Raw genomic sequence first — 121,889 nt, forward strand, 5'->3', positions numbered from 1 at the left:
TCCTGCTCATACACACACACACACACACACGCACGCACACACACACACACACACTCCCAAAAATAAATAAATAAACTTTAAAAAAAATAGTCAAGTTCTTATGCCATAAGTGGTGAATTGATTTTTCTTCAGTATATTGAGTCCCCTCATACCATCTGATGGGAGGGTTCTCTTCAGGATCCATCCAATAACAGTCAATGTTGTCTTGAATTTCTAAATCATGAATCCTGAGGAAGAACTAGTGCTTGCTTTGGCAACACATACACTAAAATTGGAACAATACTGAGGAGGAACTAGAGTTAAAGATAGTTGGCCTTGTTGGACCTCATATCACCTGAGGCCTCTGTCAGTCTCTGCTTAGAACCTTCAAACCTGAGAAACTAATCCCATTATGTCACTGTTTTTCCAGTCCAGTGTAACATCCATGCCCTTTACTGACCTTTCCTTTTATATGATATCACTCAACACTTCTTAATTTCTAACTGCCAATGCTCTTGTCTTCCCAATGCTTTCCTTTATATACCCTGGAATTCTTTGTTATTGTTTTGTTTTGTTTTTTAATTAGTTTAAACAACAACACATATTATTTATGGTGGAAGGCAGTGTTAAACATGGATTTAATTCTTTGTTGTTGTTTTTATAAATACTGAGCAAAATTGTTCACATAACAATGTGGTATTGGACAGATGGAATGGAAGTTTTGGTATTAGCAATATAACTCAACTATTTGCCCTCCTTTCAAGTTTATGCCAAAAATTACATGGTGATCTATTATAAAAAAGTATATTTTAATGATCTATTAGTTTCTTCATTTGTTTTGAAAGCAAAGAATTAGAAATGCCTTGACTTTCAAAAGGATTTGTTTCTGAGCCATTAGAGACATTCACTTTCTTATCATCAATACAAATTTTCCTTTTGTTTGGTATACCAAGGACTTTCACATGCTGGGGTGATGAATACCAGATTGGGTGTGAGATATGATTTTGTTTTCTAAAATGAGAAAAGTATGGTTACAAAAGCAAAGTGGGGGAAAAAGACAAGCATGATGTTTTAAGTGAAGGTCTCCTGCCAATTAATATTAGGAAACAGTAAGCATGGGAGTTGAGTATCTGGACACTGAATTTCTTAAAATTCTAAGCCCCATGAACTTTGTAAAAGTCTTTGTGGACTTCAAGAAGTTTGAAAATTGCCAATCCACTGCCCCCATAAAGTACCACTTTTACATCAAATGGCTTTAGTAAACACCAAGTGACATGTTCTCTTGCTCCTTTTTTTTTTTTTTGCATATCCAAAGTCCATCACAATATAGTCTATAGTCTATATTCACTATCTTCACTTTCTTACCTCCCTCTTACCCTCAGTCGTACCATAAGTTTAGACAGTAAATTCATTCACATAACTCCACTGAACTAGCTCCTGTAAGAGTCATCAATAATTTGCTAACTATAATAATTTCCAATAATTTCCTTACAAATCCATACACTTCCTTTATTGCTCAAATGGCTGGACTTATTTGCAGTTTCTGACCCTGGTGACCACTCTGTTTTTCTTGAAATTCACTATTCTCTGAGCCTGTTGATTTATTCCTGCTTTTCCAGCCTGCTTTCTAAGACCTCGTTGCACTGTCATCCTAAAATGTTGTTCTGCAAGGTTTCTGCTTTTTCTCTCCTCATTGAACCACTCCACCCAGATGATCTAATCCACCTCTCTGACCCTTCCTACATCATAACTTCTGTATCTCCAGCTCAAACTTCTCCACCAAATGCATGTGTTTTATAGCCAATGCTTTGTCAGACAGCTTTCACTTTGCTGTCTGCTACACTGCCTCAAAATGGCAAATTTTGAACTTTCCTGCCAAATTTGTGTCTCTTCCTAGAGTCTCAAATTTTAATGAATGCTACCACCAAGCCTTCTAAAACCTTAGAAAACACCAAGACTCCTTCTCAATTCTTCACACTCTGCTTCCATAGAGACCAAGTCTTACTAATCAAATCTTTTACACATGCATCTTCTCTGGTCACATTTCTTAATTTATCCTCCTAACAAATATTTATTACATACCTATTATGTTCCAGGTACTGTTCTAAACATAATGAACAGAATGTAGAGACAGACATATTCCTTGTATTTTTACATGTGTGTATGCATATACACGAGTGGGGAATAAGTTTAAGAATTCTGTACACTTGCACCAATGGGTTAACAAGGCTTAGGGAGGGAAGCCACCACAGGGTGAAAGCGCCCAAGGCCAGTCATTAAGTAAGACAAAGCATAGAGCCAGAAAACCACCACCACTGGAGGAAAGTGCCCAGGGCTAGTCACTAAGTAAAACAAGCCTCATGTCCAAAAGCTGCCTCCACAGGAAAAAAAGCATCAGAGAACAGTTAGAGGTGGAAAGCCACACAGGGCAAACACACCCAAGGTTAGCTAGTGAAAAGGGTGCCTTGTTGGCCTTGAGGCAGCATGCTCAAGCAATCTTAAACTTTGAGATAGCGGCTACTTGGCTGTATCACCTACAGAGAAACACTGTCCATCTGGCGTCTGGCACACCAGTATATCATTGTGCTTTAATCTCAACTTCAAACACCACTTGCCCCCCCAACTCTTTGCTTCTTACACACACAAGTTAATGGTCACCATCTTATTGTTTTCTTCTGCATGTTCACCACATATGTAAAATCTTGATAGCTCGATAAATACATCAACAATAAATACATCGACAAAACATCCAGGGCTCTTGTCTCCTCCTGGACATTAGCCTCTCTCGTTTTCATTTCTGCATCAGCTCTCTTGCTGGACAAGAGAGAACTCCAGACTCATAGTCTGCGACAAAAACATACACATAATATATATGTGCATATATGTGTACATATCCTCTACTTTAGATTTGTACCATTTAGGGGCACCAAGGTGGCTCAGTCGGTAAAGCGTCTGACTTCTGATCGGTCATGATCTCACAGTTCATGAGTTTGGGCCCCACATCTGGCTCTCTGCTCTCAGCACAGAACCCGCATGGGATCTTCTGTCCCCATCTCTCTCTGCACCTCCCCAGCTCATTCTCTGTCTCAAAATAAATAAATAAACTTATACATATATATGTGTGAGTATATGTATATGTGTGTGTGTATAAGATTTGTATCATTTGAAATTTTTTCAATCTAAATTTTTAAAAGATTATTTTGCCAAAAAAATAATAGAACAGATCAATGAAACCAGGAGCAGATTCTTTGAAAAAATTAATAAAATTGATAAGCTCCTAGCCAGACTTATCAAAAAGAAAAGAGAAAGGACTCAAACAAATAACATCATAAATGATAGAGGAGAAATAGCAATGAACACCACAGAAATAACAACAATTATAAGAGAATATTATGAAAAAGTATACACCAACAAATTGGACAACCTAGAAGAAATAGGTAAATTCCTAGAAACGTTTTAACTACCAAAACTGAAACAGGAAGAAATAGAAAACTTGAACAGACTGATAACCAGCAAAGAAACTGAATTAATAATCAAAATCTCCCAATAAACAAAAATCCAGGACCAGATGGCTTTCACAGGGGAATTCTACCAAACATTTTTTTTTTGAGAGAGAGACAGCCCATGTTGGGGAGGGGGAGAGAGAGAGGGAGAGAAAGGATCCCAAGCAGGCTCTGCACTGGCAGCAGAGCCGGACTCGGGGCTTGACTCACAAAACCATGAGATCATGACCTGAGCTGAAACCGAGAGTCAGAGGCTTAGCCAACTGAGCCACCCAGGCACCCCTCTACCAAACATTTAAAGAAGAGTTATACCTATTCTTCTCAAACTATTCCAAAAAACAGAAATGGAAGGAAAACTTCCAAATTCATTCTGTGGGGCCAGCATTACCCTGATATCAAAACCAAAGACTCCACTAAAAAAGAGAGCTACAGACAAATTTCCCTGATAAACATGGATACAAAAATTCTCGATAAAATACTACCAAACTGAATCCAACAGTACATCAAAAGAATCATTCACCATGATCAAGTGGGATTTATTCCTGGGTTGCAAGGGTGGTTCAGTATTTGCAAATCAATCAACATGATACATCACATTAATAAAAGAAAGGATAAGAATCATATAATCCTCTCAATAGATGCAGAAAAGGCATTTGACAAAGTATAATATTCATTCGTGATAAAAACTCTCAACAATGTAGAGTTATAGGGAATACACCTCAACAGAGAAAACGTCACATGCAAAAAACCCACAGTTAATATTATCCTCAATGGGGAAAGATAGCTTTTCCTCTATGGTCAGGGACAAGACAGTATGTCCACTCTCACTACTGTTATTTAACATAGTACTAGATAGAAGTCCTAGCCCCAGCAATCAGACAACAAAAAGAAATAAAAGGCATCAAATCAGCAAGGAAGAAGTTAATCATTCCCTATCTGCAGATGACATGATACTCTATATAAAAAACCCAAAAGACTCCATCAAAAAATTACTAGAACTGATACGTGAATTCAGTAAAGTAACAGAATACAAAATCAATGTACCAAAGTTTGTTACATTTCTCTACACAAATAATGAAGCAGCAGAAAAAGAAATCAAGGAATGGATTGCATTTACATTTGCACTAAAACCATAAGATACCTAGAAATAAATCTAACCAAAGAGATAAAAGATCTGCACTCTAAAAACTATAAAACACTGATGAAAGAAATTGAAGATGACACAAAGAAATTGAAAGACATTTCATGCTCATGGACTGGAAAAACAAATATTGTTAAAAAGTATATATTACCCAAAACAATCTGCACATTTAATGCAATCCCTATCAAAATACCAAAAGCATTTTTCACAGAGCTAAAACAATCCTAAACTTTGTATAGAACCACAAAAGAGTCCAAATAGCCAAAGCAATCTTGAAAAAGCAAAGCAAAACTGGAGGCATCACAATTTTGGGCTTTAAGCTATATTATAAAACTGTAGTGAGCAAGACAGTAGGGTAACTGGCACAAAAACAGGCACATAGATCAATAGAACAGAATAGAAAACCCAGAAATGAACCTACAACTATATGGTCAATTAATCTTTGACAAAGCAGGAAAGAATATCCAATGGAAAAAAAAAAAAGACAGTCTTTTCAACAAATGGTGTTGGGAAAACTGGACAGCAACATGCAAAAGAATGAAACTGGATCACTTTCTTACACCATACACAAAAAATGAATTCTAAATGGTTGAAAGACTGAAATGTGAGATGGGAAACCATCAAAATCCTAGAGGAGAACACAGGCAGCAACTTCTTTGACCTCAGCCTTAACAACTTCTTACTAGATATGTTTCCTGAGGCAAGGGAAACAAAAGCAAAAATTAACTATTGGGACTTCATCAAGATAAAAAGCTTCTGCACAGCAAAGGAAACAACCAACAAAACTAAAAGGCAACCTATAGATTAGAAGTTATTTGCAAATGATAATTTGTTAGTGTCCAAAATCTATGAAGAATTTATCAAACTCAACACCCAAAAAACAAATAACCCAGTTTAAAAATGGGCAGAAGACATAAATAGACATTTTTCCAAAGAGGACATCCGGCTGGCTAATAGACACATGAAAAAATGTTCAACATCACTCATCATCAGAGAAATACAAATCAAAACCACAATGAGATATCACCTGTCAGCATGTCTAAAATTAACAACACAGGAAACAACAGGTGTTGGTGAGGATGAGGAGAAAGGGGAACACTCTTACACTGCTGGTGAGAATGCAGATTGGTGCAGCCACTCTGGAAAACAGTATGGAGATTCTTTAAAAAGTTAAAAATAGAATTACCCTACGACCCAGCAATTGCACTACTTGGTATTTACTGATTTGAAGGCACACATGACTTCCAATGTTTACAGCAGCTTTATCAACAATACTAAATTATAGATAGAGCCCAAATATCCATTGATTGATGAATGGATAAAGAAGATATGTGTGTGTCATGTGTGTGTGTGTGTGTGTGTGTGTGTGAATATATAATAGAATATTACTCAGCTATAAAAGAGAATGATATCTGCCCATTTGCAATGATATGGATGGAACTAGAGAGTATTATGCTAAGCAAAATAAGTCATCCAAAGAAAGAAAAATACCTTATGATTGATCTCACTCTTAAGCGTAATTTAAGAAAAAACGAATATGGAGGGAGGAAGAGAGGCTAACCAAGAAATAGACTCTTTACTATAGAGTATTGGTTATGGAGGGGCGATGGGCAGGGAGTTGGGTTAAACGGGTGATAAGGATTAAGGAGGCACTTGTGATGAGGACTAGATGTTGTATGTAAATGAGGAATCACTAAATTCTACACCTGAAACTAATATTACAGTGTATGTTAACTAAATGGGATTTAAATAAAAATTTGGAAAAAAAAATACTTCTATTTTGAAAAAAAAAAAAAAAAAAAAGAAGGCCTTTAGAGATATCAGTGTACCTAACATTTCTCTGGTCTCTTTCCCTTACAGTATGGAATAATTTAATATCCCCAAATTTCTATATTTTGTAGTGTCGAGTATTAACTTTTTATTATGTAATTAATATTGTGAGTAAATTGACACTGAAAAGAAATCTTTTACTATGAGAAAATAGCATGAAGAAGTGGAACTTCCTGTGAATTCTGAGGAAAAATTTTAAAGAAAAATTTTGAGAGTATAACTGAAAATTAATTAGTAAGAGACTGATAATACATTCAAATCAGAATACATAGGCACTGAGTATCCCCCTTTCCTCTGTGGCTAAAAACTTATTACAATGTTGACCACATTAAAACTACTACTACAAATGGCAAATGTTAATGCATTTTTATATACTGTTATTTGAAAAATACTTCAACATGTCATTTTTTCCTTTAAAATGCTAACAGTTGTCTAAACAAAAAGACAAAAACGTTGCCTACTAAGGAAAACAGAACTCAGTATGAAATAACTCTCAACAATTATTCAGCTATTTCTGGCCTATGAACATCTAACCTAAGACATGTTTTCATTATTTAATGTAAGTTGAAGCTGATGTTCAAATGAATCAAGGTCAAGCCAACACAAAGCCAAAGCCTCTGATGCCACATTGGGTAGTCAGAGAGGGAAAAATAAGTTAAAAATATCTAACTTATGAATTACCCAACACATTCTTTTAGCAAGAAAACTTATCAGTCAACATGATATTAAGCTAGTCAAGTATTGCTCATATCCTTTAAAGCATATTTATAAACTAGATAACACAAGGGGGAAATGTTATACTTTTGATCTCTCTATTGGCCAAATGTCTTTCATAACCTATTGAAGAAAAAAAGCCACTGGCTGAAAACCCAAAATAGAGTGCAGGAAACAAAGTCATTGCTGTCATTCCTGTGTGCGATTGTTTTCTTTCTCTATTCTGTTAACGTAGATTAGCACGAAAGCTTAACTAATTTAAGCAGCTGACATTAATTTGAATAGGTGCAACAAAAATGAAAATTTGAGTAGACAATAATTATTTTAATACACAAGAGATTACATTATTAGATCTAAATTTCACATCATCATCCTTGGAATGATAAATAAAAATATGTTTGTGAACAAGCAAGGATTTAATAATTGTTCTCCCAACAGCATTCAGATTCACGGACTTATGCTGACACCTAGTGGAATGAAAACAAGATGCATTGCAGCCAAGATCTTCACTCTCAGGCTTTTTGCACTTAGCCTATATGATAAATAATACATATACATACACACTATATACATTTTCTGAATATATGCCCAAAGAAAATATAGCTTTGGAGTCAATTTGGTAAGAGATGACTTGAAAGCAATTGAAAATGGATGCTATTAGATCTCAAGTAATAATACCTCACCAAAATCTATGAAAATTAAATTACTTAAAACTAGCCATGAAATTTATTTTTATTTTAATCAAAGTTTTTTCACACCAACCACATTTTAAACTTTTTATTTGCATATTTAAAAATTGTGCATTCCGATAATGAAAATCATTTGAAGGAAAAAAATGGCACTCTGATTAAACTTCATTTTACAGTCTGCCTAACACCTGGACCAACTTACTTTCTACTGGCGGTTCCCACCCGCTTCCTCCTTCACCAGCCTTCAAGTTCTTTTCTTTCCCTGCCAGCCAGACAGGCAGACAGGAGAGGAGGTCCAGTGTTCATGGTCAGTAGTTCAGATTCTTTGATGAGAAAAAGGGCAGAAGTCATTTAAACTCGATCTAACCTCCTTCCAGCTTACAAAGTTAAACAGCTCAAACAAGTAAAATAAGAAGGGAATGCTTGTGAAATATACAGCCCATATTGGCAGCTCAGGCCTCATTACGATTCGCCTGCTTGCTCCTCCTGTTCAATCGTTTCCTAGGACGGCAGTGGATTTTTTTTCTTGCATCTTTGTCTTCTTTAGTTTCTACGTATCGAATTTCTCAATCTCAGCCATATCATGTTTGTCAGACATGGTTGCAGAGGAAGCAGAACCAGGCGGCCAGCAAGCCATGTATGCGCCATGGCCGCTGCCGAGTCTTAAGCAGGGTGCCTGAGTGGCTCAGCAAGTAAAGCCTCCAACTCTGGATTTTGGCTCAGGTCATGATCTCACACTTAGTGATTTCAAGCCCCTTGTGGGGCTCTGCACTGAGCACAGAACTTGCTCCTAAGCAGGCAGGCTCTCTCTCTCTCTCTCTTTCTCTCTGCCCCTCCCCCGCTCGCTATGATAAGTAAGCAAATAAATAAATAATTTTTTTTTTTTTACTTTTAAATGAACATAGTTTAAAGAATTAATGCTTGATAAGATAGAAGAGGTCCCTGGCCCCTCTATACCTGTTCTTCTTCCACAGCAGCTTTGTTTTTTGGGGTTTTTTGTTTTGTTTTGTTTTGTCTATTTATTTACTTATTTTTTTATCTTCAAACAACTTCTTAATTTTTAATTTCCTTCCCACTACAGAAGTTAAGGGTTTGCCTTTTGCTCACTCCTCTCTCACCACACACCACTCACCCTTCTTTCATTTTCCCAATTTCCATCATGCTTTCAGTTGGGTTACTACAAAATATATTAAAATATGATCAATATGTAAACACTAATCAGAGTAAACCCACGCAGTAAGCGCTGATTAAATTTCAAATATCTGTACAATATTTTTATTCCTAGAACTGATCATTGTTGAGGATATCAGGTGCAGCTGATGCTCCATCTTGCAGGACCATCTTCAGAGTCTATTTCAGGAGGCCTGGAGTAGAGGCAGAGGGCAACTTACCCATCAGTTCCCATCTCCCAGGATTTGCAAGCCCTAGTTGTAATGGTTTGCCTGTGGTTTTACTGGGTTTAATAACTGAAAATCCCCCTTGCCAGAACCATCCTCCCACCCCCCACACCCCATCCCCCCACAACAGGATAACTGATTACCTAAAGGCATCTCAAACATAACAGCCAACAAATCAGCCTGAAGAATGGAAGGCTGAGGTGCTGGCAGGTTGGACCCATGTGAGGAAACAAATCCCAATGGCCGCTAAAAGAGTTGTGACCAAGGTAACCTGAGATGGCATATGAAAGGTCTGTTACAGATTATTTCTTAACTTTCTGTGCCTTAGGACTGATTCAGCTAGAAACTCTGAACATCATGCAAAAAAAAAAAAAACAACAACAACAAAACCTTAAACTTTTCATATTCAGTCTGTCAACTTCACTTTCCTAAAGAAGCAAATCTGATGGGGTTTTCTGAACTCCAGTTTGGACCATTTTTCTTCTCCTTATTATTCTGGAGATTCCTTCCACCTGTATCCTCATTAGATTCCCTGTGTCCTGTAGCCTGTGTCTTTCTCTCTATGGGTTTACTTCTGTTCATTACTAGATCACATACTCTAGTAACTTCCTGAGGAGGGACAAGTTTGATGGGAGGTAAATATTTTAAAAACCTTGCATGTCTGAAAATGTTTTCATTCTTTCTGCATAATACTAACTTCAGCTAGGTGTGGAACTCTAGGATTGAAATCACTTTTCCTCAGAATTTTTAAGGCATTGCTGCATGTTTTATAGCTTCAGTGTTGTTGATGAGAAGTAAAAAGCAATTCTTGTTCCAGATCCTTTCGTTTCTCTCTCCCTCTCTTAAAATTCTCTTGTGTCTTATTTTAAGTTCTTTTTTTGTTCTCTTACTATTTCTTTATTGTAGCTTTTTGTTCTTTTTTATTATTTCAGTAGACTTAACTCTCTAAAAAGCTTATGCAAAATTTTTATGTTTTCTTCCCCCTGCAGAGTATCTGTTTCTTCCTCAGAGTGTTTTGATTTTGGCTATTTGATATTTATTTTTATGTTAAAGGCCTCCCTTAGGTTTCCTATTTTGTGTTCATATTTACCAGTTCATCATTAAGAGTGGGTGATGGAAAGCCCTAGTTTAAAACTGAGTGTGCAGGTGGGGCTTGTTGACTATAAGTATCACTACAAATGATCTAGCCAGCCCATGTCCTTGTCATCAAGGAGCCCGCATTGTATTGTACTGTATTGTATGTATTGTATTGTATTGTATTTAGGTCTTTCATCTAGAGCTGATCAGATTCCCTAGAGACGATTCCCTAGAGAAGAGTCTTTTTTCTTCTCTGAAAGTAAATGCCTGAGGACCAGTGATCTAGCTGTAGAGTAAGGTGCTGGGATTCAGCCTCTAATATGCATATGTTTACTTAATACCACAGTTTTCAGTTTGGTGCAAACATCCTTGATTATGCTCAGGGTTCCCCAGTGTTGAGCCCGCTGTGTCACCACCTCTGCTAATTCACCTAGATGGAGGCAGTTGTCTAAGTGTTCAGAAAGAGGAAGGTGGGGCGCCTGGGTGGCGCAGTCGGTTAAGCGTCCGACTTCAGCCAGGTCACGATCTCGCGGTCCGTGAGTTCGAGCCCCGCGTCGGGCTCTGGGCTGATGGTTCAGAGCCTGGAGCCTGTTTCCGATTCTGTGTCTCCCTCTCTCTCTGCCCCTCCCCCGTTCATGCTCTGTCTCTCTCTGTCCCAAAAATAAATTAAAAAAAAAAAAAAAAAGAAAGAGGAAGGGGACTTGGGGATATAACCCCCTCCTACATAGGTTTCAATCAATTTTTTCTTATTTTAGAGTATCATCCCACTGCACCTTGCAACTGCCAGAAGTAGCTGAGCCCATAAATCCTTCGTCTCTTTTGCAGTTCTTTAAGGAAACTGACTGATTCTTACCTTTTACAACACAAGTTCAGTATACAGCTTTTACCGGTTTGCTACAATGCCTACCTACCACTCGTTGGTCATTTCATTTTCCAATATTACGTTGCTGTTGTCTCCACTTTCATCTTTTGCATTTGTGGGTTCCTGCCTTTTAGAATATTTCCTTACTATAGCCATTGGAGTCTGGAAGTTTAATTAGATTTGTGTCTTTAATTCACCAAGCAGCAAACTTATATCTCTGTACAGTTAATAGATTTGTTTTAGGGTTTTTTGTTTTGTTTGTGTGTGTGTGTGTGTGTGTGTGTGTGTGTGTTTGTTCTTGTTTGTTTTATTTTGTTTTTGTTTTGTTGATTTTTTGCCACTTAGGTCACTAAGAAGAAAAGCCAAAATATAATACACATGTTATAAGTGTTTTAATGCAACAGAACCAAAAAATGATATCTAAAGTCCAACTGTCCACCTCCACACCCTAATTATCTGGGATACATTATAAGTTCATGACAGATTCCTCCAGAAACACAATGTGATTGCTAGCTCATAATTTCTCAGTCCTTTAGCAACTAGCTCATATTAATTTAAAAAAATGTACAAAGAACTGCTGCATTAAAAAAGCTTTATAATTTATTGACTTAAAGTAAGAAACATACTATCAATTGAATAAAGTATTCAAACTTTATGAATTGCAATTCTATGATCAAAGTACAAAAGGCCACAATAATAATGAAGTTATTTTAAAATAATTAAACATTAAGTATTAATTATATGATGCTATTTTAATTTGATGTACTCTTACTATGTCAATTTGCCAGTTAAACCATTCTCAAAATTCTTTTTTTTTTTAATGTTTATTTACTTTTGAGAGGGGAGTGGGCAGAAAGAGAGAGAGACAGAATCTGAAGCAGTCTCCAGGCTTTGACCTGTCAGCACAGACCCTGACGTGTGGCTTGAGCCCGTGGACCGCGAGTTCATGACCTGAGCCAAAGTCTGACGCTTAACCGACTGAGCCACCAAGGTGCCCCTCAAAATTCTTAATTATAAATAATTCAATATGAAAGAAATTCATGGCAATGAAGGTTTATTGGGAGGAGTCTGGATATTGCATCAAGACAAGTCCAAACTGATATATCTAACTGTTTAGTATGCATCTCCACTGAAAGCCCCACAGGCACCACAATCTTAACACATTTAAACCTAGACTCAACATATTCTTGACCAACCCTGCTCTTTGTGAGTTGAGACTCATCTTGGCCTCTTTCCTCTATCATCCAAATCCTACTGATTTCTAAGACATTCTGATTCTATACCTGAGACCCATTATTTCTTGTATATCTCCTCAGCCATTAAGTTAATGCATAACCTCATTTTAGTTACTCATCTGTGGTCACAAAAAACAAACAAACAAAAAAAACCAGAATCACTGAGGCTAATTCAAGCAAGAGGATTTATTGTAGTAAGTGTTAAAAGATAAACTGAGGCACATCAAAATTTTCAAGAGTTTACTTGAGCATACATTGATTTGAATCAGGCAGCACCAAACCAAAGATAGTTAGGAGTACTCTGAGTATGGGAGCTAGGAGGAAGGCTTTTATAGAAAGGACAAGGAAGCAAAGCAAGGAAATTATTTGATTGGCTATAACTTAAGTGGTTATTTATTTGGGAAAGCCTACTTAGCTGTGATTGGTTGTTCATATGTTTCATCTTCTCAGACTTGAGTGCATTGACTCTGCTTTAGGTTTTGGTTTGTCTAATGGCCTCCTTGCTTAATTACTTGGCAAGAGTAAGTGAGGAAATGACAATAATCTGGATGGAGGGACTATAACAGAGATGGTCTGTTAGGGCTAGAGAGTAGTTTAGATTGATGGTAGCTCCGAAGACTTTGGCAGCAGCAACCCACAGAGCTTTACTCTAGTACTCTGTATGACCATGCAGCACCTTAAAGATCTGCTTATTACTATCTTCTCCAGAAATTTCCCTTTGAGTATTAGCTCAGTTTCCAAAGAAGGGAACCTAGATCATCTTCATGAGCCAGGCCCCTAAGTTAGACTTGCCTGTGAACCTTTGTTGAATGTAGTGTCCACTCTTGGTCCAAATAGCTATAATGAGATAGTATTCACATGACCATTTGCCCTGGGACATCATCTCACTTTGAGATTTTCCAGAGGTTAGGTCGAAGTACAATTTTTTTTCCTGACTCTGAAAACACACACACACACACACACACACACACACACACACACACACACACATTTCCATTTCCATTCATTTTGCTTAGGGAATGTAATATTTTTCTATTTGTAATATTCTTATGGGCTTTACCCTGAGAATGTCAGGTGTTGTCATTTGTTACAAAGGCAATTTCCAATAATATATTCATATAGATCAGCTGAATTCAGTTCCTGTTCTACAGTTAAGAATAGTGCCAAAATGATATCAGAAAAATTACCATCTGGAGGATATAAAGAGAAGAGATAGACTGAATGCATTTTCCAAGTCAACAAATAATTGAGATAAAAGAAGACACTTTTTAAATATTGATTTAATTTTTGATTTACATAGGCCAAAATGTCAAATATTTAGTCTTGTGATATTACACCCCACGAGGTCCACAAGAAATATTCTCCAATGAATAAGATACTTATATTTACATATCAAATATTCAAAGTCAACTATATGTTTAGAGAACTTTCAAAATGTTTTCATGTTGATTTTCTTTCAGTATGACAACTAAAGTAATATTTCCATATCTCATATTTATAGGAAATAGTCATGAATGGTACTTAAAATTGTATAATACATCTTAAATTAGACATGGTTTCTATAGCAAGTGAATAGTGAGAGGCAACTATTTCAGATAAGCTTGGGTGGTTTAGTTGGTTAAGTGTAAGACTTGATTTTGTTCAAGTCATGATCTCACAGTCATGAGATTGAGCCCCAATTCAGGCTCTGGGCTGGGCATGGAGCCTGTTTGAAATTCTCTCTCTCCCTCTCGCTATGCCCCTCCCCCACTCGCACACACAATCTCTCTCAAAACAAAACAAAACAAAACACCCCACAAAGTTAATCTATATAACTATAGACCCTAAGAAAGCTAAAATATTTCTTATATGATATTTAGGATAATCTTTCATTTCTGCAAGAAAACCCTCTGCAGTATTCCTAGAATATGCCAATTCAGTATGCCTTTAAAAGTTTTCTGTGATGGGAATCTTCAAGCAACATAAGAGATCCACTTCATTTTTGGACAGGTGAAATTGTCCAAATATTCCTTCTTATAAGGAGCCAGTCTGACTCTCTAATATATCAAGCCCTCTAGAATGACATAGATCAAAGTGGTACCTTTTCATATGCATGCCTTTTAAAAGTATTCCTTCTTAAGTGTTCTAAGAACCTCTCATAAGATGTAATGCCTAGAGACTTCCAGATGCAGTTAGTAACTAAAACAAAGGCATCTGACACTCTTTGACTCCTTTATGGCATAAAGATTAAATAAATGCAAAACAGTAGGAGAAAATCTGGAACACTAATCTGCGCTATTTGCAGAAAATTATACCAGAGGAACCAGGGAGATACACCATGTAGACTACATTGCTAATCAAGGAGCTAGTCTATAAAAATCAATGGCTCTAACCTCAACTATGTGAGCTGCAGCAACAGCAAGGAGAGTAAAATGATTTCAAGAACAGCTGTGTCAGGAGACCAGAAGTAAAGAAAGCACACAAAATAAGTTATTAGTGACATTAGTATAGGAGCTTCTTTTTTTAACATCAATATTCTTTGATGCCGTCGGGAACAAACTTAGAAAGGAGCTTGGACCAATTTTTAGGGTAAAGCCCCTAAAAATTATTTCACAAAATCTGAGGAAAAAAACCTTACAAAGACAAGTACCCCTGGTGTATTGACCACAGTCTTAGCTTCTTCCTATTCCCGTATCACTGAACTATGAACCACCCCACTAGCCTAAAATGTTAACATGAGGATTCTAACAATTCCAAGTAGATGTTGAAACAAATCAAGAAGACTCCATTTGTCCCCTGCTAGAGGAAAATACTAAGACTAGAAGAAATTACCACCATCAAGAATGAATGTAGTAGACTCTGGGTCTGGAGTTCTCTCTTGTCCAGCAAGAGAGCGGACGCAGGATTGAAACGCGAGAGAAGCTAACGTCCAGGAGGGGACAAGAGCCCCGAGTAAGGGCCTTGCTCCATTTTTATTCGGATCAGAAGGCTTACAAGCATGGTGGACTTGCACAAAGAGACAATGAAATCTTGAACATTAACTCATGGGTGTGGGGGAACAGGGCGGGAGGGGGGGTGTGGTTTTGAAGATACAAGGTGTTAGAGGTTTGAGTCAATACAAAACAAAGTCCTTGTGCCGGGCAGATGGTTGTTTAAGGCAGGCTTGAGGAGCCAAGTCTGTTTACTTAAACTTGTCTAGGGGACAGAGAGCAGGCTACTTCAGGTTCAACAAGGTACCTTTCTTTTGCTAATTAGTTCCACTCCAGGCAACTTGCTGCTGCTGTCTATAGCCCTGTATTCTATAACCCTGTATACCTGTTTACCGATTTTGGTCTTTCCTTCCAATGAAAGCGGCTTTCTGCTATTGTACTAAACTGTGGGGGGGGGGGGGGGGGGGGGGAAGAGGGGTGGAGGGGGGGTGATGCCCTTCCACCCTGAATACCTAATCTTGTTTACCTAATCTTGGATGTTTCATCCTGAGATTTCCTATTCCTATGCCTTTGTCCTATAGTGGGGGCCTTTGCCTTGTTTACCTAATCTGTTTTACCTAATCTTGCATGCATTCATCCTGTGGCTTTCTATTTCTTTATGCCTTGTTAACCCATTGATGCAAGCTCAGGGAATTCCTAAACTTATTTTTTCCCCACAGATGAATAAAAAGAAGAAGGCAACTTAGAAAAGATTCTATCAGAATAATAAAAAAGTCACACCTTTCAAGAGGTAGACAAAGGGTGTGCTTTAAAAAAAAAGTAAATTTTCAGCAGCATCTGTTTTTATTTATTTTTTTTTTAATTTTTTTTTTCAACATTTATTTATTTTTGGGACAGAGAGAGACAGAGCATGAACGGGGGAGGGGCAGAGAGAGAGGGAGACACAGAATCGGAAACAGGCTCCAGGCTCTGAGCCATCAGCCCAGAGCCCGATGCGGGGCTCGAACTCACGGACTGCGAGATCGTGACCTGGCTGAAGTCGGACGCTTAACCGACTGTGCCACCCAGGCGCCCTGGCAGCAGCATCTGTTTTAATGCTTGTAAAATTCACTAAAACATGGTCTCATGGTTTTATTTTTTTAAAAAGTAATTTTTTAAAAAAGGTGATAAGACATCTGCAATCAAAGGAGAACTGGCTGAGACAAAAGAACTGTATGAAAAATTGGCAGAAATAGCAATGAACTAGAATTTTCTAAACATTCAATGACATGATTTTTAAATGCCTTAGGATGAAGAGCAAAAATATGAAAAACTCTCACAGACCAAAATGGCAACATAGGTTGTTCCTGACTTCACTCCCCCCTCACAAGAAATAAAGCTCACAACTCTTCAAGAACAAGACACCACTGAGAGAATCCTAGAACATGGGGAATGAAGCTGAAGCACCCCCTGCACCCCGGAGACCAAGACAGATTGCATTAGAAGGGCAAGTGAAGCAGCTACACGTTGATCACAATGCTCCTTCCTCAGGCCAACATCACACCACATGGAGAGGTCTCCCCTAAGCTTCCATTCCCCCAGTGGTAAAAGAGAACCCGGCAACCCCCAGCATTGTGGGTTGCATTGTGAAAGCTTCTACTCTTATCTCACACCATGAACATTACAGGGGATCTGCTCAACCAATGGGCATATGACTGTGACCGAGAAAGGGGGAGGAGCTTGCAATGACCAGCACATGGATCTTGGCTGACTGAGTTCACATCTGCAGTGCCCAAGTACTGATCTCAACCAGAGGTTTTACTCATCTGCAGAACAAGCTAGGGGCACACTCTGACCAGAGAACTCAGTGGTGTGCAGATCTGACGGATTCAGAAGAGTGTTGCTAGCCTTAGAGCAGAGTTTGCTCACACCCAGGCAAGAAGCAGAATCATAGTCCCACCCTCAGTGGAGAGTGTCTTCCAGCCCCATCTGACCAGAAAGGTGGTGACAGCTCCTGGGAGCAGGACAGCTCAGCAATGCTTGTGCCAAGAGGCAGGCAGGCAAGCAGAGCTGATCACCCCCAAAGTAAAGCCAGTACTGGGCATGGAGCATTTCCATGCTACACATAGGCAGGGGGATTAACTCATGGCCAAGGCTGAAAGTAGTTCTTGGCCCCTCCACCTGGAGAACCTGTTTGAGAAATTGAGTAGCCTGGAGCAGCCCTGCCTCCCCCAACCCAAACAAGGGAACTGAGACATAGCCCCACCGGCTCTATAGAGTGCCTTCTATCCTCATCTGATCAGAAAGGCCTGAGACAACTCCTGGAGCTGAGGGGCTGGCAGGCAGAGCCAGTAGTTTGTAGAACAAAGCCAGTGGCCCTGTTCAGTCAGGGGATTTGTGGTGTAGGTCGGCTTGAGTTAAGACAACAAACAAAGAGCCTTACCAGCTTTACAGCTCTTTCTCCCACTATACCTGATCAGGGAGTCAAATTTCTAGCCCCACTCATTAGTGAACATAGTCTTCAGCCTGTTGACCAGAGAACCTACCTGGAGCACACGGAAAGCTGCATAGCCCATCTTGTAAGGGAGAACCTCTGTATACAGTGGCACTCAAACAGAGTGTACAGCCCATGGTTTCCCCTGTCTGCAGAACAAAGCTAGTGGCCTCACCTGACCAGAGAATTCAGTGCACACTCTGGCCTAATTCAGATCCACAAACAATGATCTATACAGGCCTTGGGCCCTGTCCTGCTGCCCTGTCAGGGCAGGGAAGATAATTCACAGCCCTATCTGCTACTGAATATAGTACCTAGTGTGATCATCTATTAAGCCTGACCAGAGAATCTAGGCAACAACAAAGCCAATCCTTCAGCATCACTTGGGAAAGGAATCAAGCAGCAGTCCTTTCCAACTGTTTTGAGCCAATGACACACCCATCCATCCATGTTCTCAGAGCTCAAACAGCTGCCTCACCCCAAAACAGACCATCATAGCAGGCCCCACCTGCCCAAGGACATTATCAATAAACACACCAGAAACCCAAACTGGGCTGACTAGTAAAGAACTGTCTCTGTCAAAACCTGTAAAATTTGAAAGAAAAGTCTGATTACTCAAATGTACAGATACTAACATAAGGAATCAAGGATCACAAAAAAAATCAGGTAAGTGTGGCACCACCAAAGGAAACTAATAAAGCTCCAATAACTAACCCTAAAGAAACAGAGATCTATTAACTGTTAGACAAAAAATTCAGAATAATCCTCTTTTTTTTTGTCCTGCAATTGATATTTTATTTTATTTTTTTTTTATTTTTTTTTATGAAATTTATTGACAAATTGGTTTCCATACAACACCCAGTGCTCATCCCAAAAAGTGCCCTCCTCAATACCCATCACCCACCCTCTCCTCCCTCCCACCCCCCATCAACCCTCAGTTTGTTCTCAGTTTTTAACAGTCTCTTATGCTTTGGCTCTCTCCCATTCTAACCTCTTTTTTTTTTTCCTTCCCCTCCCCCATGGGTTCCTGTTAAGTTTCTCAGGATCCACATAAGAGTGAAACCATATGGTATCTGTCTTTCTCTGTATGGCTTATTTCACTTAGCATCACACTCTCCAGTTCCATCCACGTTGCTACAAAAGGCCATATTTCATTTTTTCTCATTGCCACATAATATTCCATTGTGTATATAAACCACAATTTCTTTATCCATTCATCAGTTGATGGACATTTAGGCTCTTTCCATAATTTGGCTATTGTTGAGAGTGCTGCTATGAACATTGGGGTACAAGTGGCCCTATGCATCAGTACTCCTGTATCCCTTGGATAAATTCCTAGCAGTGCTATTGCTGGGTCATAGGGTAGGTCTATTTTTAATTTTCTGAGGAACCTCCACACTGCTTTCCAGAGAGGCTGCACCAATTTGCATTCCCACCAACAGTGCAAGAGGGTTCCCGTTTCTCCACATCCTCTCCAGCATCTATAGTCTCCTGATTTGTTCATTTTGGCCACTCTGACTGGCGTGAGGTGATACCTGAGTGTGGTTTTGATTTGTATTTCCCTGATAAGGAGCGACGCTGAACATCTTTTCATGTGCCTGTTGGCCATCCGGATGTCTTCTTTAGAGAAGTGTCTATTCATGTTTTCTGCCCATTTCTTCACTGGGTTATTTGTTTTTCGGGTGTGGAGTTTGGTGAGCTCTTTATAGATTTTGGATACTAGCCCTTTGTCCGATATGTCATTTGCGAATATCTTTTCCCATTCCGTTGGTTGCCTTTTAGTTTTGTTGGTTGTTTCCTTTGCTGTGCAGAAGCTTTTTATCTTCATAAGGTCCCAGTAATTCACTTTTGCTTTTAATTCCCTTGCCTTTGGGGATGTGTCGAGTAAGAGATTGCTACGGCTGAGGTCAGAGAGGTCTTTTCCTGCTTTCTCCTCTAAGGTTTTGATGGTTTCCTGTCTCACATTTAGGTCCTTTATCCATTTTGAGTTTATTTTTGTGAATGGTGTGAGAAAGTGGTCTAGTTTCAACCTTCTGCATGTTGCTGTCCAGTTCTCCCAGCACCATTTGTTAAAGAGGCTGTCTTTTTTCCATTGGATGTTCTTTCCTGCTTTGTCAAAGATGAGTTGGCCATACATTTGTGGGTCTAGTTCTGGGGTTTCTATTCTATTCCATTGGTCTATGTGTCTGTTTTTGTGCCAATACCATGCTGTCTTGATGATGACAGCTTTGTAGTACAGGCTAAAGTCTGGGATTGTGATGCCTCCTGCTTTGGTTCTTCTTCAAAATTCCTTTGGCTATTCGGGGCCTTTTGTGGTTCCATATGAATTTTAGGATTGCTTGTTCTAGTTTTGAGAAGAATGCTGGTGCAATTTTGATTGGGATTGCATTGAATGTGTAGATAGCTTTGGGTAGTATTGACATTTTGACAATATTTATTTTTCCAATCCATGAGCAGGGAATGTCTTTCCATTTCTTTAAATCTTCTTCAATTACCTTCATAAGCTTTCTATAGTTTTCAGCATACAGATCCTTTACATCTTTGGTTAGATTTATTCCTAGGTATTTCATGCTTCTTGGTGCAATTGTGAATGGGATCAGTTTCTTTATTTGTCTTTCTGTTGCTTCATTGTTAGTGTATAAGAATGCAACTGATTTCTGTACATTGATTTTGTATCCTGCAACTTTACTGAATTCATGTATCAGTTCTAGCAGACTTGTGGTGGAGTCTATCAGATTTTCCATGTATAATATCATGTCATCTGCAAAAAGTGAAAGCTTGACTTCATCTTTGCCAATTTTGATGCCTTTGATTTCCTTTTGTTGTCTGATTGCTGATGCTAGAACTTCCAGCACTATGTTAAACAGCAGCGGTGAGAGTGGGCATCCTTGTCGTGTTCCTGATCTCAGGGAAAAAGTTCTCAGTTTTTCCCTATTGAGGATGATGTTAGCTGTGGGCTTTTCATAAATGGCTTTTATGATCTTTAAGTATGTTCCTTCTATCCCGACTTTCTCAAGGGTTTTTATTAAGAAAGGGTGCTGGATTTTGTCAAAGGCCTTTTCTGCATCGATTGACAGGATCATATGGTTCTTCTCTTTTTTTTTGTTAATGTGATGTATCACGTTGATTGATTTGCGAATGTTGAACCGGCCCTGCATCCCAGGAATGAATCCCACTTGATCATGGTGAATAATTCTTTTTATATGCCATTGAATTCGATTTGCTAGTATCTTATTGAGAATTTTTGCATCCATATTCATCAGGGATATTGGCCTGTAGTTCTCGTTTTTTGCTGGGTCTCTGTCTGGTTTAGGAATCAAAGTAATACTGGCCTCATAGAATGAGTCTGGAAGTTTTCCTTCCCTTTCTACTTCTTGGAATAGCTTGAGAAGGATAGGTATTATCTCTGCTTTAAACATCTGGTAGAACTCCCCTGGGAAGCCATCTGGTCCTGGACTCTTATTTGTTGGGAGATTTTTGATAACCGATTCAATTTCTTTGCTGGTTATGGGTCTGTTCAAGCTTCCTATTTCCTCCTGATTGAGTTTTGGAAGAGTGTGGGTGTTCAGGAATTTGTCCATTTCTTCCAGGTTTTCCAATTTGTTGGCATATAATTTTTCATAGTATTCCCTGATAATTGTTTGTATCTCTGAGGGATTGGTTCTAATCATTCCATTTTCATTCATGATTTTATCTATTTGGGTCATCTCCCTTTTCTTTTTGAGAAGCCTGGCTAGAGGTTTGTCAATTTTGTTAATTTTTTCAAAAAACCAACTCTTGGTTTCGTTGATCTGCTCTACAGTTTTTTTAGATTCTATATTATTTATTTCTGCTCTGATCTTTATTATTTCTCTTCTTCTGCTGGGTTTAGGCTGCCTTTGCTGTTCTTCTTCTAGTTCCTTTAGGTGTGCTGTTGGATTTTGTATTTGGGATTTTTCTTGTTTCTTGAGATAGGCCTGGATGGCAAAGTATTTTCCTCTCAGGACTGCCTTTGTTGCGTCCCAAAGCGTTTGGATTGTTGTATTTTCATTTTCGTTTGTTTCCATATATTTTTTAATTTCTTCTCTAATTGCCTGGTTGACCCACTCATTCGTTAGTAGGGTGTTCTTTAACCTCCATGCTTTTGGAGGTTTTCCAGACTTTTTTCTGTGGTTGATTTCAAGCTTCATAGCATTGTGGTCTGAAAGTAAGCATGGTATAATTTCAATTCTTGTAAACTTATGAAGGGCTGTTTTGTGACCCAGTATATGATCTATCTTGGAGAATGTTCCATGTGCACTCGAGAAGAAAGTATATTCTGTTGCTTTGGGATGCAGAGTTCTATATATATCTGTCAAGTCCATCTGATCCAATGTCTCATTCAGGGCCCTTGTTTCTTTATTGACTGTGTGTCTAGATGATCTATCCATTTCTGTAAGTGGGGTGTTAAAGTCCCCTGCAATTACCACATTCTTATCAATAAGGTTGCTTATGTTTATGAGTAATTGTTTTATATATTTGGGGGCTCCGGTATTCGGCGCATAGACATTTATAATTGTTAGCTCTTCCTGGTGGATAGACCCTGTAACTATTATATAATGTCCTTCTTCATCTCTTGTTACAGCCTTTAATTTAAAGTCTAGTTTGTCTGATATAAGTATGGCTACTCCAGCTTTCTTTTGGCTTCCAGTAGCATGATAAATAGTTCTCCATCCCCTCACTCTCAATCTGAAGGTGTCCTCAGGTCTAAAATGAGTCTCTTGTAGACAGCAAATAGATGGGTCTTGTTTTTTTATCCATTCTGATACCCTATGTCTTTTGGTTGGCGCATTTAATCCATTTACATTCAGTGTTATTATAGAAAGATACGGGTTTAGAGTCATTGTGATGTCTGTATGTTTTATGCTTGTAGTGATGTCTCTGGGACTTTGTCTCACAGGGTCCCCCTTAGGATCTCTTGTAGGGCTGGTTTAGTGGTGACAAATTCCTTCAGTTTTTGTTTGTTTGGGAAGACCTTTATCTCTCCTTCTATTCTAAATGACAGACTTGCTGGATAAAGGATTCTTGGCTGCATATTTTTTCTGTCTAGTACCCTGAAAATCTCGTGCCAATTCTTTCTGGCCTGCCAAGTTTCAAAAGAGAGATCAGTCACGAGTCTTATAGGTCTCCCTTTATATGTGAGGGCACGTTTACCCCTTGCTGCTTTCAGAATTTTCTCTTTATCCTTGTATTTTGCCAGTTTCACTATGATATGTCGTGCAGAAGATCGATTCAAGTTACGTCTGAAGGGAGTTCTCTGTGCCTCTTGGATTTCAATGCCTTTTTCCTTCCCCAGTTCAGGGAAGTTCTCAGCTATTATTTCTTCAAGTACCCCTTCAGCACCTTTCCCTCTCTCTTCCTCCTCTGGGATACCAATTATGCGTATATTATTTCTTTTTAGTGTATCACTTAGTTCTCTAATTTTCCCCTCAAACTCCTGGATTTTTTTATCTCTCTTTTTCTCAGCTTCCTCTTTTTCCATAACTTTATCTTCTAGTTCACCTATTCTCTCCTCTGCCTCTTCAATCCGAGCCGTCGTCATTTCCATTTTGTTATGCATTTCATTTAAAGCGTTTTTCAGCTCCTCGTGACTGTTCCTTAGTCCCTTGATCTCTGTAGCAAGAGATTCTCTGCTGTCCTCTATACTGTTTTCAAGCCCAGCGATTAATTTTATGAGTATTATTCTAAATTCACTTTCTGTTATATTATTTAAATCCTTTTTGATCAGCTCATTAGCTGTTGTTATTTCCTGGAGATTCTTCTGAGGGGAATTCTTCCGCTTGGTCATTTTGGATAGTCCCTGGCGTGGTGAGGACCTGCAGGGCACTTCCCCTGTGCTGTGGTGTATAACTGGAGTTGGTGGGCGGGGCCGCAGTCAGACCTGATGTCTGCCCCCAGCCCACCGCCTGGGCCACAGTCAGACTGGTGTGTGCCTTCTCTTCCCCTCTCCTAGGGGCGGGATTCACTGTGGGGTGGTGTGACTCGTCTGGGCTACTTGCACCCTTCCAGGCTTGTGATGCTGGGGATCTGGCGTATTAGCTGGGGTGGGTAGGCAAGGTGCACGGGGGCGGGGGGGCAGGCTTAGATCGCTTCTCCTTAGGTGATCCACTTCAGAGGGGCCCTGTGGCAGCGGGAGGGAGTCAGATCCGCTGCCGGAGGTTTGGCTCCGCAGAAGCGCAGAGTTGGGTGTTTGCGAGGAGCGAGCAAGTTCCCTGGCAGGAACCAGTTCCCTTTGGGATTTTGGCTGGGGAATGGGCGGGGGAGATGGCGCTGGCGAGCGCCTTTGTTCCCCACCAAACTGAGCTCTGTTATCAGGGGGCTCAGCAGCTCTCCCTCCCTTTGTCCTCCAGCCTTCCCGCTTTCCGAGCAGAGCTGTTAACTTATGACCTCCCAGACGCTAAGTCGCGCTTGTTGTGGGAACACAGTCCGTCAGGCCCCTCCGCTTTTGCAAGCCAGACTCGGGGGCTCTGCTTGGCCGGCGAGCCGCCCCTCCGCCCCGGTTCCCTCCCGCCAGTCCGTGGAGCGCGCACCGCCTCGCCGCCCTTCCTACCCTCTTCCGTGGGCCTCTCGTCTGCGTTTGGCTCTGGCGACTCTGTTCTGCTAATCCTCTGGCGGTTTTCTGGGTTATTTAGGCAGGTGTAGATGGAATCTAAGTGATCAGCAGGACGTGCGGTGAGCCCAGCGTCCTCCAAAGCGCCATCTTGCAAAAAACTCCAGAATAATCCTCTTAAGGAAGTTTAGTGAACTACCAAAAAACATAGACAGACAACTAAATGAATTTAGAAAAACAATGCATGAACAAAAGAGAAGCACAAGGAAACAGAAGCCATCTAAAAAAATAAAACAAATCCTATAGTTGAAAAATACAAGAATTGAACTAAAGAATTCAATAGAGAGGTTTAAAAGTAGATTCAATCATAAAGAAGAAACACTCAACTATTTGGAGGATAGGACATTGGAAATTACCTAGACAGAGAAGCAAAACAAACAAACAAAAAAAAGAATGAAAAGAATAAAAAAATCCTGTGGAAATTATGGGACACAATGAAAAGAAACAATATTTGCATTATTGGAATTCCAGAAGGAGAAGCAGAAGAGAAAGGGACAGAAACTATATATAAAGCAATAATGGCTAAAAACTTCTTGAACCTGCAGAGAGAAATGAACACCTCAAATAGGTTGAATCCAAATACAGCTAACCTAAGACACATTATATTAAATTAGTTAAATTGCCAAAAGCCCAAGAAAGAATTTTAAGAGCAACAAAAGAAAAGAAAGAAGCTATATACAAGAAAAGCCCTTACAAGACTACTAGTGGATTTCTCAACAGAGATTTTTCAGGCCAGGAGAAAATGGAATGACATACTCAAAACACTGACAGAAAATAACTGTCAACCAAGAATTCTATACCTGGTAAAGCTGTCTTTCAGAAACTGAGGGATAGACTTGCTTGAACAAACAAAAACTGAGGGAGTACTTACAAGAAATGCCATAGAGGTTCTCCCTTACAAGAAATGTTAAAGATGGTTCTTTGAGTGGAAGTAAAAGAATGCTAATTAACATCATAAAAACTTATGGTGCCTGGGTGGCTCAGTGAGTTAAGAGTCAGACTCTTGATTTCAGCTCACGGTTTGTGGGATCGACTCCCCCACTGTCAGTGCAGAGCCTGCTCGGAATTCTCTGTCTCCCTCCCCCCGTTCATGCTCTCTCTCTCAAAATAAGTAAAATTACAAAAAAAAAAAAAAAAACTCAAAAAGGTAGCATAAATCTCACTGATAATAGTAAATATAGTCATAGATTCTACAATATGGTAATAGTGATGCATAATTCATTTACAACTCTAGTTTAAAAAGAAAACAAACCATAACTACAATAATCTGTTATTAGTTACACAATAAGAGTAAGTAAATTATAACAGCAATTACCTAAAATGTGAGGGGGGAGGAGAAGTAACATTATAAAGTTTAAAAATTCTATTAAAGTTAAGTTGTTATCAGTTTATAATAGGGTGTTATAAACTTAAGATATGTTCTGTAAGCCTTACCAACCACAAGAAACAAACCCTGTAGTAATTACACAAAGAACACAATAAAGAAGTCAAAGCATACTAATACTAAAAGACATCAAAACACACCAAAAAAGACAGGATAAGAAACACAGAAAAACAGATATACAAAACAACCATAAAGCAATTAACAAAATGATAATAGGAAGTTCTTACCTATCAAAAATCACTTTAAAGATAAACAAATTCTCCAATTAGAAGATATAGAATGACTGAATGAATAAAAAACCAGATTCGGGGCGCCTGGGTGGCGCAGTCGGTTAAGCGTCCGACTTCAGCCAGGTCACGATCTCGCGATCTGTGAGTTCGAGCCCCGCGTCAGGCTCTGGGCTGATGGCTCGGAGCCTGGAGCCTGTTTCCGATTCTGTGTCTCTCTCTCTGCCCCTCCCCTGTTCATGCTCTGTCTCTCTCTGTCCCAAAAATAAATAAACGTTGAAAAAAAAAAATTAAAAAAAAAAAAACAGATCCAACAATATGCTGCCTATAAGACACTCACTTTAGCCTTAAAGACACATAGACTGAGAATGAAGGATGGAAAAAGACACTTCAGGCAAATGGTAAAAAAAAAAAAAAAAAAAAAAAAGTGCAGTTGTACTACATTTATATCAGATAAAATAGACCTCAAGTGAAAAATGGTTTAAAAAAGTCATTATATAACGATAAATGGGTGAATACATCAAAAAGATATAACAATTATAAATATTTATACACCCAACATCAGAGAACCCAAATGTATAAATCAAAAATTAACAGAGCTAAAGGAGAAATAAAAAGTAATACAATAACAGTTGAGGACTTTAAATTTTTTTTTAATGTTTATTTTTGAGAAAGAGAGAGAGAGTGGGTGGGGAGGGGCAGAGAGAGAAACACAGAATCTGAAGCAGGCTCCAGGCTCTGAGCTGTCAGCACACAGCTCAATGCGAAGCTGAAACTCACAAGCTGTGAGATCATGACCTGAGTTGAAGTCGGATGCTTAACCGACTGAGCCACCCAGGCACCCCAACAGTTGGGGACTTTAATACCCCACTCTCAACAATGAATCTCTCATCCAAAGAATCAGTCAGGAAATGGTGGATTTGAATAACACCAGAGACCAAACAGACCTAAAAGACATATACAGAACATTCACTCCAACAGCCACAGAATACACATTCTTTTCAAGTGCACATGAAACATATTCTAGATTGACTCTATGTTAGGCCACAAAACAAGTCTCAGCAAATTCAAGAAGACTGAAATCATACCAACTATCTTTTCTGAACACAATGGCCTGAAACTAGAAATCAGTAAGTGGATAACTGGAAAATTCATGAACACATGGAAATTTATACAATACTCTCCTGAACAACCAATGGATAAAAAAAGAAAGGAAAAATAAAAAGTTTCTTGAGACAAATGAAAAGGAAAACACAACATACTGGAACTTGTGGTATATAGCAAAAGCAGTTCTAAAAGGAGTTCAAGGCAGTAAATGACTATATTAAGAAGCAAGAAAGATCCTGAATAAACAACCTAGCTCTTTGCCTTAGTGAACTAGAAAAAGGAGAACAATCTGAGTCCAAAGTTAGCAGGAGAAAGGAAATAATAAAAGTTAGAGAAAAAATAAGTTAAATAGGGAACAGAAGATTAGAAAAGACTACCTGACCCAAGAGTTGATTTTTTTGAAAGGGTAAACAAAATGGACAAACACTTAGCTAGACTAAACAAGGCTGACTAAACATTGTAAATGAAAAAGGAGACATTAAAATTGATACCACAGAAATTCAAAGGATCCTAAGAGGCTACCACAAATAACTATACACCAACAAATTATACAACCTAGAAGATATGGAAAAATTACCAAGACTGAATCAGTAATAAATAGAAAATCTGAATAGAACTGATACCATCACTTTAGAAAATCCTGTCAGTATGAAGAATCTGAAAAAAATTAAAAGTAGAACTACCATATGACTCACCAATTCACTTCTGGGAATATATCCAAAGATAACAAAACACTAAATTGAAAAATGCACTTTCACATTCATAGCAGCATTATTTATAATAGCCAAGGCATGGAAACAACCTAAGCATTCACTGATGGATGAACGAAAAAGATGAGGGATATATGTACAATGGACTATTACTCAACCATAAACAAACAAATAAAAAACCCAAGGAATTCCTACCATTTGTGACAACATGGATGGACCTTGAAGGCATTATGCTAAGTGAAATAAGTCAAACAGAAAAAGAAAAATACTATATGATCTCACTTATATGTGAAATCTAAAACAAAAGAAAACAAACAAAATTAACTCAGAAAAAGACACCAGACTTGTGGGTACCAGAGATGGGGGGAGGAGAATTAGGTGATAGGAGGAAGGTGGTCAAAGGTACAAACTTCCAGTTACAAATCAGTACTAGGCATGTAATGTACAACATGATGATGATAGCAAACATTGCCATATGACATATAGGAAAATTGTTAAGAGAATAAATCCCAAGAGTTCTCATCACAAAGGGAAATTTTTTTTTTCCTTTTTTCTTCCTTTCTTTTCCTTTTATTGTATCTATATGAGAAGATGGATGTTAGCTGAACCTATAGTGGCTATTATTTCACAATGTATATAAATCAAATCATCATGCCATATGCCTGAAACTTATACAGTCATGTATGTCAGGTTTTCTCAATAAAATTGGAAAAGAAAAGCTCTCCCAGAAAGCAGAAGAAAAGGTTGAGAAAAAAATAATGAAACAATAAATAATAGATAAGAATAACCAAAAAGAAGCAAATAAAATCAGATACAAAATATAGATAATTTGTATTCTTTTTAATGGAACATAAGCAATTATAACATAGACTAAGACACTATGTTGACCAAGTGTTAAAAAAATTATGAAAAACAACTTATGAAATGATTCTGGTTGAAGTCTTAAGTACAAAGAATTTTTTTTAATGTTACCAATACATAAAGGATAAAAAAATTAGACTAGTCTCAGAGATATACCCTCTATATCATGGATCACCTACAAAATGTATAGCAATATTTTTAGGGTTAGAGGAGAAAGATTTTTATCCAAGTATTTTATAGCCAGCCAAATTGTCATTCACCTGTGAAAGCAATTTTAAGACAATTTACGTTATTCAAGACTGCAGAAAATATATATTGCACATTCTCTTCCTGCAAAAAGTATTCAAGAAACTATTCAAACCAATCAAGAAATGAATCAACTAAATAAAGAAAATAGAGAAGCTATGTTATAAAAGGGCAGGTGTTGATTAATAGAAACCATTTATTTTTTTTTTATTTTTTTTTCAATGTTTATTTATTTTTGGGACAGAGAGAGACAGAGCATGAACGGGGGAGGGGCAGAGAGAGAGGGAGACACAGAATCAGAAACAGGCTCCAGGCTCTGAGCCATCAGCCCAGAGCCCCACGTGGGGCTCGAACTCCCGGACCGCGAGATCGTGACCTGGCTGAAGTCGGACGCTTAACCGACTGCGCCACCCAGGCGCCCCAATAGAAACCATTTAAACATAAAATTAAACAACAACAAAATAATAATAAATAAACATAAAATTAAATGACCCCGGTTTTACTAGTATATATCCTCTAGTTCTTCACTCATTAATCATATGTAGGAGATAAACTTTCCCTATTAGCTAGATATAAATGCAAATAAAAAAATTTGATGCTAATCAAATTTTTGCCTTTTTACACCTATTTTTTAATTCTCTTTTTTTAAATGTTTATTTATTTTGAGAGAGAGTAAGCATGAGCAGGAGAGGTAAAGAGAAAGAGGGAGAGAGAGAATCCCAAGAAGGATCCATGCCATCAGCACAGAGCCCAATGCGAGGCTCAATTCCACAACCCTAAGATCATGACCTGAGCCAAAATCAAAAGTCAGACGCTCAACTGACTGAGCCACCCAGACACTCCTATTTTTTAAATTCTGTAAACAGGTTTTTTCAATCTCTTTAACATTCTGAAATTTGCTAATCACATATCTAGATATGGTAGTAATTATTATTCATTTATCCTAATGCTTGATATCCTAAGCTCTTTCCACTTGAAGGTAAGTTCCCTTTGTGGCGGGATTTTTTTTTTTAATTTCACAATCATTTTTAAAACCAAAAAGCTATTTCTGATTCTCTAGTTGTTCCCCAAATTATTTTAACCTCTCCCTCTGGCCCATTTTGATACTGGTATAATTTCTTAAAACCACCTTTCCATATTTCTGATTTTTTTTTCTTTTGGCTTCATATTGTAGTACATTACTAACTTCCACCAAGACCTGAAAGGCAGAAGTGAATGAGAGAGCATGAAGCCCAACTAGCAATTACAGTTATAAAGTCCTTTGGTTTTCTGCAACAATAGTGGAGGTACTGATGTCCAGTCCCTAGCTTCTTGAGTGACTCAGAGGTACTTCTGCTGCAAAAAAAAATCTCATGGTATGAGTAAATAATTTTCCTCAGTGTCTCACTTTAGTATATGATCAAATCTTGATCTCTGTGGCCTTACTAGACATTTTGCAAGCTAGCTTAAATCCTATAATAAATTATTTTGTACCTGGAACTAGCCAGAGTGACTCTCTTGTCCAACCCAATGCTGGCAGGTAAGAAGGAGTAAACTGTTCCACGTTTATGCCTTCACTTATTCCCCCCCGAGACAGTCAGCACCCTCCATTCATATTTGTTCCTCTAGCGGTTGCTGAAATTTGCCAATGGCTTCATGTATTTATTGTCTATTGGTTTTTTAAAAATTACCACAAACAGTGGCTTAAAACAACACCATTATTAGGTCACAGTTCAGTAGGTCAGTAGTTGAAGCAGGCCCAGCTGCATTCTCTGGTCAGAGTATTAGGAGACTGAAATCAAGATGTCAGCCAGTCTGTACTCTTATCTGAAAGCTCTAAGGAAGAATCTGATTTCAACTTTATTTAGGCTGTGGCAAAGTCCAGTTCCTTAGTGTTATAGGTCTGAGTCCCCCATTTCCTCTTTGGCTCTTCTTCCAGAGGCCCCCAGCATTCCTTTAAGGTGGATCCCTCCATCTTCAAGAAAATTATGCTTCATCTCAGACTTCTCCTTCTGCCACCAGCCAGAGAAAACTCTGTGCTTAATTTTATTTTATTTAAAAAAAAATTTTTTTAAGGTTTATTTATTTTTGAGAGAGGGAGAGAGAACGTGAGTGGGGGAAGGGCAGACAGAGGGAGACACAGAATCTGAAGCAGGCTCCAGGCTCTGAGCTGTCAGCACAGAGCCAGATGTGGGGCTTGAACTCACAGACTGTGAGATCATGATCTGAGCCAAAGTTGGACACTTAACCGACTGAGCCATCCAGGTGCCCCCTGTGCTTAATTTTAAACGAGTTGTATGATTAGATCAGGATGACCCAAATCATCTTCCTTTTAATTAATTCAAAGTCAACTGACAGCAACCTTAATTACATCAGCAAAATCTCTTCGCCATGTAACAGGACATATTCACGGGACAGGGAATTATAGAAGGACAAAGGTCACTGGGGTCATTCTTAGAAGTCTACTACCTCAGTCCTCCCTAGTTTTTTCAGTAGCAGAGGTTGAAACCTTTTTATTTTTTATTTAATTTATTTATTTATTTATTTTTTTTAATTTTTTAACGTTTATTTATTTTTGGGGGGACAGAGAGAGACAGAGCATGAACGGGGGAGGGGCAGAGAGAGAGGGAGACACAGAATCGGAAACAGGCTCCAGGCTCTGAGCCATCAGCCCAGAGCCCGACGCGGGGCTGGAACCCATGGACCGCGAGATCATGACCTGGCTGAAGTCGGACGCTTAACCGACTGCGCCACCCAGGCGCCCCTATTTTTTATTTTTTATTATTATTTTCAAAGGCTCTTCAGATGGAAGTCTGGCATCTTAAACTAAAAGTCCCAATCACACTCACAGTAAGTTGCAAATTTATTTATATTACACTTGGATGTACAAAAAACTGAAGTATGCTTTCTCTCTAAATGATCCAATCACCTTTGCTAGCTACCACTCCACTTGAGCACAAGAAAAAAAAAAAAAAACTTTTAGTCTGATTTAATAGCCTTTTTTAGATTAATGAGTATCTATTGCCAAAGAAAAATTGAACTGGACAGGGTTAAACAGTCAAGGAAGACTTGTTCAAAATGACTGCATGGGCACGCAGGTGGCTTGGTCAGTTAAGCATTCAACTCTTAATTTTGGCTCAGGTCATGATCCCAGGATTGTGGGATCGAGCCCCACATGGGGCTCTGAGCTGAGCATGGAGCCTGCTCAAGATTCTCTCTCCAAGATTCTCTCTCTCTCTCTCTCTCTCTCTTCTCCTCTCCCCTGCTCACACTCATTCTCTGTCTCTCAAAAAAAAAAAAAAAAAAGCTTGCAGTAGAGGAGAGAGAGATTGAGAACTCGACTACATTGAAACAAAAGGAGCATTTTGAAGCCTGCAGCAAGCTAGTGGAAAAGTACTAGAGGAGGTTGTCAGGAAGGGGGTTGGTCAATGTAATTAGGCCATCTATGACTGCTAACTGGTGATTACCAAAGTTAGGTTTCATACTGCCACAAAGACCAGGAGATGGGGGCACTATCATTTTTTTTTCAGTTTAGTTTATTTACTTTGAGAGAGACAGAGACAGTGCAAGTGGGGGAGGAGCAGAGAGAGGGAGAGAGAGAATCCCAAGCAGGCTGTGCACTGCCAGTGCAGAGGCACTAGGCTCAGACTCATGAAACTGAGAGATCATGACTCCAGCCAATACCAAGAGTCTGGTTGGCTCAACCGACTGAGCTACCCAGGCAGGGGGCACTATCATTCTTGATGATTCCATTTCAAAGGGATGGTTCCCAGGTCCTTCAGAAATATACTACTGTGTTGTAAAACTGGCAAGAGGCTGGGAGAAGGGGTACATCTCAAAGGGACAAAGAAAAAAATTACGATTTAATGTTTCCTAGAATAAATGCTCTAAGAAAAGGGAGGTCAGGGACCTACTGGTAACTGGCCCTATTGAACTTTGATTAAAAAAAAGAAAGGAATTGTGTTGAAGCACCTGCACTGGAGTCCTCAGTTCTCTTTGCCACTTCATATTGTCTTGAAATTGCTGAGTTCTGCATCATCTTAGTCAGACACTAGTATACTTCTTCTTGTGCCCATTCTTTATATGTAAACACAGACTCTATATTCAGTGTATGTCTTTAATCCTTGAGGACCAGGACATTACAAGCAGTTCATTTACTCTCTGTCTTCCACTGGCATCTCTGCATATTGCTCACTTCGTTAGGAGACACTAAGCCAAAAGCTGAAGTTCCCCAGTAATCTGCACCTCTCTGACACTATTCCAAAAGTAAACACACCTTCCATAGGTGTTCTCAGTCTTCCCAAACCAATCTCAATGTTTCAATCCATCCCTTGCCTCACCCTCACATCTCCCACCCTCACCCCAACACAAACACACCCACGTTAAGATCAGCAGCTGACTTCTTCCACTAACTTGTTAGTCTTCTTTTCATCCCCCAATGGCATACTCTTCCACTATTCCAAGTCTAATACTCTAGGCCCAGCTTATTCTATCGTACCCTATAGAGTTAAGATCCATTTATTTATAAAATGTATTAGTTCCCGTCTTTTATGGCCAAATTGTATTGCTAAAGGGGCTAAAACTTAATTCATGACACTCAAAGCTTATCAATGACTCATTTCTAGTACCACTTCCCTCATCCTGGGGCAATATGCTTCAAAATGTAACTTGGAAGGGAACATGACAAACTTATGGGAGAAATTTAATTCCCTGATTTAATATTTGCAAATATTACTCATGTCATACTCTCTTAATTGATGAAGGAAACATATGGGATAGTCACCTAGCTATAAGAACGTTTTTAAAGTCTTAACTGACAGATATAAAAACAAATGTCTTACATCTAGACTGAAGTTCTAACAATCTGTGCTTTCTCTTTTTAACTTCCATGAAAGTATGAATACTCCTACTTTTATCACCCCCCAAAATGGAATTTATGAACCCACATTTCGCTTACATAAAGTTTATTGTGTCTTAAACATGTGTCCTTTCTGAAAATTATGTCTATCACTTACACATAAGTATTATCTAATTACAATAAGTAATAACATTTTTAACAATTATTTACTGTTTATTTTTTAAAGTTCTCTTCAAGATAATTCTTAAATAACTATATAATACTTATATGTATATTATATATAGAAAGAGATAATATATGGATATACATATATATATTGTGTGTGTATATATATATATATATATACACACACAATATATATATGGAGAGAGAGAGCAGGAATGGCAATTGAATAAAATGCCTTCACTCTGAAACCCATCTCATCTTGTTAAATAGAAAGTGTAGATTGTCAGTAATTTATATTGAATTTTTAAATTGTGAATATTAATAAATAAACTAATTCAATTTATAATTTCTTTTGGTTTCAATATGAGGTTTTTCCCTAATGTGTATTTCACTTTAACACCTAGCACCATTAAGTTGACAGTAAAATTGGGATTATGGTCATATGTATGTTAGTTGTTATTAGAATAGAAAAGTAGTAATAAAATTTAGTAAGTTAAGATCTTAGACCTAGGATTGGTGGTGTTTATCTGCACATTTAACATGTGCAAGTTACCATTTCCATCATCTTCTCTCATATCGTGGCCTTTGCCATTTTCTCCTCTCTGCTCTTGACATAGTCTAGTTATGGCCTCCTCCCATGATAAAATGGACAACTATCCTTCATCTTCGCTTATGTTACTGAGCCACCAAGTAGCTATTTCCTGATTTCAATTTCTTAGAAAGATTCCAGTGACATGGCTTCTTTACTTGACTCAACTTTATTACAGCTCTCCCAGTAGAATGCAGTAACACAGTTCGTAGACAATGTGAATTAATCAACATTGCATACCTCAAAAATCTTATTCCTTACAACAGAGATTGTGGATTTGGAGGACAGAGTCAATGGATTTGGCACTACCCCCCACACCCATCCCTATCTAAATATTCAATTTAGAAATGCTCCTCTGGCTTTAAAACCAAACCCGCCGCACCCTGCACACGTCCCGATTTAAGGATCTAGCTCCCTAGGGGTTAGATTCCTGTCTTTTCTTTCCCCAGCGACTCGCTCAGATTATGCACATAGTGAGCACTCTGGAAATGGTGGAATATTGTTGAACAAAAAGTTACTCTGGGGTTTCTGATAAAGATGATGAATCATCACAGGAAAATTTTAGCACGCAGAGCCCAAACAGTAACCCGCTCGTGCGACTGTCCTAACACACATAATTTACCAGCCCTGCCTGCAGGGAACCAGCAAAAGGAACACGAGAGATTTGACAGCTGTGTCTTTAGCCACCTTTTAAGTTGGGCAGGTCGGGGTATTAGAAACGCTTCCCAGCCAGGAACGTGGCTTCAGGAACGAGCGGAGGCGGCTCTGGGCTGCAGAATCCACTCTCCACCCCTTGCCCTTTGGTTGCCAGCTATAGATTGGCCGCAAGGCACTCTGGGACATCAGGAAGCTCAACCTTTATCACCAAGGCAACAGGCCGGCACGCGGTTGTCATGGAAACCGGCGGGCACTCGGAGAGTCTCGTAAAGAAGCTGCCTTCGCCCTCACCCAAGCAAGATGCTTCGCCGAGGCTGTAAAGCCTCTGAAAGGCGAAGACACTTGAGCAACCACCTCAGCGGGCAACAGGACCTGGCCCTGAGCGGCAGCATCTACCTCCTACGAGAGATGGGCCCCACCGGCTTCCTGCTGAGGGAGGAGGAGCCGGAAAACAGGGATTTCCGAGTAATTACCACCCCCAACTTCCCTCCACTCCCGCCCGGCCCACCCACCCGGTCCTCCTGAGCCTTCCTTATTTCTAGCCACCTTCACAATCCCTGCGGATTCTCGCTGCCACACCCACCCCACCCGCGCGAGATCCAGACTCTAAAGATGTGCAAATTGCAGAGGGAAGTCGTGTTTTCATAGAAAAGTTTAATTTTGGGAAGTCAGGACTCCAAAATGGCATCCAAATCTTGTAAGATGATGGCACCTGCTTGATGTTTAGGCTTGAAAATGTGAGACGTTTTACTTAAATACATGCTTTGCGTTGCGTGCGTTCTTGGATCCGTTGTTGGCAGTCACGAGCCCTGTAACTAAAACGAAATGAAAATCCTACGACCTATTTCATACTGTAAATACTAAATAAATAAAATCTTTTTCTTTACTCTTTAGTCACTCTAAACCTCCAAGGAGATCCTTTTAAAGTACCGTTTAGGTGGTGATGCCTTGGAAAGGTCTTAATAAAAACCTGAAAAAAAGATATTTTATATTTGCATATCCCACTCTTGCCACTCAAAAATCAGCCACCATCCCACCTCCCGGGTGTTGATTTGGAAAATTTTAATTTAGTGTCCTGCATTCTAAGTACTGAATACAAATTACTAGCCTGTGCTTATTTAAGACATCTTTTTTTTTTTTACTTTGTCCCTTAGAACACTTAGTTAAAAAATTATTTTAGCCAATATAAACTTGGTGAATAAAATTAGTCTTCTCAAGTAAAATTATATACCAATTAAGTGTACAAAACAAACAAAAGATCCAAAATAAGCTAATTTACAAAAAGTCTTTAGCTCCACTGCAAGGCAGAATGAACTTTCATTAAGAAATGTATCGATACAGAGATATTTTTTAGCTTTTAAAATTAGATTTCTTTTCACTTGCCTGAGTGTAGGTCACTGAAGAAGTCTTAAGTGATAATACAAGTTGTTGAGCAAGACAATATGACAGTGAAAAATCAGCCTGGAGACTGGTGTCAAGAGTTAAGATGTCTCCATAGACTATATTCAACGTTTGAAGTCACCTAAACTAAATTACTTCTTGAAATCTCTTTTAATCCTATCGTCTATTAAATTATTTTTATTCTAACTCTAAAAATTAACTGGAGGTTGTTTTTTTTTTAAGTATGCATTTTTCTTTTAAAGGTTTTCTTAGGAAATCCTCATGTTTGTAACTGTTCCACATTTCTGAAAGGAGGGGAACTTTGTAAGCATATATGTTGGTAAGTAACTGTAATCCAGATCTGCCACAAAGGAACATCTTGGTATATTGCCTTTTTCATGATTTGAGTACTGAAGGTAATAGAAATTTGTTGTTGGGAGATATAAGGGTTAAATGGCTGTAGTTTTTCAGTATATTTTGGGGTATTTTATTTCATTCTGAAAATTAAATAAAGTTTAACTTGAGAAACATACTACCACCTCTGCAAGTTTTAAAAGTTCATGTTTATAATTTAAAAAATCACTTTTTAAATTCTTACTATCTAAGAATCTTATGTACAAATGTGAAATCTAACTATAAAACAGAAAAAGAAAAACCTCCCTGATTCACATCAATAATAAATATGTTCTCACTATAGGATTTCTATTTGCTGTCAGTTAAAAATAAATTCCCGAATACATTTTTATTTTTATTCTTTCTACTGGGTGCATTGTTTGTTTTCTTTGTAAATGTAGTACAACAAACAAATCATTTAATACAAAAAATTCGTTATGTTTTTTAAATTTTTATTATTTTTATTATTTTCTTCAATTTCTTTAATGCTTATTTATTTTTGAGAGAGAGAGACAGAGTGCAAGCCGGGGAGGTACAGCGCGAGAAGGAGATGCAGAATCTGAAGGCTCTGGCTCTGAGCTGTCCAGCATAGAGCCAGACACGGGGCTCAAACCCACAAACTGTTAGATCATGACCTGAGCCAAAGTCGGCCACTCAACCGACTGAGTCACCCACGTACCCCTCATTATTTTTTTAATTATGATATTTTCTAATGTATTATTTTTATTTTCAATAAGCATTTTACTATGAATCTTTTAAGATAGTAATTGGAGGGTAAAACAAATCTAACAAAAAATTGAGAGAAGAATATGTATCTCACATTTTGAATGCTTTTCTTTATAAGTTAAAAAAAAAAAAAAGTATATACCTTCATTTCCAAAGCTTGTATTACGAAGTTTTTGTTGTTTTGTTTTGATCAGTTTTTATTGAGCATTCCTAACACAATTTACTCTAGTTAGCATAGAAGATATAAAATATGGTCCTTTAAAAACTTGCAGTTTGGTTTTATTATTAAAAACGGTAAATTATGTTTATTAAAATAGTTTTTTTTTCCATTTTTTTAATGCCAGCTTCCTCAGGGCAAGGGCCTTCTGTTCTGATTTCTATATAATGTTACTTGTTTTTTACAATATATTAACCAAACTAAATGGAAATATAATTCAAGTATATAATGTACTAAAGTATATTTAATATATTTAAATAAGAATTTTCTATGTATTTTCAGCTTTTAAAAAAGTCATATTCCATTTCAATTGGCGATATTTGAAGTATTTTTTCTGTCATACATTCAAGTGGTATATGTAGGAAAACAGTATTGGTACTCTCCAGAAAATTACTCCATTTTCAGGACTAAGAAACTTCTAGGGAAGTTTAAAGGAATTACAATGAATATCTCATTCCTTTACTAACCTGTCTCTGTGAATAAATGTATGTTATAAAGAAATACATGGACTCTTTCTGGCAAATCTCTTTATTATAAATGTCTTTTATTTTCATTTATCATACTTTTTTCACATATGCTTACTTTAAAACATTTAACTACTGTTTTTGTATGAATTTTTTATTTTAATTTCAGTACAGTTAACATTTAACTACTTATCATTATAACAGAAAACTGATGAGAGTGTTAAGTATATTTATAACACCATCAGCAATACAAATTCTATAATGCTACTCCTAATATTAAAAGATATCATTTTAGGTTATATCATAAATAAATATTTCTTTTGGTTTTCCACCTGTGAATACTAGGGTCTTGTTGAAAAAATTCAAACTTCCAAGGAATCATGAATGTAAGTTGCATTTCTTCTTTAATTATTTTGAAGTTAACATATTTAATAATTTTTTGTTTAGACATATTCTAAATTTAAACAATTATTTTCCTAGACAATCTGACAACTATCTGTAGCTCAGTTTGTTGCATTTAAGACACTTGGAACATTTTTCTTCCTTAATAAAAAAATGTAACTTTATATGTCATTTCAAATTCAGGGGCACTTAATAAAAAAAGGGATGAAACAATGGCTAGTTATTCTGAAGGCAAAATTTCCTTCATGTGTGCTAAGCAAAGATTCACAGTGGTTTCTAGGCGTAAAATTATTTTAATTATAAAAAAAATCAGAAATATAATTTTTTAGATCACAGTAATGGTTGACATGGAACATAATTTCATTCAAAAATATCTACTAACTGAAATTTGTATGTAAAAAATATAAATACATGTTTTTAAGAGTAAAATAGTTTTTATGACAGTACTTAAATTGAGTTTAGAGTCAAGCATATAGGTATGTAACTTTAAGTTCTAGAGTCCTCAAAATTAAAAGAGAAAGAAATTAATTTTGTTATAGGTCATTTGGATTTATAGATTTTATAAAAAAGATATTGTCATTATGGTAATCACAGTAAACATTTAAAAGTTGTACTAGATAATAAATTAATATTAGTGTTTCACAGACACTTTTTTTTGTACTCTTCTCTCATTTTACACATTCTCTTATCAACAGAGCACTATTTTCAGTTGCCTTCGGGGCAGCTCAGATTTGGAGGTCCCACAGGCATTTTAAATACCAAATTTCCCCCCCCATTTGTGCTCCCCTCTTGTATCCCCTACCTCATATATTGACTTTCCTTTTTCTTTAGTCTCCAAAACTAGAAACCATAGGATTCTCCTTGATTTTTCCTCTCCCAGTTTCCTCTCTCCTGTCTAAGGAATCATTTCATAAATCCCGTTCATGTTACATCCTACCTCCTTCTCAACGGTGTTTTCATCTCTCCATTCTCATTCTCACCTTTGTCCAACCTTCATCAGCCCTTCATAGTGTTCTAGAGCCTGTTTCTTTTCGGTGCCTGCACTTGGTTTCTTCCTTCTCCACATTGTAGACAAAAGGTTCTTTCTGGAATGTCACTTAGTTCTCTACTTCATCCTCTCTTCCAATCCCTTCATACACAATGATTGGGTTGTTTAATATTGTATACACTGTTTATTTCTCTATTTCTTCATTTTATCCACCTGAAGTTAAGTGCTCACGTCCTCTCCAAATCTTACTTGTTCTCTACACTGTTTTACATACCATTTTCACAAGCTTCCATACTAGTGCTGTCCAATAGAAATATAATGCAAGCCACATATGTAATTTTCTAGTAGCCATATTACAAACAGTAAAAAGAAACAGGGAAAGTTAATTTTAATAATAGATTTTAATTTAATCTAATACATTAAAATATTACCATATCAACATGTAATCAATATAAAAATATGCAATATTTTTGATACTGTCTTCAAAGTCTTAGTATTTTATACTTACAGAGCATCTCATCTAGACACTATATTTTCAATGGAAATATTTGATCTGCATTTAGATTTTATAAAATACTCAGTTGAAAAATAGATTCATGTAATACCTAAATTGTTACATATACATACTTACAAATTTTTCAGTAACTATATATTATGAGTTTTCAATTTAAATTTAAGTGAAACAAAATTAGAAATTTAGTTTTTTAGTCACATGAACCATATTTCAAGTGCTCAGTAGTCACATGTGGCTAATGGCTACTCTTATTACAGTGCAGCTCTATACAACCAAATTCAACAAGCATCTATTGTACTATGTATTAGCCAGGAGCCTCTGTTAGATACTTCTTTATGAATTGAAAAATGAATACTAACATTTGTGGAGTTTTTCATTTCCAAAAGTAGCAATTTCATATGGATTAACCTAATAGTTAATATTCTGTTATCCTTTTTATTTCTTAAAGGCAGAAACTGTGTCTTGTTCTTTTTATAAATATCAGCCTATGGTTGGGAATTTTTTTAAATGTTTTTTAATGTTTAATCCTAAATGTTAATTTTGAAAAATATATACTTCCTACAAAAATAAAAGATCTTTCATATCTCTATATTTAAAAGAAGTTTTGGTCAACATTGAGAGAATCCTATTTGCACAAATATTCAAAAAAGTAGAAGTCTTAATCATCTTAAAATTTATCATGTAAATGAAAGCTAGAATGGGGGTGCCTGGCTGGCTTAGTCCATTGAGTAACCGACTTTGCCTCAGGTCATGCTCTCACGGTCCATTGGTTCAAGCTCTGTGTAGGGCTCTGTGCTGACAGCTCAGAGCCTGGAGCCTGCTTTGGATTCTTTGCCTCTCTCTCTTTCTCTGCCCCTCCCCTGCTTGCGCGCTCTCTCTCTCTCTCTCTCTCTCTCAGAAATAAATAAGCATAAGAAAAAAATTTTTAATGAAAGCTGGAACAAACATAGATGATTTAAATTAATTTAAAGAAAGCTATAAATGATTATTCATTTGGATTATGTGAGTGTTTTGAATATCATTCCTAGATCCTTCTAAAACAAATCAGGAAACAAATATTTGCGCTCTAGTGTTGCATATCAAAAACAATTGACTTTTATTTTTGAACATTTACAAAGATGATTACAAAGGAATTTTATTATAAAGACATCAGTTTTTGAACATGGAGCATTATTTTTCCCATCACCCAATAAATGTTTTCCAGCAAAACCTACATTTATCACCTAATAGTTTCTTCTAAAGATAATGTCTATTTTTTTTATAGTTTACTTTTTAATAGAGAGCTGAGGGACAAAATAGCTAAGAGTCAAAAACGTATCCTTCTCTTTGTTTTATAAACGTTGGCATTAGAGAAACTTTTAGTTTATCCAACTCCCCTCTCTTCTTTTATAAGGGAGATTCTAAAAGTTCCAATGCTAACAGTAGTCAAAACCCAAAGTATAAACTAGATTTTTTTCCCTCTTCTCCTCCATTTTCTCTTTTTCTTTTTGTCTAGTAAATGCCATCCGTTCCTTTTTTTAATTAAATATTTACAAATAAATTAAGAACCATGTTTAAGAAAAAAATTTTTTAATTCCCACTACAAAGATACAATAAACTTTTTTGCTCCCATTTTCCTTTATTACTTTATATTTATGTATGTCTAATAGTGCATGGGAATTTTGTCCTCTGCTTTTATCACACATTGTTACTTTATACCCATTTTCAATGCTGTGTAATCTCTGTAATTAAAGTCATCAGTGGCTAAATATGGTATATCATAATTTAGTTAACATTACTCTATTGTTAGGCATTTAATTTATTTCTGTTTGTCATATTCTTTGTACATGAAGCTTTCTCTTCTTTTAATCATTTGTTTAGCCTAATGTCTCATTAATCAGATTTTGGAGTAAAAGTATTAAAATTTTTATGTCTGCCAACCAGATGTATTGCCAAATTGGTCTTAAAATACTTTTGCTGATTTGCAGTTTCAGCTACCTGTCAATTTTCTGCTAGGTTTGGTTTGAGATTCGTGTTTTAGGTACATATTATTACTTAAGCACATAATGAAAGACATGAACAGAATACTTAAGTCCCCAAAGAAAATAATTTAAAAATATGAAGAAATATTTTCAAATGTTAATAATATTTCTATAGTGTAGGGGAAAAAAAGGCTGTCCTACAGAACACAAAAAAATGCCAGCTACAAGGTTCATTGTAATCTGTTCGTTCCTGGCAAATTAAATAAATTTCCATTCTTCCATACATCTAACATACCCTTAGAAGGTCTAAAGTATCTTCATATAACTTTTTTAAATGCAAAAAGAAATGACATAAGGCAAACAAACATAACATTTCATTGATTTACTATTGCTTATTCAATAGGTTTTATTCTGTGTCTGTGTATCATTCTTATTTTAACTAATTTTCTTTTATGTTAATGAAGTTGAACATCTTCCATTGCCCTCTGATAAGATTAGCTGTCTTGCTCTTCTCTATAAAAGAATATTCTTTCATAGTCTCATACATTAATTTTTTAAATTAATTTCAGAAGAGTTTGTTTCTGCCTTTCATTTTCCAATTCATGTTATACCACATAAGATATTTATGGCCAGCTCCTCTTATGAACTTTTATGTTTCAATAATTCTGCTGCCCTAGGAAATCTTTATTCCCAAAAGCACAGTTTTTGTTCTTCATTTTCCTCCCTGTCTTTTTTAGAGAGCAGATGTTGCTCTGTCTCTGTGACAAATAGCTCTCATCCTCCAAAGTAATGGTTAATTAAATTATGTTACCCTCTTACATTCCACCTGCCACCCCACCTCATGCAAGAAACAGAGATTTCTATATTGTTCTATGATGTTTTCAGTATTCTTAGTGTTTAATTTTGAAGTCTTTCCAGAAAAAATGAAGGTTTTATTATCTTGCAAGTATTTTAAAATTTATTAAATAATGTATTAAAGAATGTATAAAATGAATAGAATTTAAGAGGACCAATAACAGATGGCATTTAAATTATGGCATGTTAAGGAGAGAGAAAAGGAAAGGAGCCTGGGATGGAGAAAGGAATAAAGAATCTAGGATTCCCTGATCAAAACTAAATGTATTAGAAACAATTTCTTATAAGGACAATAGGATGGAGAAAATTCATAATTCAAAGAATGCACATCCCAAGATTATAAGCAACATAGTTCCAAATAGATTATTCAGAAGAATACTAACCAAATCTGTGAAAGATGTGGCTACCAAGACACTCTTGTAAAAACTGAAAACCAAGACAGGAGAGTAGTTACAATTGAGTCTTGCTCTCCTGTTATCTATTCATTCATTATTCATCTAACAAAGACTAATTTCACTAACTACTCAAATATCCCTGTTTCCCCTTTATGTATTTGTGTCCATTTCTTTTGGTGGTATGTTGATAAAATATTATTTATGGACAAATTGAACAGATTAAAATCTAAGACATGATTATAACACCAATCCAAGGATGAACACTGTCATATAATTAATGCAAAACCTTTACAATGCAACATTTGCACTGACTCTTTTCAGTTATAAGAAAAAAAATATAATTTCCATTCATTTATTTTTATGTTTATTTATTTTTTAGGGAGAGAGAACAAGTCAGGGAGGGGCAGAGAGAGAGGGAGACACAGAATCTGAAGCAGCCTCCAGGCTCTGAGCTATCAGCACAGAGCCTGGCATGGGGCTCAAACCCATGAACTGTGAGGTCATGACCTGATTTGAAGTCAGATGCTTAACCAACTGAGCCAGCCGGCACCTCCCATTCTTTTTATCAATGACTCTTTCTTGACCTTTTGGTTCTGAAAAAAAATACAAGAAGTGTTGAATCTCAGTGTAACAATTCAATCAAAACTGTGTTTCTGATATTTGAAAGAAAATTCTAACTTTCAGCATAAGTTATTTACATTTCTGTATCTCTAATTTTGCCACTGAATTTTAATACTTTGGGATTCTTCATAGGTGCTTTGCAGTTAGGTCTTGTGGAAAGAGAAATCAGTGACTTGCTTCGAGGGATACATCGAGTTCAAACTCCACAACAAGGAACAAATGATGAAACTGTGCATATTGAAGAAGATGGGTACATTAAACAGAAGGAAATTGGTTCAGATGATATCTGCTCTATTTGTCAAGAAGTACTTTTAGAGAAAAAACTTCCTGTCACATTTTGCAGGTGACATGTTTTTTCTTTATCTTTGTTATTGAAGTACAATTAAAATACATTATATTAGTTTCAGGTATACAGTATAATGATTCAGCAGTTCTGAGGAATATTTAGTACTCATTAAGATAAGTGTACTCTTAATCTGCGTTATCTATTTCACCCATTCCCCTACTCACCTTCCCTCCGACAACCACCAGTATCTTTTCTGTATTTAAGAGTCTGGTATTTTGCTGATCTTTTTATTGTTGTTGTTCATTTGTTTTGTTTCTTAAATTTCACATATGAGTGAAATCATATGGTATTTGTCTTTCTTTGGCTGATTTATTTCACTTAGGATTATACCATCTAGGTTAATCCATGTTGTTGCAAATGACAAGGTCTTATTCTTTTCTGTGGTTGAGTAATATTCCCTTCTGTGTGTGTATGACACCTTCTTTATCCATTCATTTGTTGATGGACACTTGGGTTGCTTTCACATCTTGGCTATTGTAAATATGCTGCAATAAGCATAGGGGTACATATATCTTTTGAATCCATGTTTTTGTTTTCCTTCAGCAAATTACCTTTAGTGAAATTACTAAATCATGGTAATTCTATTTTTAATTTTTTGAAGAACCACCATACTGCTTTCCATAGTGGTTGCACCAGTTTGCATTTCCACCAACAGTGCATGAAGGTTCCTTTTTCTCCACATCCTTGCCAACACTTGTTATTTTTGGTGTTTTTTGTGTCAGCCATTCTGACAGGTTTAAGGTGATATTTCTTTGTGGTTTTGATATGCATTTCTCTGACGGTTTGTGATGCTGAGCATCTTTTCATGTCTATATCAACCATCTGTATGTCTGCCTTGGAAAATGTCAGTTCAAATCCTCTGCCCATTTTTTGATCAGATTATTTGGGGGTTTTTGGTGTTGAGTTATATAAGTTCTTTATATATTTTGGATATACCAAAATCAGATATATCACTTGAAAATATCTTCCCCCATTCAGTAGGTTGCCTTTTGGATTTGTTGATGGTTTCCATTGCTGTGCAAAAGCTTTTAATTTTGATTAGTCCCAAATAGTTTAATTTTGATTTTGTTTTCCCTGACTGAGGAGACATATCTAGAAACATGATTCTATGGCTGCAGTCAAAAAAATTATTGCCTGTATTTTCTTTGGGGATTTTTATGGTTTTGGATCTCACTTTTCTTTAACATTTTAGAGTGAGAAAGGGAGAGCATGAGCAGGAGGAATGGGAGAGAGGAAGAGAGAGAATCCCAAGCAGGCTCCACATTTAGTACAGAGCCGAACACAGGGCTCGATCCCACAACCCTGAGATCATTATCTGAACCAAAATCAAGAATTGGATGCTCAACTGACTGAGCCACCCAGGCACCCCCAGGTCTTACATTTATATCTTTAATCCATTTTGAGCTGATTTTTGTGTGTGGTGTAAGAAAGTGGTCCAATTTTATTATTTTTGCCTATAGCTATCTAGTTTTCCCAGAACCATTCATTGAAGAAACTGTCTTCTCCTCATTGTAAATTCTTGCCTTCTTTGTTGTAGATTAATTGACCATACAAGTGTGTGTTAATTTTGGGCCCTCTATTCTGTTCTGTTGATCTATGTGTCTATTTTTGTGCCAATATTATACTGTTTTCAATTACTACAGCTTTATATATATCTTAAAACTTGGAATTTGAAGTGCCAGCTTTATTTTTATTTCTCAAGCTGTCTTTGGCTATCTTTGAGGTTCCATACATATTTTAGGATTATTGGTTCTAGTTCTGCCAAAACTGTTGTTTGTCTTCTGATAGAAATTACATTGACTCTGTAGATTGCTTTGGGTAGTGTGGACATTTTCATAGTATTGATTCTTTCAGTCCTAGGGCATGGAATATCTTTCCATTTGTTGTCTCATCTTCAATTTCTTTCATCAATGTTTTATAGTTAGGTTTATTCCTAAGTATTTTGTTCATTTTGATGCAATTATAAATGGGATTTTTTCTTTGTTTCTCTTTTTGCTACTTCATTACTAGTATACAGAAATTTAATAGATTTCTGTAAATTGATTTTGTATCCTGTGACCTTACTGAATTCATTTATTAGTTCTAGTGTTTTTTGGTGGTGTTTTAAAGGTTTACTATATATAGTATTCTGTGATTTGCAAATACTGAATGTTTTACTTCTTACTTACTAATTTGGATGCCATTTATTTATTTTAGCCTGGTTGCTGTGGCTAGGACTCTCAGTATTATATTTAATAAAAACAGTAGGAGCAGACACCCTTATCTTATTATGATCTTAAAGGAAAAGCTCTCAGTACTTCACTGCTGAGTATGATTTTAGTGTGGGTTTTTTATATATAGTCTTTATTATGTTGAGAAATGTTCCCTCTAAACCTACTTTGCTGAGAGTTTTTATCATGAATGGATGTTGTACTTTCTCAATGCTTTTTCTGCATCTGTTGAGATGATCATATGGTTTTTGTCCTTTCTCTTACTAATGTATCATGTTGATTGATTTTTGAAATTTTTCTAGGGATAGAGAGAGAGACAGAGGATGAGCAGGGGAGGGGCAGAGAGAGAGGGAGACACAGAATTTGAAGCAGGCTCCAGGCTCTGAGCTGTCAGCACAGAGCCCGACACGGGGCTCGAACCCACAAACCACAAGATCATGACCCAAGCCAAAGTCAGACGCTTAACCAACTTAGCCACCCAGATGCCCCTGTTTTATTTATTTTTTAGAGAGAGACAGACAGAGACAGAGAATGAGCAGGGGAGGGGCAGAGAGAGGGAGACACAGAATCCAAAACAGGCTCCAGGTTCTGTGCTATCAGCACAGAGCCCAACACAGGGCTCGAACTCGTGAACCGCGAGATCATGACCTGAGTCGAAGTCAGAAGCCTAACTGATTGAGCCACCCAGGCACCCCTCCTTCTTCATTTCTGATTTTATTTATTTGAGTCTTCTCTCATTTTCTCTTGATGAGTCTGATAAAAGGTTTATCAATTTTATTGATTTTTTCAAAGAACCAGCTACTAGTTTCATTGATCTCTTCTATTGTTGGGGGGCGGGAGTTGTCTCTATTTCATTCATTTCTACTTTAATTTTTATTATTTCCTTCCTTCTACTGGCTTTGGGCTATGTTCTTTTTCTAGCTCCTTTAGGTATAAGGTTAGGTTGTTTATTAGAGATCTTTCTTGCTTCTTGAGGTATATCTGTATTGCTATAAATTTCTCTCTTTGATCAGATTTTGCTGCATCCCAAAGATTTGGACCATTGTGTTTTCTTTTTTTAGTTGTCTCCATGTATTTTGATTTCCTCTTATTTTTTTGATTAACCCATTCATTGTTTAGTAGCATGTTATTTAGCCTCCATATATTTGCATTCTGTTTGATTTCTAATTTCATAATGTCATGATCAGAAAATGTGCATGATAAGATTACATTCTTTTTAAATTTATCGATATTTGTTAGTGACCTAATATGCAATCTATTCTGGAGAATGTTCCATGTGCACTTGAAAAGACTGTGTAGTCTGCTTTTTTGGGATATAATGTTCTGAATATCTGTTAGGTCCATCTGGCCAGTCCTGTCATTCAAAGCTACTCCTTCCTTGTTTATTTTCCGTCTGGCAGATGTATCCATTGATGTAAGTGGGGTGTTAAAGTCCCCTACTATTATCGTATCATTGTCAGTTTATTCCTTTATGCCTGTTAATAGGTCCTTTCTGGCTTTAGGTGCTTCTATGTTGAGTGCATAAATATTTACAGTTGTTATATCCTTTTTTTGGATTGTTCCCTTTATCATTATTAGTGTCCTTCCTTTTCTCTTGTCACAGTCTTTGTTTTCAAGTCTATTTTGTCCAGTATACGCATTGCTACTTCAGCTTTCTTTTCACTTTCATTTGCATGGTAAGTGGTTTTCTAGCTCTTCATTTTCAATCTGCATATGTCTTTAGGTCTGAAGTGAGTCTCTTGAAGGTGACATATAGATGAGTCTTTTTTTTTTTGAAAAATATTTGCTAACATTTATTTTATATGAGATAAAAATGGGTCCCAGAAAGGCTAAATCAATAGACCACAATCATACACGTTGTTAATAAAAGAACTATAACACATAACTCTCTCATAATAACGTAATTAAAAATTCTTCAAAAAACCCATTAGCTCTATCTGAGAAAAAGACTAAAGCTAATTTTTCTTTTTTTTTTAATATGAAATTTATTGTCAAATTGGTTTCCATACAACACCCAGTGCTCATCCCAACGGGTGCCCTCCTCAATGCCCATCACCCACTTTCCCCTCCCTCTCACCCTGCCCCTCCCCCCGTCAACCCTCAGTTTGTTCTCAGTTTTTAAGAGTCTCTTATAGTTTGCTTCCTTCCCTCTCTGTAACTTTTTCCCCCTTCCCCTCCCCCATGGTCTTCCATTAAGTTTCATAGGATCCACATAAGAGTGAAAACATATGGTATCTGTCTTTCTCTGTATGACTTATTTCACTTAGCATAACACTCTCCAGTTCCATCCATGTTGCTACAAAAGGCCATATTTCATTCTTTCTCACTGCCAAGTAGTATTCCATTGTATATATAAACCACAACTTCTTTATCCATTCATCAGTTGATGGACATTTAGGCCCTTTCCATAATTTGGCTATTGTTGAGAGTGCTGCTATAAACATTGGGGTACGAGTGCCCCTATGCATCAGCACTCCTGTATCCCTTGGGTAAAATCCTACCAGTACTATTGCTGGGTCATAGGGTAGATCTATTTTTAATTTTGTGAGGAACCTCTACACTGTTTTCCAGAGTTTGCATTCCCACCAACAGTGCAAGAGGGTTTCAGTTTCTCCACATCCTTGCCAGCATCTATAGTGTCCTGATTTGTTCATTTTAGCCACTCTGACTGGTGTGAGGTGATTTCTCAGTGTGGTTTTGATTTGTATTGCCCTGATGAGGAGTGATGTTGAGCATCTTTTCATGTGCCTGTTGGCCATCTGGATGTCTTCTTTAGAGAAGTGTCTATTCACGTCTTCTGCCTATTTCTTCACTGGATTATTTGTTTTTCAGGTGTGGAGTTTGGTGAGTACTGTATACCTTTTGGATACTAGCCCTTTGTCCGATATGTCATTTGCAAATATCTTTTCCCATTCTGTCGGTTCCCTTTTAGTTTTGTTGATTGTTTCCTTTGCAGTGCAGAATCTTTTTATCTTCATGAGGTCCCCATAGTTCATTTTTGCTTTTAACTCCCTTGCCTTTGGAAATGTGTCAAGTAAGAAATTGCTGCGGCTGAGGTCAGAGAGGTTTTTTCCTGCTTTCTCCTCTAGGGTTTTGATGGTTTCCTGTCACATTCAGGTCCTTCATCCATTTTGAGTTTGTTTTGTGTTTGATGTAAGAAAGTGGTCTAGTTTCATTCTTCTGCATGTTGCTGTCCAGTTCTCCCAGCACCATTAGGTAAAGAGACTGTCTTTTTTCCATTGGATATTCTTTCCTGCTTTGTCAAAGATTAGTTGGCCATACTTTTGTGGGTCCAATTCTGGAGTCTCTATTCTATTCCATTGATCTATGTGTCTGTTTTTGTGCCAGTACCATGCTGTCTTGATGATTACAGCTTTGTAGTAAAGGCTAAAGTCTGGGATTGTGATACCTCCCGCTTTGGTCTTCTTCAATATTACTTTGGCTATTTGGAGTCTTTTGTGGTTCCATACAAATTTTAGGATTGTTTGTTCTAGCTTCGCAAAAAAAAGAGAACTACAGGCCAATATCCCTGATGAATATGGATGCAAAAATTCTCAACAAGATACTAGCAAATCGAATTCAACAGCATATAAAAAGAATTATTCACCATGATCAAGTCGGATTCATTCCTGAGCTTCAGGGCTGGTTCAATATAGGCAAATCAATCAATGTGATACATCACATTAATAAAAGAAAAGATAAGAACCATATGATCCTGTCAATAGATACAGGAAAAGCATTTGACAAAATTCAGCAACTTTCGTAATAAAAACCCTCAAGAATGTCAGAATAGAAGGAACATACTTAAACATCATAAAAGCCATTTATGAAAAGCCCACAGCTAATATCATCCTCAATGGGGAAAAACTGAGAGCTTTCCCCCTGAGATCAGGGACACGACAGGGATGTCCACTCTCACCGCTGTTGTTTAACCTAGAGTTGGAAGTTCTAGCATCAGCAATCAGACAAAAAAAGGAAATCAAAGGCATCAAAACTGACAAAGATGAAGTCAAGCTTTCACTTTTTGCAGATGACATGACATTATACATGGAAAACCCAATAGACTCCACCAAAAGTCTGCTAGAACTGATAAATGAATTCAGCAAAGTCACAGGATATAAAATTAATGTAGTGAAATCAGTTGCATTCTTATAAACTAATAATGAAGCAACAGAAAGACATAAAGAAACTGATCCCATTCACATTTGCACCAAGAAGCATAAAATACCTAGGAATAAACCTAACCAAAGATGTAAAAGATCTGTATTCTGAAAACTATAGAGAGCTTATGAAAGAAATTGAGGAAGATACAAAGAAATGGAGAAACAGTCCATGCTTATGGATTGGAAGAATAAATATTGTTAAAATGTCAATACTACCCAAAGCAATCTACACATTCAATACAATCCCAATCAAAATTGCACCAGCATTCTTCTCAAAGCGAGGTGAGTCTTATATATATATATATATATATATATTTTCACCCTGTGTCCTTTGATTGGAACATTTAATTCATTTATATTTAAAAGTATTTATTGGTATATATGTACTTATTGCCATTTTGTTACTTGTTTTATGGTTGTTTTTGTAGTTCTCTGTTCCTTTCTTCTTTCTTGCTCTCTTGTGGTTTGATGGCTTCCTTTTGTGTTGTGCTTGGATTCCTTTCTCTTTACTTTTTCTATATCAATTATAAGGTTGTTTTTATATGGTTGTCATTTTTATGTGTGGTTGCCATTAGGTTCATATATAACATCCTATGAATATAATAGTCTATATACGTTAAATGTTGCTTTAATTTGAACCCATCTAAAGTACTAGGCTTGTAGTTGGGCAGCATTAGTAGTCACACCAGATGTCTGCCCTCAGCCTGTCTGTTGGAGCTGCAGTCATGCTGAAGTGCATAGTGCTCTCCTGTGTTGTCACCTGAGAGGGCTTCGTTGGTAAATGGAGCCAGATGTCAGTTTAGATGCCTACCTCCAGTCCATCTGTTGGGGCTGTTGTCACACCTGTCTGTAGGGTACTCTCTCTGCCTTGTCTCCTGAGAGGCTTTCGTGGGTGGATGGGTCCAGAAGTCAGACCCCATGCCTGCCCCCATTCTGTGTGCCCATGCTACAGTTGCACTGATTGACAGGGCAGTCTCTGAGCTTCCAACTGTAAGATTTGGCTTCTGGGACTGTGGGTGCACTGGTGTGTGTAGTTACCTTCTCCTCTCCCGAGAGCAGGAGTCGCTTTAGAGTGGTGCTGGTCCTTGCCAGGGCTGCCTACGGAGCATGTTAGGGCAAGAGCTGCTATGGGGGGACACCTACTGAGTGGGGCAAGTTGGTTGTCATGGATCTACATGATAATGTGAGGGCCAGAAGCACTGCAGTAGCAAGATAGGTGGAAAGTGTTTAGCTGATTGCTACAAACATCCAGGTATCTAGCCTATGGGGCTGGGAAGAGGATAGAAATGGCACCCACCAGCTCTTTTGTTCTTGAAGTCTCTTAATGATCCTTGCCCTTCTAGGGCATGTTCTGAAATTAGTAAATAATCTCCTTCATGTGTACCCCCTGGTGCTTTTCAAACTGCTGCTTTTATTACTATATCTGGGCTGGGTTATTTGTTATGCTGGCTCTTTAATGGCAGGGACTCAGTTTCCTATCACCCTCTGGCTCTCCTGGAGCTAGGCCCTGCTGGCAGTGTTAAGCCCCATTGGTTTTCAAAGCCAAATGTTATGTGGACTTGTCTTCCCAGTGCAGGTTCCCTGTGCCTGAGGTGCCTGGTGTGGGGTCTGATTCTCTCACTTCTCCATGCTTGTGTTGCCCTTCCCATTGTGATTAACCTCCACATGGGTTTAGTTCTTGACCACGTCTCTGCTCCCCCTATACTTTTGAATGTTGCATTCTCTCTACGATGAACTGTGAAAAATATGTTCTGCCAGTCTTTGGTTGTTTCTGAGTTAATTGCACTGATGTAGCTGTTATCTCAGTGTATCCATAGGACAACGTGACCTCAGGATTCTCCTACTTTGCCATCTTCCCAGTGTTCTACGTGTTTTTTTCCTTTGGTGATTTAAATCTTATGAAAAAATTCTAATTTAATATGTTTGTAATTTCTTGTTAGGAGACATGTTGATAGAAAAACAATAAAAAGCTTTATGTATTGCTTAATTTATATTTAAATGGCCTTCTTTTGTTTCCTAACATATATGTTGTAACAGGTCCTGTTCTTATTCTAAATATTTCTAGGCTACAATATAAAGGGTGAAAATTAAAATCTAACTCCACTTTATTCCCTTCTCCCTTCTCCACTTTAAGCTATTAAGGTAGGATAATTTTCACATTTTTGTTTTATACCCATTGGCTCAGAGAAGTTACAAAGAATTTTCTGAGTAAAGATAGTACTTTAATATTCTAAAAATTCCTTTCAGTTTCAAATTCTATCTTTCAACCTAAGTAATTCAAATTTTTACCTATACACAAACATTTATTGAGAGTGTCATATTCATACTATTCTTCAAGGCACTGTAAAGTTGGACTTGGATATTTGGGCAACCATTTGCTATTGAATTTTTCATTTTCTTACTCCTGATTATTTGCCAAAATTTTCATCCATGTAGTTTTTCATATAGCAGCTTCTTTTTTTATTTTTTTAATGCTTATTTATTATTGAGAGAGACAGAGACGGAATGCGAGTGGGTTGGGGCAGAGAGAGAGGGAAGCACAGAATCTGAAGCAGGCTCCAGTCTCTGAGCTGTCAGCACAGAGCTGATACGGGGCTCAAACTCACAGGCTGTGAGATCATGACCTGAGCCGAAGGCGGACACTCAACCGACTGAGCCACCCAGGCACCCCTCATATGGCAGCTTCTATTGCATATTTTTAAATTATTAACTGTTTCCCAAAATATTATTTCTCTCAGTAGATATTTTTCAGGTACTATCAAATATTGTGATTTCTAGAAAAATGAGGTGATACCCCTGCTCTCAGTGATGTCTTTCATTTAAAAATAATTACTATTGTTATAATTTTCTTTTTGGTCAAGATTATATTTATCCTGGCTTTAAAAATGAAAAATACTGGAGTGCCTGAGTGGCTCTCTTAATCTCAGGGTTGTGGGTTTGAGCCCTAGGTTGGGTGTAGAGATAACTCAAAAATAAAATCTTAAAAAAAAGAAAATGATGCAAAATTGTTTGCCACCATTTCATTGGAATGGGGGAGAATTTTTTAGGAATTCTGGTGTATAGATTAAAGATGATAGATTAGGTAGGTGAATAAGATAGTGTTTATGTGTATAATCAAGCCATATCTGGAAAATTGGTTCAGAATCTGTTTTTATAGGAAACAAAGATGGTAGCACAGAAAGTTTTATTTATATAAATACATATAACTTTGATGGATACAAATGGTAAACTCATTTTATTTCTAACAGGTTTGGCTGTGGCAATAGCCTTCATATAAAATGCATGAAGATCCTAGCTAATTATCAGGATATGATATCAAATGCTTCCATGTTGAAATGTCCTCTATGTAGGAAAGAGTTTGCACCAATAAAACTTATTTTAGAGGAATTCAAAAACTCTAGCAAACTTGTAACTGCAGCTGAAAAAGAGCGACTGGACAAACACCTTGGAATTCCCTGTAATAACTGTAAACAATTTCCAATTGAGGGGAGATGTTATAAGTAAGTGTCATCACTAAAATGATAAACATGTTTTCTAACTCTTTTTAACATTAGAAAACTTGAAGCATTAGAGTACTAGTCATTTAGGCTGGGTTCTTCCTTCTGTATGTAGTATGTTTGAGTAAGTGATGGTTGCTTATTTAGGATTTCCAGACTGGTGATCTATGTCAGCCTAGTACCTCAAAAACTCATTGTTTTATTCCTTCACTTACAGAAAGGTATTGGCTTTGCACTCCAGTCTAGATTGAGAGTGTGAAGTAGCATTCTGTCCTGGAAGCTCTGGACACAGGCTTGTTGCTTTGGCCTAAATGAATTTCCAAATTCAGAACCCTCCACTTCTAGACCTCTCAGCTTCTGTAACTTTCTTTGAACCATCATTGATATTGCCAAAAACTTCTATAATTGAGCTAGAGGGGTATTGACTAGATTGACTGAATATTTAATTGAGTTTCCTGAACTCCAAATTTCAACAAGTACATGTGTTTTTTGTTTCAATCCTATGCTTCAATGGCAATAATTATTAGATAAAACAGTTTTTGTTACTTTTGTACTTAATCCCCAAACTTTACTGCAATTGCCACACTAAAACATCAACTAATTGCTATGCTTAGGAATTGTGTTTTAATTAAAATTTTAGCTTAACTCTATGTGAAGAAAATATTTTTTTCCAGTCTTCCTAGAAATACATTATGATGAGCCCAATTCATACATTTTTTAGAACCCTCTCATAAAATCATAAAACTGTTTTTAATCACTCCTGTCAGCAAATGGTAACTTTTCTGGTTTATAGTGTTTTAGTTCTTTGTTTTCCTTATGTGTCACATAGAAGAAAATCAGCTGGATCACTGTAAGTAAGAGTCTTTACTGGAAAATGACTGGCCTGAGAAGACTCCAAAGGAACATTTTAACTTGAGAAAGAAGGTCAGAATTTTTGTGAAGGTTTAGCAGGTATTCAGCTAGCATCAGGAATGTTAGTTAAATAGGTTCCAGAAAAAGGAAGGACTTGATCTTCGGTATTAGTAACGATTGTTTTCAAGAGGTACAGATCCAAACAGTAAGAAGCTAAGATAACATGTGAAAGAGGGGGTTGGGAGGAACAGCTGTGAGAGATGAGGACATGAAGCAGACATGGTGTAAAATTCTCAGTCCTCGTTGTTGCCTGTTCCTCAAATTATTAGAGTGTGGCTTTTGTAGATAATTTCAAATCTTTAAGTATTTTGTTAATGGTAGTGCACTCTTTTCCTCTGAGTTTTCTGACTGCTCTCTCTGTCTTTGTGGATCATTCTTCACACTACCCCTTGTACAGGAGGAAAAATTTTTCTATACCTTTCTAGGTTCTTTCATCTGGTCTATTAATTAAACTGACGTAAGACAGATTAATAGCATAAAAAGCAAATTTAAATTTGTTCATGCAGGAGCCTCACACTGACATGAAAGTTTCAAAGACAAGCAGTTAAGGCTTAGAAGCCATCCTGGGCTAAGGAGAAAGGGGGTAGGAGTTCGTGTCTTCAAAGGGAAAGAGGACAATTTATGGGAAGATGGGAAAAACAAATGTCAAGCCATGGTGAGACAATAGGACACAGAGAGGAATTTGAACAAAGAGGTCCTGCTGAGCTCCCTCCAGTTTATCATACCTAGTACATACTCTTTGTAGTTATCTCTGGTGATAGCTCTCTTCCTGGACTGGGCCTCTATCTAAATTCCTTTAGGTAGTTGAGGGGGAGATAAAAAGCTCTTCCTGACTCTTTTTGGGCCTTGATTGACTTGAGCTCAAAGTAATCCACATGCCAAAGTGGCACATTCTGGGGAGACTTGTTCCAAATACAGGTCCACTGTTTTGCTCCCTGCTTACTGCCCTACACTCGGAGAATAATTTCTCCACTCTAGGTTTGGCTTACAATTACTTACCTCTATATCAGTCCTCTCTTACAAATTAAAGAATTTATTTCAATATTTGTGACTTCACCTTCATTTCATTCCCTCAGATACTGACATTTTAGTCATTAGCCTGAAAAACTATTCCCAGTAGTTTTGTATTGTATTGAGTAGGAGTATTGTAATGTATTGAGTAGGAGACAAACTAGAAAGCTTTTCAGTTCCTTCTTCATTAGAGTTGCACAACAGAGCTACTTATCTTTTAAGAAGTTAATTCTAAATACATATATATGTGTGTGTGTGTGTATGTATATATATGTATATACATATATATGTATACATATGTATATGTATATGTATACACACACACACATATATATGTTGAAATATAGAGATACTTAATTTTTTCTTGCCTAGCAAAATTTGGTGTATCAAATAAAATGCTCCATTGCTATGATTGGTTAATGTTAAAATAATAACAATAATAAATTAGTGCATGGGCTTCTAAATGTTTAAAGGACATATTTTCCCAGATTTCTCATGGAAATAGTTTTCTAAAACTTTAATAACTTGCATAAGAAAATAAGTTTGTTTGATTACTGCCCAGAATATTATTTGTTTGGTAAATATTGCTGCAAGTAAATTAAAATTATGTACTTATTGCAAATTTTTTTATAAATGATGTAAGTTTGAGATTAAAGCTTTTGTGGAAAGTGAAATTTCTGTTTATTTAATAACTTTTTATACATATAACTTTTTACATATTGTGAGAAAAAAAGGGAATATAATTTTTATTTTTAAGAAGTATTCTGCTAAGCACAACTCTCGCATTCTTGAAACAATTGGAAAACACTGGCTAATCAAACGATAGAATATCTAATAGGCTATAAATCCTATAGGAATTTAGATAAAGAAAGAAATGAAAATTAAGGTACTGTGGAAAGAAATCATGGAAGGATTGTGTGGTAGACAAAATAATGCCTTCCCAAATATGTCCACATTCTTATGCCCAGAACTTACCTAACATAGGGGAATTAAAGTTGCAGATGTAATTAAGATTGCTAAACACCTGACCTTGAAGTAAGAAGATTATTCTTGATTGCCTGGGCCAAATGTAATCACAAGTGTTCTTAAAAGTGGAAAGGGAGGCAAAAAAAGAGTCAGAGGGAGATGTGACTTTGGAAGAAAAGCCCAGAGAGACAAAGCATTGCTTGCTTTAAAGATAAAGGAAAGGACAACAAGCTAAGCCAAGGAAGATAGACAGCTTCTAGAAAATGGAAAGACCAAGGAAAGGGGTCCCCTTTAGAACCTCCAGAAACAAATGCAACCCTGTTGACCCTTTGATTTTGGTCCCTTGAGACCTATGTCAGCCTTCTATCCTACAAAACTATAAGATAATTAAGTTGTGTTGTTAAGCTGCTAAATTTGCTGTAATTTGTTACAGTAGTGGTAGGAAGATAATAACAGGTGAGAAAAGATGGGCCTTGTCCTATCTGCCTAGTTCCCAGGAAATTTTAGCTGGAATTTTTCACCTAAACCATCAAAATAATTGGTTTTTTTCTTGTATGTCTTAATATTTTGCCTTTTTAGGTGTACCGAATGCATAGAATATCACTTATGCCAGGAATGTTTTGATAGTTGCTGCCATCTTTCTCATCCCTTTACATTTCGTGAGGTACAGTTTCCATCTTGAATTATATGGTGTTTGTATTTATCCTGTTGTAAATCTAAATAAAGTAAATCTAAGAATAATAATACATAACACTTTGGAATAGAGATGATTGTTTTTTAATAAAAACCTAAGACTATATTTTTAGGAGAATTCTTTTTCATAGAAATGTACAGTGCAACTAACTCTCACATTGGTAGTTTATAAAATCTAACAATAACAAACATCTGATGACATTACACATAAATCTTAAGTATAGGAATTACAGCCACTAAACTTGAAAATTCATTTTAAAAAAAGCTCAGCATTTCTAATTGGCATAACTTATTGACAACAACTTATGGTTTTAAATTTTCTTACATCAACAATAATGAAATTTTATTTCAATCCTTTATACTGTATACTTAGAAGTAAATGCCTCCTGATGTTGAATAATAATTCTACCTTCTACCTATTAGACAAGATAAAACATCCACAAAAAAATTACTATTATTCATTAATATTCTTCCCTTAAAAAGTAATGTTATTATAGTAGCTGTACAATAGTATATTAGACTCACTAATAATTTATAAATTTTTAATGTTAAAATTTTTTAAATGAATATTATTCACATTATGTTGTTAATATGTGGCTGATTTTAATCCACAAAATTAAAAATTTCCATGATTTGCAAAGTAACATTTATTTTTACCTATTACAGAAGAGAAATCAAAGATGGAGATCACTAGAAAACAGATCAGATGAAACTGTAAAATATGTAGATATTAAAAATGAGACAGAAGAAAAGATACCACATTTTCAAGGAAAGCAAGGGTAAGATTCTCAGTGAAGCTTACATTTCTTTTGTGACTTGGGACATTTAAATAATTTTTCAGTTTGAATAAGTTTTATTCATTCCTTTATTCAGTAAATATTAATTATATCCTAGTAACATTATTATGCAAGTAAAAAGGAAGGCTTTAGAGTCAGACTGCTTGAATCTAATCCTTGTACAACTATAAGTTGGCAGTGTAACTTTTGGGCTAGTTAACTACTTTGCTTCTCTTCCACATTTTTTTCATCTTTAAAATGTGGATGGGGTGCCTGGGTGGCTCAATCAGTTGAATGTCTGACTTCAACTCAGGTCATGATCTTGTGGCTCGTGAGTTCGAGTCCCATATTAGGCTCTGTGCTGACAACTCAGAGCCTACTAGCCTGCTTCAGATTCTGTGTCTCCCTCTCTCTCTGCTCCTGCTCTGCTCGTGCTCTGTCTCTCTCTCTCTCTCTCTCTCTCAAACATTAAAAAATAATAAATAAATAAATAAATAAATAAATAAATAAATAAATAAATAAATTGTGGATAATTATAAAACCGGCCTCATAGGAATTTTGTGAATATAAAATGGTTCAGACACACAGCAAATACTCAAATAATGTCTGTTATTATTAATACTACCAGAGATTCTACTAGGCATTAGGGATATAGTAGTTTCCTCAGTAAATAATTGATCATCTAAGTAAATGTAAAATTAAAAATGACATGTTATTAAAAAAATACAGGGGGATTTGATACTTGTTTTGAAGCGATTGATCTCTAGGGGAAGGAAGTCTTTTCTGCCTCACTCCCCCACTGTTTCTCCCTCATGGAGGAAGAATGCTGAGTGGATTGATTGTATTTCACAACCTTGATTGAGCTGTTTATTAGTGGACAGGCCTTCAAATTTTTTGTCATATTCCTTATTAAAGAAAATATACTGTGTATTATTAACACATTAGCTATAAAAATATACAAAAGAAATAATTTTGAAAGGATATGGGATAAAATTAGTTTTTAAAAATAACTTCAGGGGCACCTGGGTGACTCAGTCAGTTAAGTGTCTGACTCGATTTCGGCTCAGGTCATGATCTCACAGTCATGAGCTGGATCCCCATGTTGGGCTCTGCACTTAATGTGGGGCCTGCTTAAGATTCTCTCCCTTCCTCTCCCTCTGCAGCTCCTCCACTTGCACTCTCTCTCTGAGTAAATAAATAAATAAATAAATAAATAAATAAATAAAGTCCCTTTATTAGTAATAATAATAATTTTAGTGAATTATCCAAATAAAAATTGTCCTTACTCTCATTAACACGAAAACACACATACATTTCTGTCCAATCCAGTGGATATTTACCCATGTCCTGTGGGTGCTTCAGACACTTTGTAGACCACAGGTCTTATGAAGCATAAAATAACTTGTGGGTATGTAATAAGCCTATACTAAGGCTCTCCATCTCCATTTCCTCTGGCTCTGGCTAGGTTCCTAGGCTCTGGCTGTTACACTTCAACCTATTTGGATAATAAATTGTATAACTAAATGTGTTGAAGATATTGTAGGTAGAGACAAGAGAACATTAAGGTAGAGAAACATTCTAGGCAGAGAAAGTGGATTAAATAAAAGGAGAGAGTTTCAAGATAAGGAATACTCACCACATTAAATAATAAAAATACACAGGTATTTTTTTTTAGTTGACAATCACAGGTATTTTTTTTTAGTTGACAATTAGATGATCTTGGTAAAAGCAGTTTCTGCAATATTATGGAAATATATCTGTAGAGTGATAAGAAACACAACAGAACATAGCATGCAACCCATGAATCAATGAGTAATTTTGACTTTCAAGTCTTATTATTTAAGAAATACATTTCTAAATTTTAATTCCAGTATAATTGACATACAGTGTTATATTAGTTTCAGGTACACAATAGAGTGATTCAACAATTCTACATATAACTCAGTTCTCATCCTGATAACTGTACTCAATCCTCTTCACATACTTCATGCATCCCCCACCCACCTCCCCTTTGGTAACCACCAATTTGTTCTCTATAGTTAAGAGTTTTTTGAGGTGCCAGGGTGCCTCAGTTAGTTTAGTGCCCAACTCTTGATTTTGGCTCAGGTCATTATCTCATGGTTCATAAGTTCAAGCCCCATGCTGGGAGAGCCTACTTGGAACTCTCTCTCTCTCTCCCTGTCTCTCTGCCCTTCCCCTACTCTCATTCTGTCTCTCTCTTTCTCCCTCTCTCTCTCTGTCTCTGTCTCTGTCTCTATCTCTCTCTCTCTCTCAAAATAAGTAAATACTTAAAAAAAAAGAGAGTTTTTTGGCTTGTCTCTTTTTTTCTTTGTTTTGTTTCTTAAATTCCACATATGAGTGAAATCATATGGTATTTGTCTTTTTCTGACTGACTTATTTCACTTAACATTATACCCTCTACATCCCATGTTGTCATAAATGGCAAGATTTCATTCGTTTTTATGGCTGAGTAATATTCCAGTGTGTGTGTGTATACTTCTTTTTTGTCCATTCATCTACCTTCTTTGTCCACTCATCTATCAGTGGACATTTGGGTTGTTTCCATAATTTGGCTATTGTGTATAATGCTCCAATAAACATAGGGGCACATATATTCTCTCAAATTAGTGTTTTCATATTCTTTGGGTAATACCCAGTAGTGTGATTACTGGATCATAGAATACTTCTATTTTTAATTTTTTGAGGAACCTCCATATTGTCTTCAATAATGGGGCCATACCAGTTTGCATTCCCACCAATAGTACAAGAGGGTTCCTTTTTTTGTCCACATTCTCACCAACACATGTTGTTACTTGTATTTTTTATTTTAGCCATTCTGGAAGGTGTAAGGTGATATCTTATTGTGATTCCCTGATGATTAGTGATGTTGAGCATCTTTCCATGTGTCTGTTGACCATCTGTAAGTCTTCACTGAAGAAATGTCTGTTCACGTCCTCTGCCCACTTTTAATTAGATTATTTGATTCGTGTTGAGTTTTGTAAGTTCTTTATACATTTTAGATGCTAACCACTTGTCAGATAAGTCATTTGTAAATATCTTCTCCCATTCAGTAAGTTGGCTTTTAGTTTTGTTTGTTGTTTACTTTGCTGTGCAGAAGTTTTTTTTATTCTTATTTTGATGTAGTCCTAATAGGTTTTTTGTCTTTTTTGCTTTTTTTTTTTTTTTTTTTTTGCTTTTGCTTCTCTTTCCTCAAGAGACATAGCTAGAAAGATGTTCTTATGGCTGATATTTGAAGAGTTAATGCCTGTGCTCTCTTCTATGATTTTTATGGTTTCAGGTCTCACATTTAGGTCTGCAATCCATTTTGAGTTGATATTTGTATATGATGTAAGAGAGTGGTCCAGTTTCATTCTTTTGCATATAACTGTGCAGCTGTCCACAAACCATTTATTGAAGATACTTTTCTTCCATTGCATATTCTTGCCTCCTTTGTTGACGATTAGTTGGCCATATAATTGTGGGTTTATTTTTGGACTTTCTGTTCTGCTCCATTGATCCATAGGTCTGTTTTTCTGCCAGTACCATACTGTTTTGATTACTACAGCCTTGTAATACAACTTGAAATCTGGAATTGTGATACCTCCAGCTTTGTTTTTCTTTTTCAAGATGTCTTTGACTATTCAGGGTCTTTTGTGATTCCATACAAATTTTAGGGTTGTTCTAGTTCTGTGAAAAATGCTGTTGGTAGTTTTTTTTTTTAAGTTTATTTATTTATTTTGAGAGAGAGAGAGAGAGTGCCTGCATGAAAGTGGGGGAAAGGCAGAAAGAGAGACAGAGGATCTGAAGCAGGCTCTGTGCTGACAGCAGAGAGCCCAGTGTGGGGCTCAAACCTACGAACCATGAGATCATGACCTTAGCTAAAGTCAGATGCCTAACTGACTGAGCCACCCAGGTGCCCCTGTTAGTATTTTTATAGAGATTGCATTAAAGCTGTAGATTGCTTTGGGTAGTATGGACATTTTAACAATATTTTTTTTCAATCCATGAGCATGGGATGTTTTCCCATTTGAGTGTTGGCACTGCACTTGTTCCCACACATGTCTGTGTATCTAGACTGGGGGCTAGGGGAGGGAAATGGTGCCCACCAGCTATTTGGTTCTTGGAATTATCTCCCAAAGATTGCTTCCTCTCCAGCACATACTCTGAGATTTGCAAATACATCTCCTTCCTGTATATCCCAGGCGTTTTTTAAACTGCTGTTTCTATGCTGATCTCAGTGGGGCTGTTCGTTTTGCTCTTTTAGGGTGGAGACTCAGTTTCTTATCACTCTGGCTCTCCCAGAGCCAACCCTTTTGATTTTTAAAGTTCCAGTTGTTAAGCCCCACTGATTATAAGAACTCACAAAGTTAGGCCCCTCTAGTTTTCATAGCTAAATGTTATGGGGATTTGTCTTCTCTGTGCAGATTCCCCATGCCTGAAGTGCCTGGTTTGGGGTCTGGTCCTCCCCCCTTTCCACACTAATGGCATCTCTCCCCATTCTGGACAGTACCACAGGTCAGTTTGGCTCCCAACTGCATCTCCACCCTCCTTACCTTCTTTGATGTAGACTCTTGCCTACATTTAGCTGTGAACAGTCTGTTCTTCCAGTCTTCATGTCATTTTTTGGGTTATTTAACCTGATGTGAGTGTTATGTAGGTGTACAAATGGGACAAGGTGATCCTAAGATACCCCTACTCTGCCATCTTCCCCAGAAGTGTGGAAATACATTTTGTAAGGCTATAGTTGTCATACTGACTCCTCTGATGGATCTGGCAAAGTAAATTGAAAACCTTCTGGAAAAAAGTTCACCATTCTAGATGCCACTAAGAACATTATTCATGGGGAGAGGTCATAATATTAACATTAACAAGAGTTTGGAAGAAGTTGATTCCAACCCTCATGGATGATTTTGAGGGGTTCACTATTTCAGTAGAGGAAGTAACTGCAGATATGGTGGAAATAGCAAGGGAAATAGAATTAGAAGTGGAGCCTGAATATGTGACTGAATTGCTGCAGTCTCATGATAAAACTTAAATAGGTGAGGGGTTGCTTCCTATGGATGAGCAAAGAAAGTGGTTTCTTGAGAGAGAATCTATTCCTGGTGAAGATGCTGTAAAGATTGTTGGAATGACAACAAAGGATTTAGAATATTATATCAACTTAGTTAATAAAGCAGCTGTAGGGTTTAAGAGTATTGATTAATTTTGAAATAAGTTCTTCTGTGGGTAAACTGCAATCAAGCAGCATCACATGCTACAGAAAAATCATCCATGGAAGGAAGTGTCAGTTGATGAGGCAAACTTCATTGTTATCTTGTTTTAAAAAATTGTCTCAGCCATTCCAACCTTCAGCAACCAGCACCCTGATCAGTCAGCAGTCTTTAACATTGAGACAAGACCAGCAAAATATTATAATGCACTGACAGCTCAAATAATGTTAGCATTTTTAACAGTAAGGCATTTTTTAGTTCAAGTATGTACATTGCTTTCTCAAACATAGTATTATTGCACACTTAATAGATTACAGTATAATGTAAACATAACTTTTATGTGTACTGAAAACCAAAAAATTCATTTGACTTGCTTTACTGTGGTACTCACTTTATTGTGGTGGTCTGGAACCAAACCCACAATATCTCCAAGGTATGCCTATATTTGAACTATGTTCTGAATGACTTTTGAATAATAGGAATGTGTCTAACCTTTAGCTAAGTTGTGTTTTTAAATGTTTATCTGTGTCATCAGTTGGTAATGGCATCAAATAGCAGTTAATTTACATTGATCTGAGTTATGTTGGTTCATACTTCTGGTACAAAAATGGGTTTGGTACTTTTAGAGTCACATTAACATAGTCTAACAATACTAAAGTAGTAAACATATCCCAAGGGAAAATGAGTTTCCTCCTAGATTCGTATCTACCAATTTATCATAGTATCCTGAAATATTTAATGTGGCTTACTGTGCCCCTTACTTCCTACCAGATGGCAGAGTGAATTGGATTGTATTTTTCTAAACACAAGGTGTATGTGTTGGCTCAGACTGAAATAATTTGAGTATATGTTTCTTATTAAAATTTTGTTCTTGTTTCATATACATTAAAAAGTGCAAATCAAAAAATTTCAGGTTAGGGTTTTTATTTGAAATGACTAAATTAAATTTTGTTATTTATGAAGTTGATGTTGAGGTTCGATCTGTCTTGTTCAGCATCAATATAGTAGATTTTTTAACTTTATAGTGTATGAGATTTATTACCTTCAGTTCAAGAAAATATTGGAATCGTTTACATTATTTATATGGAGGTAATTTACCTGTGCTATTGATTACTTCCTGATCTATAATCACATATAAACATTAATATCTTTCTGCTTATTCTCATTCAGCCAAGTTTACACACCAAAACAAGTGGTAAAGTCACTGCCTCTCTTACTGATTACAAAAACTAGTAAGCTGCTTGCTCCAGGCTACCAGTGTCGACTTTGTTTGAAGGCATTTTGTCTTGGTCAACATACAAGATTGCTACCATGTGCTCACAAGGTAGAAGTCACATCATTTTAGTTTGTCTTTCCTTGTAGGGCCAGTGTTTATAAATGAATTGACAGTTTAAGTTTCTCCTGCCACTTTTTAGTTATATCATGTGCAGAGATGTTCATATTGAACAGTGTATGGTAGAAGAGCCCTAGCAGAGACCATTGAGAAGGCAGCTCTGTCCCCTGTGGATGGATTTTTGTTGATTAGGACTCATTTCTATATATGCTATCCAGAAAAGATAAATGGCTCTTCAAGTTAGATTATTTTATCTTACTTCAGTTACTTGCAGAAAGAAAAAGCTTGTAGAATATTAACCTAACGTGTTTTGTGATTCTTTGGATGAAACAGACGCTTAATTTGACATAGTTTTTATTTCAAATGAATTCACTAGAATTAAAGTTTAATGTTGTTTGATCATTATATATTTGGTAACCAGGTTTTTTTCTGAAATAAAGTTACTGTAAATATTTATAGCTTTAGAGTCACCTTTATTTAAAATGTCTGATAGGTTGTTTTCTTCCCAAGAATGTGATTTATTTTTATATCTTTTTATATCTTATATTTTACCATTTTATATCTTACCATTACCAGATCTATTTCCAAGTCTAGTTGGTTATGACTATTTTTATTATTTAATACATGTCATTCATTAGAAAGCAACAGTGAAATTGATGACTTAAGTAGTAAGATTTCATGAGATTACAAAAAAAAATCCATAGAAGGATTTCCATTTTAATGTTGAAAATAGACATCAGTCCATAACCAATTCAGTTTTACTCTTCAAAATATTTCCATAAAACTTGATAAATTATAGTTATCTTCCATTTTGCTAGTTTTAATAATAACATAATAATTAAACCTGGAGAAATTTGCATAGATAATGTACATTATAAACAAGACAATTATATCTCTGATTAATTTGTAATTTTTTTTTTAGTTTCATAGGAAATGTATTGACAGTTGGTTATTATACAAGTGCAATTCATGCCCTATTGATGGACAAGTTATATATAACCCTTTAATCTGGAAAGATACAGCAGTAAATGGACACACACATCAGTCCATTTCAAACACAAACATCACTCATCTGTCAAAACAGGAAGAACCAGAACTTTTCATTCCTGGTACTGGATTAGTCTTAAAACAAAATAGACTTGAAATTTTACCTAGCATACCTCAACATGATTCTGAAAAGTTGAATACACCTGAAAGTCCAACAGATACCTATCAGAATATAACAATAGATGATCTATTCTCCATCAAGTTAGATGATTCAAACTCAAGAAGATTAATCTATGAATATAAAATTAGCCAACATTTCCCCAAGTATCTTCAAGATTCACTCACTGAACACATTGGAAAAATGTCATCTCAAGCATTTCTTCCTTCCATTACTAACAAGAATATTATATGTCTCACTGCAATGGAAAGCCCATGTATCAGTGAAAAATGGCACACTAGTCAAAGCCAGAAGATGGCCAAGGACTGTAAACATATTAACCACAATCCAAAGAAGACTCTTGGTACTAGAATAAAAGACAAGAAGAGATCAAATACTTCACTACAAGAAGATTTAAATCTTATTGTCAGTTGGGGTACAAGTAAACTTAGTTTGTCTAAAAGATATAGTAATTATATGAGAAAAGTTAGACAAAAATGTAATCTGTCAAGAAGGCCTGTATCTCACCCTTTAAATACAAAAAGTACTGAGCTATCTTTAATATTGGAAGGAGTTCAGTTATGAAAATGCATGTTTTATTAACATCAGAAAATGTTTGAATATTGAACATAAAAATGTTTCATTTGTAGAACATAAACATCGTATACTCTTGACAAATGTGTATAGAATTCTTTGTTGTCATTTTGCCTATTTGTCTGAATGACTAGGTACACTTAAATGACCCCATTCCTTATAAGACTTAAATCATTAGGTGCTTTGATCAATATGTTCAGGATATTAATTATGAATAATTTTTAAAAATTTTATTTCATACTGATTAAAATAACTATTTTTACTTAAAGTAAGGAAATAGATTTTCCTTGCATGGAGTCACTGTTTTTAAACATTGAACTTGATACATGTAACATGGAAGGATTCTTTCTAGGTCTTTGTGTATTTTTTGCATTTTAATATTCATACAAACCTATAGGAATATTCACACAAACCTATAAGAAAATCCAGATGGTAGTTGTTTCTTTCACTTTATATCCATAAAGGTATTTTTTATACATTAAAGTAAAATAAAATATAGTGCTGTAAGTTATGCCACATTTACAATGGTTTCACTTATTTCAAGAAACTTATAAGTACTACCAAATTTCTTGATACAATCAGTATTAAAGGATCTGTTTTTTTTAAACCAGCCCCATTTCCAAAATAATGAACTATTGTTTCAAAATATTCACTTGAAAAATATAACCCTTAGATTCTTATTTTGCTTATTTTTAAAAAATTTATGGCTCAGTATCTTTTCAAGTTTTTGTATTAACATATTGATATTATTTCATTGACTTTTATTATCTATGACAAGGAAAAAAACCTCACATAATATTTTTGTCACAGTGTTAATGGAATACATAGTTCTATGAAACAGATCTTGAAGACATCAAGCAGAGAAAGTTCTTTGAAATAGCATTTGAATTTAAAGAAATGACTAAATTGAAGTTAATCACAGGCAGCAATCACTAAAATGTAGTTCAGAAATAGTAACCGAGAGTTCATTAGACCATGAGCTACATTTTTAAATGAATGGAAAATTTGGTTCATTTTTGATATGCAAATGGAGGACCAAATACATTTGTCAGCAATCACAAATTTTATCAACTTTTTTTTTTCCCTTGGTAAGTTAAGGTGAAGCAAACTGCAAAATAACTTTCCAATTAATCAAATATTATTTATGTTCTAATTGATATTCTTTTTAAAAGAATTCTTCCAAAAGGAAAAGGAAAGAAAATGCTTTGGAAAGCAAAGTATATGAAAGAGATACAAAAGAACCATAAGAAATTGGGATGTTAGTAAAGAAAAAAAAAAGATTTATTATTTAGTTTAAAGAAAGATATACTATGGACACTATTCCTATACTAGTCAAACTTATCATGATCATTCTGCAATTATTTGAGTTTTTATTATTGCAGTAGTATACTATACATAAAATACTACACCCATGATTTTGAAAGGAGAGTAGATAACTACTGGAATAAAAATTTCTTAGGTTATGAGCAAGCTTTGCCCTGAAAGAGTTAGGGATATGAATTAGGTGACAAAGCAGAAGAGGATAAATAGTTCTCTGGTTTGTTATTAGACAAAATGAATTTCATAGAAGATGTTTGATTTCTAAGAATAGAGGTAATCCTATTTATGAAGAAGAAGATATGGCCTGAGATCAAGGGTAGCGATGAATGACCTAACAGCCTGGTCAGGGACCTAGAAGAAGAAACATTGAAAGATTGCAGACAAGCAGGCTAGGTGCTGATGGACATATGGGTGAGGGTCCTGCCGAAAGCTCCACCCACTGGGAGAATTTTCTCTTACCACTGCCTTTAAAGGCTACTCCTAGTGAGGCTACAGGGCAGTTGGCCATCCATTTTCAGTTTTCACCTACATATCCAGCCAACCCATCCAGAAGCCAAGACCACATTTTTTTCTCTGTCAGTCAGTCATAGGTTATTAACCAAAGGAGGGACACTGGTCCAACATTAATACTGATGAATGACATGGCAGTCTGGGCTCTCTGCTGATGCAGCTTGCCTTCTGATACTGCTAAAGTTATCTGGATGTACTGCTTCCACATGATGATGTTTTGCTGCTGCACCCAACCAACTTTATGACATGATGGCTCTAATAGACTCCAGCTCATGATGGGCATTTATGGATACATGATCAATCAAGTGGAATACCATGGTCAGGGGCTCCTCCACCAGAGCATGCCATGAATTGTTTTTCAAAAGGCAAATTTTATGGCCTTGCTCCAAAACCTCAGAAACCACATGTGATTCCCCTATACATGGGCTTGCCACAAGTTCCACTGGTCATGTTACTTATCAATACTTCTAATATTATAGGGCCTTCCAGGTTGTATGGCCAGAGCAGCATTATTGCTTATACCACAGTCTAGGCCTGTGGCAGAGCTCTTGTGTGCCCCAAGTGCCACCAAAGCTAGCAACCATTAGTGTTAGCCATATGGGCCACAGCAGTATTCCCAGATGTGGGATAATGGAATATACTGCTCCATAACTCAGAGATACCAACCAAGTGTTAAACTTCCTTTTCTGTTGTGGGGAGTGCAAGATGTGATCATTTGTCTTTTATTTTGGAGTGGATATCTGGCATGCCTCTGTCCACAGAAACCCCCAAAATTTTACTAATGAGAAGTCCCTGAATCTCTCTGGAGCACAATGTGTCTACCAAGGGGCAGGGTCAGATTTCCTGGCTACTAGTTTGAAATTTCCACTTGTTACAATGATTTCATCTACCTGGATTTTGACACTTAAGTGCTACCACTTGGCCTTTATTTAGATCCAGTCACCACCACCACCACCACCACCCGTGATATCCTGAGCCTATTAGTAAGGGCCTTTCCTACTCTCAGCCCTAGGTTATAGAAGAGACCTACCACTGAACTTTTAGTGATTCTGGTGCTCAAAGCAGAACAGTTTATAACTTTGGTTAATGGTATATTTTGCAGGCCTTTGATGGTGGGGCTTCTGGCCTTACAAAGTGTATTTACTCCAGCATGCTGGCTTCCACGGGTTTTTAAATCCCTTGGTCTACTATTTGCTATGGTGTTCTGGTATTTCAACTTAGCATGGGCATTGCTTTTTCCACGTCTCTAGGAGTCATCTCCATAGTGAATACACCATCACCTGTAGTCCTCACCAAGCTGATTAACCCAATATACCTAGAAAGTTCGCAAGTTAATAAACTCACCCTGCCCTATCATGTATTCTGGTCCCCTTGATTAAGCACTCTCAGATTTCAGACCCACAGATTCTCCTCCAGTACACAATGTCTAGGTCTTCACATATTCTTTAGGATATTAGGCCTTATTAGCACCAGCATATTCCTGACTTCTTCTGTGACTTAACCTTAATTATATGCCTAGTGGCCATAAAAATGTAAGGTCAGATTCTGGAGGGGGGCAAATGATGTTTTGTGGAGAGAGGACTCAGCATTGCCTTCAAGTAAGAGGGGTGGGCAGGCTAGCTCTTTAAGAGAAAGGGTCCGCTTACTTTAGCATTTTCAGAGAGTTCAGAAGATTCAAGTGGTTCCAAATGTACAGGGTCATCCACCCAAATGTTCTCTTCCCAAATGTTAGGATCCCATTCTTCCCCAACCAGACCCTGATCTTATCATAATTAACCTGCCTTGATTGGGCATTTAATCTTATCTGGAGTTCTACCACTCCATTAACTCCTGATCCTCAGTATTTCCTCTGCTTCCCTGAAGGAGAGTGTTTTCGTAAGCTACCAGGAAGGTCTGTTGGCTTTCACACTTGGAGTTTCATTGTGAATATCTTTTTCTAGGGTAGCGGTGGGCTTGACAATAGCCATCCATTCTCATTGTCCTAATAATTAGTTTCCCCAGTACTTCTCAAAGGTCTGATTCTTTATGCAAGGAATACCCCAGGGGTATACTCTCATACCTCACCAACAAAGAGAATTTTAATAATTGGGCATACACCTTCTGCCCAGGATGTCTGTGTTCCCCTTACCAATGACAGGGTCCTCATTGCAAGCTGGGCTGGAAATGATTCATCTCTCAAATCCCAATATTTCACCTAATTTCTCCTACCCCTCCCATTGCCAGCTGGCAAAGGTTATTTCTTCCAAAAGCAAATGTTTAAATAGAAATAGGTATGCAAGCTGTTCATTAACTATCAACACCTGTGGAAAGGAGGAACATGAGCCTGTCTTTATTTGAAATTTTGATGTTCATCATCTCTCCTTACCCTGGTCCCTTTTCTGGGGAAAGAAAACCAACTTTGTCAGAGGGAGAAGCAGAACTGTAAAGACTTGTTCATACTCCCGCCACAATCAGTCATGGGATATAGGCCATTATCTTGGGTGTGCTCTTGGCCCAGGTAATGCTCTGCAGCTGAGGCAGATGCTAAAAGAAGCAGACAGCTGCAGGCTGTTAGCAGATTGCACGCTCAGGAGCCAAGACAAGTCCTTTTTGGAAGGCCGATCTGGGCAATGCATCTCCAGTTTACTGTAGGCATAGAGAAAATTACTGAATTAAAGAGACGTTTAGAAGGTGATTGATAAGAAAAAGGAGGAAATAGAAGTCTAAACAAACTTTTTTCTGTGGTAGCTATTACTTGTGCTCAGAGATATCTGGTTCCTTTCTGGCCATTTACTACACTTCCTAGCCCCTTTGTGGTTAGGTTGAGCTCTGTGACCAGTTCAGACTAAGGAAACATAAGAAAAAGTGAAGGCTGTCACTTCCTGCTAGAGACTGTGAAAAGCTCCTCCGCTGTCCAGCCTCTCTTCTGCAGCCACAGTACTTGCAGAACCACAGAAAATTTGTTCTAGGTGGTACAGCAACAAAAGAGTGGAGCGTCCAACAGCTCAAACCCTGAGGTAAGCACTTAAACACAAGTTTGGAGGTCAGAAGAAGTTTGGGGTGAAAATACAAATTTAAGGGGCATAGGCATGCTGATGGAACCTACATGAATAAATATCAGCCAAGGAGTGAATACAGTGTAAATACATGACACTGGACAGAGCTCTGAAGAATGCTAACATTAAAACTCAGGAGAATAGACTAGTAAAGGAGGCTGAAAAAGAGTAAGAAATGTTCTAATGTGGTATCTAACAATATAACTATTCTATCTTCATATAACTTTTGGTGACTCTGTGAAATTACTTAATTCCTCCCCCCCTTAAAATATAAGATATTTGGGGCAAGGACCTTGTTGTCTTGCTTACTGCTGTATGCTTAGCATACAGTGCTTAATAAACATGGGTATTCTACAATATTTGTTGAACTACTGAATTATGAAGACAAGTGACCAGATAGGAGGGAGGCAAAAAGAAAAAAATACGTGGTATTAGAAAACCAAAGAAGGAAATCTAGTCAATTAGCAGGTATTGGTCAGGTAAGATCAGGACTGAAAAATGTAATTTTGCTTTAGCAATAAGGAGAATGTTAGTGAACTTAGCTAGGAGAGTTTTGGTGGGGTGGTGGGAGCAAAGTCCAGATTGGATTGGGTTGAAGAGAAAACGGCAGGTGTGGGCATGGAAACAGGGAATGTATACAACTCAAGACAAGAGATTATGAATGAGAGAAGAACAAAAAGTAACTGGAAGGAGATGTTTGTTTCAAGGTTTTTTTTTTAAGCTATGACTTAAAACTATTTAAATGTCATTAAAAATACATCTGGTGTGTGTGATAATTGATAGCAGACAGATAAAGCTGGTGTGTATGATAGCTGATAAGGACAGAAGGATCTAGAGCATAGATGTCAGGATAGCCTATAGTGGGATGCAGGGACATATCCACTATAACTGAAGGGAGAAGTCCCTAATATAGATGTAGATAGGTTTAGATGCAAAAGGTGGTGAAATTGCAGTCTAGGTCAGCAGAGAATAAAGAAGTGGTTTAAGGTTATTGGAAAAGAATTAAAGAAACTATTTTATTGAGAGAAATGGAAAGTGAACTGCTGAAGGATGATAGCAATTCAGGCAATTTTAAGGTTCTTTTAAGTTTGCTGGCTATACATTTATACAGTGCTACCAATCTGACTCATTTGGATGATGTTTAGCAAGCACAATGCAGTCTATGTGTAACCAGAGAAGTTGAAGGGTTGAATTCATCATGGTTTGCATCTCAGTAGGCAGTTCCAATTAAAGGAAAAGGGGCAAGCAAGTTTGAGGCCTCAGCAAGGGAGAGATCAAAGAGACTCAAAATCTGAACAAATTAGAAGAGACTGTAGGAAAAGGCTGACTCACAAGACAAGATAAATAAGTGAAATGAATTGGAAGACTAAGACTGGTCAAACAGGAGGTCTTAGGCAGACAAGCTGCAAAAACAGGAAGTTTGGGTCAGAGAAAGTGATACCTGAAGAAGAGACTTCAGAAGGAGGCAGGTTTCAGTGAGGTTCCAGGTATGGCCATAGGTTGGTGGAGGCAACAGAAAGAACCTGCAAGAATGAAAACAGGAAGGAAGAATGAGACGCAATGGCAATAACTGGGTCAACCTCCTAGACATTAACATCCTCCTTGATAAGAGGAGTTAGGGAGGAAAGAAAGTTCATAAATCTGTTGCCAAAAATCCTCAGTAGGGGAGTGTCTACAATGTCTACAAAGGAGGGACTATGTATAAAAAAAGAGAAATCAAGAAATGGTAAACCTTCAAGGGCACTGGCATTTTTTTTCCAATATATGAAATTTATTGTCAAATTGGTTTCCAAACAACACCCAGTGCTCATCCCAAAAGGTGCCCTCCTCAATACCCATCACCCACCCTCCCCTCCCTCCCACCCCCCATCAACCCTCAGTTTGTTCTCAGTTTTTAACAGTCTCTTATGCTTTGGCTCTCTCCCACTCTAACCTCTTTTTTTTTTTCTTCCCCTCCCCCATGGGTTTCTGTTAAGTTTCTCAGGATCCACATAAGAGTGAAACCATATATGGTATCTGTCTTTCTCTGCATGGCTTATTTCACTTAGCATAACACTCTCCAGTTCCATCCATGTTGCTACAAAGGGCCATATTTCATTTTTTCTCACTGCCACGTAGTACTCCATTGTGTATATAAACCACAATTTCTTTATCCATTCATCAGCTGATGGACATTTAGGCTCTTTCCATAATTTGGCTATTGTTGAGAGTGCTGCTATAAACATTGGGGTACAAGAGCCCCTATGCATCAGTACTCCTGTATCCCTTGGGTAAATTCGTAGCCGTGCTACTGCTGGGTCATAGGGTGGGTCTATTTTTAATTTTTTGAGGAACCTCCACATTGTTTTCCAGAGTGGCTGCACCAATTAGCATTCCCACCAACAGTGCAAGAGGGTTCCCATTTCTCCACAACCTCTCCAGCATCTATAGCCCCCTGATTTATTCATTTTGGCCACTCTGACTGGTGTGAGGTGATATCTGAGTGTGGTTTTGATTTGTATTTCCCTGATGAGGAGCGATGTTGAGCATCTTTTCATGTGCCTGTTGGCCATCCGGATGTCTTCTTTAGAGAAGTGTCTATTCATGTTTTCTGCCCATTTCTTCACTGGGTTATTTGTTTTTCGGGTGTGGAGTTTGGTGAGCTCTTTATAGATTTTGGATACTAGCCCTTTGTCCGATATGTCGTTTGCAAATATCTTTTCCCATTCCGTTGGTTGCCTTTTAGTTTTGTTGGTTGTTTCCTATGCTGTGCAGAAGATTTTTATCTTCATGAGGTCCCAGTAGTTCATTTTTGCTTTTAATTCCCTTGCCTTTGGGGATGTGTCAAGTAAGAAATTGCTGTGGCTGAGGTCAGAGAGGTTTTTTCCTACTTTCTCCTCTAGGGTTTTGATGGTTTCCTGTCACATTCAGGTCCTTCATCCATTTTGAGTTTGTTTTGTGTTTGATGTAAGAAAGTAGTCTAGTTTCATTCTTCTGCATGTTGCTGTCCAGTTCTCCCAGCACCATTTGTTAAAGAGACTGTCTTTTTTCCATTGGATGTTCTTTCCTGCTTTGTCAAAGATTAGTTGGCCATACGTTTGTGGGTCTAGTTCTGGGGATTCTATTCTATTCCATTGGTCTATGTGTCTGTTTTTGTGCCAGTACCATGCTGTCTTGATGATTACAGCTTTGTAGTACAGGCTAAAGTCTGGGATTGTGATGCCTCATGTTTTGGTCTTCTTCTTCAAAATTACTTTGGCTACTCGGGCCCTTTGTGGTTCCATATGAATTTTAGGATTGCTTGTTCTAGTTTCAAGAAGAATGCTGGTGCAATTTTGATTGGGATTGCATTGAATGTGTAGATAGCTTTGGGTAGTCAATTTCAAAATTGACATTTTGAAAATATTCTTCCAATCCATGAGCACTGAATTTTTTTCCATTTCTTTATATCTTCTTCAATTTCCTTCATAAGCTTTCCATACTTTTCAGCATACAGATCTTTTACATCTTTGGTTAGATTTATTCCTAGGTATTTTATGCTTCTTGGTGCAATTGTGAATGGGATCAGTTTCTTTATTTGTCTTTCTGTTGCTTCATTGTTAGTGTATAAGAATGCAACTGATTTCTGTACATTGATTTTGTATCCTGCAACATGGCTTAATTCATGTATCAGTTCTAACAGACTTTTGGTGGAGTCTATCAGATTTTCCATGTATAATATCATGTCATCTGCAAAAAGTGAAAGCTTGACTTCATCTTTGCCAATTTTGATGCCTTTGATTTCCTTTTGTTGTCTGATTGCTGATGCTAGAACTTCCAGCACTATGTTAAACAGCAGCGGTGAGAGTGGGCATCCTTGTTGTGTTCCTGATCTCAGGGGAAAAGCTCTCGGTTTTTCCTCATTGAGGATGATGTTAGCTGTGGGCTTTTCATAAATGGCTTTTATGATCTTTAAGTATGTTCCTTCTATCCCGACTTTCTTGAGGGTTTTTATTAAGAAAGGGTGCTGGATTTTGTCAAAGGCCATTTCTGCATCGATTGACAGGATCATATGGTTCTTCTCTTTTCTTTTATTAATGTGATGTATCACGTTGATTGATTTGCAAATGTTGAACCAGCCCTGCATCCCAGGAATGAATCGCACTTGATCATGGTGAATAATTCTTTTTATATGCTGTTGAATTCGATTTGCTAGTATCTTCTTGAGAATTTTCCATCCATATTCATCAGGGATATTGGTCTGTAGTTTTCTTTTTTTAATGGGTCTCTGTCTGGTTTAGGAATCAAAGTAATGCTGGCTTCATAGAATGAGTCTGGAAATTTTCCTTCCCTTTCTATTTTTTGGAATAGCTTGAGAAGGATAGGTATTATTTCTGCTTTAAATGTCTGGTAGAACTCCCCTGGGAAGCCATCTGGTCCTGGACTCTTATTTGTTGTGAGATTTTTGATAACTGATTCAATTTCTTCGCTGGTTGTGGGTCTGTTCAAGCTTTCTATTTCCTCCTGATTGAGTTTTGGAAGTGTGTGGGTATTTAGGAATTTGTCCATTTCTTCCAGGTTGTCCAGTTTGTTGGTATATAATTTTTCATAGTATTCCCTGATAATTGTTTGTATCTCTGAGGGATTGGTTGTAATAATTCCATTTTCATTCATGATTTTGTCTATTTGGGTCATCTCCCTTTTCTTTTTGAGAAGCCTGGCTAGAGGTTTATCAATTTTGTTAATTTTTTCAAAAAACCAGCTCTTGGTTTCGTTGATCTGCTCTACAGTTTTTTTAGATTCTATATTGTTTATTTCTGCTCTGATCTTTATTATTTCTCTTCTTCTGCTGGGTTTAGGCTGTCTGCTGTTCTGCTTCTATTTCCTTTAGGTGTGCTGTTAGATTTTGTATTCGGGATTTTTCTTGTTTCTTGAGATAGGCCTGGATTGCGATGTATTTTCCTCTCAGGTCTGCCTTTGCTGCATCCCAAAGCGTTTGGATTGTTGTATTTTCATTTTCGTTTGTTTCCATATATTTTTAAATTTCTTCTCTAATTGCCTGGTTGACCCACTCATTCTTTAGTAGGGTGTTCTTTAACCTCCATGCTTTTGGAGGTTTCCCAGACTTTTTTCTGTGGTTGATTTCAAGCTTCATAGCATTGTGGTCTGAAAGTATGCATGGTATGATCTCAATTCTTGTATACTTATGAAGGGCTGTTTTTTGACCCAGTATGTGATCTATCTTGGAGAATGTTCCATGTGCACTTGAAAAGAAAGTATATTCTGTTGCTTTGGGATGGAGAGTTCTAAATATATCTGTCAAGTCCATCTAATCCAATGTATCATTCAGGGTCCTTGTTTCTTTATTGACCATGTGTCTAGATGATCTATCCATTGCTGTAAGTGAAGTGTTAAAGTCCCCTGCAATTACTACATTCTTATCAATAAGGTTGCTTATGTTTGTGAGTAATTGTTTTATATATTTGGGGGCTTCCGTATTCGGTGCATAGACATTTATAATCGTTAGCTCTTGCTGATGGATAGACCCTGTAATTATCATATAATGCCCTTCTTCCTCTTTTGTTACAGCCTTTAATTTAAAGTCTAGTTTGTCTGATATAAGTATGGCTACTCCAGCTTTCTTTTGACTTCCAGTAGCATGATAAATAGTTCTCCATCCCCTCACTCTCAATCTAAAGGTGTCCTCAGGTCTAAAATGAGTCTCTTGTAGACAGCAAATAGATGGGTCTTGTTTTTTTTATCCATTCTGATACCCTATGTCTTTTGGTTGGCACATTTAATCCATTTACATTCAGTGTTATTATAGAAAGATACGGGTTTAGAGTCATTGTGATGTCTATATGTTTCATGCTTGTAGCGATGTCTCTGGTACTTTGTCTCACAGGATCCCCCTTAGGATCTCTTGTAGGACTGTCTAGTGGTGACGAATTCCTTCAGTTTTTGTTTGTTTGGGAAGACCTTTATCTCTCCTTCTATTCTAAATGACAGACTTGCTGGATAAAGGATTCTTGGCTGCATATTTTTTCTGTTCATCACATTGAAGATCTCCTGCCATTCCTTTCTGGCCTGCCGAGTTTCAGTAGAGAGATCGGTCATGAGTCTTATAGGTCTCCCTTTATATGTTAGAGCACGTTTATCCCTAGCTGCTTTCAGAATTTTCTCTTTATCCTTGTATTTTGCCAGTTTCACTATGATATGTCGTGCAGAAGATCGGTTCAAGTTACGTCTGAAAGGAGTTCTCTGTGCCTCTTGGATTTCAATGCCTTTTTCCTTCCCCAGATCCAGGAAGTTCTCAGCTATTATTTCTTCAAGTACCCCTTCAGCACCTTTCCCTCTCTCTTCCTCCTCTGGAATACCAATTATACATAGATTATTTCTCTTTAGTGCATCACTTAGTTCTCTAATTTTCCCCTCATATTCCTGGATTTTTTTATCTCTCTTTTTCTCAGCTTCCTCTTTTTCCATAATTTTATCGTCTAGCTCACCTATTCTCTCCTCTGCCTCTTCAATCCGAGCCGTGGTTGTTTCCATTTTATTTTGCAGCTCATATATCGCATTTTTTAGGTCCTCCTGACTATTCCTTAGCCCCTTGATCTCTGTAGCAAGAGATTCTCTGCTGTCCTCTATACTGTTTTCAAGCCCAGCGATTAATTTTATGACTATTATTCTGAATTCACTTTCTGTTATATTATTTAAATCCTTTTTGATCAGTTTGTTAGCTGTTGTTATTTCCTGGAGATTATTTGAGGGGAATTCTTCCGTTTGGTCATTTCGGATAGTTCCTGGAGTGGTGTGGAACTGCAGGGCACTTCCTCTATGCTGTCTTGAATAACTCGTGTTGGTGGGTGGGGCTGCAGTCAGACCTGATGTCTGCTCCCAGCCCACCACTGGGGCCACAGTCAGACTGGTGTGGGCCTTCTCTTTCTCTCTCCTAGGGGCGGGATTCACTGTGGGGTGGCGTGGCCCATCTGGGCTACTTGCACACTGCCAGGTTTGTGGTGCTGGGGATCTGACATATTAGCTGGAGTGGGTAGGCAAGGTGCACGGGGGCGGGATGGGCAGGCTTAGCTCACTTCTCCTTCGGTGATCCGCTTCAGGAGGGGTCCTGCGGCAGTGGGAGGGAGTCAGACCTGCCGCCAGAGGTGTGGATCCGCAGAAGCACAGCGTTGGGTGTTTGCGTGGTGCCAGCAAGTTCCCTGGCAGGAACTGGTTCCCTTTGGAATTTTGGCTGGGGGATGGGCGAGGGAGATGGCACTGGCAAGCGCCTTTGTTCCCCGCCAAACTGAGCTCTGTCATCCCAGGGCTCAGCAACTCTCCCTCCCATTGTCCTCCAGCCTTCCTGCTCTCTGAGCAGAGCTGTTAACTTATAACCTTCCAGATGTTAAGTCCTGCTTGCTATCCGAACACACTCTGTCCGGCCCCTCTGCTTTTGCAAGCCAGACTCAGGGGCTCTGCTTGGTTGGCGGGCCGCCCCTCCACCCCGGCTCCCTCCCGCCAGTCCGTGTAGTGTGCACCGCCTTGCCGCCCTTCCTACCCTCTTCCGTGGGCCTTTTGTCTCTGCTTGGCTCCTGAGACTCTGTTCTGCTAGTCTTGTGGCAGTTTACTGGGTTATTTAGGCAGGTGTAGGTGGAATCTAAGTGATCAGCAGGAGGCACGGTGAGCCCAGTGTCCTCCTACACTGCCATCTTCCAATCGAGGAGAACTGGCATTTTTATAAGAAACTCTGGAGCTGTGATCTGAAAACATCAATGAGGAATACAGAGAACTTGACCCCACTCCGTGATCCTGATGCAAGGACAGTGTGAGAAAATAAATGTTTTCTGACAGGGCTTCAGGAAAGAGAATTTCTCAGAAGGAACACACGTTAAAGCAAGAGGGGAGGGAGGAAGGAAATGAAGCATTTTATGAAAAGACCACAGGTGTAGGGAGCTCATCATGGTAATGGAATCAGAAGTCCAGAGGAAAAATGGTAGGGGTTTGGGTTGGGAAGCAGAGTGTGCTGTTAGGGGAGTGTTGGGAAGAAAGGAAACACAAGGTATTCTAGAAATAAAGGTGAGCATAAGAAGATGGGACTTTTCTTGAGAAGTAACCAACAAATGGAAATTTGAGGCAGATTTAACAGGTCATTTCTAAGATTGAGTTTTAGTTGCCACTCGGTTGTGGACAGGTAGGGAGACTCACAGGTGGATATGACCTTCAGCACTGGATGCTCCTTAAACTCAATATCTCAGTCACAAATTTATAGGCCCAGTCGTGTTGCCAGGTGTTATGGCAACGAAGCATGTAGTGAGGCAGCAGGAGCCTAAATCAATGGAAGGTTCCTGGGCAGTGTGGCTGTGCACTGGTGGGAAGAGTAACCAAGAACCCAGGGGGAACATGGCAGGAAACTTGGGTGAAAGGAAGCTGGCTGGCTAGTTGGCTCAAACCCTTTTCTGTGTCTCTTAATTTCACCTGTCAGAGTGTAAGAGCTGAAAGAATTTGGAGGGGGTCCTGGGTTTTTTTAATGAGGAAAAATAAAGTTTAAAGGGTTTTAATGTCAAACCCAAGGTGAGAAGCCAAAATGAGAACAAAAAGTCCCACTTTCTTCTAGTCTGACACTACAACATAGTGGTGTTCTTTCTCTGAGTTTCCTTCAGATTTTAATTGAGGGAGTATTATATTATCCCATTTTAAACAAATTTATTTTGATTTTATGTTTTCTGGAGCTTGTAAAGAAAAAATATTGTTCTTAACAGTGAAATGGAGTTATAGTCAGTATTATACGGAGCACATACCTTCATGAATATTATCATGTTCAGTTACTCCATATAATGTTTCCTTTACACATGGTAATAAATATTTTATTCAAAGCCATTAAAATGAAATATTCAGAGGTACACATTTGTAACAACATTTCCAAAAGCAATTAGAAGATTGCAAACTGATGGAAATATTTTCTAAGTGATGTCTACTGTGAAACAAGTTCTACTTTTAATCTGTTCTTTGAAGAGAATGACCAATTTTTTTTAAGTTAAAATGTCATAATGGTTGGATGAGTGAGCGATCCCTTTGGGCTGGAAGGAGCATTTTTCAAGTTGGAATAGGAAACATTGATTTATATAAGACAATTTGGCATATCCTGGATGTTTAAATCATTGGAGAGGCTCTACTGTTTGAAAGTTAGATTTCAGCTGTTGAATAAATTGTACTGTTTTGTGGCCATCTGTTCCATAATGAAACACATTCGTTAGATGTATACTTGTTCAAATATTTGAAATCCTGAGAGTAAGAACTGGAAGATATAACACTAAAGATAAAATTGTGCTTCTGCTGCAACTTAATTAGCATGTTACTCTTATAGTGTAAAGGAGCATGGTAGTGAAGAAAATTTAAATATTTTAAGTAGTTGCTTTTATTTGAAAAATGTCAATAATTGACCAGAAGTATTTCAGTGATATTTCAATAATATCTGAAAAAAGAGCACCTGGGTGGCTCAGTTGGTTAAGCATCTGACTCTTGATTTTGGCTCAAGTCATCATCTCATAGTTATGAGATCAAGCCCTGCATCGGGCTCTGCACTGAGCATGGAGGCTGCTTAAGATTCTCTCTCTCAGAGTGCCTGCGTGGCTCAGTTGGTTAAACATTGGACTCTTGATTTCGGCTCAGGTCATGATTTCACCATTTGTGAGATTGAGCCCCGCATCAGGCTCTATGCTGACAGCTAGGAGCCTGCTTGGAATTCTCACTCTGTCCCTCTTTCTTTGCCCTTCCCTTGCACTCACGTCCTCTATCTCTCCCCCAACACCCCCCAAAAAAGAATAAACTTAAAAACACACACACACAAAGTAGTTGGTATTAATTATAGGTAATATCAGCTGTTCACACTGAATATTTTAGAACTTTATGCCTTTCCTAAAGTAATAGTTAAAACTGTGATTCAATTAAGAAAATGCATTCAAGAGCATACACAATTACATTTATTTTTCTATTATAGAGATTTTATAAAAATAATTTTTAAAAATGGAGGCATGAATATCCTGTTTGTATAGCATCAAATGATGTGTTTTTGACCTAGCTGAAAATATTGTAAAATATTTTTGAGTTTTAAATATTTTGCATTTGTAAGATAAGTCAGGTGAAAAAATCTGGTCAACAATTACCAATCTTACATAAACATTGCATGTATTAAATATTCTGAATTTTTTTGTTTATTGATGCTTGAAAGTAATATTTTTTAGACTGAACTTAAAGATGAAGACCTTCTTATAGTTTTTTCCAATATGTGTAACTTTTATAATTGTTGTAAGTGTTTTGCAGTTACATACAAGACCTAGAAAACCCGCTTTTAAGATTCAATCAAGTAGAACCAGAAAATGGTTTTCAGATTATGTTGTCTTTTTGTTTGGTAGGATTTTGTGAAATGAAAGGGGATTAGAAAAGGAGAAGCAGTAACCTGAAGGAATAGTACTCAGCGTACTGATGTTAGGAGGGAGCACATTTTTTGTACAGGGTAATGTTTTATTTCCTTTGTCCTATTCTGTCCCAATGCCAGGAGTTACACAGCCCCTTGAAATGGAGTGTTTTGATGGTGATGATTGATGCCCAGATAATGCTCTCTGGACCAAGGCTAAGGATGCAGGCACCTTACTGTATACATTTCTGGAAAGAATATGAGTTAATGTCCATTAGCCTCCAAATGGTAAATTTCAGCAGCTGCTTGGAGAAGATGGTGGGGGAAAAGTTGAGGGTCTGAGAAATCATTTCCTTAAAGCAAGATTTAAGAAGCCTGGAAAGTTTCCAAGACCTATTATGAAAATGAAAGCTAACTTGCTTGGCATCTAACCTGTATTTGCTTGGATTAAAAAAAATAGTTGTTGGGGCACCTGGGTGGCTCAGTAGGTTGAACGTCCGACTTCAGCTCAGGTCACGATCTCGCGGTCCGTGAGTTCGAGCCCCGTGTGGGGCTCTGGGCTGATGGCTCAGAGCCTGGTGCCTGCTTCCGATTCTGTGTCTCCCTCTCTCTCTGCCCCTCCCCTCTTCATGCTCTGTCTCTCTCTGTCTCAAAAATAAAACGTTAAAAAAAATTTTTTTTAAATAAAAAAAAATAGTTGTTTTCATTGAAATATAATTGGCCCAAAATACTGTATTAGTTTCCGGTATACACAATAATGATTTTATATATGTATATATTAAAAATGATTACTACAATAAGTCTAGTTAACATCCATCACCACAGTTATATATTTTTTCTTATGAGAACTTTTAAGATCTACTCTCAGCAAATTTCAAATATACCACACAATATTATTAACTAAAGCACCATGTAGTACATTAAACCCTATTGCTTTTATGTAACTGAAACTTTGTATCTTTTGGCCACCTACCTCACAGATAACCCACCCCCACCACTAGCAACCACCAACCTGTTCACTGTCTGTAAGTTTGGTTGGTTGATTGTTTTTAAGATTCAATATATACGTGAGATGATACGGTATTTATCATCCTCTGATTTATTTTACTTAACATAATGCCCACAAGGTCCAACCATGTTGTCCAAAATTTCAGAATGTGTACACACACACACACACACACACACACGCACACACATATACATCACATCACATTACATTTTCGTTGGCTATTTCCATCATGTCTTGGCTATTGTAAATAATGCTGCAGTGAAAATGGGGGTACAGTTTTGGTATATTGTATTTCCATTTTCATTTCTCTCAAGGTGTTTTTTGACTTCTCTTTCAACTTTTAACTTCTTTTTTGACCTATTCGTTGACCATAGCATATTGTTTAGTCTCTATGTTTTTGTGAATTTTCCAATTTTCTTATAATTTCTAGTTTCATACCATTGTGGTCAGAATAAATGTTTGATATGGTTCAATCTTCTTAAATTTATTAAGAATCGTTTGTGATATGATCTAACCTAGAGCATGTTCCATGTATGCTTAAAGAAGAATGTGTATTGTGCTGCTGTTCAATGGATTGTTCTGTAAATGTCTGTTAAGTTCATTTTATTTAATGTGTCATTTAGGTCCAATGTTTTCTTATTGATTTTCTGTCTGGGTGATTAATCCATTGATAAAAGTGGACATTAAAGTCCTCTACTATCATATTGGTATCTATTTATCACTTCAGGTGTGTTAATACTTCATATATTAGGTGTTCCTATATTGGGTGCACAAATATTTACAAATATTATAATCTTTCATTGGAGGAACAGTTTTATCATTACATAATATTTTTTATGTTGCTTTCTTTTTGAAGTATAGTTGACACACAGTCTTACATTAGTTTCAGGTATATGACACAGTGCTTCACCAACCCATATGTTATATTATGCTCACCACAGTGTAGCTACTATCTGTCACTATGCTAATACCACTTACTATATTCCCTCTGTTGTGCCCTTTATCCCCATGAGTTTATTCCATAAATGAAAGCTTATATCTCCCACTCCCCTTTACCCATTTTGCCCATTACCTTACCCACTTTTCTTACAATCTTGAGTTTATTCTTTGTATTTATGAACCTGTTTCTGCTTTTGTTTATTCATTTGTTTCTTAGATTCCACATATAAGTAAAATCATATGATATTTGTCTTTCCCTGACATTTTACCTAGCATAATACCTTTAGGTCCATCCATGTTATTGCAAATGGTGAAATCTCATTCTTTTTCATGATATCCCTGTGTGTGTGTGTGTGTGTGTGTGTGTGTGTGTGTGTGTGTGTGTATGCATGTGCACACGTGCTCACACGCATGTATACTATGTCTTCTTTATCCATTCAACTGTTAGTGGACACTAGGTTCACTTCCATGTCTTAGCTATTGTAAATACTGTGCAATAAACACAGAGGTGCATATATCTTTTGGAATTAATGTTTTCATTTTTTCTGGATAAATACACAATAGTGGAATTACTGGATCATATGGTCATTGTAATTTTAATTTTTTGAGGAACCTCTATACTGTTTTCCATAGTGGCTATACCAATTACATTCCCACCAACAGTGCATGAGGGTTCCTTTTTCTCCATATCCTCATCAACACTTGTTATGCCTTGTCTTTTTATTTTAGCCATTCTGACAGGCATGAGGTGATGTCTCATTGTAGTTTTCATTTGAATTTTTCTGATTAGTGATGTTCAGCATCTTTTCATATGTCTGTTGGCCATCTGCATGTCTTCTTTGGAAAAATGTCTATCCAAGTCCTCTGCACATTTTTAAATCAATTATTTGGTTGTGTTGTTGTTTGTTGTTGTTTGCTGTTGATTTCTATAAGTTCTTTATATATTTTGGATATTAACCCCCCATCAGATATGTTATTTGCAAACATCTTGTCCCATTCAGTAGGTTGCTTTTTCATTTTGTTGATGGTTTTTTTTCACTGTGCAGAAGCTTTTAATTTTAGTGTACTCCCGATATTTTATTTCTGCTTTTGTTTCCCTGGCCCGAGAGGAGATATCTGGAAAAATGTTACTAAGGTCAATGTGACTAAGGTCAAAGAAATTACTGCCTGTTTTCTTCAGGGATTTTTATGGTTTCAGGGCTCACGTTTAGATCTTGAATCCATTTTGAATTTATTTTTGTGTATGGTGTAAGAAAGTGGTCCAGTTTTATTCTTTTGCGTGTAGATGTCCAGTTTTCCCAATACCTGTTTGTTCAAGAAACTATCTTTTCCCCATTGTATATTCTCTTTTGTCATAGACGGACCATACAAATTTGGGTTTATTTCTGGACTCTCTGTTCTGTTGATCTTTGTATCTATTTTTGTGCCAGTATTTTACTGTTTTGATTACCACAGCTTTGTATATATCTTCAAATCTGGAATTGTGATACCTCTGGCTTGTTTTTTTTCTATCTCAAGATGTCTTTGGCTCTTCAGCGTCTTTTGTGGTTCCATACAAATTTTAAGATTATTTATTCTAGTTCTGTGAAAAATGTTGTTAGTATTTTGATAGAAATTTCATTGACTCTATAGATTGCTTTGCATAGTATAGGCATTTAAATATTAATTCTTTGACTCCTGGAACTTGGAATATCTTTCCATTTGTGTCGTATTCAATTTCTTTCAATGGTGTTTTAAAGTTTTCAGAGTAGAGGTCTTTCATCTCCTTTGCTAAGTTTATTCCTAGGTATTTTATTATGTTTGGTGCAATTGTAAGTGAAATTTTTTTCTAGTTTCTCTGCTATTTCATTATTAGTATATAGAAAAACAACCAATTGCTGTGTATTAATTTTGTATCCTGCAATTTTGCTGAATTCATTTATTACTTAAAGTTGTTTTTTGGTGGGATCTTCAGGGTTTTCTCTGTGTAATACCATGTTATCTGTGAATAGTGACAATTTAATGTCCTCCATACTAATGTGGATACCTTCATATTTCTTTCCCTTGTCTGATTGATGTTGCTAAGGTCTTCTAATATGATGAATAAAAATAGCAAGAGTTTCCATTCTTGTCTCATTCCAGATCTTAGGAGGGAAAGCTCTCAGTTTTTCACCAATGAGTATGATGTTAGCTGTGTCTTTTTTTACAGATGGCCTCTATTACATTGAGGTATATTCTCTCTAAAGCCACTTTGTTGAGTTTTTGTCATCAACATTATAAATTTTATCAAATGCTTTTTATGCACCTATTGAATAGATAATATGATTTTTATCTTTTGTTAATGTGGTATATATCACTTTGATTGATTTGGAAATATTGAACCACTCTGGTGAATAATACTTTCAATGAATTTTTTAATTCAGTTTAATGCAGTTTGCTAACATTTTATTGAAGATTTTTGCATCAGTGTTCATCAGGGATAATAATGACCTTATTTTTAAATATTAATATAATATGATTAATACCGTTAGAAATTAATGCAGTGATATTATACAAGTTGTCATGGGTCAGTTTACAAGAGAATGATTTACCTAAGGTCACAAAAATTGATTCTTGCCACCATTAAATGTGAAACAGTTTTGACCCTTATTACTAAAGAGAAGCCAATCAATGTTGAGTCAAGGTAAATAATGTAGCATTTTAGGAAGTTCAGCTTGCTGGAGTCTGGGGTTAGGTTGGGGGAAAAAATACAAGAGATAAGAACACCAGTGAGAGATTGTTGCTATACCCCAGATGACGCAAGAGTCAAGGTACAGCATGGTACAAAAGAACCAGCCAGGCAATGGCATCAGAGAGTTGAAGATACTGGCTCTACCACTTATCAGCCATGTAGTATGGGGGAGTCATAGAATCAATTATCAATTTTATAATGACATTCTTTTCTATTATCACAGTCTTTCTCCTAAAGTCTATTTTGCCTGAAATAAATGTACCTCCCCAGCATTCTTTTAGTTTCTATTTGCATATAATATCTATTTCCATTGTGATATTTTTAGTCTATGCATTCCTCTGGTCTATGTATTTGTTTTTGTACCAGCACCTTACTGTTTTGATTACTATAGCTTTATAATATAGCATAAAATCAGGAAGTGTGGTGCCTCCTGCTTTGTTTTTCTTTCTCAGAATTGCTTTTGCTATTTAGGTGTTTTGTGTTACATATAAATTTTAGGATTCTTTTCTTCTGTAAAAAATGCCATGAGAATCTAGATAGGAATTTCTACAGATGGCTTTTCATAGTATGAATATTTTAATACTATTGCTCCAATCCATGAACATGGGGTAATTTATTTGTATCTTCATTTTCTTTTATTAAAATGTCTTACAGTTCTCAGTGTAGAGATCTTTTACCTCCTTGATTAAGTTTATCTCTAAGTATTTTATTGTTCTTGATACTATTGTAAATGGGATCAATTTCTTTATTTTTAGATAATTTATGGTTAGTGTTTAGAAATGCTACTGATTTCTATTTAACTTTGTATCTTGAAAATTTGCTTAATTTATTTGGTTTAGTGTTTTGGTGGGGTCTTTAAGATTTTATACATATAAAATATATCATCTGCAAATAGAGACAATTTTACTTCAGTTCTTTTTTTTCCATTAAAAAAATTTTTTTTTAATTTATCATCAAGCTAGCTAACATACAGTATATAGAGTGTGCTTTTGGTTTCAGGGGTGGATTCCTGTGATTCATCGCTTACATACAACACCCAGTGCTCATCTCAACAAGTACCCTCCTCAATAGCCATCACTCATTTTCCCCTCTCCCCTGCCCTCCCCCAATAAACTCTGTTTGTTCTCTATATTTAAGAGTTTCTTATGGGTTTGCCTCCCTCTCTGTTTGAAACTATTTTTTCCCTTCCCTTCCCCCATGGTCTTCTGTTAAGTTTCTCAAGATCCACAAATGAGTGAAAACATATGGTATCTGTCTTTCTCTGACTGATTTATTTATTTCATTTAACATAATACCCTCCAGTTCCATCAACGTTTTTGCAAACGGCAGGATTTCATTCTTTCTCATTGCCAAGTAGTATTCCATTGTGTATATAAACCACATCTGTATCCATTTATCAGTTGATGGACATTTGGGCTCTTTCCATGATTTGGCTATTGTTGAAAGCACTGCTATAAACATTGGGTTACAAGTGCCTCTATTAATCAACACTCCTGTATCCTTTGAATAAATTCCTAGTAGTGGTATTGCTGGGTCATAGGGTAGTTATATTTTTAATTTTTTGAGGAACCTCTACACTGTTTCCAGAGCAGCTGCACCAGGTTGCATTCCCACCAACAGTGCAAGAGGTTCACGTTTCTCTACATCCTTGCCAACATCCATTGTTTCCTGAGTTGTTAATTTTAGCCACTCTGACTGGTGTGAGGTGGTATCTCAGTGTGGTTTTGATTTGTATTTCCCTGGTGATGAGTGATGTTGAGCATCTTTTCATGTGTCTGTTGGCCATCTGGATGTCTTCTTTAGAAAAGGATCTATTCATGTCTTCTGCCCATGTCTTCACTGGATTATTTGTTTTTCTGGTGTTGAGTTTGGTAATTTATAGATTTTGTATACTAACCCTTTATCCAACATGCCATTTGCAAATATCTTCTTCCATTCTGTCCGTTGCCTTTTAGTTTTGTTGATTGTTTCCTTTGCTATGCAGAAGCTTATTTTGATGAGGTCCCAATAGTTCATTTTTACTTTTATTTCCGTTGCCTTTAGAGATGTGTCAAGCAAGAAATTGCTGTGGCTAAGGTCAAAGAGGTTGTTGCCTGTTTTCTCTTCTAGAGTTTTGGTGGTTTCCTGTCTCACATATAGGTCTTTCTTCCATTTTGAGTTTATTTTTGTGTTTGGTGTAATAAAGTGGTCCAGTTTCATTCTTTATGTTGCTGTCCAGTTCTCCCAGCACCATTTGGTAAAGAGACTGTCTTTTTTCCATTGGATACTCTTTCCTGCTTTGTCAGAGATTAGTTGGTCATACATTTGTGGGTCCAATTCTGGGTTCTCTATTCTACTCCATTGGTCTATGTGTCTGTTTTTGTGCCAATACCATATTGTCTTGATGATTACAGCTTTGTAGTAGAAGCTAAAGTCCAGAATTGTGATGCCTCCCACTTTCGTTTTCTTTTTCAACATTACTTTGGCTATTTGGGGTCTTTTCTGGTTCCATACAAAATTTAGGATTGTTAGTTGTAGCTTTAAGAAGAATGTCGGTGCAATTTTGATTGGGATTGTATTGAATGTGTAGATTGCTTTGGGTAATATGGACATTTTAACAATATTTGTTCTTCCAATCCATGAGTATGTAATGTTTTTCCATTTCTTTGTGTATTCTTTAATTTCTTTCATAAGCTTTCTGTAGTTGTCAGCATTCAGATCTTTTACATCTTTGATTAAGTTTATTCCTAGGTATTTTATGGTTCTTGGTGCAATTGTAAATGTGATCTATTTCTTGATTTCTATTTCTGTTGCTTCATTATTGGTGTATAGAAATGCAACCAATTTCTGTACATTGATTTTGTATCCTGTGACTTTGCTGAATTCATGGATCAGTTCTAGAAGCTATTTGGTGCAAATCTTTCAGGTTTATTATGTAGAGTATCATGTCATCTGCAAAAAGTGAAAGTTTGACTTCTTCTTTGCCAATTTGGATGCCTCTTATTTCATTTTGTTGTCTGATTTCTGAGGCTAGGACTTCTAACACTATGTTAAACAACAGTGGTGAGAGTGGACATCCCCGCTGTGTTCCTGATCTCAGGGGGAAAGATCTCAGTTTTTCCCCATTGAAGATGATATTAGCTATGAGCTTTCCACATATGGCTTTTATGGTGTTTAAGTATGTTCCTTCTATCCCAACTTTCTTGAGGGTTTTTATTAAGAAAGGATGCGGAATTTTGTCAAATACTTTTTCTGCATCTATCGACAGGATCATATGGTTCTTATTCTTTCTTCTGTTATTGTGATGTATCACATTGATTTGAAAATATTGAACCAGCACTGCAGCCCAGGAATTAATCTCACTTGATTGTGGTGAATAATTCTTTTGATATACTGTTGAATTATATTTGCTAGTCCCTTGTTGAGAATTTTTGCATCCATGTTCATCAGGGATATTGGCCTGTAATTCTCCTTTTTTGTGGGATCTCTGTCTAGTTTGGGAATCAAGGTAATTCTGGTTTCATAGAATGAGTCCAGAATTTTTCCTTCATCTTCTAGTTTTTGGAACAGCTTAAGAAAGATAGATATATTAACTCTGCTTTAAATGTCTCATAGAATTCCCCTGGGAAGCCATCTAGCCCAGGACTCTTATTTGTTGGGAGATTTTTGATAACTGATTCACTTTCTTCACTGGTTATGGGTCTGTTCAAATTTTCTATTTCTTCCCATTTGAGTTTTGGTAGTGTGTGGGTGTCTAGGAATTTGTCTATTTTCTCCAAGTTGTCCAGTTTGTTGGCATATATTTTTTCATAGTATTCTCTGATAATTGTTTGTATTTCTGTGATATTGGTTGGGATCTCTCCTCTTTCATTTGTGATTTTTATCTATTCAGTCCTCTCTCTTTTGTTTTTGAGAAGTCTGGCTAGGGGTTTATCAATTTTGTTTACTTTTTCAAAAAAACAGCTCTTAGGTTCAATGGTCTGTTCTACTGGTTTTTTTTTTAATTCTATGTTTTATTTCTGTTCTAATATCTATTATTTCCCTTCTTCTTGCTTTGGGGCTTCTTTGCTGTTCTGCTTCTATTTCCTTTAAGTGTGCGGTTAGATTTTGTATTTGGGATTTTTCTTGTTTCTTGAGATAGGCCTGGATTGCAATGTATTTCCACTACCTTTGCTGCATCCCAAAAGGTTTGGACTGTCATGTTTTCATTTTCATTTTGTTTTCATATATTTTTTAATTTCTTCTTTAACTACCTGGTTGACCCATTAATTCTTTAGTAGGATGTTCTTTAACCTCCATGCATGTGTAGGCTTTCCAAATTTTTTCTTATGGTTGATTTCAAGTTTCATAGCATTATTATCTGAAAGTGTGCATGGTATGATCTCAATTCTTTTGAGGGCTCAAAAGGTTTTGAGCCCTCAATTTATTGAAGGCTGTTATGTGATCTATCTTGGAGAATGTTCCATGTGCACTCGAGAAGAATGTGTATTCTGCTTTCGGATGAAAAGTTCTGAATATGTCTGTCAAGTCCATCTGGTACAGTGTATCATTCAAGGCCATTGTTTCTTTATTGATTTTCTGCCTAGATGATCTGTCCATTGTTGTAAGTGGAGTATTAAAGTCCCCTGCAATTACCGTATTCTTGCCAATAAGATTGCTTATGTTTGTGATTAATTTATATATTTGGGTATACCAAGTTGGAGGCATAAACATTTACAATTGTTAGCTCTTCTTGATGGATAGATCCTGTAATTAAGGTATAATGCCCTTCTCCATCTCTTGTTACAGCCTTTGATTTAAAATCTAGTTTTTCTGGTAGAAGTATGGATACTCCAGCTTTCTTTTGACTTCCAGCAGCATGATAGATGGTTCTCCATTCCCTCACTTTCAATCTGAAGGTGTCCTCAGGTCTAAAATGAGTCTCTTGTATGTAGCATACAGATGGATCTTGTGGTTTTTTGTTTTTATTTTTTTTAATTCATTCTGATACCCTGTGTCTTTTGATTGGAACACTCAATCCATTTACATTCAGATTATTATTGAAAGATATGGGTTTAGAGTCATTGTGATGTCTGTAGGTTTCATGCTTGTGGTGATGTCTCTGGTCATTTGTATTCTTTTCAGCATTCTACTCACAGAGTCCCCCTTAGGATTTCTTGCAGGGTTGGTTTAGCGGTTATAAACTCCTTCAGTTTTTATTTGTCTGGGAAAGTCTTTATCTCTCCTTCTATTTTGAATGACAACTTTGCTGGGTAAAGGATTCTTGGCTGAATATTTTTCCTATTCAGCACATTGAATATTTCCTGCCACTCCCTTTGGCCTGCCAAGTTTCAGGTCTGCTACTACCCTTATGTGTGTACCCTTGTAGGTTAAGGCCCGTTTGTCTCTAGCTGCTTTCAGAATTCTCTTTATCTTTGTATTTTGCCAGTTTCACCATGATATGCCATGGAGAATACCTATTGTTGTTAAATCTGAAGATGGGGTTCTCTGTGCCTCCTGGATTTGGATGTTTGTCCCTTCCTCAAATTAGAGAAGTTCTCAACTATAATTTGTTCAAGTAAATCTTCTGCCCCTTTCTCTCTCTCTGAGAGTTCTTCTGGAACTCCTATGATATGGATATTATTACATTTCATTGAATCACTTAATTCTCTAATTCTCCCCTCGTGGTCTAGTATTTTCTTATCTCTTTTTTCTCGGCTTCATTGTTTTCCATAATTTTATCTTCTATTTCATTCATTCTGTCCTCTGCTTCCTCTATCTTTGATGTCACTGCATCTAGTTTATTTTATATCTCATTTACAACATTTCTTAATTCATCGTGGCTATTTCTCAGTTCCTTGACTTCTGTAGCATTAGATTCTCTTCTGTCTTCTATGCTTTATCCAAGCCCAGCTATTAATCTTATGATTATTATTCTAAATTCTTGCTCATATATATTGTTTATATTTTTTTAAGCAATTCTCTGGTTGTCATTTCTTCCTGGAATTTCTTTTGGGGAGAATTCTTCCATTTCATCATTTTGGCTAGTTTTCTGTCCCTTGTGTGTTTTACTAGCTTATTGTGTGTACTGCACCTGCGAGCACTATTATATTAAAAAGGGGTCATACACTGTCCAGGGTGTGGCCCCTCAAGAGGTGTTTTTGGAGTGTGTTGCATGCTCTCTGATGTTGTGACTCTGGTTCTTTATCTCCCTACTCATAGTGGTGGTTTGGGCCTTCAATCAGGTGTGCTTTGATTTGTTCTTTGAAGTAACCATTGAAAAAAAATTTTTTAAGTTGGGGGGGAGAGTGGTAGAAGAAGCCTTATCCCGTACAAACAGAGAAATGACAGGGGTGGGGAAAAAGGGAAGAAAAAAAGTTGACCAGGCAGAAAATCAGAAAATCTATACAGTTTAATCCAGAGAGAGAGTGGGAAAAATAAAGAAGAAGGAGATACAGAAGAGGTATAAAAAGAATAGATTAAAAATATCTGCTTAAACAAACCAACACTCAGAATAACCAGAACATAGAAAGGGAGGAAGAGGAGGAAGAGGAGGAGGAGGAAGAAGAAGAGGAGGAGGAGGAAGAAAATATATATATTTGTATATATATATATAAGAACTGACCAAGAATCAAATCAGAAAATGCAAAACCACTGGACTGATACCTGATGGTGCCTTGGAACCAGTGGCTGTGCTGGTCTGGAGGAGGGGCTGTCTGGCTTGGTCGGTTTCTATCTTGCTCTGGTAGATATGCAGTTACCAGGTGTGGGGGGCGTGGTTTGGTGTAGTGGGTCCTGCCTGCACCGTAGGCCCTTTGTCCATTCCCTGAAGCCCCACCTTGTTGGTGATGGGGAGAAAAATGGTGACACCCAGTCTCTCCCCCACCAGACCGGGTGTCCCACACCACTGTTCAGGCAATCAGTCCTCACAGTGCTGTGCAGACGCAACTGTGCTGGCTCGTTCTGTTCCACAGTCTATGGTGCCTCCCAGGTACTCAGCTGAGATTCAAACCCTGATGTCTTAAAGGGTCCCGCTCCACATGCCCCAGTTCTGGGGAAGTGCCATTCCACACAGCCCACTGACTAAGAGTCTCTGGCTGGTGGGCATCTGCAAGGTCTTCTGTCCTTGAAGGCTATATACTTCTTCCCACAGCACTCAAGGGAGAGGACTGCTCTTTCCAACTGTACCTCTGAGCTGCCTACCAAGCCCAGAGCTGGCTCCCCTCCTCCCCAGGCATGGGACCAGGGTGGCTGAGCCCAGTCTGGAGAAAGCCCCACAACCCTAGAATGAGGTAGAAATTGGTTCTTTCTCCATTTTTTCTGTTCCCCGGTCCACGGTTTTTCTCTTGTCCAAATTCAGTCCTACACTTCCATAGCCTCTCTTTCTTTTCCTTTTTTCTCTCCACAGAAGGGGATCCTTCCCCTCTGTGCCTACACTGCCTGTTTTATCTTTCCCAGTTCACAGTCACACACCTATGGCCCAACAAGTTGTCCCCATGGGCTCCTGGAGATGTTTCACTCTGTAGCTGTGATTGCTGAAATTCCAAGTCTTCTGGCCTCAATCCTGCTGTGTTTGAGGGATGAGGGAAATTCAGGTCCCCCTACTTCTCTACCATGTTGACTCCACACCCTTTAGGGTTTTTTTTCATGTTTATTTATTCTTAAGAGAGAGACAGCATGAGCGAGGGAGGGGCAGAGAGAGAGGGAGACACAGAATCTGAAGCAGGCTCCAGGCTCTGAGCTGTCAGCACAGAGCTTGACATGGGGCTCAAACCCACAAACCGTGAGATCATGACCTGAGCTAAAGTCGGATGCTTAACCAGCTGAGCCACCTGGGCACCTGAATTTTACTTTAGTTTTAATTGTGATGCATTTTTTCTTGCCAGATTTCTCTGGATAGGACTTCCAGTACTATGTTAAATAGCAGTGGTGAGAGTAGGCATCTTTGTCTTGTTCCTGATCTTTGAGGGAAACTTTTCAACCTTTCACCACTGAGTATGTTAGCTGTGGGCTTGTCATATATGACTTCTGTTATATTGAGGTACATTCCTTCTATATGCATATTTAAATGTTTTCTCCATGAATTGGTTGGATTTTGTCGAATGCTTTTTCTGCCTCTATTGAAATGTTCATATGATATTTTCTTTTATTCTATTAATTTTTTTGAGCATTTTTACATCCATATACATCAAGGATATTGGGTGTAGTTTTCTGGTGGTGCTCTTTTCTGGCTTTGGCATCAGAGTAATGCTTGCTTCATAAAATGAGTTTTGAAGTGTTTCTTCTTCTTTGATTTTTTTGAAAGAGTTTGAGATTGATTGTTGCTAATTCCTTAAATGTTTTATAAAACTCACCAGTAAATCATTGGGAGATTTTTTATTACTAATTCAATCTTCTTACTAGTAATTGGTCTATTCAGATTTTCTATTTCTTCCTTTTTCAGTCTAAGAATTTTTCCATTTATTCTAAGTTGTTCAATTCATTGTTGTATAGTTTTTCATAGTAGCTTCTTATGATCCTTTATATTTCTGTGATATCAGTTTGTAATATCTCCATTTTATTTGTAATATTTTTGAGTCCTCTGTTTTTTCCATGGTTAGTGTAGCTAAAAGTCTGTCATTTTTTTTTTATCTTTTCAAAGAATCACATCACATTGTAGTTTTATGTTTTCTATTTTTTTCTTGTTCTTTATATTCTTTCTTGCTCTAATCTATATTACTTCTCTCTGCTAACTTAGGGCTATTTTGTTTTATTTTTTTACTCTTTTTTTAGTTTCTTAAATGTTGAGTTATGTTGTTTGAAATCTTATTTGTTTCTTAAGTAGGTGTTTATTGCTATAAACCTCCCTCTTGGAACTACTTTTGCTGCATTCCATAGTTTTGGCATGTTGTGTTTTTATTTTCATTTGTCTCAAGATACTTTTTTACTTTTTTTTACATTTCTTTTTTTCTCCATTTGTTATTCATGAGAATGTTATTTAATTACATGTATTTGTGACTTTTCCAGTTTTCCTCCTGTTAATTTCCAGTTTCTTATCATTGTGGTCAGAAAAGAGATCTGGTATGATTTCAATCTTCTTTTTTTCCCAGTTTTACTGAAAAACTATTGACACACATCACTGTATAAATTTAAGGCATACAGCATAATGGTTTGACTTCCATATACTGTGAAATGATAAACACAGTAACTTCAGCTAACTTCCAGTCTCATCTAGAGACAATGAAAAGAAAGAACAAGGAAAAAAATTTCCCTTTGTAATGAGAACTCAGGATTTAATCTCTAAACAACTTTCCTATATATCATACAGCAATGTTAGCTATAATCATTATGTACTTGACATCACAAATACTTATAACTAGGAGTTTGTACTTTTGAGAACCCTCCTCCACCTCCCCTTTTCCCACTGCCTGCCTCTGTCAACCACAAGTCTAATCTTTTCTTCTATGTGTTTGGGGTGGGATTTTTTTTGGTTTTTTGTTTGTTTGTTTTTGTTCGTTTTTAGATTCCACATATGAATGAAACCATACAGTATTTGTCTTTCTCTAACTTATTTCACTAAGCATAGTGCCCTCAAGGTCCTTCCATGTGGTTGCCAATGGTAGGAATTTTTCATTTTTGTGGTTGGATAATATTCCATTGTATATATATACAAAAACTCTTTTATCCATTCATTCATTGAGGGAAGCTTAGATTGTTTCCTTGTTTGAGCTATTGTAAATAATGTTTCTATGAACATGGAAGGACAGATATCTTTTTAAATTAGTGTTTTTGTTACATTTGCCTATATTCCCATAAGTAGAATTGCTTGGATTCTGTTTTTAATTACAGTTCTGTTTTTAATTTTTTGAGGATCCTCCATACTTTTTTTCATATATACATTTTTAATATACATTTCTGCAAACAGAGCACAAGTGTTTCTTTTTCCACAACCATATAAGCATTTGTCATCTCTTGTCCTTTTGGTGGTGTCCATTCCAACAGGCATAAGGAGATATCTCATAGTAGGTTTTTGGTTTAATTTTGTTTTGTTTTATTTTATTATTAAAGCTTATTTATTTATTTTGATAGAGAATAAGCTGGGGAGGGGTGGGGAGGGGGGACAAAGGATCCAAAATGGGCTCCATGCTGACAGCAGAGAGCCCAATGTGGGGCTCAGACTCACAAACCCTGAGATCATGACCTGAGCTGAAGTCAGATGCTTAACTGACTGAGCCATCCAGCACCCCGATTTTATTTTATTTATTTATTTTTTAATTTTAGATTGATGACTTTGCTATTGGTATGCTTTAACTTCTTTATCATGTTCTTTTGTGTAATTACTACAAATTTTTTCCTTGTCGTTTCCATGAGGACTATATAAAATATCTTAAAATTGGGGGTGCCTGGGTGGCTTAGTTGGTTAAGTGCCCAACTTCAGCTCAGGTCATGGTCTCATGGCTCGTGAGTTCGAGGCCCACATTGGGCGCTATACTGACAGCTGAGAGCCCTGGAGCCTGCTTTGGATTCTGTGTCTCCCTCTCTTTCTGCTCCTTCCCCACCCCCTCTCAAAAATAAACATTAAAATTTTTTTTAATTTAAGAATTTAAAAATATATATCTTAAAATTGTAACACCCTACTTTAAACTGATAACAACTTAAATTCAATACAGTGCCTGAACTTGACACTTTTACTTCTCCTCCAGCTCACATTTTAGGTTGTTGATATTACAGTTTCTATATTTTTTATATTGTGTAACAACAGATTATTGTAGCTAGGGTTATTTTTACTACATTTGTTCCTTACCTTTTAAACTACAGTTTTAAGTGAACTGCACACCACCCTTACTATATTAGAGAATTTAATGTTGACTATATATTTACCATTACCAGTATATTTTGCACTACTTTCTTAAGTTTTTGTGATGTGACTTAGCATACTTTTACTTCCACTCAAAGAAGTTCCTTTAGTGTTTCTTATAAGACAAGTCTAGTGGTATAAACTTCTTCAGCTTTTGTTTGTTCAAGAAAGTCTTTATCTCTTCTTCATTCCTGGATAACAGCTTTAATGGTATAGAATCCATATTGATAGGGGCGCCTGGGTGGCTCAGTCGGTTAAGCGTTCAACTTCGGCTCAGGTCTTGATCTCACAATACATGGGTTTGAGCCCTGCCTAGGGCACTGTGCTGACAGCTCAGAGCCTGGAACCTGCTTTGGATTCTGTGTCTCCCTCTCTCTCTGCTCCTCCCCTACTCGCAATCTGTCTTTCTCTTTCTCAAAAATAAATAAACATTAAAAAAATTTAGAATCTATATTGATTGTTGTTTTCAAAATTTTGAACTTCTCATCACAATCTCTTCTAGACTGAAACATCTCTGTTGAGAAACCCACTGATTGTCTTATGTGGGTTTCCTTGTGTGTAATTACTTTTTTTCTTACTACTTTCAAAATTCTGTCCTTGTCTTTGACTTTTAACAATTTAATTATAACATGTCTCAGTGTAGCCCTTTTTTGGGTACAACATATTTGAGGTCATTTTTGCATCATGGATCCAGACAGATGTCTATCTCTTTCCCTAGGTTAGGTAAATTTTCAGCATTAAACATATTTCTGTCTCTTTCTCTTCTCCTGGAATTAATATAATGTGGATACTGCTTCTTTTAATTGTGCCCCATGTGTCTGATTGGCTTTCTTCATTCTTTTTCATATTTTTTCTTTTTGCTCCTTTGACTAGATAATTTCAAGTATCTTCTAGATTATTGATTCTTCTGCAGGTTGAGTCCCCATATGAAGCTCTACGGAATTCTTCCTTTCAATCATTGTATTTTTCAGCTCAAGGATGTGTGCTTCTTTTCTTTTGATCCTCTTTCTTTGGTGAACTCATTTCTGTCTATGCATTGTTTTCCTTGTTTAGTTCTTGCCTTTCTTTAAAAGGATTTTAAACTTCTTTAAAAGGATTATTCTAACTTTTTTGACAGTTCACAGATCTCCATTTCTTTAGGGTCAGTTATTGGAGCTTTATTGGTTTCCTTTAGTGCTCATGTTTACCAGATATTTCATGGTACTTGACTCCTTACATTAGTATCTGCCTATATGAGTAAGTGGTCTTCTCATCCAGACTTTACAAGTTCACGGTGGCAGAGACAGTTCTTCATCAGTCAGCTCAGTGTGGGTTTCTGGATATACCTGCTAATAATATCCTTGGTCACATGGGGCTTGCTAATCTGGGTATATTTGGGAACAAGGTAACTGTCCAAGTTCTGAGGTTGGAGGAGTACCACTGGCCTAGAGGAGTTGAATAGTTTCCAGACTATGTAAGGCTATAGGATAGGCTCTGTCATTGCCTGGGTTCTTTAAATTCCCTAGCCAGCATCACTGACTTTGGGCTGCATTATCAGCTCTGCCTGCTGGGCTCTGTTTCAAGTTTGCTAGGCTATGAAACTTTCTAGGCATTGTGGTCAGGCTTTCTGGTTGGGTGGGGCTATGAATTAGCTTCTTCACCTGGGTAGGGTTGAGAAATTCTCCATGCCTGCCACTGGCTTTGTTCCTGATCAGCTCTGCCTACCATACTCTACTTGAGGTTTGCTTGGCTATGCTGCTTCCAGATGTTCTTGCTTGCCTTTCTAGTTAATTAAGGCTGGAAGCTTTACTCAGCAGTATATGGAGTTATGATTCAGCTCCTCTGTGTGTGCTGGAGCAGACCAGGCTACAGGAACAACAAAACTTTTCATTTGAGGATCTGATTCAGGGAGAACTGTATTCAACTATTCTCTGGTCAAACTGTGCTACCAACTTGGTTCTGCTGATAAGCAAAGCTGCTGGTTATGAGTACTACTTGGGTGCTGTAGGTAGGAATTCAGTCTACCAAGATCTGAGTGCTGGTTACTGCAAGCCCTTTCCCTTTCTCCATCACAATCGGTGTTTAAGCCCTGCAGACTCCTCTACATTCTCTGTGGAGGGCTACATTCTCTCTCCTCTACATTCTCTCTCTACATTCTCTCTCCTCTGTGGAGGATCAGAATTGGGGCTCCCAAGAAGTAAACAACAATGCTGAAGGATCTAGTCCACCCTAAAATCCCTTTTCTCAGAGGAGATCTCTCAGGGTGTTGCTGCACCAGCCTGGGGAAAAGGAATGTAGTCAGCATGTAGCCACTTCCCTTGCCTTTCTAATGCAGTCTGTCTTGGTCTTTGTGGTACAGGGAGGTGCTTCAGCCTCACCTTTGTGTTCTAAGATTCTCTTGGTGTTTCGTCCATGAATAGTTATTAGTTGTTCTTGTGAGGGTGGATGAAGTTAGGAACAACCTATTTTGCCATCTTGGTGCCAGCACTTTCCTGTTGAGGATTTTTGTATCAATGTTCGTTAGGGATATTGGCCTGTAATTTTCTTTCTTGTGGGATCCTTGACTGGCTTTTGTAACAGGGTATTGCGGGCCTGGTAAAATGAGTTTGGAAGTATTTCTTTCTCCTCTATGTTTTGAAAAAGTTTGAGAAGAATTGGCCTTGTTTCTTCTTTGAATGTTTGGTAGAATTTACCAGTGAAGCTGTCTGATCCTGGATTTTTGTTTGTTTTGGAGGTTTTCAGTTACTAATTAAATCTCCTTACTGGAAATAAGTCTGTTCAGATTTTCTATTATTTCATCATGTAGTCTTATGGCTGTATGTTTCTAATAATTTGTTCATTTCTTTTAGGTTGCCCAGTTAGTTGGTGTATATTTGTTCATTGTAGTCTCTTATGATCCTTTGTATATCTATGTTATCAATTATAAATTCTTTAACTACTAAGTTTATTTATTTCAGTCATCTCTCTCTTGTTTTTTATCTTGGTAAGAGTAGCTAAAAATGTTTCTATTTTGTTTATCTTTTCAAAAACCCAGCTCTATTTAGTCTTTTAGTCTATTTCATTTATTTCCACTCTGATATTTGCTGTTTCCTTCCTGCTACTAACATTGGGCTTAGTTGGGTCTTTTTCTAGTTCTTTGAGGTGAAAAGTTGTTTATTTGAGATGCTTCTTGTGTCTTAATGTAGGCATTTATCACTACAAACTTTGCTCTTAGAACTGCTTTTACTGGATCCCGTAAGTTTTGGTATGTTGCATTTCCATTTTCATTTCTCTCAAGGTATTTTTTTTTTTCATTTCTCTTGTGATTTTTCTTTGGCCCATTCATTGGTTGTTCAGTGGCATGTTGTTTAATCTCCACATACTTGTGAGTTTTCAATTTTTTTTTCATGCAAGTGATTTCTAGTTTCATACCACTATTGTCAGAAAAGAAGGTTGATACGATTCCAATCTTCTTAAATAATATGTTTTGTGGCCGAACATATGATCTAACCTGGAGATCCAACCATGTGTACTTAAGAAGAATATATGTTCTGCTCCTGTTGAATAGAATGTTCTATAAATGACTATTAAGTCCATCTGGTCTAATATGTCATTTAAGTCCGATATTTTCTCATTGATTTTTTTGGCTTGTTTGGATAAACTGTCCATTGATCAAAGTATGGAATTAAAGTCCCCTACTATAATTGTATTACTGTCTATTTCTGACTCCTAGTGTGTTAATATTTGCTTAATATATTTAGGTTCTCCTGTGTTGGGTGCATAAATGTATATAAGTATTGTATACTTTTATTGGATTGACATGTTTATCATTGTATATTGACTTTCTTTATCTCTTATAAAAATTTTTGACAGGTAGTCTATTGCATCTAATATATATATCTTTGCTTTCTTTAGGTTCCCATTTGCATAAAGTATCTTTTTACTTTTACTTTTTTCTTTTACTTTTTACTTTCACTTGTGTGTTCTTAAAGCTGAAGTGAGTCTCTTGTAGGCAGCAAATAGTTTTGTTGTTTTTTTTTTTTAATCCATTCAGCTGCTCTATGTCTTTTGATTGGAGAATTTAGTCCAGTTTAAAATAATTATTAATAAGTATGGACTTACTATTGCCATTTAAAGTTGTTTTCTGGCTATTTTATAATTAATTTTTTCATTTTCCTTTCTTGATCTCTTTCTCTGGGATTTAATGATTTTGTGGTTATATGCTTAGATTCCTTTCTCTTCACATTTTGTGTATCAATTATAGGTTTTTGCTTTGTGATTGCCATGAGGCTTTTGTAAAACATTTTATAACATTTTGTGTGTCTATTATAGGTTTTTGCTTTGTGATTACCATGAGGCTTATGTAAAACATTTTATAACAGTCAATTTTAAGGGGATAAAAACTAAATTTTAAAGGGATACTAAGGCTCTACATTTTTCACTCCTCACATTTTATTTTTGATGTCACATTTTACATGTTTTTAGCTTGTTTAACATTAACAAATTATTGTAGTTATTTGTAATGATTTTGTCTTTTAACCTTTATTCCTGAGTTATAAGTGATTTATCTGTCATCATTATATCATTGCACTATTCTGAATTTAACTGTATATTTTCCTCTACCAGTGAGATTTATTCTGTTCTGTGTTTTCCTGCTACTAATATTCTTCCTTCAGCTTGAAAAACTCCCTTTAACATTTCTTCTAAATCTAGTTTAGTGATGGTGACCTCCTTCTGCTCTTGCTTCTAGAAAACTTCTTATCTCTCCTTCAATTCTGAATGACAGCTTTTCCAGGCAGAATATTCTTGGTTGACAGTTTTTTTTTTCCTTTTAGCACTATGATTATGTCATGTCACTCCTTTTTGCAAAATTTCTGCAGAAAACTCTTCTGATGGTCTTATGGGGTTTTCCCTTGTACATAGGTTTTTCTCTTTGATTTTGATATTCTTTCCTTGCCTTTAATGTTTGACAGTTTAAATATAACATGTTTTGGTATGAGTCTCTAGATTCATCTTTTTGGATTTCTATTGGCTTTATAAATCTGGATATCTGTTTCATTCCCAGATTAAGGATGATTTCAGCCACTATTTCTTTAAATAAATTTTCTGCCCCTTTCTCTCATTTCTTCTTCATCTTGGATCCCTATAATAAAAATACTGTTCCTCTTGATGTTGTCCCATAAAGTCCCTCCCTCCCTCCCTTTTATTCTATTTTCTTTTCACTGCTCTGACTGTATGAATTCCACTGCCCTGTATTCAAGTTCACTGACCTCCTTCTTCTGCTTTATCTAGCTTGATGTTGGACACCTCTATTGAATTTTTCAGTTCAATCATTGAATAGTTCAGCTGAGTGATTTCTGTTTGGTGCTTGTCTTATATTTGCTTTTTATTGAAATCCTCATTTTGTTCTTGCATTGTTTCCTGAGTTCTGTAAGCATAGCTTTATGACTGTTATTTGAACTCTATCAGATATATCACTGTCTCCATTTCACTAAGGTCTGTTTCTATAGTTTTAGCTTGTTCTCTTGTTTGGAACATATTCCTCTGTTTATTCATTTTCCTTGAATCTCTGTGTTGGTTTCTGCACATTAAATAACATAGTCACATTTCCCAGTTTTGAGGAGTAGTCCTGAGTGTAAGATGAAACTTATTGTTCGCCTGTGTCTGAGCTCTTGGCTGTCTCTCAATTTTTTTTGTGATTGTTCAGGTTGCTTCTTTGTTCTTAGTGGCTCACAGTAGTTGACAGTGTACCAAGACTGTCAGTGTCCCAAAGGAGAGGATCACAGCACCTGAATGAAACCTGTTGGCAGCAGGACCCTCAGACAGCAGCTGGGAAAGTATGTCATTGGGTGACCTCCATGGAGAAACTGGGGGATGGGTTTTTTATCTGCTCCCTCCCTTATCTATACCTTGGGGTATAGCTGTGGTGGGGCAGAGAATGCTCCTACACCCATTAAGAACTGTTTCATTGTTTGCTACTGTCCTGTAGGTTTGTGAATGCAACCCCTGGGAGAACAGTCAGTTAAGAACTATTTCTTTGCTACAGTCAGGTGTGAATCCTCATGAATATAAGCCTTCTTGGCTACAAGAGTCAGATGATCTAGGTGTCTGTCCCTTGGTTAGCAGCCCCAACAGCTCTAGACATGTGTGCAAGTTCCTTCCTTGGAGATATTGGTTACTTGGAGTGGGCTAGAGGAAGAGGTCAGGGGAATTATCCATGGACTTCCCTGGCCTTGGGGGAGGATCACATGGTCATCCTCTATATGAATGTTAAATTAGAAGTCTGAACTTTGGCAGCAACTTTCAAGGTTATACAAATAGGCCTCTGTCAGGGAAAGAGGGAAGTGGCATTTTTTGCCCACTGCCTCTGTGCTGAGTCCCGGGGGAATAGCCACAGTGAATTCTTGTGAGTTCCTTAAGAACTATTTCTTTGCTTGCTATAGTCTTATTGATCCTTCTGGATGTGTGCCTCATTGGTTTTCAGAGCTGGGTATCTTGGGGCCTGTCCCACAGTTGGAACTCTTAAAATTTGGAGCATCATATTTGGAGTCCAAACATTTTGCTTCTCAGAGAGAAGCTGGGAGTTGGGAGTTCCTTCCTGATTGCATGGCTCTATGCTAGTAGTAAAATTCATGATAAAAGTGTGTCTCCGCCTTGCCTGCCCATTTCAGTGTAGGTGATGTGGGTATTTTCTTGTTTTCCTGAATATAGGATTCACTCAACGAGTCTCTGGATTTCCTTCAGAGGGACTTGCCCCATGTGTAACTGTTGGTTCAGTTGTGTGCTTGGGAGGAGGTTAATTCACAAGGCTTCTATGATACCATCTTGGATCAAAAATCTAAGAAGTTTTTGTCTCCTTTTTTTAAGACTTTATTTTCTTAGGCAATTTTAATTTTACAATAAAACTGAGAGACAGATACAGAGTACCATATGCCTCTTGCTCCCATACATGTATAGCCTCCACCGTTATCAACATCACTCACCAGAATGGTTCCTGTTTTACCAAAGGTGAATCTATATTGACACATCATAACCACCCAAAGTCCACAAATCACCAAAACCAATAAAGAGTGAACTTTAGGGTTCATTCTTAGTAGTGTATAGTCTTTGGGTTTGGACAAATGTAATAACATATATCCATTATTATCATACAGAATATTTTCACTGCCCTAAAATCTTCTGTGCTCTGCATGTTTATCCCCCCCACCACAACTGATATTTTTACTGTCTCCATAGTTTTGCCTTTTCTAGAATGCCATGTTGTTGGAATCGTATGTAGCCTTTTTAGATTGGAATCTCATTTAGTAATGTGCATTTAAGTTTCTGTCATGTCTTTTCATGTCCTGATAGCTCCTTTCATTTTCGCTCTGAAAAATATTCGATTGTATGGATATACCACAAGTTTATCCATTCCCCTACTGAAGCCATGTAGGATATCTTGGTTGCTTCCCAAACTTCCACTTTATGGGAGGAGATATTTCCAAGGATTATTTTAATTAAAAAATGGGTTATGTATGTTTACTTTGTTTCTTTTAGTTTTACAAAATTTTTGTTTTGGTTAGACCCCTACTATAAATTCTGAAAGTTTAAAGAGTTCCTCTACTACAAATATTATTCCATTGAGGATCTAATCTCTTTTCCTTTTGAAAAGTCAACTTAAATCAGAAGAAATATTTCTTTTCAAAAATAATTCTTATTCAATATATCTCCCTGAGATTCTATGTTTTTGACACTGAGAACCCAAAAGACTGTGTGTGTGTGTGTGTGTGTGTGTGTGTATGTGTGTATACACAGATATGTATCTTTTGAAAACTTTAGTTTGAGCTCTCAGGAAATTATTAATTTCAAAAAGTAAATGAATATAGAACAATTCAAATCTGACATAATTGCTCAGAAAATAAATAAACTACTCGCCATATTATGGAATCTCTATTTCAAGGGACAAAGCAGGTCCTTATCCTCCAGAAGCTTAATATCAACCAGGGAAGGGAGAGAAGTATGATGAGGAGCATAAGGCAGACTGAGGGAAAAGTATAAGCTAGCACCACCCCCCCAGCAGGTGGGATATATATGATATTCCTTGGACACTCCAGGCTCCCCCAAAACAGAAAGGGACCAAAAAAAAAATGGTTAAGTTGATAAGAGTCTCCACCAGTTTACAAGAAAAAGCCAATCCCATCAATAGCCTAAATCCAGGAACTCCCTACTGTCTTAATGTTAATGCCTTGCAAAAGAGAAAAACAACTTTAGCTTGACAATAGCTAGGCCTCTGGTAATCTATGAGTCTTTAGCATTTGAAAATCTCTTTGGAAACTTCCCTTTTGACTTTACCTCTTCCAAGTCCATGGTATATAACCAGTCATTCTTCACAACCCCAGTGCCCATGGGTCCTATCCCCATGCTTTAATAAAATCGCCTTTTTTTGTGCACCAAAGATGTCTTCAAGAATTCTTTCTTGCTCATCAGCTCCAAACCCCACCATCACACCAAAACTTCATCAAGTAGACAACCTAGGTAATTTCAAACAGTGAGAATGAACAGAAAGCATAAGAGCAAGATAATATGATAGGGAGTGTCTAGGGATTAGGGTTCAGAAGCCAATTTAGACGGGGTGGGAGGAGGTCTAAGGAATTCATCAGAGACCTTAATAACAACAATCAGAAACAGGCAGGAGCATTCCAAAGAGGGAAGGGCAAATGCAACATCCCAAGGCCAGAAATATCTTAGAAATTTCAAGGACTTAGAAAAATAAAAACAAAAACCAGTGGGTTTAGAATGCACTGTTCCAGTAGAAAGAAATGTTTTTGTATATGGGCCAAAGAAAGAATGGACCAGGGGGTTTTCCTGATAGTCCGTGAGATTTCCATAGCATGTAAGTCAGATCCTAAAAGACTTTACTTGCAGAGATGAGGATTAGAGTTGTGCTTCTCAAACTGTATTGCCCACAAATCACTTGGGAGATCTTATTAAAATGTGAATGTGAATGAAATGTGTGTGGGAGCAGCCCCTAAGAGTCTGCATTTGTAACAAGTTCACAGGTGATGCTGATATTGCTGGTCTAAGGACCACATTTACATTAGAAAAGTATTAGGTATTAGATTTACAAATCTTGCTCATCATCAAAATCACCTGTTTATCTTCTAGTAAATATATTTTGTTGTGGGCCGACCTACTTGGAATTTCTGGAAATAGGACCCAAGAATGTTAAAAACAAAGCACCTTAGGTGGCACAGCTACCAAGTTTGAAGAGTACTGACAAACACTACAGGCCAGGGAAATAAAATATGGGAAGTAGGAAGGTGTAATCTGTAAATATAAGTTAGCTACTCTTTCTTGTTTAGAAAGATATTTTGCTTTTATGAACTTCAGAAAATATTGTGTAGTTGGAATCAATTAAAGATTACTTTAAAGTGAGATAACATAATGATCTCTGGATTAAAAGATCAAGAGAGAAAGGCTTCAAGTTGCTGGGAGAAAGAAAGAATAAAGTAGGACTGAAACTAGGGACTTTTGATCCCTATAAGATTTCAGCTTCTAATGGGTTTTGTGGCCTGGTGTGAACCACTGGAACTCTCTAACTCACACTTCTCATAAATAAGATCTCTGAAGGTTTTTTTAGTCCTTACACTCTAGGCCTCTTTGGTAAAGGAGTAATTCTTCCCACCTGATCAGAATCACAATGCCATCTCCCCTAATGCTCTTTCCCCACTTGTACTAGGACAGGGCAGGAATCCTTTTGTAATCAAACTAATCTGGGTTTACTCCTTGGTGAGTTACTGTCCGAGAGTAGGAAGTCCTGTCCCCTCAAAGATCCTTCTAGCTGGACTAAGAATCAAGTTGACATGAGACAGATTAACAGGAGAAAATCAAATTTAATAGCATATGTACAGGCAATCTGCACAGACATGGGAATTCCAAAAATAGGCAAAATGAGGTATATATGTCATCCTGAACTAAGGAGAAGAGGGTGGGGGTCTGGGACTTCAGAGGAAAGGAATGCAATTCACAGGGTGATAAGAAGAGCAAATGTTTGGTAATTAGATGTTTGCCCTGCCATACACATGGGTCATTCAGATAAAATTTGTCTCTGTTAATAACCCTGATTCTGGGGAAGACCACCAGTTTAGCTGTTTCTGTATGGTTAAGGGAGGGACAAAAGTTTCTTTTGAGCCCATAGAGATTCAACTGCTTTCAGCTCAAAATACTTCATATGCCAAAGTGGCACATTTGCAGCAGGGGGAGGGGGAAGATGAAAAGAGGAAGGGAGAGCTGTCCTGAACCCAGTCATTACAGATAGAGACTGCACCAGGTGGAGGTGTCAAACAAAGGAAACTTTATTTGCAGCAAATAAGGCGATCACAGGGAATAACTTCCAAAGCCATGACTCCCCATGTGGGAATGAGTGGATTTCTTTTATTTAGGTAGGATGAATATTCAGAAAGGGGAGTTTTGTCATCATATGTAGAGGTGGGCATAAGGTTGCACAGGCATACTTAGAAAACATACCTAGGCATGCATCCTATGTTAACGAAGCTTGTGTCTCTCATTGGGTGGAGATTCTAACATTATAAAGAGGTAGAAGTAACTGGTAGACACTCCAGGGTCCATCTGCATAGTTGTGAGTTGCTGGTCAAGCTCAAACTGGTTTAGGCCAGCAGGGGCTCTTCCTGTTTGCCTCTAAAAGATAAGGTTAATATTCCTGTGAAGAAAAAGGGAGATCAGGGGGGTTCTTGCTGGTGATTGTTTTAGTCTCATTAACCCTCTGGGGCACATTTTCACTATCATGGGAAAAGGTATCTATGTCCCCTTATTGTGGAAACCCCCAAACTTTACCAGTGACCTTCTTATTCCCCACCCAAGGTTCTGGAAGAAATACCAGTAAGGTGTTCTCTTCACCACCATAGAAGGTGAGGTGAAGGGGATAGCTCCCTTTATAAACATGCCTCTCCAGAAAAGGTACTTCTCAGCTTCCTGGTGTTCCTCCTACATTAATAAGATGGCGGTAGGAAATATGAAGTGAGTACCAGCTGTGCAAAAGGGTAGGTCTCAATAAACCCTTTGAAGAAATGGTTGGCCTGATAACTGAGCATTCTCTATACTTAAAACACATTTTTCTTCTATGGACTTGAGTCTTCAGGCTAAGGGGAAATTTCCTATATTTTGGTACGGTCTCTTAAAAGTTTAGAATATATTCAAACTATGAGTGAAAAGATCAAGAAAAAAAACTTTTCTAGAAGCATTTTTTTCTGAAGAAAACTATAATTAAATACTTTAAAATTGTGTAACTTATACTTTGACTTAATAAAAAATTACAAAAAAATACTGGGGTGGCAGATGTTAAAAATAAGCCATTTTCCTTCAATTCATGAATCACTGAATAACAGGCCCATTAAAACATTCTTCATAATGCCTTTTCAACAGTTATTGCTAAATCATTCTAGATAGCTGAGCAATTATTACAGTTATATGAGATTTAGTATGAAGTATGAGAAGCAAACTATGCATGAGAGCATCTGAGCTGTATTACCCCATCCTATTAAATCCCCTAATTGACCTACAATATTATATTAGTTTCAGGTATGTAACACAGTGATTCATATTTTTATACATTATGAAATGATCACCACCACAGGCCCAGTTACTATCTGCCACTATACAAAGTTGACTATATTCCCTATGCTATATGTTACATCCATGAGACTTAATTTATTTTGTAACTGGAAGTTTGTACCTATAATCCTCTTCACCTATTTTGCTCATTCCCTGAACCCCCCTCCCCTCTGGCAACTGTAAGTTTATTCTCTGTATCTATGAACTGCTTCTATTCTGTTTGTTTTATTTTTTAGATTCCAAGTATAAATCAAAGCATACGGTATTTGTCTTTATCTTATTTCACTTAGTATAATACCTTTTAGGTTCATTCGTGTTATCACAAATGGCAAGATTTGATTCTTTTTTATGGCTGAGTAATATATCTCACACACACACACACACGCACACACACATACACACATACATATGTCTCACATCTTCTTTATCCATTCACCTATTGATGGACAAAGATTGCTTTCATGTCATGGCTATTGAAAAAAAAATGCTGCAAAGAACATGGGGTGCATATATCTTTTTGAATTATCATTTTCATTTTTGTTGAATAAACACCCAAAAGTAGAATTTCTGGATCATATGGTATTTCTATTTTAAATTTTTGAGGATCCTCCATAATATTTTCTGAGTACACCAATTTACATTCCCACCAACAGTGCACAAGTGTTCCATTTTCTGCACATCCTCATCAACACTTGTTATATCTTGTTCTTTTGATAATAGCCATTTTGATTGGTATGAGGTAATATCTCATTATAGTTTTGATTTGCATTTCTCTGATAATTATTGATGTTGAGCATCTTTTCATATGCCTATTGGCCATCCATATGTCTACTTTGGAAAATGCCTATTCAGGTCTTCTGCCCGTGTTTTAATTGTGTTCAATTTTTGTTGTTATTGAAGTGTATGAGTTCTTTATATATTTTGGATATCGACCCTTATTGGATATATCATTTGCAAATATCTCTTCCCATTCCATAGGTTGCTTTTTGAGTTTGTTGATTTTTTTTCCTCTGCTTTTTATTTTTGGCATAGTCCCATTTGTTTATTTTTGCTATTGTTGCACTTGCCTGAGAAGACCTGTCCAAAAAAAATATTGCTGTGAACAGTGTTCTATAGCTTACCCTCTATGTTTTCTTCTAGGAGGTTTATGTCTCATATTTAGGTCTTTAATCCATTTTGAGTTTATTTTTGTGTATAGTATAAGAAAGTGGTCCAGTTTCATTCTTTTCTAGGTAGCTGTCCAGTTTTCCCAGCCTCATTTGCAGAGACTGTCTTTTCCCCATTTTATATTCTTGCCTCCTCTGTCATAGATTAATTGACCATATAAGTGGGGGGTTATTTCTGGTCTCTCTATTCTGTTTCATTGGTCTGTGTGTCTGTTTTTGTGCCAATACCATGATTAGTACAGCTAATTTGATCAGTGCAGCTTTTATAGTATACCTTGAAATCTGTGATGGTAATACTTCCAGCTTTGTTTTTTTCATCAAGATTGCTTTGGCTATTTGGGATCTTTTGTGATTCCATGTAAACTTTAGGATTATATGTTCTAATTCTGTAAAACATGTTGGCACTTTGACAGGGATTACGTTAAATCTGTAGATTACCTTGGGTATTATAAACATTTAAAAATATTTTTTCCAAACTGTGAGTATAGAATATCTTTCCATTCACTCGTGTTGTCTTCAATTTCTTTCATCAGTATCTTATGGATTTCAGAGTACAGGTCTTTCACCTCTTTGGTTAAATGTATTCATAAGTATTCCATTCTTTATGATTCAATTGTAAATTGGATTGTTTTCTTAATTTCTTTCTCATAGTTGATTATTGGTGTATAAAAACAGATTCCTATGTATTAATTTTATATCCTGAAATTTTATTGAATTCACTTATTCTGACAGTTTTTTGGTAGGATCTTTAGGGTTTTCTATATATAGTATCATGTCATCTGCAAATAGTGACAGCTTTACTACCTTTTTTTTCAAATTGGATGACTTGGGTTTTTTTTGTTGTTGTTTGGGGATTTTTTTGTTTCATTTTGTTTTGGTTTGCTTTTGGCTTTGGTTTTGGGGTTTATTTGTTTGTTGTGTTTGTTTTTGTTTTTGCCTAATTGCTCTGGTTAGGACTTCCAATACTATGTTGAATAAAAGTGGCAAGAGTGGGCATCCTTTTCTTATTCCTTAGAGGAAACACTTTCAGATTTTCACCATTGCATATGATATTAGCTGTGGGTTTGTCCTATACAACCTTCATTGTGTTGAGATATATTCTCTCTAAATGCTCTTTGTTGAGAGTTTTTATCATAAGTGGATGCTGAATTTTGTCAAATGTTTTTTCTGCATCTACTGAAATGATCATATGACTTTTATTTCTCATTGTGGTATGTGGTACATTGTGTTGATTGATTTGTGGTGTTAAACCATTCTTGCATCCTTGAAGTGAATCCCACTTGGTCATGGTATATGATGTTCTTTAATGTTTTGTTGAGGATTTGTATTTATGTTTATCGGGGATATCGGCCTGTAATTTTCTTTCTTTTTTCTTTTTGGAGTGTCTTTGTCTGGTTTTAATCATAGGGTAATGTTGGCCTTGTAAAATGAATTTGGTAGCATTCCTTCCTCTTCAATTTTTGGAATAATTTGAGGAGTTTAGGTATTAACTAATATTTAAATATTTGGTAGAAATCACTTGTGAAGCCACCTGGACCTGGACTTTTGTCTGGGGGAAGTTTTTATTGATGTCTCAATTCCATTACTAGTAGTCAGTCTGTTCAGATTTTCTATTTCGTCATGATTCAGTCTTTGAAGACTGTATGTTTCTAGGGATTTATCCATTTTTTTCTAGATTGTCTAATTTGTTATCATATAATTATTTATAATATTTTTATGATTTGTATTTCTGTGGTATTGGTTGTAACTTCTCCTTTTTTGTTTCTGATTTTATTTACTTGACTCCATTCTCATTTTTTTGTGATGAGTCTAGCTAAAGGTTTGTCAATTTTAATTTTTTTTTTTAACGTTTATTTATTTTTGAGACAGAGAGAGACAGAGCATGAACAGGGGAGGGGCAGAGAGAGAGGGAGACACAGAATCTGAAACAGGCTCCAGGCTCTGAGCTGTCAGCACATAGCCCGACGCGGGGCTCGAACTCACAGACCGTGAGATCATGACCTGAGCCGAAGTCAGACGCTTAACCGACCAAGCCACCCAGGCGCCCCAGGTTTGTCAATTTTAGAACCAGCCCATGGTTTCACTGATCTTTTCTATTTTATTTTTTAGTCTCTATTTATTTCTGTTCTGATCTTTATTATTTTCTTCCTTCTACTCACCTTGGGTTTTCTTTGTTCTTTTTTTTAGACCCTTTTGGCATAAGGTTAGATTGAGATTTTTCTTATTTCTTGAGGTAGGCCTATATCACTATATAAATTTACCTCTTACAACTGCTTTAACTGCCTCCTACAGATTTGGACCACTGTTTCATTTTCATTCATTTCTACATATTTTTTTAAATTTCCTCTTTGATTTCTTCATTGACCCATTGGTTGTTCAGTAGCATGTTGTTTATCCTCCATATGTTTGTGTTTTTGCCAGTCTTTTTTCTTATGATTGATTTCTAGTTTCATAATGTTATAGTTAGAAAAGATGCATGATAGGGATTCCTGGATAGCTCAGCCAGTTAAGCAACCAACTTTGGCCCAGGTCATGATCTCATGATTCATGAGTTCGAGCCCCACGCCAGGCTCTGTGCTAACAGCTCAGATCCTGGAGCCTGCTTCAGATTCTGTGTCTCCCTGTCTCTCTGCCCCTCCCCCTGCTCACACTCTGACACTCTCTCTTTCAAAAATAAATAACTTAAAAAAATTTTTTTAAGGTAAACATTTTTTAAAAAATTTAAAAAAAGATGAATAATATTATTTCAGTTTTCTTAAATTTATTGAGAATTGTTTTGTGGCCTAACATATGACCTACGCTGGAGAATGTTTCATGTGCACTTGAAAAGAATGTATATTCTGCTGATTTTGAATGGAATGTTCTGCATATATGTTAAGTCTATCTAGTCTAATGGAGTGTTCAAAGACACTGTTTTCTTTAATTTTTTTAATGTTTTTATTTATTTTTGAGACAGAGAGAGACAGAGTATGAGCAGGGGAGGGACAGAAAGAGAGGGAGACACAGAATCTGAAGCAGGCTCCAGACTCTGAGCTGTCAGCACAGAGCCCGGCGTGGGGCTCAAACTCATGGAGTGTGAGATTATGACCTGAGCTGAAGTTGGATGCTCAACTGACTGAGCTACCCAGGGTCCCCAAAGACACTGTTTTCTTACTGATTTTCTGCCTAGATGATTTATCCGTTGATGTAAGTGGGGTGTTAAAGTCCCCTACTATTATTTTATAACTGTCAATTTCTCCCTTTATGTCTGTTAATATTTACTTTATGTATTTAGATGCTTTCATGTTGGGTGCATAGATATTTACAATTGTTATACCTTCTTGTTGAATTGATACCTTCGTTTTCTCATATTACAGCCTGCTTTAAAGTCTATTTTTTTCTGATATGAGTATTGCTACCCAGCTTCTTTTTTTTCCTTCCATTTTTATGGAATATCTTTTTCCCTCATTTATTTTCAGTCTGTGAGTCTGAAGTGAGTCTCTTGTAGGCAGCATATAGATGGGTCTTGTTTATTTATTCATTCACCAACCTATATTTTTTGATTAGAGTATTTAGATCATTTATTGATTACTGACAGATATACAGTTATTGCCAGTTTTAAAATTTGTTTTCTGGTTGTTTCTGTAGTTCTTCTCTGTTCTTTACTTCTTGCCCTCTTTTTTTGTAATTGATGACTTTCTGTAATGTTATGTTTTTCTTTCTTTCTCTTTTTGTATATTTGTTAAAAGTTTTGGGTTTGTGGTTACCATGAGGTGCATATATAACATCCTAAGTGTATAATGGTCTATATTATGATCACTTATGTTTGAGCACATTCTTAAAAATCTTCTTTATTCCCTCCATCATGTTTTATATAGATATTGTCATATTTTACATCTTTTTATTCATAATTTTCTTCTAATTATGTTCTTTTCGACTTAAGGAAGTCCTTTTAACATTTCTTATAAGACTGTTTAGTAATGATGGCCTCCTTTAACTTTTGTTTGCCTGGGAAACTATCTCTCCTTCCATTTTGAATGACAGTCTTGCTGAATAGAGTATTCTCAGTTGTGGGCCTTTTTCTTTTAGCACTTTGAATGGATTATGGTATTCCCTTTTGGACTGTAAAGTTTCTGATGAAAAATCAGGTGATAGCCTTATGGGGTTTCCTATATATAAAATTTTGCTTCTCTCTTGCTTCTTTTAAACTCTATCTTAAATCTTTGACATTTTAATTATGTGTCACAGTGTGGACCTCCTTGGTTCACCTGGTTTGGAGCTCTATCTGCTTCCTGAACCTGGATTTCTGTTTTCTTCCCCATGTTAGGGAAGTTTTCAATTATTATTTTTTCAAATAAGTTTTCTGCTACTTTCTCTCTTTATCATTTCAGTTGTGTTCTTCGACTCTAATTGCTTCTTTTTTATATTTTCTATCTCTCTGTTGAAGTTCTCACTGAGTTCTTCTATTCTTCTCTCCAGCCCAGTAAGCATCATTATGATCATTACTTTAAACTATCTATCAGGCATATTTCTTATCTCCATTTCATTTAGTTACTTTTCTAACATTTTATCTTTTTCTTTTATTTGCAGCATATTCCTCTGTCTCATTTTTCTTGACTTTCTGTGTTTATTTCTATGAATTAGGTAAAAGAGCTACTTCTCCTAAATTTGAAGAAATGGTTTTCTGTATGGTCACCCCTGTGTGTATAGTGTGTGCCTGGGGACTTTGGCTGGCTGGTGCTGTGGCTGATGTGGACAGGAGGTCCCAGAGCACTCCATGCTGGGGTTGCTGTGGCAGGATGGCTGGAGCTGAAGTAGACATGTCCCAGGTGATGCTGGGGCTCTTTGCATAGAAAATGCCCTATTAGGACAGCTAAAGCTAAATTGGGGGGCAAAATTTTGGTGCAAGCCAGAGGGTCTTAGGGTGTTCCACACAGGGAGTAGACTGGCAGAGTGGCAGGAGCCAAGCTGGGGTGCAGGCCAGGAGGTGACAGAGTGCTCTGTGCAGGGGTTGCTCCGGTATGGTAGCTGGAGCCTAGGTGGGGCTCTGGTAAGACAGCTCTAGCTGAAGTGGGTGCAAGGCAGGGTATCCCAGGGTACTCTGTGCAAGGGGTGCCTTGACACAGCAGCTGGAGCCAAGGTGGAGTGTGAACCAGGCTGTCCCAAAATGCTCTATGCAGGGCATGCTCTGGTGGGACAGTTGGAACAGAGCACAGGCTGTGGTTCATGGGGTGATCCATCCAAGAAGCACCATGGCAAGGTGGCTGGATCCCAAACAGGCATGAACTAGAAGGGCTCAAAGGACTCTGCACTGGGGGTGCCCTAGGAGCCAAATTGGTGTGGGCCTGGAGTGTTCCAGGGTTATTGGCACTCGTGTCACCTTGGCAAGATGGCTGGAGCTGTATTGTCCCAGTGAATGCCATGCTGAAGTCACCTTGTGGGGCTCACCGAGGCAGCAAGCCAGCTCGAACATCTGGACCCTGTTCCTGTCCATACTATCAAGGTAGAGAGGGAACATAAACTATGGTATTTGCCAGCCCCTCTGACCTGGAAAGAGTTCCAGCAACTCCTTACCATTTGAGAGGGTTCTAGGGGCTAGTTCCTTTATATTCTAGGTGTTTAAACCATGGCTTTTTTTTTTTTCCTGTAGCCAGGGCATCCAGGGCCAGAGTAGACTAGGGTCCCAAGGCTCACTGAGGCACCAGGCCAGCTATGGTTCCCATCTGTGCTATCAAGATGGAGGGGGCGTATAAACCATGGCTCACCAGCCCCTTGAACCTGGAGAGTTCTAGCAGCAACCCCACTGTTTGGCAGGGTTTTAGAGCTGGTTTCTTTATATTCTAGTTGCCTTTTTAGACCATTGCTTTTTTTCTGTGCTCCAAAGCAAATCAATCTGTTCATGGTCCTGTAGTACTATTTCTCCCCACTGTAGTTCACAGCAGGAGGTTGGTTTTTTCCCTTACTGTGTCTTTGTCTTTCTTGCCATTCTCTATCTCTGTGTGGTCTGTCTTTTGTTGCACAGAAACTGTCCAGTCAGTCCTCAGTTCTTCTTCAAGAGGAATTATTCTATAAACAGGTATAGATTTGGTATGTCCAGTGGGGAGGTGAGTTCAGGGTCTTCCTATATCACCATCTTGGATTGGAACCCACATCTTGCATCTTTTATTTTATGGACTTCATATATTCCTTAATTATTATACAGTAAAACCTTGGATTGTGAGTAACTTGTTCTGCAAGTGTTCTACAAGACAAACATTTCTAATAAATTTTAACATGATAAACGAGTGATGTCTTGCAATACAAGTAGAATGTGACGCTGAATGTCACATGATCACAAGTAAGCCAATGGTTTTGAAATTCGCTTTGATATATGAGTCCTTTGAATTTCAAGCATGTTTCCAGAACAAATTGTGCTTGCAAACCAAGTTTTTAGCTTTTACTGCATTTTTTTAAATTAATTTTACTACTCCTATCTTTTATCCTTCATACTTTTATAAGTAGTTGATCTACCACCTTTATTTATAAATCTCTTCTGGTGACACATCTACTCTCCTATATTTTCTTATTATTAATTAGTGCCTTTTCTTTTTAGCTCAGAGAGGTCCTTTTAACATTTCTTGCAAGGCTGGTTTAGTGGTGAAGAACTTTGGCTTTTGCTTGTCTGGAGAATTCTTAATCTCTCCTTCAATTCTGAATGATAACCTTGCCTCCGTAGAGATTTCTTGGTTGGTGGTTATTCCCTCTCAACACTTTGGATATCTCATGCCACTCCCTTCTGGCCTGTAAATTTTCTGAGACATCTGCTGACACCCATATGAAAATTCTTTTATCCATATGTTGCTTATCTCTTGCTGATTTTAAGATTCTCTTTATCCTTAAATTTTATCATTTTAACTACAATGTGTTTCAGTGTGTTTCTCTTTGGATTCATCTTGTTTGGAATTCTCTGGGCTTCCTGGATCTGGATGTCTGTTTCCTTCCCCAGGTTAGGGAAATTTTCAGGTATTATTTCTTCAAATAATTTTTCTGGCACTTTTTTTCTCTCTCTTCCTTCTGAGATATATATAATGTGAAAGTTATTTCCCTTTGATGTTGTCCCCGAGCTCCCTTAAGGTATCCTCACTTTTTTTTAACTCCTTTTTTCATTCTGCTGCTCTGTGTGGATGTTTTCTGTTGCTTTGTCTTCCAGCTTGTTGATTTGTGCTTCTATTTCATCAGTAATGCTGCTGTACCCCAATAGTGTATTTTTCAGTCCAGTTATGACTTTTGTTTGGTACTTGCTTTTATTTTCTAACTCGTTGTTGAAGTTCTTGCTGTCTGTGTTCATCTAATTCTCCCAAGTTCAGTGAGTGTCTTCATGACCATTACTTTGAATTCTGTATTACATAGGTTGCTTGTCTCCATTTTATTACAGTCTTTTTCTGGGGATTTGCCATGTTTTTATCTTGGAACATTTTCCTCTGTCTCATTTTGCCTGTTTCTGTTTGTCTATGTGTATTAGGCAAAACAGCTACCTCCCTTAGTCTTGAAGGACTGGTCTTGTATAGGAGCTGTTCCATGTGGGCCAGAAGTACAATCTCCCTTGGTAACCAGAACTAGGCTTGGTCACCAGAGCCAGGAACTATATGAGCATCCCTCATATAGGCTATTGCCCAGCAGCTGTGATAGGGCTACAGCTGCTGTGCAAAGCCCAGGGCACTCATCCATTCCACTTCTGTGCAGAATAGCCATGGTTCAGGGTGCTCACCTAACCCAGTTGTATCTTAGGTGCTGAATAGGGAGGGAAGGGCTCAGGGTACTCCCTTGGCCAGTTGTAGCTTGGTATCTGTAAGGGCTGGGCAGGACCTGATGCTCTAACTCAGTCTGTTTGTCTCTCCACTGCTGAGCAAGGGGCATGGGGCTCAGAACTCTGACTTGACCTTGTTGGGGGTTGGGTGTTATGTTTTATGAGTGGGGTCTTGATTCTCACCCAGTTCAGTTATGGCACAGGGTAGGCAGATCATTCACTCTGGTGCTCGCAGGTTAGAGGGAGGGCACCAAAAATTGTGCCTTTTGGCTCTGTTACTAGCACGTTAAGAATGAGATTGTAAAAATAGTTTCTGTGAGGACTTCCATCCCTGGATAAAGTCCCTGAAGATTTCTGCCTCTCCAGAAACTGCTTTAAAATTAGTAAGTGTGTAGGGGTGCCTGGGTGGCTCAGTCAGCTGAGCGTCCGACTTCAGCTCAGGTCATGATCTCACACTCCATGAGTTTGAGCCCTGTGTCAGGCTCTGGGCTGACAGCTTGGAGCCTGGAGCCTGCTTCAGATTCTGTGTCTCCCTCTTTCTCTGCCCCTCACCTGCTCATGCTCTGACTCTCTGTCAAAAATTAATAAACATTTAAAAAATTTTTTAAAATAAAATAAAATTAGTAAGTGTGTCTCCCTTGCTTATGGCTTAGTCTTAGATCTCAGGGCAAATGGGTTTGTGTGCAAGCCCTATGAGAGTGGGATTTCTGTTCCCTATAGCTCTGCGATTCTACTGATTTTTATTGCCCTGATTTTCAATGCCAGACATTTTGGGAGTTCATCTTTCCAGTGCCAGCTCCAAGTGTTGTGATGCCTAGTGTGGGAATAGTCCCTTCACTTCTCAAAAGAGAGTCCCATATTTTGGAGATCCTTCCTGATTGTGGGGTCACCACATCTTCAGTGGGATCCATAACAAGGTCATGTCTTTGCCTCTTTTATTCTTCTCAGTGAATCTCTTTGTTGTGAATATGTTGAATTGTTGTGAATACATTGTTCATCTAGCTCTCTGGTTCCTCCCTTTCAGAGGAAAATTATTCTATATATAGCTGTAAGTTTGTTGTGTTCCTGAGAGGAGGGTCTTCCTACACCACCATCTTGGATCCCCTTCCCCCTAATTTTAGTGATTCTCTTTTTTTCCCCCAATATCTAGTGGTCCTGATGAAAAACACAATAATGGCTGTAAGAACTCAGTCAATTATCAAAGTGTAGCCTTCAAATACCAATTAGTTTTCAGTGATGCTAATGAAACCTTAAATGAGATAATGTTGGTTAACAAGGTTGAACCACAAAAAGCAACCCCTTATAATTTGAATTCATCAAATGTAGTGTCAAAAAACAATAACCAAGAGTACCTAGGTGGCTCAGTCAGGTGAGCGTCAGGCTCTTGATTTCGGCTCAGGTCATGATCTCACAGTTCATGAAATAGAGCCCCATGTTGGGCTCCGTGCTGGGCATGGAGCCTGCTTAAGATTCTCTCTCCCTCTCCTCTGTCCCATCCCCCACCACGTGCACATGTCCTTGCTCTCTTGCAAAACAAACAAACAATAACTAATATTTGCCTAGCCTGTGCTTTTCCTCTATACCACCTTATTTAACTTTTCCATCAGCCATGTAAAGGAGGTATTACCGTTGTGGGCGTAGCTAGATGGCTATAACATGAGGAAATTGAAATTTGCTAGAAATGTGAATCACCATGATTTGAACCCAGATCCTCCTGACTTTTGTTCCTATGTTTGTCAAATGTTTACTGAAAATCTACATTGTGAAAATGCTATACAGAAAAAAATTTCAGTGAAGAGGATATAAATTAACATAAAAATAGTTATTCATCACTTAAAGTTTATTTTCAGAGAGAGAGAGAAAGAGAGCGTGCACATGAGTGGGAGAGGGACAGAAAGGAAGGGAGAAAGAGAGCTCTGCACTGTCAGTAAGGAAGGAGCTCAATTTGTGGCTCAGTCTCACAAACCATGGGACCATGACCTGAGCCAAGACCAAGAGTCAGACACTTAACTGACTGAGCCACCTAAGCTCCCGCCACTTATTTTTAAATAAAATTCTACTTACAAAAATTGAATTTATACCCAATGAGATATAAAGTGAAAGTCACATTCATAAAATTTCATAAAAAAAGTCACATTCATAAAAATTCATAAAATTTAATGACTGAAGTCACTCTTTTTTCCAACTTAAATACATGTTTATTTATAAAAGTTAATATTATTGATATTTTATTTATATTTTTAAGTTATTTATTACACAAATAATTTAATGATTTCAGTGGAAATCTTTTCTCACCTTACACACTCTTTCTGAGACATCTCCCATTCACCTTTAATTCCAAACAATCATCTGGAATTTTCCAAGTCTCTACTATCTGCATAAGAACTAACATCTGATGTTACCTGAGTAGCTAACCCAAGATGGATTCAAAGATGCAGTGGAAATCTAGATGCCCCACCAAACCTTATAACTCAGAACATCTGAAAGAAAAGGACTAATCTCCCCCAGATACCCCCAAAAATCAGTAATAAACACTAAATGAAAAAAAAAATTAGTAACAAGAACTAAGTATCTATAAAAGTACATGTTAATAATGAAACATTTCTGTATCTAATTTACACAAATCTTTCAGAAGTTATCTAAATTAGAAATCAGGGTTTCAAAATAGCATTTATGACAGAAAGCTGGATATTGGAGGCAAATTTAAGCTGAATAAATATACTTGAAAGAAATATTTCCTATGTAAAACAAAAATCTACGTTTTCTGGACTGAACTATAGAAATATATAAAATAAAAATTATTTTCAGCCAATTACTCTATGTTGCTTAATAGCCACAATTATGCTTTTCAATACAGTATTTAGGAAAGGTTTTTAACAAAGCTGTTCAAGTGTAATAAGCCCAGAGACTCCTGGGAATGTAATTATCTGGTTTGTTTTGAATCAGACTGTCTGCGGTTAGTCGAGTGTTTTAATAAGGTCTATAAGGATTAGAATCAGTCAACATATGAATTATGAAACTTCTAGTTTCAGGCTGAAGTACAGACAAAAAAAAAAACTAAATCATGTGGGAAATTGGGTATCCCTATAGGACTATGAAGTATTATTTGCAACCATAGCAAGTATAGGTTTGAAAACCAGGAAATAAAAGCTTCAATCAAGAAAGGTTTTGTCAAAGGGAAAAAAAATATATTTCTCAACATGTAAACTTTCCCAACAGAAGCAGGTAGGTATTTATCTACTATAGCTAACAAAGTGAAAAGAAGTGTTATTGCAATGTTTTGATAAACAACTCAAGTAATTTTAAAATATGATCCTTAAGTTTATCTAATTTAGAAAGAAAATAATTATCACAACTTTTTCCCTAAGAAAATTGCCATATATATTAAGTGAAAATGTTTTCTATCATTTGAATTGATTTTATTACCTTTTTGGTATTTAACATTATAAATTGATTAAAATCAATATGGTTTATTTCTAGATGACTTTTTTCTAGTCAAATTCTGAAAATGTTTTTATAAAAAAACAAAAACAAAACAATGGACATAAGTCCATAATCCTAAAATAAGCAGAGGTTCAAAATAAAGGATAAAGAAAGTAAGCAAATCAAGGATTTTGATGGAGCAAATAAATCCAAATCTAGGGACAATAGAGCAGAGTTCTTGAATTAACCCCACAATTGATTCAGAGAGAGCTTACTGATAGAATTAGTT

At 37.1% G+C, this 121,889-nt stretch overlaps 1 protein-coding gene and 1 pseudogene across 1 annotated transcript; one reads left to right on the plus strand and one right to left on the minus strand.

Annotated features, from left to right (window-relative positions):
• Positions 1-8,318: 8,318 nt before the first annotated feature.
• LOC125173435 (thymosin beta-4-like) lies at positions 8,319-8,454 on the minus strand (annotated as a pseudogene).
• Positions 8,455-35,481: 27,027 nt separating this feature from the next.
• ZSWIM2 (zinc finger SWIM-type containing 2) lies at positions 35,482-67,087 on the plus strand. The gene is made up of 9 exons (XM_047871299.1): positions 35,482-35,685; positions 36,864-36,940; positions 38,746-38,786; positions 44,269-44,479; positions 54,104-54,355; positions 57,821-57,905; positions 58,601-58,713; positions 65,091-65,244; positions 66,176-67,087. Exons 1-9 carry the CDS (start codon positions 35,521-35,523, stop codon positions 66,980-66,982), a joined length of 1,905 nt encoding a protein of 634 aa, XP_047727255.1. The 5' UTR covers positions 35,482-35,520; the 3' UTR covers positions 66,983-67,087.
• Positions 67,088-121,889: the final 54,802 nt, after the last annotated feature.

The sequence above is a fragment of the Prionailurus viverrinus genome, chromosome C1 (genome assembly GCF_022837055.1).
Source record: "Prionailurus viverrinus isolate Anna chromosome C1, UM_Priviv_1.0, whole genome shotgun sequence".
NCBI classification, from domain to species: Eukaryota; Metazoa; Chordata; class Mammalia; order Carnivora; family Felidae; genus Prionailurus; species Prionailurus viverrinus.

Coding starts and splice junctions, on each gene's coding strand:
- ZSWIM2 (XM_047871299.1), top strand. CDS start 35,521: ATGCTTCGCCGAGGCTGTAAAGCCTCTGAAAGGCGAAGACACTTGAGC. Junction 36,941..38,745: donor CTTTGTAAGCATATATGTTG/GTAAGTAACTGT, acceptor TGTGAATACTAG/GGTCTTGTTGAAAAAATTCA. Junction 54,356..57,820: donor ATTGAGGGGAGATGTTATAA/GTAAGTGTCATC, acceptor TTGCCTTTTTAG/GTGTACCGAATGCATAGAAT.